At 42.9% G+C, this 103,833-nt stretch overlaps 6 protein-coding genes and 1 pseudogene across 17 annotated transcripts; 3 read left to right on the forward strand and 4 right to left on the reverse strand.

Moving 5' to 3' along the window:
- The first annotated feature begins 1,716 nt into the window (after window positions 1-1,716).
- Window positions 1,717-41,505, forward strand: LOC133931827 (uncharacterized). Its single transcript, XM_062378774.1, is given in 102 exon segments — window positions 1,717-1,771; window positions 3,007-3,027; window positions 3,123-3,285; window positions 3,395-3,657; window positions 3,753-3,898; window positions 3,987-4,335; window positions 4,594-4,756; window positions 4,866-5,128; window positions 5,225-5,399; window positions 5,431-5,807; window positions 6,066-6,228; window positions 6,338-6,600; window positions 6,697-6,871; window positions 6,903-7,279; window positions 7,538-7,700; window positions 7,804-8,072; window positions 8,169-8,314; window positions 8,403-8,721; window positions 9,010-9,172; window positions 9,282-9,544; window positions 9,641-9,815; window positions 9,847-10,151; window positions 10,482-10,644; window positions 10,754-11,016; window positions 11,113-11,287; window positions 11,319-11,695; window positions 11,954-12,116; window positions 12,226-12,488; window positions 12,585-12,730; window positions 12,819-13,095; window positions 13,426-13,588; window positions 13,698-13,960; window positions 14,057-14,231; window positions 14,263-14,567; window positions 14,898-15,060; window positions 15,170-15,432; window positions 15,529-15,703; window positions 15,735-16,111; window positions 16,370-16,532; window positions 16,636-16,916; window positions 17,016-17,146; window positions 17,193-17,553; window positions 17,842-18,004; window positions 18,108-18,376; window positions 18,473-18,618; window positions 18,707-19,055; window positions 19,314-19,476; window positions 19,580-19,860; window positions 19,960-20,090; window positions 20,137-20,497; window positions 20,786-20,948; window positions 21,052-21,320; window positions 21,417-21,562; window positions 21,651-21,927; window positions 22,258-22,420; window positions 22,530-22,792; window positions 22,889-23,063; window positions 23,095-23,471; window positions 23,730-23,892; window positions 24,002-24,264; window positions 24,361-24,545; window positions 24,547-24,943; window positions 25,202-25,364; window positions 25,468-25,748; window positions 25,848-25,978; window positions 26,025-26,385; window positions 26,674-26,836; window positions 26,940-27,208; window positions 27,305-27,450; window positions 27,539-27,887; window positions 28,146-28,308; window positions 28,412-28,692; window positions 28,792-28,922; window positions 28,969-29,329; window positions 29,618-29,780; window positions 29,884-30,152; window positions 30,249-30,394; window positions 30,483-30,801; window positions 31,090-31,252; window positions 31,362-31,624; window positions 31,721-31,895; window positions 31,927-32,216; window positions 32,562-32,724; window positions 32,834-33,096; window positions 33,193-33,367; window positions 33,399-33,775; window positions 34,034-34,196; window positions 34,306-34,568; window positions 34,665-34,810; window positions 34,899-35,217; window positions 35,506-35,668; window positions 35,778-36,040; window positions 36,137-36,282; window positions 36,371-36,632; window positions 38,598-38,760; window positions 38,870-39,132; window positions 39,228-39,373; window positions 39,462-39,858; window positions 39,965-40,136; window positions 40,226-40,491; window positions 40,923-41,032; window positions 41,152-41,505. Coding segments are annotated over 102 exon segments (23,172 nt in total). The 3' UTR covers window positions 41,410-41,505.
- A 10-nt stretch (window positions 41,506-41,515) lies between these two features.
- On the reverse strand, window positions 41,516-50,938 carry LOC133931828 (integrin alpha-M-like; annotated as a pseudogene).
- Window positions 50,939-52,346: 1,408 nt separating this feature from the next.
- LOC133931829 (integrin alpha-M-like) lies at window positions 52,347-64,318 on the reverse strand. Its single transcript, XM_062378775.1, has 28 exons — window positions 64,282-64,318; window positions 62,465-62,567; window positions 62,248-62,342; window positions 62,066-62,136; window positions 61,863-61,977; window positions 60,543-60,670; window positions 59,948-60,098; window positions 59,622-59,695; window positions 59,373-59,493; window positions 58,899-59,026; window positions 58,664-58,810; window positions 58,361-58,573; window positions 57,761-57,894; window positions 57,154-57,296; window positions 56,891-57,045; window positions 56,645-56,770; window positions 56,443-56,516; window positions 56,117-56,258; window positions 55,402-55,500; window positions 55,242-55,321; window positions 55,070-55,156; window positions 54,898-54,967; window positions 54,461-54,559; window positions 54,262-54,342; window positions 54,073-54,183; window positions 53,800-53,913; window positions 53,608-53,718; window positions 52,347-53,394 (listed from the first exon to the last, which is right to left on the reverse strand). The coding sequence occupies exons 1-28, from the start codon at window positions 64,316-64,318 to the stop codon at window positions 53,290-53,292; spliced, it is 3,114 nt and encodes a 1,037-aa protein (XP_062234759.1). The 3' UTR covers window positions 52,347-53,289.
- A 2,400-nt stretch (window positions 64,319-66,718) lies between these two features.
- On the reverse strand, window positions 66,719-78,499 carry LOC133931877 (integrin alpha-M-like). Its single transcript, XM_062378826.1, has 31 exons — window positions 78,362-78,499; window positions 76,511-76,613; window positions 76,294-76,388; window positions 76,112-76,182; window positions 75,791-75,905; window positions 75,340-75,467; window positions 75,016-75,161; window positions 74,311-74,461; window positions 73,623-73,773; window positions 73,344-73,417; window positions 72,838-72,958; window positions 72,357-72,490; window positions 72,121-72,267; window positions 71,818-72,030; window positions 71,260-71,393; window positions 70,995-71,137; window positions 70,732-70,886; window positions 70,521-70,646; window positions 70,322-70,395; window positions 69,996-70,137; window positions 69,291-69,389; window positions 69,130-69,209; window positions 68,958-69,044; window positions 68,786-68,855; window positions 68,353-68,451; window positions 68,154-68,234; window positions 67,965-68,075; window positions 67,691-67,804; window positions 67,499-67,609; window positions 67,185-67,285; window positions 66,719-67,083 (listed from the first exon to the last, which is right to left on the reverse strand). Exons 1-30 carry the CDS (start codon window positions 78,396-78,398, stop codon window positions 67,187-67,189), a joined length of 3,411 nt encoding a protein of 1,136 aa, XP_062234810.1. The 5' UTR covers window positions 78,399-78,499; the 3' UTR covers window positions 66,719-67,083; window positions 67,185-67,186.
- A 1,668-nt stretch (window positions 78,500-80,167) lies between these two features.
- aldoab (aldolase a, fructose-bisphosphate, b) lies at window positions 80,168-83,492 on the forward strand. The gene is made up of 7 exons (XM_062378844.1): window positions 80,168-80,318; window positions 80,817-80,935; window positions 81,701-81,967; window positions 82,062-82,222; window positions 82,389-82,647; window positions 82,784-82,983; window positions 83,133-83,492. Exons 2-7 carry the CDS (start codon window positions 80,824-80,826, stop codon window positions 83,223-83,225), a joined length of 1,092 nt encoding a protein of 363 aa, XP_062234828.1. The 5' UTR covers window positions 80,168-80,318; window positions 80,817-80,823; the 3' UTR covers window positions 83,226-83,492.
- A 4,545-nt stretch (window positions 83,493-88,037) lies between these two features.
- Window positions 88,038-93,828, reverse strand: zgc:123217 (uncharacterized protein LOC641414 homolog). 2 transcript variants are annotated; one of them, XM_062378845.1, is made up of 6 exons: window positions 93,763-93,818; window positions 92,378-92,392; window positions 92,141-92,303; window positions 90,898-91,166; window positions 89,717-89,859; window positions 88,038-89,047 (listed from the first exon to the last, which is right to left on the reverse strand). In XM_062378845.1, exons 1-6 carry the CDS (start codon window positions 93,815-93,817, stop codon window positions 88,733-88,735), a joined length of 960 nt encoding a protein of 319 aa, XP_062234829.1. In that variant the 5' UTR covers window position 93,818; the 3' UTR covers window positions 88,038-88,732. The 2 variants fall into 2 exon arrangements, with proteins under 2 accessions (XP_062234829.1, XP_062234830.1); XM_062378846.1 differs by lacking the exon at window positions 92,378-92,392 and having other exon boundaries at window positions 93,763-93,828.
- Window positions 92,218-103,167, forward strand: si:ch211-180a12.2 (uncharacterized). Of its 11 annotated transcripts, none has more exons than XM_062378841.1 (16): window positions 92,218-92,344; window positions 92,447-92,517; window positions 92,737-94,136; window positions 95,396-95,524; window positions 97,318-97,629; window positions 97,753-98,046; window positions 98,841-99,146; window positions 99,228-99,338; window positions 99,498-99,659; window positions 100,259-100,573; window positions 100,657-100,707; window positions 100,791-101,045; window positions 101,136-101,483; window positions 101,774-102,046; window positions 102,483-102,758; window positions 102,878-103,167. In XM_062378841.1, the coding sequence occupies exons 4-16, from the start codon at window positions 95,473-95,475 to the stop codon at window positions 102,907-102,909; spliced, it is 2,787 nt and encodes a 928-aa protein (XP_062234825.1). In that variant the 5' UTR covers window positions 92,218-92,344; window positions 92,447-92,517; window positions 92,737-94,136; window positions 95,396-95,472; the 3' UTR covers window positions 102,910-103,167. The 11 variants fall into 11 exon arrangements, with proteins under 11 accessions (XP_062234825.1, XP_062234826.1, XP_062234817.1 ...); XM_062378842.1 differs by having other exon boundaries at window positions 92,740-94,136; XM_062378837.1 differs by having other exon boundaries at window positions 92,297-92,849; window positions 92,971-93,047; window positions 94,087-94,136.
- Window positions 103,168-103,833: the final 666 nt, after the last annotated feature.

The following is a 103,833-nucleotide window of genomic DNA, read 5'->3' on the forward strand; positions in this document are numbered from 1 at the left end:
AAGAATAGAGAGAATGATGGATGAGGAGTTAAGGTTCAAGCCGAATCTTTAAATGTCATAAGATGTAAGTGTAGTAATGTCTCTCACTGCAACGTCACCAACTTGTCAGCAGGGAATTCTTACCTCTGTGGTATTGTTTTTCCCCACATGGCACTGAAAGAAGAGTATTGTCTTTATCAGTGAAGAGTTGTGTCGTGGAAAGGTATTTGTGTGAATGGCTTGTTTGACTGGTTACGTACGTGTGCTGAAGAGTCAGACCCCTACGCTTGATCTATAGCTTCCTGCCCAATAAACCTCACAGCCAATGTGTGATTGCTAGGATTTTTGATTAAAATTAAAGCATTTATGAGTGGACCTCAGCAGGTTTTTTTTTTGAAATCCTGGTTCTGTGTGGAATTGCACATTCTTCCAGCGTGTGTGTGAGTTTTCTCCAGGTACTCTGCACAGTCCAAAGACATACATATTGGGTTTAGGTTCATTTGAGACTCTATTTTGAACGTATATATGTGTGAGTGTAAATAGTTGTTTGTCTCTGTCTGTTGTCCCTGTGATAGACAGGCTCCAGCTCCACCCTCGACCCTAACAAGCCGCAGAGATACTGGATGGATAGATGGATTCGGGAAAGTATCATTATTTCATTCAACTCATACTGTGGATGTGGTGTGGGGGTCAGCACTGTCACTGCAAGGAGGTGCCTGGCCTTTCCCAGTGGACTTTGCAGGCTTTCCTTGTGTTTGCATGTTGTTTTTCAAGTTACTCCTGCTTCCCTGAACAGTCCAAAGTGATGCAGACTGGGGTTAAAGGTAAAGTTCAGCCAAACATGAAAACGCGATGGAGGGGTGCGGGAAGTGTTTGAGTTAAAAAAAAAACTTTCAGAGTTTCAGGGGTAAACAACTTAGCAACCAAAATTCCAATGCAACTGAAGTAACAAGTGACTGGTTCTTCAAACGGAGAACAAAAAAAGAAAAAAAGATCCCTTCTTCCTTCTCCTGTGGTGTCATCCAAGTGTCCGTACGCCCTGACATTCTAATTAAACTTGAAACTGCGTCATTTACACTTTGTTTTCAGCCGAAATGTCTGATCAGTGATTAGAAATGTAGGTATCTATCACATAGGTTACACAATAGGATTGCAACAGGTAATGTGCGTGCTACCACGAGGTGCTGAAATGTACAATTGTCTGACACAAACAGTGACAGCAGACACTTCTGTCTCATCTTGTGGAATGGCAAATATTATTTTTGCTGTCTGGTTAAGCATTTGAGATGTCTGGGTTTTTACCCCGATCTCACACTGGGTTTGCAAAACATGTGATACTGTAGGTGGTGGTTTGTCCTCACCTTAAGTTTCAATATTCATGCAGTAAATCCAAGCTGTGTATAGATTGAGATAGGGACAAATGTAGCAATTAATCCACTAATCATATGTTTGATCACAACAAAATCTTAATATTATTTATATATGTTTACTTCATTTAATTGTGTCCATGTTGCACATCTCCTTTAATTCTTCTTTCTAATGGGGGCAGTGGCCCCTGAACTTACATAGCTGGGTTGTTTTAAATGTTTTTCTACAAGAATGAATGAGAAGGAAGGAGGAAACAGTTTCTTGTTGACAGTGAAGAAGGGTGTCATGTGGGAGGGGCACACCTCCCCGTCACTGACTGATAAAACCAAGCTTAAATAGAGAAACGAGCAAGAGCCGTGCACTCAAACGATGGCTTTGGTGAGATGGATCTGCGCGGTCACTCTGACCAGCCTTTTCTCCACAGGTGAGTCACACTGAATTGAGAAAAACTTCTTTGTTAATGGGTAAATGCTGGGAAAATGTTATCAAGTATAGTAGACATATGTAGAAATAAACAATAGCACACACTAAACTACCCAAGGTGACCTGAAGTAACTTTAAAGTGACCTGAATCTGTTCTGATTTAGTTTGGAAAAATGGTCTCATATGGGAATAACCGCTGTGTATTTTCAGCACAGTGATGTTAGATGAGGACCAAGTACAACTTTAAATTAATTATTAAGCTTAGCTAAAGTTAACAATTGAGAAATGATGTGCCCTTGTTATAACAAATTAACCAGATATCAGATGTCAGATGTCAGCAAGGAAACAAAATGTAATAGTTTCCAAATAATTGTTTTAATCTGTAAATTATTTAGAAATATTCTTTCCGTGCCAATTTATCTATTAATGCTGAAATAACTAATTTGACACTGTACTTGAATTAACACATGATCAAGTCAAGTCAAAGGCTTAAAAAATATAAAAATAAAATAATTTGAAAATACAGAATGAAAAACACTAAAGCAATAAAATGTTAAACATCATATGATATAAATAAATATTTGATAGATAAAATATTGCACAATAGCAGAGTCTCAAACTCAACTTGAAGCCGAAATGGAATCTTGAGCAGGTAAAAGTCCTCATTACTTTAAAAAGTGTTTGCGTTACATTTTTTAATTAAATCAAATTCACCCAAGTAATTTTATTAACTCAAACTAGCATGATGTAAAACACTGGGGTAGGGGCTGTATATTACTTACATCCTAAATTATGAAAGTATGAAACAAAGTCTATACTTTTAGTCTATTTCAAGCATCTTCAGTAAAGTGCAAATGTAAATTGTTATATTCTTTGTTAACGTTTTATTTGATCCATAAATGGAGATGACTGAATACATTCAAATTAAATTACTTTTTGCTGTATTGGCCTAAAGAAAAGGACAACCTTTAAGATTTTTTTAATTTGTTGATTTATCGTCAATGAGTTACTCTTATTAGAATAAGTGCTTGATTAACCATTAATACCAGTAATAAAGCCAATACAATAAGTAATTTATGAATTAAATGTGCAAACCAAAAAGGTGTATAATGGTTAAAATAAATTCCAGAGGAGAACTGTCTTTTTAACAATAGGGAATTGTATCTAAAGTTGAGCTTATATTTTACGAAACATCACATATATCTGTGATTAACCAATTTGTTTTGTCGTCTCTAGAGTTACATGCTCAGCTGGATGGTAAGATCAGAATTTTTTTTAATCTTAACATGATTCCAATCATCCTGGCAATTAAAAAGATAACAGTAAAAATTTTGGAATTTTCTTCTTTCCAGTATGTGGCATCACTCCCCTGAACACCAGGATAGTTGGAGGAGAAGATGCTCCACCTGGAAGTTGGCCTTGGCAGATCAGTTTGCAGGTGTTTGGCGGCCATTTTTGTGGTGGCTCCCTCATTAACAGAGAGTGGGTGATGACTGCTGCTCACTGCTTCTCAAGGTGGGTAACTAGTCTATAATAGAGGATGCATTTGTGTGTGTTCCAGTCTGTGGTTACGCTGTGATTTTCTTCTTAATACTGACCCTTATTTCTATTATTTCAGCACAAGTACGTCAGGCTTGAAAGTGTCTCTCGGCCGTCAGAACCTGCAGGGCACAAACCCAAACGAAGAGTCTAGAAGTGTTGCCACAATCATTTTGCATCCAAACTATGACAGCGACAGCAGCAACAACGACATTGCTCTACTCAGACTCTCGTCACCAGTGAATCTCACTGACTACATCCGACCTGTGTGTCTGTCAGCCAGTGACAGTGTGTTCAACAGCGGTACAGATAGCTGGGTCACTGGCTGGGGCAACGTCAAGGAGGGAGGTGAGTCTGCTTGTTGCTGACAAAGAGTGTTGTCTAAGTGTTATATTAACTGTAGGTGGATGTATGAATTGTGTCTCTTCTTGTTGGCCTCTCAGTGTCATTATCGTTCCCTGGAACTCTACAAGAAGTGGAGGTTCCAGTTTTGGGCAACAGACAGTGTAACTGTCTCAATGGAATCGGTACAATCACAGACAACATGATTTGTGCTGGTGTTCTGGCAGGAGGCAAAGACTCATGTCAGGTGAGCCTCTTTTATTGATTTGTAACTTGTCGGTCAGTGTGTTGAGGACTTTGTGAACTCCTCAGTCGTGTCCTCATTTTGTCCTCAGGGAGACTCAGGAGGTCCAATGGTGAACAAACAGGGCTCCGTCTGGGTCCAGTCTGGAGTGGTTAGTTTTGGTCTTGGTTGTGCTCGGCCCAATCTGCCAGGAGTTTACTCCAGAGTGTCCCGTTACCAGTCCTGGATCAACTCCATCATCCGCTCTGATAGGCCCGGATTCGTCAAGTTCACCTCCAGTGGACCGGATGCTGACAGCAGCTACATCTGTCCTGGTCTCCCATCTCCTCTTATTACAACCACTGCTGCTACTGGTCCTGCTACTGAAGGACCAGAAGCTACAACCACCCAAGCAGTGTCTCAAACCACGAGTCCCGACCTGACCATGTCAAGTGCTAAATGTAAGTATTCTCACTGCCACCTTTTCCTAAGTTGGTCATTCTATTATGTCTCTGCTCCGGCAACAGGTAGTGAAACTGCACTGGTCAGTGGAGGCATACATCTACAGTGCAGTAATTAGGTTATCATCTAAACAAATACTCTGTTTATCTTGTTGGTACTTCTTTCAGTCGCATGTACTTTCATGAAACTCTCTGAATTTATTCTATGGGTCAGTCACGTTAGTTTGAGCTCCACTTTCTTTGCTCTGTTGTTTGCAGTGTGTGGCATGACTCCCCTGAGCACCAAGATAGTTGGAGGAGAAGATGCTCCACCTGGAAGTTGGCCTTGGCAGATTAGTCTGCAGATGTTTGGCGGCCATTTTTGTGGTGGCTCCCTCATTAACAGAGAGTGGGTGATGACTGCTGCTCACTGCTTCTCCAGGTGGGTAACTAGTCTATAATAGAGGATGCATTTGTGTGTGTTCCAGTCTGTGGTTCCACTGTGATTTTCTTCTTAATACTGACCCTTATTTCTATTATTGTAGCACAAGTACGTCGGGCTTGAAAGTGTCTCTCGGCCGTCAGAACCTGCAGGGCACAAACCCAAACGAAGAGTCTAGAAGTGTTGCCACAATCATTTTGCATCCAAACTATGACAGCGACAGCAGCAACAACGACATTGCTCTACTCAGACTCTCGTCACCAGTGAAATTCAGTGACTACATCAGACCTGTGTGTCTGTCAGCCAGTGACAGTGTGTTCAACAGCGGTACAGATAGCTGGGTCACTGGCTGGGGCAACGTCAAGGAGGGAGGTGAGTCTGCTTGTTGCTGACAAAGAGTGTTGTCTAAGTGTTATATCAACTGTAGGTGGATATTTGAATTGTGTCTCTTTCTTGTTGGCCTCTCAGTGTCATTATCGTTCCCTGAACCTCTACAAGAAGTGGAGGTTCCAGTTTTGGGCAACAGACAGTGTAACTGTCTCAATGGAGTCGGTTCAATCACAGACAACATGATTTGTGCTGGTGTTCTGGCAGGAGGCAAAGACTCATGTCAGGTGAGCCTCTTTTATTGATTTGTAACTTGTCGGTCAGTGTGTTGAGGACTTTGTGAAATCCTCAGTCGTGTCCTCATTTTGTCCTCAGGGAGACTCAGGAGGTCCAATGGTGAACAAACAGGGCTCCGTCTGGGTCCAGTCTGGAGTGGTTAGTTTTGGCCTTGGTTGTGCTCGGCCCAATCTGCCAGGAGTTTACTCCAGAGTGTCCCGTTACCAGTCCTGGATCAACTCCATCATCCGCTCTGATAGGCCCGGATTCATCAAGTTCACCTCCAGTGGACTGGATGCTGACAGCAGCTACACCTGTCCTGGTCTCCCACCTCCTCTTATTACAACCACCGCTGCTACTGGTCTTGCTACTGAAGGTCCAGAAGCTACAACCACCAAAGCAGTGTCTCAAACCATGAGTCCCGACCTGACCATGTCAAGTGCTAAATGTAAGTATTCTCACTGCCACCTTTTCCTAAATTGGTCATTCTATTATGTCTCTGCTCCGGCAACAGGTGGTGAAACTGCACTGGTCAGTGGAGGCATACATCTACAGTGCAGTAATTAGGTTATCATCTAAACAAATACTCTGTTTATCTTGTTGGTACTTCTTTTAGTCGCATGTACTTTCATGAAACTCTCTGAATTTATTCTATGGGTCAGTCACGTTAGTTTGAGCTTCACTTTCTTTGCTCTGTTGTTTGCAGTGTGTGGCATGACTCCCCTGAGCACCAAGATAGTTGGAGGAGAAGATGCTCCACCTGGAAGTTGGCCTTGGCAGATTAGTCTGCAGATGTTTGGCGGCCATTTTTGTGGTGGCTCCCTCATTAACAGAGAGTGGGTGATGACTGCTGCTCACTGCTTCTCCAGGTGGGTAACTAGTCTATAATAGAGGATGCATTTGTGTGTGTTCCAGTCTCTGGTTCCACTGTGATTTTCTTCTTAATACTGACCCTTATTTCTATTATTGTAGCACAAGTACGTCGGGCTTGAAAGTGTCTCTCGGCCGTCAGAACCTGCAGGGCACAAACCCAAACGAAGAGTCTAGAAGTGTTGCCACAATCATTTTGCATCCAAACTATGACAGCGACAGCAGCAACAACGACATTGCTCTACTCAGACTCTCTTCACCAGTGAAATTCAGTGACTACATCAGACCTGTGTGTCTGTCAGCCAGTGACAGTGTGTTCAACAGCGGTACAGATAGCTGGGTCACTGGCTGGGGCAACGTCAAGGAGGGAGGTGAGTCTGCTTGTTGCTGACAAAGAGTGTTGTCTAAGTGTTATATTAACTGTAGGTGGATATATGAATTGTGTCTCTTTCTTGTTGGCCTCTCAGTGTCATTATCGTTCCCTGAAACTCTACAAGAAGTGGAGGTTCCAGTTTTGGGCAACAGACAGTGTAACTGTCTCAATGGAGTCGGTTCAATCACAGACAACATGATTTGTGCTGGTGTTCTGGCAGGAGGCAAAGACTCATGTCAGGTGAGCCTCTTTTATTGATTTGTAACTTGTCGGTCAGTGTGTTGAGGACTTTGTGAAATCCTCAGTCGTGTCCTCATTTTGTCCTCAGGGAGACTCAGGAGGTCCAATGGTGAACAAACAGGGCTCCGTCTGGGTCCAGTCTGGAGTGGTTAGTTTTGGCCTTGGTTGTGCTCGGCCCAATCTGCCAGGAGTTTACTCCAGAGTGTCCCGTTACCAGTCCTGGATCAACTCCATCATCCGCTCTGATAGGCCCGGATTCGTCAAGTTCACCTCCAGTGGACTGGATGCTGACAGCAGCTACACCTGTCCTGGTCTCCCATCTCCTCTTATTACAACCACCGCTGCTACTGGTCTTGCTACTGAAGGTCCAGAAGCTACAACCACCAAAGCAGTGTCTCAAACCATGAGTCCCGACCTGACCATGTCAAGTGCTAAATGTAAGTATTCTCACTGCCACCTTTTCCTAAATTGGTCATTCTATTATGTCTCTGCTCCGGCAACAGGTGGTGAAACTGCACTGGTCAGTGGAGGCATACATCTACAGTGCAGTAATTAGGTTATCATCTAAACAAATACTCTGTTTATCTTGTTGGTACTTCTTTCAGTCGCATGTACTTTCATGAAACTCTCTGAATTTATTCTATGGGTCAGTCACGTTAGTTTGAGCTCCACTTTCTTTGCTCTGTTGTTTGCAGTGTGTGGCATGACTCCCCTGAGCACCAAGATAGTTGGAGGAGAAGATGCTCCACCTGGAAGTTGGCCTTGGCAGATTAGTCTGCAGATGTTTGGCGGCCATTTTTGTGGTGGCTCCCTCATTAACAGAGAGTGGGTGATGACTGCTGCTCACTGCTTCTCCAGGTGGGTAACTAGTCTATAATAGAGGATGCATTTGTGTGTGTTCCAGTCTGTGGTTCCACTGTGATTTTCTTCTTAATACTGACCCTTATTTCTATTATTTTAGCACAAGTACGTCGGGCTTGAAAGTTTCTCTCGGCCGTCAGAACCTGCAGGGCACCAACCCAAACGAAGAGTCTAGAAGTGTTGCCACAATCATTTTGCATCCAAACTATGACAGCGACAGCAGCAACAACGACATTGCTCTACTCAGACTCTCGTCACCAGTGAAATTCAGTGACTACATCAGACCTGTGTGTCTGTCAGCCAGTGACAGTGTGTTCAACAGCGGTACAGATAGCTGGGTCACTGGCTGGGGCAACGTCAAGGAGGGAGGTGAGTCTGCTTGTTGCTGACAAAGAGTGTTGTCTAAGTGTTATATTAACTGTAGGTGGATATATGAATTGTGTCTCTTTCTTGTTGGCCTCTCAGTGTCATTATCGTTCCCTGAAACTCTACAAGAAGTGGAGGTTCCAGTTTTGGGCAACAGACAGTGTAACTGTCTCAATGGAGTCGGTTCAATCACAGACAACATGATTTGTGCTGGTGTTCTGGCAGGAGGCAAAGACTCATGTCAGGTGAGCCTCTTTTATTGATTTGTAACTTGTCGGTCAGTGTGTTGAGGACTTTGTGAAATCCTCAGTCGTGTCCTCATTTTGTCCTCAGGGAGACTCAGGAGGTCCAATGGTGAACAAACAGGGCTCCGTCTGGGTCCAGTCTGGAGTGGTTAGTTTTGGCCTTGGTTGTGCTCGGCCCAATCTGCCAGGAGTTTACTCCAGAGTGTCCCGTTACCAGTCCTGGATCAACTCCATCATCCGCTCTGATAGGCCCGGATTCGTCAAGTTCACCTCCAGTGGACTGGATGCTGACAGCAGCTACACCTGTCCTGGTCTCCCACCTCCTCTTATTACAACCACCGCTGCTACTGGTCTTGCTACTGAAGGACCAGAAGCTACAACCACCAAAGCAGTGTCTCAAACCACAAGTCCCGACCTGACCATGTCAAGTGCTAAATGTAAGTATTCTCACTGCCACCTTTTCCTAAGTTGGTCATTCTATTATGTCTCTGCTCCGGCAACAGGTGGTGAAACTGCACTGGTCAGTGGAGGCATACATCTACAGTGCAGTAATTAGGTTATCATCTAAACAAATACTCTGTTTATCTTGTTGGTACTTCTTTCAGTCGCATGTACTTTCATGAAACTCTCTGAATTTATTCTATGGGTCAGTCACGTTAGTTTGAGCTCCACTTTCTTTGCTCTGTTGTTTGCAGTGTGTGGCATGACTCCCCTGAGCACCAAGATAGTTGGAGGAGAAGATGCTCCACCTGGAAGTTGGCCTTGGCAGATTAGTCTGCAGATGTTTGGCGGCCATTTTTGTGGTGGCTCCCTCATTAACAGAGAGTGGGTGATGACTGCTGCTCACTGCTTCTCCAGGTGGGTAACTAGTCTATAATAGAGGATGCATTTGTGTGTGTTCCAGTCTGTGGTTCCACTGTGATTTTCTTCTTAATACTGACCCTTATTTCTATTATTGTAGCACAAGTACGTCGGGCTTGAAAGTGTCTCTCGGCCGTCAGAACCTGCAGGGCACAAACCCAAACGAAGAGTCTAGAAGTGTTGCCACAATCATTTTGCATCCAAACTATGACAGCGACAGCAGCAACAACGACATTGCTCTACTCAGACTCTCGTCACCAGTGAAATTCAGTGACTACATCAGACCTGTGTGTCTGTCAGCCAGTGACAGTGTGTTCAACAGCGGTACAGATAGCTGGGTCACTGGCTGGGGCAACGTCAAGGAGGGAGGTGAGTCTGATTGTTGCTGACAAAGAGTGTTGTCTAAGTGTTATATTAACTGTAGGTGGATATTTGAATTGTGTCTCTTTCTTGTTGGCCTCTCAGTGTCATTATCGTTCCCTGAAACTCTACAAGAAGTGGAGGTTCCAGTTTTGGGCAACAGACAGTGTAACTGTCTCAATGGAGTCGGTTCAATCACAGACAACATGATTTGTGCTGGTGTTCTGGCAGGAGGCAAAGACTCATGTCAGGTGAGCCTCTTTTATTGATTTGTAACTTGTCGGTCAGTGTGTTGAGGACTTTGTGAAATCCTCAGTCGTGTCCTCATTTTGTCCTCAGGGAGACTCAGGAGGTCCAATGGTGAACAAACAGGGCTCCGTCTGGGTCCAGTCTGGAGTGGTTAGTTTTGGCCTTGGTTGTGCTCGGCCCAATCTGCCAGGAGTTTACTCCAGAGTGTCCCGTTACCAGTCCTGGATCAACTCCATCATCCGCTCTGATAGGCCCGGATTCGTCAAGTTCACCTCCAGTGGACTGGATGCTGACAGCAGCTACACCTGTCCTGGTCTCCCATCTCCTCTTATTACAACCACCGCTGCTACTGGTCTTGCTACTGAAGGTCCAGAAGCTACAACCACCAAAGCAGTGTCTCAAACCATGAGTCCCGACCTGACCATGTCAAGTGCTAAATGTAAGTATTCTCACTGCCACCTTTTCCTAAATTGGTCATTCTATTATGTCTCTGCTCCGGCAACAGGTGGTGAAACTGCACTGGTCAGTGGAGGCATACATCTACAGTGCAGTAATTAGGTTATCATCTAAACAAATACTCTGTTTATCTTGTTGGTACTTCTTTCAGTCGCATGTACTTTCATGAAACTCTCTGAATTTATTCTATGGGTCAGTCACGTTAGTTTGAGCTCCACTTTCTTTGCTCTGTTGTTTGCAGTGTGTGGCATGACTCCCCTGAGCACCAAGATAGTTGGAGGAGAAGATGCTCCACCTGGAAGTTGGCCTTGGCAGATTAGTCTGCAGATGTTTGGCGGCCATTTTTGTGGTGGCTCCCTCATTAACAGAGAGTGGGTGATGACTGCTGCTCACTGCTTCTCCAGGTGGGTAACTAGTCTATAATAGAGGATGCATTTGTGTGTGTTCCAGTCTGTGGTTCCACTGTGATTTTCTTCTTAATACTGACCCTTATTTCTATTATTTTAGCACAAGTACGTCGGGCTTGAAAGTTTCTCTCGGCCGTCAGAACCTGCAGGGCACCAACCCAAACGAAGAGTCTAGAAGTGTTGCCACAATCATTTTGCATCCAAACTATGACAGCGACAGCAGCAACAACGACATTGCTCTACTCAGACTCTCGTCACCAGTGAAATTCAGTGACTACATCAGACCTGTGTGTCTGTCAGCCAGTGACAGTGTGTTCAACAGCGGTACAGATAGCTGGGTCACTGGCTGGGGCAACGTCAAGGAGGGAGGTGAGTCTGCTTGTTGCTGACAAAGAGTGTTGTCTAAGTGTTATATTAACTGTAGGTGGATATATGAATTGTGTCTCTTTCTTGTTGGCCTCTCAGTGTCATTATCGTTCCCTGAAACTCTACAAGAAGTGGAGGTTCCAGTTTTGGGCAACAGACAGTGTAACTGTCTCAATGGAGTCGGTTCAATCACAGACAACATGATTTGTGCTGGTGTTCTGGCAGGAGGCAAAGACTCATGTCAGGTGAGCCTCTTTTATTGATTTGTAACTTGTCGGTCAGTGTGTTGAGGACTTTGTGAAATCCTCAGTCGTGTCCTCATTTTGTCCTCAGGGAGACTCAGGAGGTCCAATGGTGAACAAACAGGGCTCCGTCTGGGTCCAGTCTGGAGTGGTTAGTTTTGGTCTTGGTTGTGCTCGGCCCAATCTGCCAGGAGTTTACTCCAGAGTGTCCCGTTACCAGTCCTGGATCAACTCCATCATCCGCTCTGATAGGCCCGGATTCGTCAAGTTCACCTCCAGTGGACTGGATGCTGACAGCAGCTACACCTGTCCTGGTCTCCCACCTCCTCTTATTACAACCACCGCTGCTACTGGTCTTGCTACTGAAGGACCAGAAGCTACAACCACCAAAGCAGTGTCTCAAACCACAAGTCCCGACCTGACCATGTCAAGTGCTAAATGTAAGTATTCTCACTGCCACCTTTTCCTAAGTTGGTCATTCTATTATGTCTCTGCTCCGGCAACAGGTGGTGAAACTGCACTGGTCAGTGGAGGCATACATCTACAGTGCAGTAATTAGGTTATCATCTAAACAAATACTCTGTTTATCTTGTTGGTACTTCTTTCAGTCGCATGTACTTTCATGAAACTCTCTGAATTTATTCTATGGGTCAGTCACGTTAGTTTGAGCTCCACTTTCTTTGCTCTGTTGTTTGCAGTGTGTGGCATGACTCCCCTGAGCACCAAGATAGTTGGAGGAGAAGATGCTCCACCTGGAAGTTGGCCTTGGCAGATTAGTCTGCAGATGTTTGGCGGCCATTTTTGTGGTGGCTCCCTCATTAACAGAGAGTGGGTGATGACTGCTGCTCACTGCTTCTCCAGGTGGGTAACTAGTCTATAATAGAGGATGCATTTGTGTGTGTTCCAGTCTGTGGTTCCACTGTGATTTTCTTCTTAATACTGACCCTTATTTCTATTATTGTAGCACAAGTACGTCGGGCTTGAAAGTGTCTCTCGGCCGTCAGAACCTGCAGGGCACAAACCCAAACGAAGAGTCTAGAAGTGTTGCCACAATCATTTTGCATCCAAACTATGACAGCGACAGCAGCAACAACGACATTGCTCTACTCAGACTCTCGTCACCAGTGAAATTCAGTGACTACATCAGACCTGTGTGTCTGTCAGCCAGTGACAGTGTGTTCAACAGCGGTACAGATAGCTGGGTCACTGGCTGGGGCAACGTCAAGGAGGGAGGTGAGTCTGATTGTTGCTGACAAAGAGTGTTGTCTAAGTGTTATATTAACTGTAGGTGGATATTTGAATTGTGTCTCTTTCTTGTTGGCCTCTCAGTGTCATTATCGTTCCCTGAAACTCTACAAGAAGTGGAGGTTCCAGTTTTGGGCAACAGACAGTGTAACTGTCTCAATGGAGTCGGTTCAATCACAGACAACATGATTTGTGCTGGTGTTCTGGCAGGAGGCAAAGACTCATGTCAGGTGAGCCTCTTTTATTGATTTGTAACTTGTCGGTCAGTGTGTTGAGGACTTTGTGAAATCCTCAGTCGTGTCCTCATTTTGTCCTCAGGGAGACTCAGGAGGTCCAATGGTGAACAAACAGGGCTCCGTCTGGGTCCAGTCTGGAGTGGTTAGTTTTGGTCTTGGTTGTGCTCGGCCCAATCTGCCAGGAGTTTACTCCAGAGTGTCCCGTTACCAGTCCTGGATCAACTCCATCATCCGCTCTGATAGGCCCGGATTCGTCAAGTTCACCTCCAGTGGACTGGATGCTGACAGCAGCTACACCTGTCCTGGTCTCCCATCTCCTCTTATTACAACCACCGCTGCTACTGGTCTTGCTACTGAAGGTCCAGAAGCTACAACCACCAAAGCAGTGTCTCAAACCATGAGTCCCGACCTGACCATGTCAAGTGCTAAATGTAAGTATTCTCACTGCCACCTTTTCCTAAATTGGTCATTCTACTATGTCTCTGCTCCGGCAACAGGTGGTGAAACTGCACTGGTCAGTGGAGGCATACATCTACAGTGCAGTAATTAGGTTATCATCTAAACAAATACTCTGTTTATCTTGTTGGTACTTCTTTCAGTCGCATGTACTTTCATGAAACTCTCTGAATTTATTCTATGGGTCAGTCACGTTAGTTTGAGCTCCACTTTCTTTGCTCTGTTGTTTGCAGTGTGTGGCATGACTCCCCTGAGCACCAAGATAGTTGGAGGAGAAGATGCTCCACCTGGAAGTTGGCCTTGGCAGATTAGTCTGCAGATGTTTGGCGGCCATTTTTGTGGTGGCTCCCTCATTAACAGAGAGTGGGTGATGACTGCTGCTCACTGCTTCTCCAGGTGGGTAACTAGTCTATAATAGAGGATGCATTTGTGTGTGTTCCAGTCTCTGGTTCCACTGTGATTTTCTTCTTAATACTGACCCTTATTTCTATTATTGTAGCACAAGTACGTCGGGCTTGAAAGTGTCTCTCGGCCGTCAGAACCTGCAGGGCACAAACCCAAACGAAGAGTCTAGAAGTGTTGCCACAATCATTTTGCATCCAAACTATGACAGCGACAGCAGCAACAACGACATTGCTCTACTCAGACTCTCTTCACCAGTGAAATTCAGTGACTACATCAGACCTGTGTGTCTGTCAGCCAGTGACAGTGTGTTCAACAGCGGTACAGATAGCTGGGTCACTGGCTGGGGCAACGTCAAGGAGGGAGGTGAGTCTGCTTGTTGCTGACAAAGAGTGTTGTCTAAGTGTTATATTAACTGTAGGTGGATATATGAATTGTGTCTCTTTCTTGTTGGCCTCTCAGTGTCATTATCGTTCCCTGAAACTCTACAAGAAGTGGAGGTTCCAGTTTTGGGCAACAGACAGTGTAACTGTCTCAATGGAGTCGGTTCAATCACAGACAACATGATTTGTGCTGGTGTTCTGGCAGGAGGCAAAGACTCATGTCAGGTGAGCCTCTTTTATTGATTTGTAACTTGTCGGTCAGTGTGTTGAGGACTTTGTGAAATCCTCAGTCGTGTCCTCATTTTGTCCTCAGGGAGACTCAGGAGGTCCAATGGTGAACAAACAGGGCTCCGTCTGGGTCCAGTCTGGAGTGGTTAGTTTTGGCCTTGGTTGTGCTCGGCCCAATCTGCCAGGAGTTTACTCCAGAGTGTCCCGTTACCAGTCCTGGATCAACTCCATCATCCGCTCTGATAGGCCCGGATTCGTCAAGTTCACCTCCAGTGGACTGGATGCTGACAGCAGCTACACCTGTCCTGGTCTCCCATCTCCTCTTATTACAACCACCGCTGCTACTGGTCTTGCTACTGAAGGTCCAGAAGCTACAACCACCAAAGCAGTGTCTCAAACCATGAGTCCCGACCTGACCATGTCAAGTGCTAAATGTAAGTATTCTCACTGCCACCTTTTCCTAAATTGGTCATTCTATTATGTCTCTGCTCCGGCAACAGGTGGTGAAACTGCACTGGTCAGTGGAGGCATACATCTACAGTGCAGTAATTAGGTTATCATCTAAACAAATACTCTGTTTATCTTGTTGGTACTTCTTTCAGTCGCATGTACTTTCATGAAACTCTCTGAATTTATTCTATGGGTCAGTCACGTTAGTTTGAGCTCCACTTTCTTTGCTCTGTTGTTTGCAGTGTGTGGCATGACTCCCCTGAGCACCAAGATAGTTGGAGGAGAAGATGCTCCACCTGGAAGTTGGCCTTGGCAGATTAGTCTGCAGATGTTTGGCGGCCATTTTTGTGGTGGCTCCCTCATTAACAGAGAGTGGGTGATGACTGCTGCTCACTGCTTCTCCAGGTGGGTAACTAGTCTATAATAGAGGATGCATTTGTGTGTGTTCCAGTCTGTGGTTCCACTGTGATTTTCTTCTTAATACTGACCCTTATTTCTATTATTTTAGCACAAGTACGTCGGGCTTGAAAGTTTCTCTCGGCCGTCAGAACCTGCAGGGCACCAACCCAAACGAAGAGTCTAGAAGTGTTGCCACAATCATTTTGCATCCAAACTATGACAGCGACAGCAGCAACAACGACATTGCTCTACTCAGACTCTCGTCACCAGTGAAATTCAGTGACTACATCAGACCTGTGTGTCTGTCAGCCAGTGACAGTGTGTTCAACAGCGGTACAGATAGCTGGGTCACTGGCTGGGGCAACGTCAAGGAGGGAGGTGAGTCTGCTTGTTGCTGACAAAGAGTGTTGTCTAAGTGTTATATTAACTGTAGGTGGATATATGAATTGTGTCTCTTTCTTGTTGGCCTCTCAGTGTCATTATCGTTCCCTGAAACTCTACAAGAAGTGGAGGTTCCAGTTTTGGGCAACAGACAGTGTAACTGTCTCAATGGAGTCGGTTCAATCACAGACAACATGATTTGTGCTGGTGTTCTGGCAGGAGGCAAAGACTCATGTCAGGTGAGCCTCTTTTATTGATTTGTAACTTGTCGGTCAGTGTGTTGAGGACTTTGTGAAATCCTCAGTCGTGTCCTCATTTTGTCCTCAGGGAGACTCAGGAGGTCCAATGGTGAACAAACAGGGCTCCGTCTGGGTCCAGTCTGGAGTGGTTAGTTTTGGTCTTGGTTGTGCTCGGCCCAATCTGCCAGGAGTTTACTCCAGAGTGTCCCGTTACCAGTCCTGGATCAACTCCATCATCCGCTCTGATAGGCCCGGATTCGTCAAGTTCACCTCCAGTGGACTGGATGCTGACAGCAGCTACACCTGTCCTGGTCTCCCACCTCCTCTTATTACAACCACCGCTGCTACTGGTCTTGCTACTGAAGGACCAGAAGCTACAACCACCAAAGCAGTGTCTCAAACCACAAGTCCCGACCTGACCATGTCAAGTGCTAAATGTAAGTATTCTCACTGCCACCTTTTCCTAAGTTGGTCATTCTATTATGTCTCTGCTCCGGCAACAGGTGGTGAAACTGCACTGGTCAGTGGAGGCATACATCTACAGTGCAGTAATTAGGTTATCATCTAAACAAATACTCTGTTTATCTTGTTGGTACTTCTTTCAGTCGCATGTACTTTCATGAAACTCTCTGAATTTATTCTATGGGTCAGTCACGTTAGTTTGAGCTCCACTTTCTTTGCTCTGTTGTTTGCAGTGTGTGGCATGACTCCCCTGAGCACCAAGATAGTTGGAGGAGAAGATGCTCCACCTGGAAGTTGGCCTTGGCAGATTAGTCTGCAGATGTTTGGCGGCCATTTTTGTGGTGGCTCCCTCATTAACAGAGAGTGGGTGATGACTGCTGCTCACTGCTTCTCCAGGTGGGTAACTAGTCTATAATAGAGGATGCATTTGTGTGTGTTCCAGTCTGTGGTTCCACTGTGATTTTCTTCTTAATACTGACCCTTATTTCTATTATTGTAGCACAAGTACGTCGGGCTTGAAAGTGTCTCTCGGCCGTCAGAACCTGCAGGGCACAAACCCAAACGAAGAGTCTAGAAGTGTTGCCACAATCATTTTGCATCCAAACTATGACAGCGACAGCAGCAACAACGACATTGCTCTACTCAGACTCTCGTCACCAGTGAAAATCAGTGACTACATCAGACCTGTGTGTCTGTCAGCCAGTGACAGTGTGTTCAACAGCGGTACAGATAGCTGGGTCACTGGCTGGGGCAACGTCAAGGAGGGAGGTGAGTCTGATTGTTGCTGACAAAGAGTGTTGTCTAAGTGTTATATTAACTGTAGGTGGATATTTGAATTGTGTCTCTTTCTTGTTGGCCTCTCAGTGTCATTATCGTTCCCTGAAACTCTACAAGAAGTGGAGGTTCCAGTTTTGGGCAACAGACAGTGTAACTGTCTCAATGGAGTCGGTTCAATCACAGACAACATGATTTGTGCTGGTGTTCTGGCAGGAGGCAAAGACTCATGTCAGGTGAGCCTCTTTTATTGATTTGTAACTTGTCGGTCAGTGTGTTGAGGACTTTGTGAAATCCTCAGTCGTGTCCTCATTTTGTCCTCAGGGAGACTCAGGAGGTCCAATGGTGAACAAACAGGGCTCCGTCTGGGTCCAGTCTGGAGTGGTTAGTTTTGGTCTTGGTTGTGCTCGGCCCAATCTGCCAGGAGTTTACTCCAGAGTGTCCCGTTACCAGTCCTGGATCAACTCCATCATCCGCTCTGATAGGCCCGGATTCGTCAAGTTCACCTCCAGTGGACTGGATGCTGACAGCAGCTACACCTGTCCTGGTCTCCCATCTCCTCTTATTACAACCACCGCTGCTACTGGTCTTGCTACTGAAGGTCCAGAAGCTACAACCACCAAAGCAGTGTCTCAAACCATGAGTCCCGACCTGACCATGTCAAGTGCTAAATGTAAGTATTCTCACTGCCACCTTTTCCTAAATTGGTCATTCTACTATGTCTCTGCTCCGGCAACAGGTGGTGAAACTGCACTGGTCAGTGGAGGCATACATCTACAGTGCAGTAATTAGGTTATCATCTAAACAAATACTCTGTTTATCTTGTTGGTACTTCTTTCAGTCGCATGTACTTTCATGAAACTCTCTGAATTTATTCTATGGGTCAGTCACGTTAGTTTGAGCTCCACTTTCTTTGCTCTGTTGTTTGCAGTGTGTGGCATGACTCCCCTGAGCACCAAGATAGTTGGAGGAGAAGATGCTCCACCTGGAAGTTGGCCTTGGCAGATTAGTCTGCAGATGTTTGGCGGCCATTTTTGTGGTGGCTCCCTCATTAACAGAGAGTGGGTGATGACTGCTGCTCACTGCTTCTCCAGGTGGGTAACTAGTCTATAATAGAGGATGCATTTGTGTGTGTTCCAGTCTCTGGTTCCACTGTGATTTTCTTCTTAATACTGACCCTTATTTCTATTATTGTAGCACAAGTACGTCGGGCTTGAAAGTGTCTCTCGGCCGTCAGAACCTGCAGGGCACAAACCCAAACGAAGAGTCTAGAAGTGTTGCCACAATCATTTTGCATCCAAACTATGACAGCGACAGCAGCAACAACGACATTGCTCTACTCAGACTCTCGTCACCAGTGAAATTCAGTGACTACATCAGACCTGTGTGTCTGTCAGCCAGTGACAGTGTGTTCAACAGCGGTACAGATAGCTGGGTCACTGGCTGGGGCAACGTCAAGGAGGGAGGTGAGTCTGCTTGTTGCTGACAAAGAGTGTTGTCTAAGTGTTATATTAACTGTAGGTGGATATATGAATTGTGTCTCTTTCTTGTTGGCCTCTCAGTGTCATTATCGTTCCCTGAAACTCTACAAGAAGTGGAGGTTCCAGTTTTGGGCAACAGACAGTGTAACTGTCTCAATGGAGTCGGTTCAATCACAGACAACATGATTTGTGCTGGTGTTCTGGCAGGAGGCAAAGACTCATGTCAGGTGAGCCTCTTTTATTGATTTGTAACTTGTCGGTCAGTGTGTTGAGGACTTTGTGAAATCCTCAGTCGTGTCCTCATTTTGTCCTCAGGGAGACTCAGGAGGTCCAATGGTGAACAAACAGGGCTCCGTCTGGGTCCAGTCTGGAGTGGTTAGTTTTGGTCTTGGTTGTGCTCGGCCCAATCTGCCAGGAGTTTACTCCAGAGTGTCCCGTTACCAGTCCTGGATCAACTCCATCATCCGCTCTGATAGGCCCGGATTCGTCAAGTTCACCTCCAGTGGACTGGATGCTGACAGCAGCTACACCTGTCCTGGTCTCCCACCTCCTCTTATTACAACCACCGCTGCTACTGGTCTTGCTACTGAAGGACCAGAAGCTACAACCACCAAAGCAGTGTCTCAAACCACGAGTCCCGACCTGACCATGTCAAGTGCTAAATGTAAGTATTCTCACTGCCACCTTTTCCTAAGTTGGTCATTCTATTATGTCTCTGCTCCGGCAACAGGTGGTGAAACTGCACTGGTCAGTGGAGGCATACATCTACAGTGCAGTAATTAGGTTATCATCTAAACAAATACTCTGTTTATCTTGTTGGTACTTCTTTCAGTCGCATGTACTTTCATGAAACTCTCTGAATTTATTCTATGGGTCAGTCACGTTAGTTTGAGCTCCACTTTCTTTGCTCTGTTGTTTGCAGTGTGTGGCATGACTCCCCTGAGCACCAAGATAGTTGGAGGAGAAGATGCTCCACCTGGAAGTTGGCCTTGGCAGATTAGTCTGCAGATGTTTGGCGGCCATTTTTGTGGTGGCTCCCTCATTAACAGAGAGTGGGTGATGACTGCTGCTCACTGCTTCTCCAGGTGGGTAACTAGTCTATAATAGAGGATGCATTTGTGTGTGTTCCAGTCTGTGGTTCCACTGTGATTTTCTTCTTAATACTGACCCTTATTTCTATTATTGTAGCACAAGTACGTCGGGCTTGAAAGTGTCTCTCGGCCGTCAGAACCTGCAGGGCACAAACCCAAACGAAGAGTCTAGAAGTGTTGCCACAATCATTTTGCATCCAAACTATGACAGCGACAGCAGCAACAACGACATTGCTCTACTCAGACTCTCGTCACCAGTGAAAATCAGTGACTACATCAGACCTGTGTGTCTGTCAGCCAGTGACAGTGTGTTCAACAGCGGTACAGATAGCTGGGTCACTGGCTGGGGCAACGTCAAGGAGGGAGGTGAGTCTGATTGTTGCTGACAAAGAGTGTTGTCTAAGTGTTATATTAACTGTAGGTGGATATTTGAATTGTGTCTCTTTCTTGTTGGCCTCTCAGTGTCATTATCGTTCCCTGAAACTCTACAAGAAGTGGAGGTTCCAGTTTTGGGCAACAGACAGTGTAACTGTCTCAATGGAGTCGGTTCAATCACAGACAACATGATTTGTGCTGGTGTTCTGGCAGGAGGCAAAGACTCATGTCAGGTGAGCCTCTTTTATTGATTTGTAACTTGTCGGTCAGTGTGTTGAGGACTTTGTGAAATCCTCAGTCGTGTCCTCATTTTGTCCTCAGGGAGACTCAGGAGGTCCAATGGTGAACAAACAGGGCTCCGTCTGGGTCCAGTCTGGAGTGGTTAGTTTTGGTCTTGGTTGTGCTCGGCCCAATCTGCCAGGAGTTTACTCCAGAGTGTCCCGTTACCAGTCCTGGATCAACTCCATCATCCGCTCTGATAGGCCCGGATTCGTCAAGTTCACCTCCAGTGGACTGGATGCTGACAGCAGCTACACCTGTCCTGGTCTCCCATCTCCTCTTATTACAACCACCGCTGCTACTGGTCTTGCTACTGAAGGTCCAGAAGCTACAACCACCAAAGCAGTGTCTCAAACCATGAGTCCCGACCTGACCATGTCAAGTGCTAAATGTAAGTATTCTCACTGCCACCTTTTCCTAAATTGGTCATTCTACTATGTCTCTGCTCCGGCAACAGGTGGTGAAACTGCACTGGTCAGTGGAGGCATACATCTACAGTGCAGTAATTAGGTTATCATCTAAACAAATACTCTGTTTATCTTGTTGGTACTTCTTTCAGTCGCATGTACTTTCATGAAACTCTCTGAATTTATTCTATGGGTCAGTCACGTTAGTTTGAGCTCCACTTTCTTTGCTCTGTTGTTTGCAGTGTGTGGCATGACTCCCCTGAGCACCAAGATAGTTGGAGGAGAAGATGCTCCACCTGGAAGTTGGCCTTGGCAGATTAGTCTGCAGATGTTTGGCGGCCATTTTTGTGGTGGCTCCCTCATTAACAGAGAGTGGGTGATGACTGCTGCTCACTGCTTCTCCAGGTGGGTAACTAGTCTATAATAGAGGATGCATTTGTGTGTGTTCCAGTCTCTGGTTCCACTGTGATTTTCTTCTTAATACTGACCCTTATTTCTATTATTGTAGCACAAGTACGTCGGGCTTGAAAGTGTCTCTCGGCCGTCAGAACCTGCAGGGCACAAACCCAAACGAAGAGTCTAGAAGTGTTGCCACAATCATTTTGCATCCAAACTATGACAGCGACAGCAGCAACAACGACATTGCTCTACTCAGACTCTCTTCACCAGTGAAATTCAGTGTCTACATCAGACCTGTGTGTCTGTCAGCCAGTGACAGTGTGTTCAACAGCGGTACAGATAGCTGGGTCACTGGCTGGGGCAACGTCAAGGAGGGAGGTGAGTCTGCTTGTTGCTGACAAAGAGTGTTGTCTAAGTGTTATATTAACTGTAGGTGGATATATGAATTGTGTCTCTTTCTTGTTGGCCTCTCAGTGTCATTATCGTTCCCTGAAACTCTACAAGAAGTGGAGGTTCCAGTTTTGGGCAACAGACAGTGTAACTGTCTCAATGGAGTCGGTTCAATCACAGACAACATGATTTGTGCTGGTGTTCTGGCAGGAGGCAAAGACTCATGTCAGGTGAGCCTCTTTTATTGATTTGTAACTTGTCGGTCAGTGTGTTGAGGACTTTGTGAAATCCTCAGTCGTGTCCTCATTTTGTCCTCAGGGAGACTCAGGAGGTCCAATGGTGAACAAACAGGGCTCCGTCTGGGTCCAGTCTGGAGTGGTTAGTTTTGGCCTTGGTTGTGCTCGGCCCAATCTGCCAGGAGTTTACTCCAGAGTGTCCCGTTACCAGTCCTGGATCAACTCCATCATCCGCTCTGATAGGCCCGGATTCGTCAAGTTCACCTCCAGTGGACTGGATGCTGACAGCAGCTACACCTGTCCTGGTCTCCCATCTCCTCTTATTACAACCACCGCTGCTACTGGTCTTGCTACTGAAGGTCCAGAAGCTACAACCACCAAAGCAGTGTCTCAAACCATGAGTCCCGACCTGACCATGTCAAGTGCTAAATGTAAGTATTCTCACTGCCACCTTTTCCTAAATTGGTCATTCTATTATGTCTCTGCTCCGGCAACAGGTGGTGAAACTGCACTGGTCAGTGGAGGCATACATCTACAGTGCAGTAATTAGGTTATCATCTAAACAAATACTCTGTTTATCTTGTTGGTACTTCTTTCAGTCGCATGTACTTTCATGAAACTCTCTGAATTTATTCTATGGGTCAGTCACGTTAGTTTGAGCTCCACTTTCTTTGCTCTGTTGTTTGCAGTGTGTGGCATGACTCCCCTGAGCACCAAGATAGTTGGAGGAGAAGATGCTCCACCTGGAAGTTGGCCTTGGCAGATTAGTCTGCAGATGTTTGGCGGCCATTTTTGTGGTGGCTCCCTCATTAACAGAGAGTGGGTGATGACTGCTGCTCACTGCTTCTCCAGGTGGGTAACTAGTCTATAATAGAGGATGCATTTGTGTGTGTTCCAGTCTGTGGTTCCACTGTGATTTTCTTCTTAATACTGACCCTTATTTCTATTATTTTAGCACAAGTACGTCGGGCTTGAAAGTTTCTCTCGGCCGTCAGAACCTGCAGGGCACCAACCCAAACGAAGAGTCTAGAAGTGTTGCCACAATCATTTTGCATCCAAACTATGACAGCGACAGCAGCAACAACGACATTGCTCTACTCAGACTCTCGTCACCAGTGAAATTCAGTGACTACATCAGACCTGTGTGTCTGTCAGCCAGTGACAGTGTGTTCAACAGCGGTACAGATAGCTGGGTCACTGGCTGGGGCAACGTCAAGGAGGGAGGTGAGTCTGCTTGTTGCTGACAAAGAGTGTTGTCTAAGTGTTATATTAACTGTAGGTGGATATATGAATTGTGTCTCTTTCTTGTTGGCCTCTCAGTGTCATTATCGTTCCCTGAAACTCTACAAGAAGTGGAGGTTCCAGTTTTGGGCAACAGACAGTGTAACTGTCTCAATGGAGTCGGTTCAATCACAGACAACATGATTTGTGCTGGTGTTCTGGCAGGAGGCAAAGACTCATGTCAGGTGAGCCTCTTTTATTGATTTGTAACTTGTCGGTCAGTGTGTTGAGGACTTTGTGAAATCCTCAGTCGTGTCCTCATTTTGTCCTCAGGGAGACTCAGGAGGTCCAATGGTGAACAAACAGGGCTCCGTCTGGGTCCAGTCTGGAGTGGTTAGTTTTGGCCTTGGTTGTGCTCGGCCCAATCTGCCAGGAGTTTACTCCAGAGTGTCCCGTTACCAGTCCTGGATCAACTCCATCATCCGCTCTGATAGGCCCGGATTCGTCAAGTTCACCTCCAGTGGACTGGATGCTGACAGCAGCTACACCTGTCCTGGTCTCCCACCTCCTCTTATTACAACCACCGCTGCTACTGGTCTTGCTACTGAAGGTCCAGAAGCTACAACCACCAAAGCAGTGTCTCAAACCATGAGTCCCGACCTGACCATGTCAAGTGCTAAATGTAAGTATTCTCACTGCCACCTTTTCCTAAATTGGTCATTCTATTATGTCTCTGCTCCGGCAACAGGTGGTGAAACTGCACTGGTCAGTGGAGGCATACATCTACAGTGCAGTAATTAGGTTATCATCTAAACAAATACTCTGTTTATCTTGTTGGTACTTCTTTCAGTCGCATGTACTTTCATGAAACTCTCTGAATTTATTCTATGGGTCAGTCACGTTAGTTTGAGCTCCACTTTCTTTGCTCTGTTGTTTGCAGTGTGTGGCATGACTCCCCTGAGCACCAAGATAGTTGGAGGAGAAGATGCTCCACCTGGAAGTTGGCCTTGGCAGATTAGTCTGCAGATGTTTGGCGGCCATTTTTGTGGTGGCTCCCTCATTAACAGAGAGTGGGTGATGACTGCTGCTCACTGCTTCTCCAGGTGGGTTACTAGTCTATAATAGAGGATGCATTTGTGTGTGTTCCAGTCTGTGGTTCCACTGTGATTTTCTTCTTAATACTGACCCTTATTTCTATTATTTTAGCACAAGTACGTCAGGCTTGAAAGTTTCTCTCGGCCGTCACAACCTGCAGGGCACAAACCCAAACGAAGAGTCTAGAAGTGTTGCCACAATCATTTTGCATCCAAACTATGACAGCGACAGCAGCAACAACGACATTGCTCTACTCAGACTCTCGTCACCAGTGAAATTCAGTGACTACATCAGACCTGTGTGTCTGTCAGCCAGTGACAGTGTGTTCAACAGCGGTACAGATAGCTGGGTCACTGGCTGGGGCAACGTCAAGGAGGGAGGTGAGTCTGCTTGTTGCTGACAAAGAGTGTTGTCTAAGTGTTATATTAACTGTAGGTGGATATATGAATTGTGTCTCTTTCTTGTTGGCCTCTCAGTGTCATTATCGTTCCCTGAAACTCTACAAGAAGTGGAGGTTCCAGTTTTGGGCAACAGACAGTGTAACTGTCTCAATGGAGTCGGTTCAATCACAGACAACATGATTTGTGCTGGTGTTCTGGCAGGAGGCAAAGACTCATGTCAGGTGAGCCTCTTTTATTGATTTGTCACTTGTCGGTCAGTGTGTTGAGGATTTTGTGAAATCCTCAGTCATGTCCTCATTTTGTCCTCAGGGAGACTCAGGAGGTCCAATGGTGAACAAACAGGGCTCCGTCTGGGTCCAGTCTGGAGTGGTTAGTTTTGGTCTTGGTTGTGCTCGGCCCAATCTGCCAGGAGTTTACTCCAGAGTGTCCCGTTACCAGTCCTGGATCAACTCCATCATCCGCTCTGATAGGCCCGGATTCGTCAAGTTCACCTCCAGTGGACTGGATGCTGACAGCAGCTACACCTGTCCTGGTCTCCCACCTCCTCTTATTACAACCACCGCTGCTACTGGTCTTGCTACTGAAGGACCAGAAGCTACAACCACCAAAGCAGTGTCTCAAACCACAAGTCCCGACCTGACCATGTCAAGTGCTAAATGTAAGTATTCTCACTGCCACCTTTTCCTAAGTTGGTCATTCTATTATGTCTCTGCTCCGGCAACAGGTGGTGAAACTGCACTGGTCAGTGGAGGCATACATCTACAGTGCAGTAATTAGGTTATCATCTAAACAAATACTCTGTTTATCTTGTTGGTACTTCTTTCAGTCGCATGTACTTTCATGAAACTCTCTGAATTTATTCTATGGGTCAGTCACGTTAGTTTGAGCTCCACTTTCTTTGCTCTGTTGTTTGCAGTGTGTGGCATGACTCCCCTGAGCACCAAGATAGTTGGAGGAGAAGATGCTCCACCTGGAAGTTGGCCTTGGCAGATTAGTCTGCAGATGTTTGGCGGCCATTTTTGTGGTGGCTCCCTCATTAACAGAGAGTGGGTGATGACTGCTGCTCACTGCTTCTCCAGGTGGGTAACTAGTCTATAATAGAGGATGCATTTGTGTGTGTTCCAGTCTGTGGTTCCACTGTGATTTTCTTCTTAATACTGACCCTTATTTCTATTATTGTAGCACAAGTACGTCGGGCTTGAAAGTGTCTCTCGGCCGTCAGAACCTGCAGGGCACAAACCCAAACGAAGAGTCTAGAAGTGTTGCCACAATCATTTTGCATCCAAACTATGACAGCGACAGCAGCAACAACGACATTGCTCTACTCAGACTCTCGTCACCAGTGAAATTCAGTGACTACATCAGACCTGTGTGTCTGTCAGCCAGTGACAGTGTGTTCAACAGCGGTACAGATAGCTGGGTCACTGGCTGGGGCAACGTCAAGGAGGGAGGTGAGTCTGATTGTTGCTGACAAAGAGTGTTGTCTAAGTGTTATATTAACTGTAGGTGGATATTTGAATTGTGTCTCTTTCTTGTTGGCCTCTCAGTGTCATTATCGTTCCCTGAAACTCTACAAGAAGTGGAGGTTCCAGTTTTGGGCAACAGACAGTGTAACTGTCTCAATGGAGTCGGTTCAATCACAGACAACATGATTTGTGCTGGTGTTCTGGCAGGAGGCAAAGACTCATGTCAGGTGAGCCTCTTTTATTGATTTGTAACTTGTCGGTCAGTGTGTTGAGGACTTTGTGAAATCCTCAGTCGTGTCCTCATTTTGTCCTCAGGGAGACTCAGGAGGTCCAATGGTGAACAAACAGGGCTCCGTCTGGGTCCAGTCTGGAGTGGTTAGTTTTGGTCTTGGTTGTGCTCGGCCCAATCTGCCAGGAGTTTACTCCAGAGTGTCCCGTTACCAGTCCTGGATCAACTCCATCATCCGCTCTGATAGGCCCGGATTCGTCAAGTTCACCTCCAGTGGACTGGATGCTGACAGCAGCTACACCTGTCCTGGTCTCCCATCTCCTCTTATTACAACCACCGCTGCTACTGGTCTTGCTACTGAAGGTCCAGAAGCTACAACCACCAAAGCAGTGTCTCAAACCATGAGTCCCGACCTGACCATGTCAAGTGCTAAATGCAAGTATTCTCACTGCCACCTTTTCCTAAATTGGTCATTCTACTATGTCTCTGCTCCGGCAACAGGTGGTGAAACTGCACTGGTCAGTGGAGGCATACATCTACAGTGCAGTAATTAGGTTATCATCTAAACAAATACTCTGTTTATCTTGTTGGTACTTCTTTCAGTCGCATGTACTTTCATGAAACTCTCTGAATTTATTCTATGGGTCAGTCACGTTAGTTTGAGCTCCACTTTCTTTGCTCTGTTGTTTGCAGTGTGTGGCATGACTCCCCTGAGCACCAAGATAGTTGGAGGAGAAGATGCTCCACCTGGAAGTTGGCCTTGGCAGATTAGTCTGCAGATGTTTGGCGGCCATTTTTGTGGTGGCTCCCTCATTAACAGAGAGTGGGTGATGACTGCTGCTCACTGCTTCTCCAGGTGGGTAACTAGTCTATAATAGAGGATGCATTTGTGTGTGTTCCAGTCTGTGGTTCCACTGTGATTTTCTTCTTAATACTGACCCTTATTTCTATTATTGTAGCACAAGTACGTCGGGCTTGAAAGTGTCTCTCGGCCGTCAGAACCTGCAGGGCACAAACCCAAACGAAGAGTCTAGAAGTGTTGCCACAATCATTTTGCATCCAAACTATGACAGCGACAGCAGCAACAACGACATTGCTCTACTCAGACTCTCGTCACCAGTGAAATTCAGTGACTACATCAGACCTGTGTGTCTGTCAGCCAGTGACAGTGTGTTCAACAGCGGTACAGATAGCTGGGTCACTGGCTGGGGCAACGTCAAGGAGGGAGGTGAGTCTGCTTGTTGCTGACAAAGAGTGTTGTCTAAGTGTTATATCAACTGTAGGTGGATATTTGAATTGTGTCTCTTTCTTGTTGGCCTCTCAGTGTCATTATCGTTCCCTGAAACTCTACAAGAAGTGGAGGTTCCAGTTTTGGGCAACAGACAGTGTAACTGTCTCAATGGAGTCGGTTCAATCACAGACAACATGATTTGTGCTGGTGTTCTGGCAGGAGGCAAAGACTCATGTCAGGTGAGCCTCTTTTATTGATTTGTCACTTGTCGGTCAGTGTGTTGAGGACTTTGTGAAATCCTCAGTCGTGTCCTCATTTTGTCCTCAGGGAGACTCAGGAGGTCCAATGGTGAACAAACAGGGCTCCGTCTGGGTCCAGTCTGGAGTGGTTAGTTTTGGTCTTGGTTGTGCTCGGCCCAATCTGCCAGGAGTTTACTCCAGAGTGTCCCGTTACCAGTCCTGGATCAACTCCATCATCCGCTCTGATAGGCCCGGATTCGTCAAGTTCACCTCCAGTGGACTGGATGCTGACAGCAGCTACACCTGTCCTGGTCTCCCACCTCCTCTTATTACAACCACCGCTGCTACTGGTCTTGCTACTGAAGGACCAGAAGCTACAACCACCAAAGCAGTGTCTCAAACCACAAGTCCCGACCTGACCATGTCAAGTGCTAAATGTAAGTATTCTCACTGCCACCTTTTCCTAAGTTGGTCATTCTATTATGTCTCTGCTCCGGCAACAGGTGGTGAAACTGCACTGGTCAGTGGAGGCATACATCTACAGTGCAATAATTAGGTTATCATCTAAACAAATACTCTGTTTATCTTGTTGGTACTTCTTTCAGTCGCATGTACTTTCATGAAACTCTCTGAATTTATTCTATGGGTCAGTCACGTTAGTTTGAGCTCCACTTTCTTTGCTCTGTTGTTTGCAGTGTGTGGCATGACTCCCCTGAGCACCAAGATAGTTGGAGGAGAAGATGCTCCACCTGGAAGTTGGCCTTGGCAGATTAGTCTGCAGATGTTTGGCGGCCATTTTTGTGGTGGCTCCCTCATTAACAGAGAGTGGGTGATGACTGCTGCTCACTGCTTCTCCAGGTGGGTAACTAGTCTATAATAGAGGATGCATTTGTGTGTGTTCCAGTCTGTGGTTCCACTGTGATTTTCTTCTTAATACTGACCCTTATTTCTATTATTGTAGCACAAGTACGTCGGGCTTGAAAGTGTCTCTCGGCCGTCAGAACCTGCAGGGCACAAACCCAAACGAAGAGTCTAGAAGTGTTGCCACAATCATTTTGCATCCAAACTATGACAGCGACAGCAGCAACAACGACATTGCTCTACTCAGACTCTCGTCACCAGTGAAATTCAGTGACTACATCAGACCTGTGTGTCTGTCAGCCAGTGACAGTGTGTTCAACAGCGGTACAGATAGCTGGGTCACTGGCTGGGGCAACGTCAAGGAGGGAGGTGAGTCTGATTGTTGCTGACAAAGAGTGTTGTCTAAGTGTTATATTAACTGTAGGTGGATATTTGAATTGTGTCTCTTTCTTGTTGGCCTCTCAGTGTCATTATCGTTCCCTGAAACTCTACAAGAAGTGGAGGTTCCAGTTTTGGGCAACAGACAGTGTAACTGTCTCAATGGAGTCGGTTCAATCACAGACAACATGATTTGTGCTGGTGTTCTGGCAGGAGGCAAAGACTCATGTCAGGTGAGCCTCTTTTATTGATTTGTAACTTGTCGGTCAGTGTGTTGAGGACTTTGTGAAATCGTCAGTCGTGTCCTCATTTTGTCCTCAGGGAGACTCAGGAGGTCCAATGGTGAACAAACAGGGCTCCGTCTGGGTCCAGTCTGGAGTGGTTAGTTTTGGCCTTGGTTGTGCTCGGCCCAATCTGCCAGGAGTTTACTCCAGAGTGTCCCGTTACCAGTCCTGGATCAACTCCATCATCCGCTCTGATAGGCCCGGATTCGTCAAGTTCACCTCCAGTGGACTGGATGCTGACAGCAGCTACACCTGTCCTGGTCTCCCATCTCCTCTTATTACAACCACCGCTGCTACTGGTCTTGCTACTGAAGGTCCAGAAGCTACAACCACCAAAGCAGTGTCTCAAACCACGAGTCCCGACCTGACCATGTCAAGTGCTAAATGTAAGTATTCTCACTGCCACCTTTTCCTAAATTGGTCATTCTACTATGTCTCTGCTCCGGCAACAGGTGGTGAAACTGCACTGGTCAGTGGAGGCATACATCTACAGTGCAGTAATTAGGTTATCATCTAAACAAATACTCTGTTTATCTTGTTGGTACTTCTTTCAGTCGCATGTACTTTCATGAAACTCTCTGAATTTATTCTATGGGTCAGTCACGTTAGTTTGAGCTCCACTTTCTTTGCTCTGTTGTTTGCAGTGTGTGGCATGACTCCCCTGAGCACCAAGATAGTTGGAGGAGAAGATGCTCCACCTGGAAGTTGGCCTTGGCAGATTAGTCTGCAGATGTTTGGCGGCCATTTTTGTGGTGGCTCCCTCATTAACAGAGAGTGGGTGATGACTGCTGCTCACTGCTTCTCCAGGTGGGTAACTAGTCTATAATAGAGGATGCATTTGTGTGTGTTCCAGTCTGTGGTTCCACTGTGATTTTCTTCTTAATACTGACCCTTATTTCTATTATTGTAGCACAAGTACGTCGGGCTTGAAAGTGTCTGTCGGCCGTCAGAACCTGCAGGGCACAAACCCAAACGAAGAGTCTAGAAGTGTTGCCACAATCATTTTGCATCCAAACTATGACAGCGACAGCAGCAACAACGACATTGCTCTACTCAGACTCTCGTCACCAGTGAAATTCAGTGACTACATCAGACCTGTGTGTCTGTCAGCCAGTGACAGTGTGTTCAACAGCGGTACAGATAGCTGGGTCACTGGCTGGGGCAACGTCAAGGAGGGAGGTGAGTCTGCTTGTTGCTGACAAAGAGTGTTGTCTAAGTGTTATATTAACTGTAGGTGGATATTTGAATTGTGTCTCTTTCTTGTTGGCCTCTCAGTGTCATTATCGTTCCCTGAAACTCTACAAGAAGTGGAGGTTCCAGTTTTGGGCAACAGACAGTGTAACTGTCTCAATGGAGTCGGTTCAATCACAGACAACATGATTTGTGCTGGTGTTCTGGCAGGAGGCAAAGACTCATGTCAGGTGAGCCTCTTTTATTGATTTGGAACTTGTCGGTCAGTGTGTTGAGGACTTTGTGAAATCGTCAGTCATGTCCTCATTTTGTCCTCAGGGAGACTCAGGAGGTCCAATGGTGAACAAACAGGGCTCCGTCTGGGTCCAGTCTGGAGTTGTTAGTTTTGGCCTTGGTTGTGCTCGGCCCAATCTGCCAGGAGTTTACGCCAGAGTGTCCCGTTACCAGTCCTGGATCAACTCCATCATCCGCTCTGATAGGCCCGGATTCGTCAAGTTCACCTCCAGTGGACTGGATGCTGACAGCAGCTACACCTGTCCTGGTCTCCCACCTCCTCTTATTACAACCACCGCTGCTACTGGTCTTGCTACTGAAGGACCAGAAGCTACAACCACCAAAGCAGTGTCTCAAACCACAAGTCCCGACCTGACCATGTCAAGTGCTAAATGTAAGTATTCTCACTGCCACCTTTTCCTAAGTTGGTCATTCTATTATGTCTCTGCTCCGGCAACAGGTGGTGAAACTGCACTGGTCAGTGGAGGCATACATCTACAGTGCAGTAATTAGGTTATCATCTAAACAAATACTCTGTTTATCTTGTTGGTACTTCTTTCAGTCGCATGTACTTTCATGAAACTCTCTGAATTTATTCTATGGGTCAGTCACGTTAGTTTGAGCTCCACTTTCTTTGCTCTGTTGTTTGCAGTGTGTGGCATGACTCCCCTGAGCACCAAGATAGTTGGAGGAGAAGATGCTCCACCTGGAAGTTGGCCTTGGCAGATTAGTCTGCAGATGTTTGGCGGCCATTTTTGTGGTGGCTCCCTCATTAACAGAGAGTGGGTGATGACTGCTGCTCACTGCTTCTCCAGGTGGGTAACTAGTCTATAATAGAGGATGCATTTGTGTGTGTTCCAGTCTGTGGTTCCACTGTGATTTTCTTCTTAATACTGACCCTTATTTCTATTATTGTAGCACAAGTACGTCGGGCTTGAAAGTGTCTCTCGGCCGTCAGAACCTGCAGGGCACAAACCCAAACGAAGAGTCTAGAAGTGTTGCCACAATCATTTTGCATCCAAACTATGACAGCGACAGCAGCAACAACGACATTGCTCTACTCAGACTCTCGTCACCAGTGAAATTCAGTGACTACATCAGACCTGTGTGTCTGTCAGCCAGTGACAGTGTGTTCAACAGCGGTACAGATAGCTGGGTCACTGGCTGGGGCAACGTCAAGGAGGGAGGTGAGTCTGCTTGTTGCTGACAAAGAGTGTTGTCTAAGTGTTATATTAACTGTAGGTGGATATATGAATTGTGTCTCTTTCTTGTTGGCCTCTCAGTGTCATTATCGTTCCCTGAAACTCTACAAGAAGTGGAGGTTCCAGTTTTGGGCAACAGACAGTGTAACTGTCTCAATGGAGTCGGTTCAATCACAGACAACATGATTTGTGCTGGTGTTCTGGCAGGAGGCAAAGACTCATGTCAGGTGAGCCTCTTTTATTGATTTGTCACTTGTCGGTCAGTGTGTTGAGGACTTTGTGAAATCCTCAGTCGTGTCCTCATTTTGTCCTCAGGGAGACTCAGGAGGTCCAATGGTGAACAAACAGGGCTCCGTCTGGGTCCAGTCTGGAGTGGTTAGTTTTGGTCTTGGTTGTGCTCGGCCCAATCTGCCAGGAGTTTACTCCAGAGTGTCCCGTTACCAGTCCTGGATCAACTCCATCATCCGCTCTGATAGGCCCGGATTCGTCAAGTTCACCTCCAGTGGACTGGATGCTGACAGCAGCTACACCTGTCCTGGTCTCCCACCTCCTCTTATTACAACCACCGCTGCTACTGGTCTTGCTACTGAAGGACCAGAAGCTACAACCACCAAAGCAGTGTCTCAAACCACAAGTCCCGACCTGACCATGTCAAGTGCTAAATGTAAGTATTCTCACTGCCACCTTTTCCTAAGTTGGTCATTCTATTATGTCTCTGCTCCGGCAACAGGTGGTGAAACTGCACTGGTCAGTGGAGGCATACATCTACAGTGCAGTAATTAGGTTATCATCTAAACAAATACTCTGTTTATCTTGTTGGTACTTCTTTCAGTCGCATGTACTTTCATGAAACTCTCTGAATTTATTCTATGGGTCAGTCACGTTAGTTTGAGCTCCACTTTCTTTGCTCTGTTGTTTGCAGTGTGTGGCATGACTCCCCTGAGCACCAAGATAGTTGGAGGAGAAGATGCTCCACCTGGAAGTTGGCCTTGGCAGATTAGTCTGCAGATGTTTGGCGGCCATTTTTGTGGTGGCTCCCTCATTAACAGAGAGTGGGTGATGACTGCTGCTCACTGCTTCTCCAGGTGGGTAACTAGTCTATAATAGAGGATGCATTTGTGTGTGTTCCAGTCTGTGGTTCCGCTGTGATTTGCTTCTTAATACTGACCCTTATTTCTATTATTTTAGCACAAGTACGTTGGGCTTGAAAGTTTCTCTCGGCCGTCAGAACCTGCAGGGCACAAACCCAAACGAAGAGTCTAGAAGTGTTGCCACAATCATTTTGCATCCAAACTATGACAGCGACAGCAGCAACAACGACATTGCTCTACTCAGACTCTCGTCACCAGTGAAATTCAGTGACTACATCAGACCTGTGTGTCTGTCAGCCAGTGACAGTGTGTTCAACAGCGGTACAGATAGCTGGGTCACTGGCTGGGGCAACGTCAAGGAGGGAGGTGAGTCTGCTTGTTGCTGACAAAGAGTGTTGTCTAAGTGTTATATTAACTGTAGGTGGATGTATGAATTGTGTCTCTTTCTTGTTGGCCTCTCAGTGTCATTATCTTTCCCTGAAACTCTACAAGAAGTGGAGGTTCCAGTTTTGGGCAACAGACAGTGTAACTGTCTCAATGGAGTCGGTTCAATCACAGACAACATGATTTGTGCTGGTGTTCTGGCAGGAGGCAAAGACTCATGTCAGGTGAGCCTCTTTTATTGATTTGTAACTTGTCGGTCAGTGTGTTGAGGACTTTGTGAAATCCTCAGTCGTGTCCTCATTTTGTCCTCAGGGAGACTCAGGAGGTCCAATGGTGAACAAACAGGGCTCCGTCTGGGTCCAGTCTGGAGTGGTTAGTTTTGGTCTTGGTTGTGCTCGGCCCAATCTGCCAGGAGTTTACTCCAGAGTGTCCCGTTACCAGTCCTGGATCAACTCCATCATCCGCTCTGATAGGCCCGGATTCGTCAAGTTCACCTCCAGTGGACTGGATGCTGACAGCAGCTACACCTGTCCTGGTCTCCCACCTCCTTTTATTACAACCACGGCTGCTACTGGTCTTGCTACTGAAGGTCCAGAAGCTACAACCACCAAAGCAGTGTCTCAAACCACGAGTCCCGACCTGACCATGTCAAGTGCTAAATGTAAGTATTCTCACTGCCACCTTTTCCTAAGTTGATCATTCTATTATGTCTCTGCTCCAGCAACAGGTGGTGAAACTGCACTGGTCAGTGAAGGCATACATCTACAGTGCAGTAATTAGGTTATCATCTAAACAAATACTCTGTTTATCTTGTTGGTACTTCTTTCAGTCGCTTGTACTTTCATGAAACTCTCTGAATTTATTCTATGGGTCAGTCACGTTAGTTTGAGCTCCACTTTCTTTGCTCTGTTGTTTGCAGTGTGTGGCATGACTCCCCTGAGCACCAAGATAGTTGGAGGAGAAGATGCTCCACCTGGAAGTTGGCCTTGGCAGATTAGTCTGCAGATGTTTGGCGGCCATTTTTGTGGTGGCTCCCTCATTAACAGAGAGTGGGTGATGACTGCTGCTCACTGCTTCTCCAGGTGGGTAACTAGTCTATAATAGAGGATGCATTTGTGTGTGTTCCAGTCTGTGGTTCCGCTGTGATTTTCTTCTTAATACTGACCCTTATTTCTATTATTTCAGCACAAGTACATCGGGCTTGAAAGTTTCTCTCGGCCGTCAGAACCTGCAGGGCACAAACCCAAACGAAGAGTCTAGAAGTGTTGCCACAATCATTTTGCATCCAAACTATGACAGCGACAGCAGCAACAACGACATTGCTCTACTCAGACTCTCGTCACCAGTGAAATTCAGTGACTACATCAGACCTGTGTGTCTGTCAGCCAGTGACAGTGTGTTCAACAGCGGTACAGATAGCTGGGTCACTGGCTGGGGCAACGTCAAGGAGGGAGGTGAGTCTGCTTGTTGCTGACTAAGAGTGTTGTCTAAGTGTTATATTAACTGTAGGTGGATGTATGAATTGTGTCTCTTTCTTGTTGGCCTCTCAGTGTCATTATCGTTCCCTGAAACTCTACAAGAAGTGGAGGTTCCAGTTTTGGGCAACAGACAGTGTAACTGTCTCAATGGAGTCGGTACAATCACAGACAACATGATTTGTGCTGGTGTTCTGGCAGGAGGCAAAGACTCATGTCAGGTGAGCCTCTTTTATTGATTTGTAACTTGTCGGTCAGTGTGTTGAGGACTTTGTGAAATCCTCAGTCGTGTCCTCATTTTGTCCTCAGGGAGACTCAGGAGGTCCAATGGTGAACAAACAGGGCTCCGTCTGGGTCCAGTCTGGAGTGGTTAGTTTTGGTCTTGGTTGTGCTCGGCCCAATCTGCCAGGAGTTTACTCCAGAGTGTCCCGTTACCAGTCCTGGATCAACTCCATCATCCGCTCTGATAGGCCCGGATTCGTCAAGTTCACCTCCAGTGGACAGGATGCTGACAGCAGCTACACCTGTCCTGGTCTCCCACCTCCTCTTATTACAACCACCGCTGCTACTGGTCTTGCTACTGAAGGACCAGAAGCTACAACCACCAAAGCAGTGTCTCAAACCACGAGTCCCGACCTGACCATGTCAAGTGCTAAATGTAAGTATTCTCACTGCCACCTTTTCCTAAGTTGGTCATTCTATTATTTCTCTGCTCCGGCAAAAGGTGGTGAAACTGCACTGGTCAGTGGAGGCATACATCTACAGTGCAGTAATTAGGTTATCATCTAAACAAATACTCTGTTTATCTTGTTGGTACTTCTTTCAGTAGCATGCACTTTCATGAAACTCTCTGAATTTATTCTATGGGTCAGTCATGTTAGTTTGAGCTCCACTTTCTTTGCTCTGTTGTTTGCAGTCTGTGGCATGACTCCCCTGAGCACCAAGATAGTTGGAGGAGAAGATGCTCCACCTGGAAGTTGGCCTTGGCAGATTAGTCTGCAGATGTTTGGCGGCCATTTTTGTGGTGGCTCCCTCATTAACAGAGAGTGGGTGATGACTGCTGCTCACTGCTTCTCCAGGTGGGTAACTAGTCTATAATAGAGGATGCATTTGTGTGTGTTCCAGTCTGTGGTTCCGCTGTGATTTTCTTCTTAATACTGACCCTTATTTCTATTATTTTAGCACAAGTACGTCGGGCTTGAAAGTTTCTCTCGGCCGTCAGAACCTGCAGGGCACAAACCCAAACGAAGAGTCTAGAAGTGTTGCCACAATCATTTTGCATCCAAACTATGACAGCGACAGCAGCAACAACGACATTGCTCTACTCAGACTCTCGTCACCAGTGAAATTCAGTGACTACATCAGACCTGTGTGTCTGTCAGCCAGTGACAGTGTGTTCAACAGCGGTACAGATAGCTGGGTCACTGGCTGGGGCAACGTCAAGGAGGGAGGTGAGTCTGCTTGTTGCTGACAAAGAGTGTTGTCTAAGTGTTATATCAACTGTAGGTGGATGTATGAATTGTGTCTCTTTCTTGTTGGCCTCTCAGTGTCATTATCGTTCCCTGGAACTCTACAAGAAGTGGAGGTTCCAGTTTTGGGCAACAGACAGTGTAACTGTCTCAATGGAGTCGGTTCAATCACAGACAACATGATTTGTGCTGGTGTTCTGGCAGGAGGCAAAGACTCATGTCAGGTGAGCCTCTTTTATTGATTTGTAACTTGTCGGTCAGTGTGTTGAGGACTTTGTGAAATCCTCAGTCGTGTCCTCATTTTGTCCTCAGGGAGACTCAGGAGGTCCAATGGTGAACAAACAGGGCTCCGTCTGGGTCCAGTCTGGAGTGGTTAGTTTTGGTCTTGGTTGTGCTCGGCCCAATCTGCCAGGAGTTTACTCCAGAGTGTCCCGTTACCAGTCCTGGATCAACTCCATCATCCGCTCTGATAGTCCCGGATTCGTCAAGTTCACCTCCAGTGGACTGGATGCTGACAGCAGCTACACCTGTCCTGGTCTCCCATCTCCTCTTATTACAACCACTGCTGCTACTGGTCCTGCTACTGAAGGACCAGAAGCTACAACCACCCAAGCAGTGCCTCAAACCACATCACCTGACTTGACCATGTCAAGTGCTTCCCCAACAACTGCATCTACAACAAAGCCAATTATCTTAGTGACTCCTACACGTGAGTGTCCTGCTTAATGTCTTATGAATCATAACCTCACACTTCTTGTTTAACCTATCTACAAGTTAATTCTGATTCTCTTAATTCATCAATTTCTTCCATGAAGGACCAGTGTGTGGCAAAGCTACCTTAAACAGTCGTGCTGTAGGCGACAGCAGTGTTGTTCTTGGAGGAATGTGGCCCTGGATGGTGAGCCTCCACAAAAACGGGGTCTTTACATGTGGAGGAACCCTCATCGCTGATATGTTTGTCCTCACCTCCGGCCAGTGCTTCTCCACGTAAGAATAAACATAACTTAATTTGATTATTACAAATATTTTCCATCGGACATGACTTTCTGAAGATTTATTTTGTACTCCTTACAGCTCTAGTCCAAATGTTCTGGAGTGGAGAGTTTTTCTTGGCCAGCGACTTGTGGGCAGTTCTGAAGAGTTTGAGATGTCTGTGGGTGTTGTGAAGATTATCCTGAGTAAATTTACAGGATTTAACATTGCTGTACTACAGCTGGATAAACCCGTCAGCTACACAGATTATATCCAGCCTGTGTGTCTGGATAGCAACAATGACAGATCCTTCCCCATTGGTAGTCAGTGCTGGCTGCCAGGCTGGGGGATGGACAGTAAGAATGGAGGTGAGTATCCTTCAAGCTATGTTACCCTCCTCTGACTTGGTATTAACATCCATCCTGAGTGATCCAATCACAAGTGGTCAGCACGCACCCAAATGCGTCCTGAAATCTGATCAGGCAGACCAGGTCAGGAGACCTGTCCTGGATGCATGGGGCCTCATTATTTTAGCTTTGTGATGACAAATGTGTGTTTTGTCGAGAAGCTTCACACAAGTGCATTGACAGAGAGCATGAATGCAAAAGCATGAGTACAAAAGCCACAGCACGAATACTAAAGCACTTGGTTTCAGTCCTCTCAGAATGGATGTTAACATCAGGTCTGACTAGGGCCTGGTTTTAATTGGATTTTAAGTTTTGACTGACATGTGTCAGGCTTGAATATGTGTAAGACACAGACTGATAATTCACAAAAACTGTATTCTTGTGTTTTTAAGGTGCTGACAAAGCTGGCTCAAATCTGCGAGACCTTGAAACTCAAGTGGTAAACTGTGGGAGCGTTTCTGATTCGGACAACATTTGCACTTTTGCCTTAGACGTTCAAGAGGTAAAAGCTCAAAGTTTCCCTTCCACCTGAGTTTCTGAAATCGAATTGCTCTTCTAATCAGGAAAGAGGGTTTCAGATTAGGTCACTACTGATGTTGAATTGTATTTTTCTCTTTGCAGGGGGATCAGGGCAGCCCTTTGCTTTGTAAATCAGACTCCTCTTGGTTCCAGGCGGCTGTTGTCACAATTAGTGGGAATAAATCTGTGCGGGCAGATATTCAGTCATTTGCCAAAACCTCAAGATTCGGGTCATTCTTAAAGGAGACGGTTGGTGATATGCCTCCTCCTTTCATTACAACAACTTCTGTTACTGGTCCTAGTACTGAAGGACCAGAAGCTACAACCACAAAAGCAGTGTCTCAAACCACAAATCCCGACTTGATCATGTCAAGTGCTAAATGTAAGTATTCTGAATACCACCTTTTTCTAAGTTGGTCATTTTATTATGTCTCTGCTCCCGCAACAGTTTTTTGAAACTGCACCGGTCAGTGGCGGCATACATCTACAGTGCAGTAATTAGTTTACCATCTAAACAAATACTTTGTACATCTTGTTGGTACTACTGTCAGTAGCATGTACTTTCATTAAACTCTTTGAATTTATTCTATGGGTCAGTCACGTTAATTTGAGCTCCACTTTCTTTGCTTTGTTGTTTGCAGTGTGTGGAATCACTCCCCTGAACACCAAGATAGTTGGAGGAGAAGATGCTCCACCTGGAAGTTGGCCTTGGCAGATTAGTCTGCAGATGTTTGGCGGCCATTTTTGTGGTGGCTCCCTCATTAACAGAGAGTGGGTGATGACTGCTGCTCACTGCTTCTCCAGGTGGGTAACTAGTCTATAATAGAGGATGCATTTGTGTGTGTTCCAGTCTGTGGTTCCCCTGTGATTTTCTTCTTAATACTGACCCTTATTTCTATAATTTTAGCACAAGTACGTCTGGATTGCAAGTTTCTCTCGGCCGTCAGAACCTGCAGGGCACAAACCCAAACGAAGAGTCTAGAAGTGTTGCCACAATCATTTTGCATCCAAACTATAACAGCGATAGCAGCAACAACGACATTGCTCTACTCAGACTCTCGTCACCAGTGAAATTCAGTGACTACATCAGACCTGTGTGTCTGTCAGCCAGTGACAGTGTGTTCAACAGCGGTACAGATAGCTGGGTCACTGGCTGGGGCAACGTCAAGGAGGGAGGTGAGTCTGCTTGTTGCTGACAAAGAGTGTTGTCTAAGTGTTATATTAACTGTAGGTGGATGTATGAATTGTGTCTCTTCTTGTTGGCCTCTCAGTGTCATTATCGTTCCCTGGAACTCTACAAGAAGTGGAGGTTCCAGTTTTGGGCAACAGACAGTGTAACTGTCTCAATGGAATCGGTACAATCACAGACAACATGATTTGTGCTGGTGTTCTGGCAGGAGGCAAAGACTCATGTCAGGTGAGCCTCTTTTATTGATTTGTAACTTGTCGGTCAGTGTGTTGAGGACTTTGTGAACTCCTCAGTCGTGTCCTCATTTTGTCCTCAGGGAGACTCAGGAGGTCCAATGGTGAACAAACAGGGCTCCGTCTGGGTCCAGTCTGGAGTGGTTAGTTTTGGTCTTGGTTGTGCTCGGCCCAATCTGCCAGGAGTTTACTCCAGAGTGTCCCGTTACCAGTCCTGGATCAACTCCATCATCCGCTCTGATAGGCCCGGATTCGTCAAGTTCACCTCCAGTGGACCGGATGCTGACAGCAGCTACATCTGTCCTGGTCTCCCATCTCCTCTTATTACAACCACTGCTGCTACTGGTCCTGCTACTGAAGGACCAGAAGCTACAACCACCCAAGCAGTGTCTCAAACCACAAGTCCCGATTTGACCATGTCAAGTGCTTCCACAACATCTGCATCTACAACAAAGCCAAGTACCTTAGTGACTCCTACAAGTGAGTGTCCTGCTTAATGTCTTATGAATTACAACCTCACACTTCTTGTTTAACCTATCTACAAGTTAATTCTGATTCTCTTAATTCATCAATTTCTTCCATGAAGGACCAGTGTGTGGCAAAGCTACCTTAAACAGTCGTGCTGTAGGCGACAGCAGTGTTGTTCTTGGAGGAATGTGGCCCTGGATGGTGAGCCTCCACAAAAACGGGGTCTTTACATGTGGAGGAACCCTCATCGCTGATATGTTTGTCCTCACCTCCGGCCAGTGCTTCTCCACGTAAGAATAAACGTAATTTAATTTGATTACTTACAAGTATTTTCCATCGGACATGTCTTCATGAAAATGTGTTTTTATACTCCTTACAGCTCCAGTCCAAATGTTCTCGAGTGGAGAGTGTTTCTTGGCCAGCGACTTGTGGGCAGTTCTGAAGAGTTTGAAATGTCTGTGGGTGTTGTGAAGATTATCCTGAGTAAATTGACAGGCTTTAACATTGCTGTACTGCAGCTGGAGAAACCAGTCAGCTACACAGATTATATCCAGCCTGTGTGTCTGGATAGCAACAATGACAGATCCTTCCCCGTTGGTAGTCAATGCTGGCTGCCAGGCTGGGGGATGGGCAGTAAGAATGGAGGTGAGGATCCTTCAAGCTATGTTACCCTGCTCTGACTTGGTATTAACATCCATCCTGAGTGATCCAATCACAAGTGGTCAGCACGCACCCAAATGCGTCCTGAAATCTGATCAGGCAGACCAAGTCAGGAGCCTGTCCTGGATGCATGGGGCCTCATTATTTTTGCTGTGTGATGACAAATGTGTGTTTTGTCGAGACGCTTCACACAAGTGCATTGACAGAAAGCATGAATGTAAAAGCATGAGTACAAAAGACACAGCAGGAATGCTAAAGCACTTGTGATCAGTCCTCTCAGAATGGATGTTAACACCAGGTCTGAATAGGGCCTGGTTTTAATTGGATTTTAAGTTTTAACTAAACATGAGTCAGGCTTCATGATGTGTAAGACACAGACCGATAATTCACAAAAACTGTATTCTTGTGTTTTTTAGTTGCTGACAAAGCTGGCTCAAGTCTGCGAGACCTTGAAACTCAAGTGGTAAACTGTGGGAGCGTTTCTGATTCGGACAGCATTTGCACTTTTGCCGTAAACCTTCAAGAGGTAAAAACTCAAAGTTTGCCTTCCACCTGAGTTTCTGAAATCGAGTTACTTTCCTCATCAGGGAAGAAGGTTTCAGATCAGGACCTGACTGATAATGAATTCTCTTTTTCTCTTTGCAGGGGGATCAGGGCAGCCCTCTGCTCTGTAAATCAGACTCCTCTTGGTTCCAGGCAGCCGTTGTCACAATGAATGGGAATAAATCCGTGCGGGCAGATATTCAGTCATTTGCCAAAACCTCAAAATTCGGGTCATTCTTAAAGGAGACGGTTGGTGATTTGCCATCTCCTGCAGTGTCTACAACAGCAAATGCAGCAGAAAAAGCATTTTCCTTGTTCTTTAGCTTTGCTGTCGTTATTACCTCCATGTTCCTGTTGTAATGATGTTGTATTTGTTGAAGCTGCGTGTAATAGTCCAATACTATGAACGCACTTACAATACTCAGGTCGAACAAAAGAGAATACACCATGAGGCATTTCTAAGTAGACTGTTTATTCTCTGTTCCATCAAAGCTTGTCTATTTTCTTTGATTCACATAATAAAAGTCAAATCGAGGCTTAAAATAAATATTAATGATGCATAATACAAATGTTTTTTCACATTCATTCCAGTTTAGCAACAGAAGCTCCTCCTAAGCATATTTTATTGTGACAGTTTTCATGATAAGCAGAAGCAACAGATCAAAGTGCATTGTGTTTTTCTCACTTTTGTTACGGTTTGAGGGAGGAGATGGACCCAGGATGCAGAGATTTTAACAAAAAGGGGATTTAATATACAAAATGGTCTCTAACTAGACAAAAACAAAACAGGAACACTAACAAGTAACACTGGCGACAAAGCGCATGGAGAAAAAGGAACGAGGAAGCAGTAGAAGTTGGTCGAGACAGCAGGAACAGACAAACCATATCTCACAACGTTTGGAGAAACAACTAACGACCCGACACCAGACAAAGGGAAACAGAGGCTTAAATACACAAAAGGAAGGCAGGGGCAATTACACACAGGTGAAACGCATGACGATTGGAGTCGACAATCAAAGGCAGGAAGTGAGACACAGAGAAGCTGGAAGAAGACACAGTGAAAGCGAGGCTACAAAATAAAACAGGAAATAGAAAACACAACGAGACAGAAAACCATCAACATAAATGACTGAGCGTCACAACTTCCACCTAAAGAACCCAAGGCAGGAATAATAAACCAATTGGGGCGGCTTGATAGCGTGTAAGAGAACTGTTGGGGCTTGGCAGTGGTATATGTGCCAATTATGTTTGTTGTTCTGGTATGGCTAAAGCTTCATCAGCCCCTGGTTCTGCTGCTGCTTCTGCCTCATTCATAATTTCTTTGTATTTACTCTTGAAAAATCCAGCCTAAGAGAAGAAAAGAAAGAAAGTGGCATTAAAACACTCCAATCCTGCCATAAAGGTGCTTCATACACAAAGGGAAAGAAGAGAATAACTGCTGAATAGGTTAAAAAATGAAAGGATAGTGTTCATCTACTTTTATTGGGGTCGGAACACCGTTCATTGACTCCATGAGGCTGTATAATAAACTAAAACAATGTATATATTTCTTGAGCCTCACCTTATACAGGCCAGCAGTGAGTAACGCCAGCAGAGCTAACCCTCCCAGTGATCCCCCGACGATTGCTTTGGTGAAATCTGGTTGTGGATACACTTTCATCTCGGCTACAATCTGAGACATGAAATGACAAGAAGGTGGATTCAAATCAAGTTTATTTGAAAGACAAGTAAAATAAATAGAATGTGGAATCACCTTGTGAATCGGAGGCTTGTTATTAGACCCTGTAGAAAAGAAGATGTACTGGTTTGTGTCGTACTCCAGAGTAGCCGTGCTGGTCAAGAGGAATTTTGCAGAGTCGAGTCCAATCTGTTTAGAAGATGTGATGAGACTGACATTGCTTTTGTGGACTTTCAATTTCGTTAGTAAATTACTATAGTTTTAGAATGAGCACCATTTGTAAAATACTTCAAAAAGCCTGTTACAATATGACACATGCACATCAGTTACCTGCTGTATCCATCCTGAACTGATGTCGGCAGAGATTTTGTACTTTTTACTCTCCAGTCGTCCCATGAACCTACTGCACCTGAACACTCCGCACCTGGCCACAGAGCAGTCCTGTGGGTGAGGAAGAGACGACAAAAGTTGTAATACTGTGTAAGTACTTTAATCCCCCATTGTAGATAGTATACTCACCACTACATTATTCTTCTTTATCTTAGCAACAAAGTCTGTGACAGTATGGTCTTCGTCTGCGTCTCTTAGGCAGTCTGGAATCTGGAACAGAACAGGTTTGCGTCAGTTTAACAGACGACCAGATGTGGTTCTCATGTCCCTCCCGTTCTTGAGGCTGCAACAGTGACATGAGAGACTTTTCATGGATCAATAACGTCACCTGCAAACTGCTCGAATCCACCCAGATGTCTTTATCACCGAGCTTGACTGGCACCTTGATCACCACTGTGAAGCTCCGCGCTCTGATGTTGTTTGTGACCTGTCAGAAGAGAAGAAAGGGAAAGGATAGATTTGAAGAGGTTGAGCTTGCATCAGGATTAATGATGAACAAGTTATTAAACTCAGCCAAGATTTAGAAAGATTATTCAAGAAAAGAGAAAGAAACTTTTGGATGATAATTTTTATCTGTATATCAAAGATTAAAAAATCATCTTTAAAATTGCAAAATATTTTCTACATTTTCCTTATTTTCATGGATCTTGAAACTATACAAGTCATGTTTAGGGGGGTGATGTTGATGAACGTGTGTAATTTGGTAATTTAGTTAAAACATCTAGGATCTAGTCAATTTAAATTTGGTTGGATAAGGGGACATCTGGGCCTCGGCGAAGGATATGATCTTTTGGGGAGATACTTTACCACAATTGACTGCGTGTGAGGCTCCAACAAATCGTTCTTTCCAGATGTGAAGTTGTTGTAGCTGCGGGAGCTGAAACAGATGTTTTAATTTCAGGCAATAGACTGTACTATTAAAATTGTTAATATTTTAATGTGATTTCTTTTTCTAACGCAGGGAAAAAAACACCAAACCTTTCAATCATGACAAAAATGCTGTACTTCACGTCCAACCATTTCATTTGGTAAAGTTCACTTGAAGTGGAATGTTCCTGAATTTCACTAAAAGAGAGAAGTTAAATTAATTCTGCGAAATATGTATTAGTGATGTAATATGACTATTAAACATTATAGACAAGCACAGTACCTGGAAGCATTTGCTAAAATTTGATAATAATCTTCCTGTCAAATCGTCTGTTGCTTTCGATCCCATAGGAGACAGTAAACAAAGCCTGTAATGAAAGTGGGGTGAGATGGTCTCAGCGTTTTGCTGCAGCAATGGGAAGAGATGCCTGTTTACAAATAACACAAACCTTAGTGTTGCTTTTAAAAATTGGGTTGTTAATAGTGCAGGTTGTCAATCCTCGCGATAAGCCATCTTCACTGTACAAGGAGTTGCACTCGATTCTTCCCTTCATTAAAAGGCAATCAATGAAACAACATTATTGCTGTGTGGGCGGTAGACTGTATCTGTAAATCAGCAACGTGTCTCCAGTTCCTCCCGTGAATGAGCTTAAAATATCCTGAACCTAAAAGTAAGGGTGCTGCCATCTTGATATTTTGGCAACATTTTGAGAATAGACAGTCTGCGCAGTAAAGATGTTTTGTTGTTAATAGACCGATACTCATGGTCAAGAAATCCATTATAACAGAACAGATGCTAATGATTTACGGCAAATTTTTGCTCAATGCTAGATATGTATACGTAAAATTAAGCCTTGTCCGTATTCTATAATCTTTATTTTGTTTCTGTGCACATCTTCTGAAGGTTTATGGATATTGATAAAACAGACAAAATGGAGCAGTACCACTGGTAATAATAGAGGGCAGTGTAGCCGATAGTTTAAGCAAGACAGAACATGAGGAAGACAATTCATCAATGGCGGTCCTTTGTGAGGAGAGATTTTAAACTCTTGACTCTGTGCTGCCCTCTAGTGTATGTACAGCTTAACAACCATACCAATATATACGACGCATTGGAAGTATGTCGCAGTGACCGTTAAACCAATGAGCCCTTACCTGCAAACCTGTGAACTTCCTGTAGGAGAGCCCAGCTGGGTACGTAAGTTTCACGTAGCTGTTGTCGGAGTCTTCTTCTCGGTTCTCCACTGATACGGTGACGTCCAACAGTTCATCAATGCCCACCTTCAACTCTGAGGAGCTGACAGAGAAAAGAGAAGGTGAAGGCATAAAAAAACAATAAATCTAATTTTCTCCTTTTGTGCTAGCAGCTAGCGACCCCCTCAGCTAGATGCTCACAGTCTACTATGCCAGACATGTTCTTGCAGAGAAGAGAAATGTTACCTTGCTCACACCCTTAGGTTGGGCTTCACTTTTGTTTCTCACCTGTTGAAGTTAAAATCCACTTTCAGGTTATCTACACACTTGTTGTCAGTGCCACAGTTGATCTTGAATTTCAACTGTGGAAGAGAGCATGAAGAAAAACAATAACAATGACAAGAATTCATCAAAGTTCAAATTGAAGCTGTTCACTTACTCTGTTCAGCTAAATCGACATTTCTTGCAAGTTTGTTTAAAGGTCACTTACAGAATGGTAGGTGGTGGTTTGAGCCTGCTGGGCAAGACTTGGTTTAAGGTTTGTAGCAGAGGGAATACCGTCAAAGGTGAATCTGAGCTCATTTCTAAGTACATTGAGAGCATCCTGAGGACAAGCCTGGGAGAGGAAGGCACAGTTGGGAAATACTGTTAGTTTGAACTCAGTAAGTTTGTTCATATATAATGATGATGATGTTAAAAACTCATCTGAATAAAGAATTTCACTGGGAAGCAGTTTCGCTTTCGTAAGTCAACAACAATTGACCCGGTCGTCTCTCGTTGTTTGCCATTGATGTAAGCTCTGTTGTTTGGGACCTTGCGGGTGGCATCCCTTTGCTCCCGCTGGAATGAATGACGGTTAAATCAACATGTTACTCATGTACACGGAAATGTATTTGAACAGATAGACAGTAGCTCCGTGGTTCAAAAAAAGTTAGAAGAACGAGTAACCTGTGGAAACTGTAGAAAGTTTGGTCATGGTAAAGCAGATTTCAGCTGTGTTCTCCAGTGGGTTCTCGCAGATTGGGTTTTTTGTAGGGACCTGGTTTGGGTTGAACGACATCGTAGCCTCTACCATTACGACAAGCTGTGACCTGGAAATGGATAGAGCAGGAAAAAATGAGGACCACCACGTTTTTTTTATAGCATCAAATCAAAAGCAAAAGCAGTATGTTAACAAGGACTGTAATAATGACAGACTGTAGAATATTGTACAAACCTGAGTAAGACAACTGTGCCCTTTGACCCCACTGCTAAGTCAGGCAGACTGTCGCCACTGCGGTCAAAAGATGAGTCACTGATTGACATACCGAAGAATCTAAGTTGTTGCCGGACTTCAGAGGCAGCAATTCTCTGTGGAATTTAAGTATTTTAGATAAAACATGTTAATCTATCTGAAAGAATTAGGCCTCACATACTGAATTTGTTACAGTCCCACTTAATTCCCCTTAAACTCTTCTTTGTTCTTCATAATAACATATTCAAAAGGTTTGACATGAAAAAATTCCCTGTATATCCCAACCCTCAGTTGCTTGGCCCCACCCACAAGTTGACTTTCCATATTCGGCACCTTTTTGGTGGAACAACTCTTGTCTTTGATAATGTCAAACCCTGACGTATGAATTTTTTGAGCCTACTCACCTGTGAGTAAGTTGAACTGACTCTGCTTCCTCCTTCGCCGTGGAATATGTAGATGCTGCCTTGACCACCATTCTCCAAAGGTGCACCGACTGCCACCTCCCTGAGGTTATCTGCGTTGAGATCAGGCAGAACAGCCAGAGAAGAGCCAAACCTCGCCTGGTCGGACTCAACCCCTCTCAGCACTAGCGGAGATTCGAAGTGACATTCGACACTCTGTTAAAAATATATGGAGGAGAGTCAGCGTTTGCCTGGATGTTAAAAAAACAAAAATAGTCACTTACCAAACGAGCTAAACCGCAAACGTACACTCTTCCCTCTCTATCAGCTTCCTTGTACATCGGGCAGATATGAGGATTAGGTCAGTGAATCCGTCAGCGTTCACATCCATGGCTCGAACCTCTGCCCCAAAATATTCACCAGTCTGAAACTGTTTAAGAAGCAAGAAGAAAACAAGCCTGTTTATTCCAGATCTATGTACATGTTGATCGTCTATATATCTGATCAGAAACCACGCACCTGCCATGGAAAGGGATCAATCTTTTGATCGATCTGTCCACGAACTGCCATCACAAGTCCTCTGTGTTTATATCTCGGAGCGCCAACAATCTTCATTTGGCCTTGTCTGGTTCTTGCGATAGTCATGGAGTAACCTGAAATTTAAATGTCAAAGCAAATAAAATTAGCGTGGGAGGGAGGGTTACAATAGAAAAGTACTAATCACGTGTGTATTAGTTTGTTATTACTGTAAAATTCTTACCCAGATAACTGTCTTGTTCCATGGACAAAGGCTCATATGAACTCAGCTTCTTGCCTGATAATGTGTAGTCCATGTAGCCTCCTCTCCACTGGTTGGCGCCAACAGTGCCCATTTGAATTCCCTGTAATTCAGAAAACCACAATCAGCCCATAAAAGCGAAAGTTAAATGCATTTTAGCAGGGGTATTCAACGTTTTTCAGGCCAAGGACCCCCAAGCTGGTGAGGAGATGGAGCAAGGCCCCCATACCATATATATTGTAAAAAAGTGTGTTTTATATTGAATTGGGCCTAGTGCCATGTATAAACATAGCTACCCTGTTATTGTGCATTCAATACTAAACTATTCAAATATTACACAGTTTCATATATTCATGTTTTTAATTTAAACATGTGCAAGGTACAGGGTGGTACATGTCACTGCCTTTAATTTTTAACATACATAATATGTCTCCTGTGTGTAGATATTCTATCACAAAGGCAGGTGTCGGTGTCTTTGATAATTATTACCTTTGGCACATAAGCCACACTGAATCCCTCCTGAGCCATTTCCATTTTCAGTGTCTCTCCACTGGACTGAGATCCTGAAACAGCAAAAGAAATTAGCACTGAGCTGAATCCCACAGTTACATGCCTGCTATATTATAATATAATTATTATTTCGGTGTTGGAAAACATAACATAAGAACTGGATGTGCATCATGAAAGGAGGCCAATAGACAACGTCAACCCTAATATTTGTCAACTGAGAATGTTAATTCAATTTAAGCTGTAAGTTTGCATCCATACCCTCAATAGAGAAGATTTTGTCCTGCAAATTCTTCGTTATTGCAGCAAGTGCGTCAAAGCTCTCTACTCGAAACACGTGATTTGTCGAGAGTGAAGATCCAATGAGGTCCAGTTCCTGTTTCGCCCTTGTGGAAGAGAACGCATTCCCCACCTAGAGGCATGTTGAGAAAATAGATTTAAAGCTGTTCAAGTTTAGCTGAATTTTTTTACGCGTTCGTGTATAATATATCCACCTGCACTCATCACGAAACCAGAGTTAAAAAGTAAAGTATTTATGTAAAAAAAATTCAGAGAAGGTAAATAAGAATGTCATTAATTGAAACATAAATAACAAAGAATGAAAAGATATATCTGTAAAATAGACAATGTATAAATTAAAAGGGAGATTAATAAGTAAAATTAAATGAAAAGTCTGTCTAAAAAGTTTGGTCTTGAATTTGATATCCACATAAATAGGTTTAAGGGATTTGTAAACCAGTAAACTTTTTTCAGAATCAATTCTGAAAGCAGCAAGAGAAGAGATGGTGTTGATGCGATGTGGTGAAGGATTGTAAACTTCTCATTTATGAAATTTCACTTACAATTCACAGGGTAGTATCATGTAACTGTGTGTCTGGATGTATGGTCAAAACAAAAACAAGGCCTTTTCTGTTAAACATATTTTGCTCATTGATGTTAACTTAACTTACCCCAATAGAAAATCGAATAATCTTTGCATTCTCAGCTAAGTGTATTGCAATTGGCAAGTTTGGGCTGTCAGTAGATGCTCCATCAGTAATGACGATCAGGATCTTCTTCACGTTTTATCTGGAACCTCCTGCTGATGTGAAAACATTTTGGCTGCCAAGACAAAAACAATATCATCTAAATAAACTTTTGTCCAAATCTTTGGTCAATAACATAACATAACAATTTCATCTCTTGAGATCTGCCTTTTTTTCATGTTTGAAAATAAAATCATTATGTAACTGACTTAGTTTCCCATATTTTGGCTTTAACAGTTATCCAAGAATATACCCAATAGCAATATAACTAATGTTCAGTCACTTTATTGCTTATACATTGTGCACAGTGAGGAGGTTTAACACACACGTTGTAAAATGTTTTGTTGTTTATCAAGTTTGTTTAAAACCACAACTCTCTATTAGGAGCAAAAAACTGCTTTTACTCTCAAAAGAAATTATGATGTGACATTTATTGTGATAATTATCGATATTGACGTGGAAAGTTTGGTCTAACTTTTGGTCATATTGTCCAGCCCTATTTTTACGTCTAGCTCAGTTTTTTTTTTTTTTTCTGGTCCACTGTACGAGAAACAAACTACACACACAATACCACAAACTACATCCTCAAGAGTGTTAAATGCTCCTGTGTCAATAATTAGACCACCCTCATATACATTATCACATCAGGATCACATCAGCACTTACACGACATATCGGATGGCACTAGCTGTATTAGTTCCTCCGCCTATTTGACTTATTCCATCGACTTTCGACTCCCATCGTCCAGATGAAAAAATGTCACGAAAGCTCAATTCAACAGTGACAACCTGCGAGAACAAGACAACAGCAAACTGCAAAGAGAGAAGAAGAAGAAGAAGAAGAAGAAGAAGAAGAAGAAGAAGAAGAAGAAGAAGAAGAAGACAAATTTTAACTTACAGTCATGGAGGCAGTGACAAACTGTAGAATGTGATCTTTCAGTGAGTGTCTGCAATAGTTTAAGTGGTAGTGGGAACATCGTCCTGGGAACATACCTGTGTATCTTTTCCCACAAATGGGCGTACCAGCGTTTTCACAAATTTCGTCATTGTTTTAAACTCACTAGGGTAGACGCTGCCTGAACCATCCAAGAGAAAAGCAATATCTGCTTCGGCTCTGCACTCTGTCAAAGACATGTTTCAGAATTGAATCATTTGTTAAAATCTACATAGCACATCTTTGACAAAAATCTATTTGATGTGTCCTTTGTCTTGTCTGTTAACATGGAGGAGGCTTTATGAGCTACACTGCAGACATCTAGTCCGCCCCGCTGTAGGTCAGTTCTAACAGCTAAGTAAACTGAGACTAATTGACTAAAACTTTTGTCACTTCAAATAAGATAAAAAAGAATCTAATAAAAAACAGGAAAACATTTGTGAGCATGAATAAATGTTCAGGAGGAAAAGTTTACCAAAAGTGTATAATGGTACATTTTCACAAACTCACCTGGAAAGGACGGCGGCACCGCAGATCCAAACAGATTAAACTGGTCGATCTGGAAGCATGCACCGCTGTACATGGTGATACTTTTGCAATCCTTTGGGATGGTTGGGCCACACACCTGAAAAGAGACGAGATCATGTCATCCTGATTGAATTAGTGAACTATTTGATTCTGTAGTCGCCCCTTAAAACAACCGTTTTTCAGGCTGCAAAGCAATAAGAATGTGATAAGAAGTGAACATATCAAATGTTTTATTGGACTTTTGACTGATCTCTATATTGATTTGAACTATGTTCTGGAAATCTTTGAAGTTTTACAACTCACCATAGTGTTTTGTGATTCGGGGTCTTTCGTCATTGTCAAACCAAGGGACATGTTGACTGCAAATTCTGGCGCTGTATAGAAAACATTGAACACTTGTGTTACGAAGCTCATATGATATGAATGCTTCGTGCCACAATATATGTTTTTCTGGTCTTTCTCTGGAGACCAGAAAACGTGGTCGTGTTCGTGGACGTGTTCTCTAGGGGGCACCAAAGCAGAGCATTTCAAACTCTGGACTCACTAGTGCAGTGCCAGACAGACCTGGAGATGAGAAAATGCTCTTAAATCTTTATATTTTATCCCATCTTTTAATATTGGGAATAAAAGATGTGCAATGTAAATTTTTTATTCAGGATGTCTGCCTCTAAAGATTGACGAATAAGGGGTGAGCAATGTCTCCAGTCTCCTCTCTGCACAGGACGAGCAGATATAGATAATATCTGGGAGGGTTGTTGATAGTTTAGCCTCTTCTCATGTGTTTCTGTGATTATTTTCCAGATTTTTGCAGACCTAATCTATTCATGCAGCATATGCACGCAGGTCATTTGAATGATAGATGCTGTTAAACAATCACAATGAATCTACATGGTCAAAAGACTTGACTCCTCTGGTCCGAGCTGGAGACATGCCGTCTTCTCCTGTTAAACGGAATAAACAGCGCTAACAAGCAAGCCCCTGTTCGTGAGGCCATGTGTTGTCCATACTGTGCAGGGGTGGGAAACCTTTACTATAAAAAAAATGCATTTCGTCCCCATCTCCCGAGCTCCGATCTCACTGTGTCTCCGAGCGAGTGGGCGGAGCCGCGGGTTGCAGACCCCTGTGTGGAACCGAATCTGTCTGATGTATTGGACGTGTTCGTGTCTCCTGTGGCCACACTGTCCATCACTTTGAGGAGTCCTGTTGAGAGTGGATAAGTGTATGAATGCGTGTAACTGTATTTGTTCAGGAGGAGGCGCTGTTGCGTCTCATATGGCATGGAGTCACGTGTGACTGATGACGCCACTACCTTATAAGGGAGATGTTACCGCCCTCTCTCTCTGTGTACCTGCCTCTCACGGAGAGCAACCTGTTGTGCACAGGTCTTCAATAAACAACGCCACGAGACCGATGGCTGAAGAAACAAACGTTTGTTCATCCCTTAGAATTATTATTCCGCTGTGCAGGTAGGCAGAAGGAATACGCCTACCTGTTAACAAGTCCTATGTAAACACGTCGTTTTCTCTATTTACTGCGCGTTTCTGTAATGTGCTGTGCTGTGTTGTGAAATTGATAAAGATGTTTTCTTAATTTGCTTTTTTTTGGTCAACTTGCATGTGTTTTCTTTGCCCTCAGGGCCACCGTATGATTCAATACATTAAGAACATGTTTTAAAAAGACACCAGAAGAATACAACCTTAACTTCAGCTCTTGTTGGCTGTCGTGGCACTTTTTGCTGGAAAAGGGGAAGTAGATGCAGACACAGATATGAAGGAGTTTTATTTATAACAAAAAATCGATGCGTACAAAAGCCACAGCACGAATGCTAAAGCACTTGTGATCAATCCTCTCAGAATGGATGTTAACACCGGGTCTGAATAGGGCCTGGTTTTAATTGGATTTTAAGTTTTAACTGACATGAGTCAGGCTTCATGATGTGTAAGACATAGACTGATAATTCACAAAAACTGTATTCCTGTGTTTTTAAGGTGCTGACAAAGCTGGCTCAAGTCTGAGAGACCTTGAGACTCAAGTGGTAAACTGTGGGAGCATTTCTGATTCGGACAACATTTGCACTTATGCCGTAGACCTTCAAGAGGTAAAAATCTTCCCATCCACCTGAGTTTCTGAAATCGAATTGCTTTTCTTAGCAGGGAAGAAGGTTTCAGATCAGGACCTGACTGATGTTGACTTCTCTTTTTCTCTTTGCAGGGGGATCAGGGCAGCCCTCTGCTCTGGAAATCAGACTCCTCTTGGTTCCAGGCGGCTGTTGTCACAATGAGTGGGAATAAATCGGTGCGGGCAGATATTCAGTCATTTGCCAAAACCTCAAGATTCGGGTCATTCTTAAAGGAGACAATTGGTGATTTGCCATCTCCTGCAGTGTCTACATGATTTCTTGATCACATTTTAAAAGTCATATCAAGTCTTGAAATAAAAATGAATGAAGCATAAAACAAATGTTTTTTCATGTTCATTCCAGTTTAGCAAGAGAAGCTGCTCATAAGCAAATTTCATTTTAGCAGTTTTCATGATAAGCAGAAGCCAGCAGATCCAAGTGCTTTTTGTTTTTCTCACTTCCACCTAAAGAACACAAAGAAACACAGATAGATGGCAGGAATAATACAGCACCAACAAATTGTTGCGGCTTGATTGCATGTAAGAGGACTGTTGGGGCTTGGCAGTGGTATATGTGCCAATTACGTTTATTGTTCTGGTATGGCCAAAGGTTCATCAGCCCCTGGTTCTGCTGCTGCTGCTGCTTTTGCCTCATTCATTATTTCTTTGTATTTACTCTTGAAAAATCCAGCCTGAGATAAAAAAAAGAAGAAAGTGACATTAAAACACTCTGATCCTGCATTAAAGCTGCTTCATACATGAAGGGAAAGAAGAGAATAAGTGCTGAATAGTTAAAAAATGAAAGGATAGTGTTCATATACTTTTATTGGGGATGGGACACCGTTCATTGACTCCATAATGCTGTATAATTAACTAAAATAATGTATATATTTCGTGAGCCTCACCTTATACAGGCCAGCAGTGAGTAAAGCCATCAGAGCTAACCCTCCCAGCCGTCCCCAGAGGATTTCTTTGGTGAAATCTGGTTGTGGATAGACTTCAACCTCGGCTTCAAACTGAGATACGAAATGACATGAAGGTGGATCAAAAACAAGGTTATTTGAAAGACAAGTAAAATAAATAGAATGTGGAATCACCTTGTGAATCGGAGGCTTGTTATTAGACTCTGTAGAAAAGAAGATGTACTGGTTTGTGTCATACTCCACAGTAGCCGTGCTGGTCAAGAGGAATTTTGCCGAGTCGAGTCCAATCTGTTTAGAAAATGAAAGACTTCGTGATGAGACCTGCATTGCCTTTGGTAACATTCAATTTCTCTAGTAAATTACTGTAATTTTACCACTTTAGAATGAGCACCGGTTGTAAAATACTTCAAAATGCATGTCACAATATGACACATGCACATCAGTTACCTGCTCTATCCATCCTGAACTGATGTTGGCAGAGATTTTGTACTTTTTACTCTCCAGTCGTCCCATGAACCTACTGCACCTGAACACTCCGCACCTGGCCACAGAGCAGTCCTGTGGGTGAGGAAGAGACGACAGAAGTTGTAGTACAGGGTAAGTACTTGAATCCCCCATTGAAGATAGTTTACTCACCACTACATTATTCTTCTTTATCTTAGCAACAAAGTCTGTGACAGTATGGTCTTCGTCTGTGTCTCTTTGGCAGTCTGGAATCTGGAACAGAACAGGTTTGCATCAGTTTAACAGACGACCAGATGTGGTTCTCCTGTCCCTCCCGTTCTTGAGGCTGCAACAGCGACATGAGAGACTTTTCATGGATCAGTAACGTCACCTGCAAACTGCTCGAATCCACCCAGATGTCTTTATTGCCGAGCTTGACTGGCACCTTGATCACCACCGTGAAGTTCAGCGCCCTGATGTTGTTTGTGACCTGTCAGAAGAGGAGAAAGGGAAAGGATAGATTTGAAGAGGTTGAGCTTGAATCAGGATCAAGATGATGAACAAGTTATTAATCTCAGCCAAGATGATTCTGTTTTCATCAGGGTTTGATGTTTGGAAGGATTGTGCAAGAAAGAGGAAGAAACTCTTTGATGTGTATACTTTTTTTAATATTTAAAATTGCAATATTTTCTACATTTTCCTTATTTTCATGGATCTTGACACTTTACCAGGCATGTTTAGGTGGCTGATACTGATGAGAGTGTGTAATTTGGTTCGGCATCTAGTCAATTTAAATTTGATGATAGATTTGATGATGAGATACATTACCACAATTGACTGCTTCTGAGGTTTCAGCAAATCGTTCTTTCCAAATGTGAAGCTGTTGTAGCTGAGGGAGCTGAAACAGATGTTTTAATATCAGCCAATAGACTCTACACTTTAAAATTGTTAATATTTTTATGTGATTTCTTTGTCTAACGCAGGGAAAAAAACACCAAACCTTTCCAATGTGACCAAAATACTGTACTTCACGTCCAACCATTTAATTTGGTAAAGTTCACTTGAAGTGGAATGTTCCTGATTCTCACTAAAAGAGAAAATCGAAATTAACTCTGCAAAATATGTATTAGTGATGTAATATGACTATTAAACATTATAGACAGGCACAGTACCTGGAAGCATTTGCAGAGATAAAAATCTTCCTGTCAAATTGTCTGTTGCTTTCGATCCCATAGGAGACGGTGAACAAAGCCTGTAATGAAAGTGGGGTGAGATTGACACTGCGTTTGCTGCAGCAATGGGAAGAGATGCCTGTTTACAAACAACACAAACCTTAGTGTTGCTCTTGAAAATGGGGTTGTTAATAGTGCAGGTTGTCAATCCTCGCGATAAGCCATCTTCACTGTCCAAGGAGTTGCACTCGATTCTTCCCTTCATTAAAAGGCAATCAATGAAACAACATTATTGCTGTGTGAGCGATAGACTGTATCAGTAAATCAGCAATGAGTCTCCACTTCCTCCCGTGAATGAGCCTTAAATATCCTGAGCCTAAAAGTAAGGGTGCTGCCATCTTGATATTTTGGCAACATTTTGAGAATAGACAGTCTGCGCAGTAAAGATGTTTTGTTGTTAATCAAGACCGATACTCATGGTCAAGAAATCCATTATATCAGACCAGATTCTAATGATTTACGGCAAATTTTTGCTAAATACTAGATATGTCGCCATAAATTTGAGCCTTGTCCGTATTCTGCATTCATGTAATCTTTATTTTGTTTTTGTGCACATCTTCTGAAGGTTTATGGATATTGATAAACAGACAAAATGGAGCAGTACCACTGGTTATCATAGGGGGCAATGTAGCCAATCGTTTAAGCGAGACAGAACATGAGGAAGACAATTCATCAATGGCGGAACTTTATGAATAGAGACTTGAAACTCTTGACTCGTTACTGCCCTCTAGTGGATGTACAGCTTAACAACCATACCAATGTAAACAACGCATTGGAAGTATGTCGGAGATACCGTTAAACCAATGAGCCCATACCTGCAGACCTGTGAACTTCCTGTAGGAGAGCCCAGCTGGGTACGTAAGTTTCACGTAGCTGTTGTCGGAGTCTTCTTCTCGGTTCTCCACTGATACGGTGACGTCCAACAGTTCATCAATGCCCACCTTCAACTCTGAGGAGCTGACAGAGAAAAGAGAAGGTGAAGGCATAGAAAACAATAAATCTAATTTTCTCCTTTTGTGCTAGCAGCTAGCGATCCCCTCAGCTAGATATTCACAGTCTACTATGCCAGACATGTTATTGCAGAGAAGAGAAATGTTACCTTGCCCACACCCATAGGTTGGGCTTCACTTTTGTTTCTCACCTGTTGAAGTTGAAATCCACTTTCAGGTTATCTACACACTTGTTGTCAGTGCCACAGTTGATCTCGAATTTCAACTGTGGAAGAGAGCATGAAGAAAAACAATAACAATGACAAGAATTCATCAAAGTTCAAATTGAAGCTGTTCACTTACTCTGTTCAGCTAAATCGACATTTCTTGCAAGTTTGTTTAAAGGTCACTTACAGAATGGTAGGTGGTGGTTTGAGCCTGCTGGGCAAGACTTGGTTTAAGGTTTGCAGCAGAGGGAATACCGTCAAAGGTGAATCTGAGCTCATTTCTAAGTACATAGAGAGCATCCTGAGGACAAGCCTGCGAGAGGAGGGCACAGTTGGGAAATACTGTGAGTTTGAACTCAGTGAGTTTGCTTGTTTTTTTTTTTCAGACGGAAACCTCTTTGGGTTGTGATATAATCTGATGTCAACAACTCACCCGAATAAAGAATTTCACTGGGAAGCATTTTGGCCTTCGTAAGTTAACGACAATTGACCCGGTCATCTCTCGTTGTTTGCCGTTGATGTAAGCTCTGTTGTTTGGGACCTTGCGGGTGGCATCCAGTGTTAAAGTATAATTGATCTTTGCTCCAGCTGGAATGAATGACGGTTAAATCAATATGTTACTCATGTATACTGAAATGTATTTGAACAGAGAGACAGTGGCTCTGTGGTTCAATAAAAGTGAGAGGAATGAGTAACCTGTGGAAACTGTAGAAAGTTTGGTCATGGTAAAGCAAATTTCAGCTGTGTTCTCCAGTGGGTTCTCGCAGATTGGTTTTTTTGTAGGGATCTGGTTTGGGTTGAACGACATCGTAGCCTCTACCATTACCACAGGCTGTGACCTGGAAATGGATAGAGCAGGAAAAAATGAGGACCACCATGTTTTCATAGCATTAAATCAAGAAAAAATTAACACTTGGAAAAACATCGGTGCGACAAAATCTACCGAATAATGTGAGAAAACGTTATTTGACGTGCACTTTGACTGGTCCATGTCCTATCAACGAACATGGCGGAGGAGGTGAACTAACTTCTAGACAAAAATAAATCGGATTGACAAGAGCTGTGACAATGTTGAGACAACAAAAAAAGGTTTGTGACATAAACTGCATCCAGCCACCAGGTGGTAATCAAAAAGCCTGGGCTTCACTTTTGGGAGCTAACAAATCTTCCATCTGTACAGTCTATGCTATAAATTATATTTTGATATAATTGTAAGCTTATAAAAAATAAGATTACAATTGAACAAAAGCAGTAGGTTAACAAAGGACATTGATGTTGACAGACAGCAGAATATTGTACAAACCTGAGTAAGACAACTGTGCCCTTTGACCCCACTGCTAAGTCAGGCAGACTGTCGCCACTGCGGTCAAAAGATGAGTCACTGATTGACATACCGAAGAATCTAAGTTGTTGCCGGACTTCAGAGGCAGCAATTCTCTGTGGAATTTAAGTATTTTAGATGAAAAATTATAATCCCTCTGAAATAATTAGGCCTCACAGACTGAATTTGTAACAGTCCCACTTAATTCCTCTTAAACTCTTCTGTGTTCTTCATAATAACATATTCAAAAGGTTTGACATGAAAAAATTCCCGTCACAGCCTGAAACAACTTAACTCTACAACTTATGGCCCAGGCCCTGCCCCCAATATCCCAACTCTCACAGCACCACCTGCAGGTGAAGAGCTTTATTCATCTGCTTGGCCCCACCTACAAGTTGACTTTCTTAGGTTTGTGACATCACAAACCCCGGCTGTAATCCATAATTTTCCAACTGGCATTTGTTTACTGCAGCTTTATGGTGGAAAAAACTATTGTCTTTGATCATGTCCAACCCTGAATTATGAATATGTTTTTATGATTTTCACCCGAGGGGGACATTGAATTTTTTTGAGTCTACTCACCTGTGAGTAAGTTGAACTGACTCTGCTTCCTCCTTCACCGTGGAATATGTAGATGCTGCCTTGACCATCATTTTCCAGAGGTGCACCGACTGCTACCTCCCTGAGGTCATCTGAGTTGAGATCAGGCAGCACAGCCAGAGAAGAGCCAAACCTCGCCTGGTCGGACTCAACCCCTCTCAGCACTAGCGGAGATTCGAAGTGACACTCGACCCTCTGTTCAAATATATGGAGGAGAGTCAACGTTTGCCTGGATGTTAAGAAAAACTAATTTATTTAATGGCACTAGAAGAAATAGTCACTTACCGAACCAGCTAAACCACAAACGTACACTCTTCCCTCTCTATCAGCTTCCTTGTACATCGGGGCAGATATGAGGATTAGGTCACTGTATCCGTCAGCGTTCACATCCATGGCTCGAACCTCTGCCCCAAAATATTCACCAGTCTGAAACTGTTTAAGAAGCAAGAAGAAAACAAGACTACTCAATCCAGATCTATGTACACGTTGATCGTCTATATATCTGATCCAAACCACGCACATTCCAGTCGAAGGGATCTATCATCTGATACGTCTGGACTGCCATCACAAGTCCTCTGTGTTTATATCTCGGAGCGCCAACAATCGTCAATTGGCCTTGTCTGGTTCTTGCGATAGTCATGGAGTAACCTGAAATTTAAAAGTTAAAGCAAATAAATTAAAACATCCAAAGGTTTTGTTACAATTGGCAAAAGAGTAATTTGTAAAAACTAACTAACTTTAGTAGGGGGTGCAGTGTTTTTCTTTTCTTTGAAGGGTTTCTAATTTACCTTTAAATGTAACTTTGGTGATTTGTGGAGCTTCATGTATGACATGTGAACATGTTTTACTGACATGACACTTGCATGTACAGTACTTTCTGACTTGCCTTTTTACCATCCTTTGCTCAATTCATGTGGTTGGGTGGGAGGGAGGGTTACAGTAGAAAAGTACTAATCACGTGTGTATTAGTTTGTTATTACTGTAAAATTCTTACCCAGATAACTGTCTTGTTCCATGGACAAAGGCTCATAAGAACTCCGCTTCTGGCCTGATAATGTGTATTCCATGTAGCCTCCTCTCCACTGGTTGGCGCCAACAGTGCCCATTTGAATTCCCTGTAATTCAGAAAACCACAATCAGCCCACAAAAGCGAAAGTTAAATTCATAATAGAGTCAAAATATGTCTCCTGTGTGTAACTTTTCTATCTTAAAGGCAGGTGTCGGTGTCTTTGATTATTATTACCCCTGGCACATAAGCCACACTGAATCCCTCCTGAGCCATTTCCATTTTCAGTGTCTCTCCACTGGACTGAGATCCTGAAACAGCAAAAGAAATTAGCACTGAGCTGAATCCCACAGTTACATGCCCGCTGTTGTTGAATGGATTTACAGTTGCAAGCTCGTTAAAACAAGTTCAACTTATTTTAATATAATTATTAATTCAGTTTTGGATTACATTACATAAGAACTTGATGTGCATCACGATAGGAGCCCAATAAACAACATCAATGCTAATATTCGTCAACTGAGAATGTAAATTCGATTTAAGCTGTAAGTTTACATCCGTACCCTCAATAGAGAAGATTTTGTCCTGCAAATTCTTTGTTATTGCTGCAAGTGCGTCAAAGCTCTCTACTCGAAACACGTGATCTGTCGAGAGCGAAGATGCAATGAGGTCCAGTTCCTGTTTCGCCTCTTTGGAAGAGAACGCTTCCCCCACCTAGAGGCATGTTGAGAAAATAGTTTTAATGCTGTTCAAGTTGATTTTTTTACTTGTTCATAGATAGTTTATCCACCCGCACTCATCACAAAACCAGAGTTAAAGAGTAAGTAAGGTGTTTATGTAAACAAATTCAGAGAAGGTAAATAAGAGAGTGATTCATTGAAACATAAATAACAAAGAATGAAAAGATATATCTGTAAAGAGACAATGTATAAATTAAGAGGGAGATTAATAAGATAAATTAATTGATATTAATAAAATTGATTAAAAAAATTGGTGTTAATGAGATGTGGTGAAGGATTGTGAACTTCTCATTTCTGAAATTTCACTTACAATTCACAGGCTGGTATCATGTAACTGTGTGTCTGGATGTATGGTCAAAACAAAAACAATGCCTTTTCTGTTAAACAAATTTTGGTCATTGATGTTAACTGAACTTACCCCAATAGCAAATCGAACAATCTTTGCATTCTCAGCTAAGCGTATTGCATATGGCAAGTCTTCTTTGCCAGCAGATTTTCCATCAGTAATGACGATCAGGATCTTCTTCACGTTTGGTCTGGAACCTCCTGCTGATGTGAAAACATTATGGCTGCAAAGACAAAAACAATCATCTAAATACACTTTTGTCCAAATCTAATGTTCAGTCACTTTATTGCTTATACATTGTTCACAGTGAGGAGGTTTAACACAAACGTTGTAAAATGTTTTGTTGCTTATCAAGTTTGTTTAAAACCACAACCCTCTCTAAGGAGCAAAAAACAGCTTTTACTCTCAAAAGAAATTATGATGTGACATTTATTGTGATAATTATCGATATTGACGTGAAAAGTTTGGTATAACTTTTGATCATATTGTCCAGCCCTATTTTGACGTCTAGCTCACTTTGGGGTTTGTCTCGTCCACTGTACGGGAGACAAACTACACACACAATACCACAAACTACACCCTCAAAAGTGTGTTAACTGCTACTGTGTCAACAATTAGACCACCCTCATATACATTATCACATCAGGATCACATCAGCACTTACACGACATATCGGATGGCACTAGCTGTATTAGTTCCTCCGCCTATTTGACTTATTCCATCGACTTTCGACTCCCATCGTCCAGATGAAAAAATGTCACGAAAGCTCAATTCAACAGTGACAACCTGCGAGAACAAGACAACAGCAAACTGCAAAGAGAGAAGAAGAAGAAGAAGAAGAAGAAGAAGAAGAAGAAGAAGAAGAAGAAGAAGAAGAAGAAGAAGAAGAAGAAGAAGAAGAATTATATGTAACAGTCATTGAGGTGGTGAAAAACTGTAGAACGTGATCTTTCAGTGAGTGTCTGCAATAGTTTAAGTGGCAGTGGGAACATCGTCCTGGGAACATACCTGTGTATCTTTTCCAACAACTGGGCGTACCAGCGTTTTCACAAATTTCTTCATTGTATTAAAATCTCTACGGTCGACGCTGCTTGAACCATCCAAGAGAAAAGCAATATCTGCTTCGGCTCTGAACTCTGTCAAAGACACGTTCCAGAATTGAATCATTCGTTAAAATCCACATTGCACATCTTTGACAAAATCTATTTGATGTGTCGTTTGTCCTGTCTTAAAACATGGAGGAGGCTTTATGAGCTACACTGCAGACATCTGGTCCACTCCTCTGAAAGTCAGTTCTAACATCTAAGCAAACTGAGACTAATTGACTAAAAGTCAATTAGTCTCAGTTTGCAGTCTCAGTCTCAGTTTTTTTAGACATTTTCACAAACTCACCTGGAGAGGACGACGGCACAGCGGATCCAAACCAATCGTCCCGTTCGATCTGGAAGCATGCACCGCTGTACATGGTGATACTTTTGTAATCCTTTGGGATGGTTGGGCCACACACCTGAAAAGAGACAAGATCATGTCATCCTGATTGAATTAGCGGACTATTTGGTTCTGTTTTTTTTTAGAATGCAGGTTAAACAACTCACCACAGTGTTTTGTGAGATGGGGTCATGCTTCATTGTCAAACCAAGGGACATGTTGACTGCAAATTCTGGCGCTGCATGGAAAACATTAAACACTTGTGTTACAAAGCTTCTATGATATGAATGCTTGTTGTCACAATATCTGTTTTTCTGGTCTTTCTCTGGAGACCTTAAAAGCCGCCTACCTGCAAATGTCAGACTTGTGCAGGTATCAGTGCACTTGTATATTTTCCCCCTTCCCGATGGTGAATACTGTTCAAGGGGAGCACTGATGAGCACGCTGAGGAAATAAAACCCAGAGAAATATGGAACAGAAGCAGTATCGTATGCAACGTGCAGCTGTTTTCTTCTATCAAGAAATGCCATATGTTATTGCAGCTGTGAGACGTGAGACTGACTTACTCTGACTGTCTTTGCACAACCTGGTAGCCAAACCCTGCGGCACAGCTGGTCCAGGTCTTCCAAGCCACGGGGTCGATATTGAAACATAGAGCCGTATTCAACACTGAGAAACGAGAAATGATAAGATCAGAATCATACTTGCTGAAGTGTAATAACAATTGTAAAACTCATCAGAATTTTTTGTTCTAGGAAAGTCTATAGACTCCATGTGAAGTATTCAGTTTGTGTTTCGTTTCCAGTGGTGTGAACTGTTTACCACGTTGTCTCTTTGGATAACACCACTAGGGGGCACCAAAGCAGAGCATTTCAAACTCTGGACTCACTAGTGCAGTGCCAGACAGACCTGGAGATGAGAAAATGCTCTTAAATCTTCATATTTTATCCCATCTTTTAATATTGGGAACTTGCAGGTAGATAGAGTGGCTCTTAACAATAATTAATTAGGAACATTCATGAGACAGCTACTACCTCTTTGTAAACTTCCGAGTAATTTGTTAAAGCAGAAACGCAAATGAAGCCTCTCTTCTTTTTCCTTTTTTGGATTCTCCAAAAATGGTCAACGTGATACAAACTCTTTGTCCGTCTGACTAATGATGTTCTCATGGTGAACAGCAGGAGAACAGAAGAAGTTGAACCACCAGAGTTTGATGTCTGTGACTTTAACGATATTTTGTTATCTTGTACGTTTTGAACATCGTGTGTATATTCACATTAAGTTCAAACCTGAGTTTCTGCTGTGTTTTACTTTTCATTTCTTCTGACACTATAGGTTGTATTTTAAACCGCTTAATATAACCAGCTGTATATTAACTTACCCTGGGTCAAAGAGCACAAAATATGTGTTATGATGGATAAGTATAATGGTAGGCATTTAGTAAACGCACATTATGATGACTTTTAACAGTCATCATAATGTGTCCTGTCGGTAAGATTCAACAAGCAACCGCATCACAGTTCAACAGAACCGCGAATGCAGAAACCTTATGACCAACCGGAGATTTCACCGAAATTGCGAACTGGACTGCAATTTCTTTTCCCCTTTCTCTCGGACTGGTAACATGATCTGGGCTGAATAATTATACTACGCTAAGCAAGGCTGTTTAGTTGATTCTGTGTGGTGTTTAAAAGTTTGATATATGTTGTGATATTGTGATTATATGTTATTTGAAAGTTAATGAACGATACCCTCTAAACAGACTCTTGCATTCTCTTATTACCATTCACACAGACACACGCATATCTCTTCACCTACTCACCTCCTCCCCCACTGCAGAAGAAAAGACGGGGCTGTTAACTTTAGTGGGCCAAACCACCATTTTGAAAGCATGCTGAAGAAGGTGTGAATTGACAGCCATTTTGGTAAACACACTAATTTACATACACACACACACACACTCACATGCACATCTTTGTTCAGCTAGTACGTTTTGTTATTAATTTGTGTTTTTATACTTTATTATATTCATAATACATGTTTTTCTTACACAAATGTTCTTTCATTAATATTGCATAAGTGAATTTTGCCAACCGCTACACTGTCAAGAAACTGCATAACCTTCACTGTTGAAATGGGATCAATATGGAGACTGGGGTCTGTCTGGGGTGTGCTCTATATTTTCTAAATGTTGTTATTAATGTTCGTTCATCCTTTAGCTCGGTAAAACAAGGCAAATAACAGCATTTCTGCAGGAACACTTTAAATGTCACTTAACAAAATAGATTAAATTTAAACCCTTTGTCCATATGTTAGGATGGTGTATATTATTATTTTAGTTTTTAAAAGACACTTTAAGAAAAAAACCTGCAAGTTTTCTTACCTGAAATGAAGACTGCAGCAGCAAATATCCCGGCCATTGTGTTATCCTGTCGGGAAAATGCATAAAGTGCGATGGTTTGCTCACATGAATGTATGTGGAAGTGAGAGAGGCGACTATTTCTACTACTACCTGTGTAGAAATCGTGACAGGACTAGTTAAAATTTGAGGTTAGAGGAACTCAAAGTAGGTGGGGTCACAATACTAACCCTTTCCATTGAATGTGGGCTGTAATGACAATATGTCACCACTTCCAGGAAGCACAGGCAGCTTTTTATTATGGTTCAATACATAAAGAACATGTTTTAAAAAAACACCAGAAGAATACAACTTTAACTTCAGCTCTTGTTGGCTGTTGTGGCACTTTTTGCTGGAAAAGGGGAAGTGGATGCAGACACAGATATGAATGAGTTTTATTTATAACAAAAAATCTATAAAGTCACTTTAAATTCAAGGATACATCCACAGCAGTGAGAAAACATTAGGACTTATTTCTATAGATTAAAATAAAAACCAAATACAATTGTTTTGAGATGTATAGGATGTTGTCTTTCGCTGATATTGGTGTCTCTCCTGACAACTTTGGCAGTAAGGAAGTCAAATATCATGCAGCTCCTTTTCTACCTCTGTCCCATCGCACGCCATTTGAGAGAAAGAGCTCAGCACTATGAGCAGGGAGATTCACTATCTGTTGACTTAATTACCTCTGATAGAGAGGTATGTTTTTGTTTATTTGTTTATTCGTCTGTTTAGATTATGCAACAATACTGCTCAACGGATTACCATAAAACTCTGATGGGCGGTTGTTCGATGTGTCAAGAAGGAATCCCTCAAAAAAATGGGAGGACAAATACATCATCTTGCCTTTATTATAAAACATATTTAAAAAAAATAAAGTAGAAGGATTCATTACTAAGTCACCCTGCTTTTATCTTTTTATCAGAGCTCTGCATGTAGAGCCACTCTGCAGCTCACAGCTGCCTCTGCTCAGGAAGTGGACTTCCTTCAGAACCACTGATCACTGATGATAACTTGCGGCCCTGCCACGAGTGTTTGGAACCAAGCTCTCTGACCACATACAACATCTTCTTAAAAGATAGCGCAAGACACATGTTTGACTTGCGCTATCACATAACCAGAGTGAGAAAATATAACAGATATAAAGTGCTGTGAAACCAAATGACGTGCAGGTACAACCTTTGCAGAGTGTGCCCCTTGACCCTTTCCCTGCCGAGCATTGTTCTTATTATTATTATTGGCAAGATTATCCTGAGTAAATTTACAGTCTTTAACATTGCTGTACTACAGCTCCAGCAACCCGTCAGCTACATAGATTATATCCAGCCTGTGTGTTTGGATAGTAACAATGACAGATCCTTTCCCGTTGGTAGTCAATGCTGGCTGCCAGGCTGGGGGATGGGCAGTAAGAATGGAGGTGAGGATCCTTCAAGCTATGTTACCCTGCTCAGACTTGGTATTAACATCCATCCTGAGTGATCCAATCACAAGTGGTCAGCACCCACCCGAATGCGTCATGATATCATCTGATCAGGCAAACTACGGTGGGAGGTGGTCTTGGCTGCATGGGGCCTCATTGTTTTTGCTGTGTGATGACAAATGTGTGTTTTGTCGAGACGCTTCACACAAGTGCATTGACAGAAAGCATGAATGCAATAGTATGAGTACAAAAGCCACAGCACGAATGCTAAAGCACTTGTGATCAGTCCTCTCAGAATGGATGTTAACACCGGGTCTGAATAGGGCCTGGTTTTAATTGGTTTTTAATTTTTAACTGACATGAGTCAGGCTTCATGATGTGTAAGACATAGACTGATAATTCACAAAAACTATATTCTTGTGTTTTTAAGGTGCTGACAAAGCTGGCTCAAGTCTGAGAGACCTTGAGACTCAAGTGGTAAACTGTTGGAGCATTTCTGATTCGGACAACATTTGCACTTTTGCCGTAAACCTTCAAGAGGTAAAAATCTTCCCATCCACCTGAGTTTCTGAAATCGAATTGCTTTTCTTATCAGGGAAGAAGGTTTCAGATCAGGACCTGACTGATGTTGAATTCTCTTTTTCTCTTTGCAGGGGGATCAGGGCAGCCCTCTGCTCTGTAAATCAGACTCCTCTTGGTTCCAGGCGGCCTTTGTCACAATGAGTGGGAATAAATCGATGCGGGCAGATATTCAGTCATTTGCCAAAACCTCAAGATTCGGGTCATTTTTAAAGGAGACGGTTGGTGATTTGCCATCTCCTGAAACGTCCCCAACAGCAAATGCAGCAGAAAAAGCCTTTTCCTTATTCTTTAGTTTTAATGTCCTTATTACCTCCATGTTCCTGTTGTAATGATTTGGTATTAGTTGAAGCTGCCTGAAATAGTCCAATACTATGAACGCACTTACAATACTCAGGTCGAACAAAAGAGAATACACCATGAGGCATTTCCAATCAAATCTTTATATATCTAACAGAAGGTATTTTACTTTAAGAAATCTGTAGACAAATTGTACTACAAAATGCAAATTCTTTAAAAATGTGTTAATCCATCTGAATGAGGTACAGTGTTTATTCTCCGTTCCATCAAACCTTGTCTATTTGACACTTTGATCACATTTTAAAAGTCATATCAAGTCTTGAAATAAATAGGAATGAAGTATAAAACAAATCTTTTTCTAGTTCGTTCCGAAAACAAAGCAATTCAGTTTAGCAAGAGAAGCTGCTCCTAAGCATATTTCATTGCAGCAGTTTTGAAGATAAGCAGAAGCCAGCAGATTCAGGTGCATTTGTTTTTTTCACCACCACCTAAAAAACACAAAGGAACACAGATAGTTTTCAGGAATAATAAACAAATTGTTGCGGCTTGATAGAATGTGGCATGTGGCAGTGGTATATGTGCCAATTACGTTTATTGTTCTTGTATGGCTGAAGCTTCATCAGCCCCTGGTTCTGCTGCTGCTTCTGCCTCATTCATCATTTCTTTGTATTTACTCTTGAAAAATCCAGCCTGAGATAAAAAAAGAAAGAAAGTGACATTAAAACACTCCGATCCTGCATTAAAGCTGCTTCATACATGAAGGGAAAGAAGAGAATAAATGCTGAATAGTTAAAAAATGAAAGGATAGTGTTCATCTACTCTTATTGGGGGTGGAACACCGTTCATTGACTCCATAAGGCTGTATAATTAACTAAAACAATGTATATATTTTGTGAGCCTCACCTTATACAGGCCAGCAGTGAGTAAAGCCAGCAGAGCTAACCCTCCCAGTGATCCCCCGACGATTTCTTTGGTGAAATCTGGTTGTGGATAGACTTCAACCTCGGCTTCAATCTGAGACATGAAATGACATGAAGGTGGATCAAAATCAAGCTGATTTGAAAGACAAGTAAAATAAATAGAATGTGGAATCACCTTGTGAATCGGAGGCTTGTTATTAGACCCTGTAGAAAAGAAGATGTACTGGTTTGTGTCATACTCCAGAGTAGCCGTGCTGGTCAAGAGGAATTTTGCCGAGTCGAGTCCAATCTGTTTAGAAAATGAAAGACTCTCATGATGAGACCAGCATTGCCTTTGGTGACGTTCAATTTCTCTAGTAAATTACTGTAATTTTACCACTTTAGAATGAGCACCGGTTGTAAAATACTTCAAAATGCATGTCACAATATGACACATGCACATCAGTTACCTGCTCTATCCATCCTGAACTGATGTTGGCAGAAATGTTGTACTTTTTACTCTCCAGTCTTCCCATGAACCTACTGCACCTGAAAACTCCGCACCTGGCCACAGAGCAGTCCTGTGGGTGAGGAAGAGACGACAGAAGTTGTAGTACAGTGTAAGTACTTAAATCACCCATTGAAGATAGTTTACTCACCACTACATTATTCTTCTTTATCTTAGCAACAAAGTCTGTGACAGTATGGTCTTCGTCTGCGTCTCTTTGGCAGTCTGGAATCTGGAACAGAACAGGTTTGCGTCAGTTTAACAGACGACCAGATGTGGTTCTCCTGTCCCTCCCGTTCTTGAGGCTGCAACAGCGACATGAGAGACTTTTCATGGATCAGTAACTTCACCTGCAAACTGCTTGAATCCACCCAGATGTCTTTATCGCCGAGCTTGACTGGCACCTTGATCACCACCGTGAAGTTCAGCGCCCTGATGTTGTTTGTGACCTGTCAGAAGAGGAGAAAGGAAAAGGATCGATCTGAAGAGGCTGAGCAAGCATCAGGATCAAGATGATGAACAAGTTCTTAAACTCAGCCAAGGTGATTCTGTTTTCATCAGAGTTTGATGTTTGGAAGGATTAAGCAAGAAAGAGAAAGAAACTTTTTGATGAAAATGTTGATGTGTATACTTTATCTTTAAAATTGCAATATTTTCTACATTTTCCTTATTTTCATGGATCTTGAAACTATACCAGGCATGTTTAGGTGGCTGATACTGATGAGAGTGTGTAATTTGGTGCAGATCTAGTTAAAACATCTAGGATCTGGTGAGATACTTTACCAGAAGTGACTGCTTGTGAGGTTTCAGCAAATCGTTCTTTCCAGATGTGAAGTTGTTGTAGCTGAGGGAGCTGAAACAGATGTTTTAATATCAGGTAACAGACTGTATGCTTTGAAATTCTTTATATTTTAATGTGATTTGTTTGTCTAACACAGGAAAAAAAACACCAAACCTTTCAAATGTGACAAAAATGCTGTACTTCACGTCCAACTCTTTCATTTGGTAAAGTTCACTTGAAGTGGAATGTTCCTGATTCTCACTAAAAGAGAGAAGTGAAATTAACTCTGCGAAATATGTATTAGTGATGTAATATGACTAATAAACATCATTGACGGGCACAGTACCTGGAAGCATTTGCAGAGATAAAAATCTTCCTGTCAAATTGTCTGTTGCTTTCGATCCCATAGGAGACGGTGAACAAAGCCTGTAATGAAAGTGGGGTGAGATTGACTCTGTGTTTTGCTGCAGCAATGGGAAGAGACGCCTGTTTACAAACAACACAAACCTTAGTGTTGCTTTTAAAAATTGGGTTGTTGATAGTGCAGGTTGTCAATCCTCGCGATAAGCCATCTTCACTGTCCAAGGAGTTGCACTCGATTCTTCCCTTCATTAAAAGGCAATCAATGAAACAACATTATTGCTGTGGGAGCGGTAGACTGTATCTGTAAATCAGCAATGAGTCTCCACTTCCTCCCGTGAATGAGCCTTAAATATCCTGAACCTAAAAGTAAGGGTGCTGCCATCTTGATATTTGGCATAATTTTGAAAATAGACAGTCTGCGCAGTAAAGATGTTTTGTTGTTAATAGACCGATACTCATGGTCAAGAAATCCATTATAACACACCAGATGCTAATGATTTACCGCAAATTTTTGCTCAATGCTAGATATGTATATGTAAAATGGAGCCTTGTCCGTATTCTATAATCTTTATTTAGTTTTTGTGCACATCTTCTGAAGATTTATGGATATTGATAAAACAGACAAAATGGAGCAGTACCACTGGTAATCATAGGGGGCAGTGTAGCCAATCGTTTAAGCAAGATAGGACATGAGGAAGACTTTTCAGCAATGGCGGAACTTTGTGAGGAGAGACTTTAAAAACGTGACTCGGTGCTGCCCTCTAGTGGATGTACAGCTTAACAACCACACCAATATATACAACGCATTGGAAGTATGTCGCAGTGACCGTTAAACCAATGAGCCCTTACCTGCAAAGCTGTGAACTTCCTGTAGGAGAGCCCAGCTGGGTACGTAAGTTTCACATAGCTGTTGTAGGAGTCTTCTTCTCGGTTCTCCACTGATACGGTGACGTCCAACAGTTCATCAATGCCCACCTTCAACTCTGAGGAGCTGACAGAGAAAAGGGAAAGTGAAGGCGTAGAAAAACAATAATCTAATAGTCTCCTTTTGTGCTAGCAGCTAGCGATCCGCTCAGCTAGATGCTCACAGTCTACTATGCCAGACATGTTCTTGCAGAGAAGAGAAATGTTACCTTGCCCACACCCTTAGGTTGGGCTTCACTTTTGTTTCTCACCTGTTGAAGTTGAAATCCACTTTCAGGTTATCTACACACTTGTTGTCAGTGCCACAGTTGATCTCGAATTTCAACTGTGGAAGAGAGCATGAAGAAAAACAATAACAATGACATATCATAAAAGTTCAAATTAAATCTGTTCACTTACTCTGTTCAGTTTAATCGACATTTATTGCAGGTTTGTTTAAAGGTCACTTACAGAATGGTAGGTGGTGGTTTGAGCCTGCTGGGCAAGACTTGGTTTAAGGTTTGTAGCAGAGGGAATACCGTCAAAGGTGAATCTGAGCTCATTTCTAAGTACATTCAGAGCATCCTGAGGACAAGCCTGCGAGAGGAGGGCACAGTTGGGAAATACTGTTAGTTTGAACTTAGTGAGTTTGTTTGTATATAATGTGATGTTAACAACTCACCTGAATAAAGAATTTCACTGGGAAGCAGTTTGGCCTTTGTAAGTCAACTTCAATTGACCCGGTCTTCTCTCGTTGTTTGCCGTTGATGTAAGCTCTGTTGTTTGGGACCTTGCGGGTGGCATCCAGTGTTAAAGTATAATTGATCTTTGCTCCAGCTGGAATGAATGACGGTTAAATCAACATGTTACTCATGTACACAGACATGTATTTGAACAGAGAGACAGTAGCTCTGTGGTTCAAGAAAAGTTAGAAGAATGAGTAACCTGTGGAAACTGTTGAAAGTTTGGTCATGGTAAAGCAGATTTGAGCTGTGTTCTCCAGTGGGTTCTCGCAGATTGGGTTTTTTGTAGGGACCTGGTTTGGGTTGAAAGACATCGTAGCCTCTACCATTACCACAGGCTTTGACCTGGAAATGGATAGAGCAGGAAAAAATGAGGACCACCACGTTTTCATAGCATCAAATCAAAAGCAAAAGGAGTATGTTAACAACGACGGTAATAATGACAGACTGTAGAATCTTGTACAAACCTGAGTAAGACAACTGTGCCCTTTGACCCCACTGCTAAGTCAGGCAGACTGTCGCCACTGCGGTCAAAAGACGAGTCACTGATTGACATACCGAAGAATCTAAGTCGTTGCCGGACTTCAGAGGCAGCAATTCTCTGTGGAATTTAAGTATTTTAGATAAAACATGTTAATCTATCTGAAAGAATTAGGCCTCACAGACTGAATTTGTTACAGTTCCACTAAATTCCCCTTAAACTCTTCTTTGTTCTTCATAATAACATATTCAAAAGAAAAATTCCCCTCACAGCCTTGAAACAACTTAACTCTAAAACTTATGGCTCAGGCCCTGCCCCTAATATCCCAACCCTCACAGTGCCACCTGCAGGTGAAGAGCTTTTTTCAGCTGCTTAACCCCACCCACAAGTTTACTTTCTTAGGTTTGTGACATCACAAATCCATATTCTGCAGCTTTATGGTGGAAAAACTCTTGTCTTTGATGTCACGTCAAACCCTGACACATGAATATGTTTTTATGATTTTCACCAGAGGGGGACATTGAATTTTTTTGTTCCTACTCACCTGTGAGTAAGTTGAACTGACTCTGCTTCCTCCTTCGCCGTGGAATATGTAGATGCTGCCTTGACCACCATTCTCCAAAGGTGCACCGACTGCCACCTCCCTGAGGTTATCTGAGTTGAGATCAGGCAGCACAGCCAGAGAAGAGCCAAACCTCGCCTGGTCGGACTCAACCCCTCTCAGCACTAGTGGAGATTCGAAGTGACATTCGACCCTCTGTTCAAAATATTTGGAGGAGATTTAATGTTTTTCTGGATGTTAAAAAAACTAATTTATTTAATGGCACTAGAAGAAATAGTCACTTACCGAACCAGCTAAACCACAAACGTACACCCTTCCCTCTCTATCAGCTTCCTTGTACATCGGGGCAGATATGAGGATTAGGTCACTGTATCCGTCAGCGTTCACATCCATGGCTCGAACCTCTGCCCCAAAATATTCACCAGTCTGAAACTGTTTAAGAAACAAGAAGAAAACAAGACTGTTTATTCCAGATCTATGTACACGTTGATCGTCTATATATCTGATCACAAACCACGCACATTCCAGTCGAAGGGATCTATCATCTGAGACGTCTGTGCATGAACTGCCATCACAAGTCCTCTGTGTTTATATCTCGGAGCGCCAACAATTGTCAATTGGCCTTGTCTGGTTCTTGCGATAGTCATGGAGTAACCTGAAATTTAAAAGTCAAAGCAAATAAATCAAAACATCCAAAGCTTTAGCTACACATTACAAAAGAGTAATTTGTAAAAACTAACTAACTTTAGTAGTGGGTGTAGTGTTTTTCTTTTCTATGAAGGGTTTCTAATTTACCTTTAACCTTTTACCTTTTTTGAGCTTCATGTTTGACATGTGTTACTCACATGACCCTTGCATGTACAGTACTTTCTGACTCCTTGTTCCTCATTTGCCTTTTAACCTTCCTTTGCTCAATTCGTGTCGTTAGCGTGGGAGGAAGGGTTACAGTAGAAAAATACTAATCACATGTGTATTAGTTTGTTATTACTGTAAATTTCTTACCCAGATAACTGTCTTGTTCCATGAGCAAAGGCTCATATGAACTCAGCTTCTGGCCTGATAATGTGTATTCCATGTAGCCTCCTCTCCACTGGTTGGCGCCAACAGTGCCCATTTGAATTCCCTGTATTTCAGAAAAACACAATCAGCCCATAAAAGCGAAAGTTAAATGCATTATAGCAGGGGTCTTCAAAATTTTTCAGGCCAAGGACCCCCAAGCTGGTGGAGAGACGGAGCAAGGACCCCATACCATATATTTAGTAAAAAAGTGTGTTTTATATTGAATTGGGCCTAGTGCCATGTATAAACATAGCTACCCTGTTATTGTGCATTCAATACTAAACTATTCAAATATTACACAGTTTCATATATTCATGTTTTTAATTTAAACATGTGCAAGGTACAAGGTGGTACATGTCACTGCCTTTTATTTTTAACATACATAATATGTCTCCTGTGAGTAGATATTCTATCACAAAGGCAGGTGTCGTGTCTTTGATTATTATTACCCCTGGCACATAAGCCACACTGAATCCCTCCTGAGCCATTTCCATTTTCAGTGTCTCTCCACTGGACTGAGATCCTGAAACAGCAAAAGAAATAAGTACTGAGCTGAATCCCACAGTTACATGCCCGCTATATTATAATATAATTATTATTTCGGTGTTGGAATACATAACATAAGAACTGGATGTGCATCATGAAAGGAGGCAAATAGACAACGTCAACCCTAATATTTGTCAACTGAGAATGTTAATTCAATTTAAGCTGTAAGTTTACATCCATACCCTCAATAGAGAAGATTTTGTCCTGCAAATTCTTCGTTATTGCAGCAAGTGCGTCAAAGCTCTCTACTCGAAACACGTGATTTGTCGAGAGCGAAGATGCAATGAGGTCCAGTTCCTGTTTCGCCCTTGTGGAAGAGAACGCATTCCCCACCTAGAGGCATGTTGAGAAAATAGATTTAAAGCTGTTCAAGTTTAGTTGAATTTTATTACGCGTTCGTGTACAATTTATCCACCTGCACTCATCACGAAACCAGAGTTAAAAAGTAATGTATTTATGTAAAAACAATTCAGAGAAGGTAAATAAGAATGTAATTAATTGAAACATAAATAGCAAAGAATGAAAAGATATATCTGTAAAAGAGACAATGTATAAATTAAGAGGGAGATTAAAAAGTAAAATTAAATGAAAAGTCTGTTTAAAAGTTTGGTCTTGAATTTGATATCCACATAAATAGGTTTAGGGGATTTTTAAACCAGTAAACTTTTTTCAGAATCAATTCTAAAAACAGCAAGAGAAGAGATGGTGTTGATGCGATGTGGTGAAGGATTGTAAACTTCTCATTTATGAAATTTCACTTACAATTCACAGGGTAGTATCATGTAACTGTGTGTCTGGATGTATGGTCAAAACAAAAACAAGGCCTTTTCTGTTAAACATATTTTGCTCATTGATGTTAACTTAACTTACCCCAATAGCAAATCGAACAATCTTTGCATTCTCAGCTAATTGTATTGCATATGGCAAGTTTGGGCTGTCAGTAGATGCTCCATCAGTAATGACGATCAGGATCTTCTTCACGTTTGGTCTGGAACCTCCTGCTGATGTGAAAACATTTTGGCTGCCAAGACAAAAACAATATCATCTAAATAAACTTTTGTCCAAATCTTTGGTCAATAACATAACATAACAATTTCATCTCTTGAGATCTGCATTTTATTCATGTTTGAAAATATGCTCATTATGCAACTGACTTAGTTTCCCATATTTTGGCTTTAACAGTTATCCAAGAATATACCCAATAGCAATATAACTAATGTTCAGTCACTTTATTGCTTATACATTGTGCACAGTGAGGAGGTTTAACACACACGTTGTAAAATGTTTTGTTGTTTATCAAAAAACTGCTTTTACTCTCAAAAGAAATTATGATGTGACATTTATTGTGATAATTATCGATATTGACGTGGAAAGTTTGGTCTAACTTTTGGTCATATTTTCCAGCCTTATTTTTACGTCTAGCTCAGTTTTTTTTTTTTGTCTCGTCCACTGTACGGGAGACAAACTACACACACAATACCACAAACTACATCCTCAAGAGTGTTAAATGCTCCTGTGTCAATAATTAGACCACCATCATATACATTATCACATCAGGATCACATCAGCTCTTACACCACATATCGGATGGCAGCAGCTGTGTTAGTTGTGCTGCCTTTTTGACTTATTCCATCGATTTTCGACTCCCATCGTCCAGATGAGAAAAAGTCACGAAAGTTCGATTCAACAGTGACATCATAAGAGAACTGGACAACAGCAAACTGCAAAGAGAGAAGAAGAAGAAGAAGAAGAAGAAGAAGAAGAAGAAGAAGAAGAAGAAGAAGAAGAAGAAGAATTAACTTACAGTCATGGAGGCAGTGACAAACTGTAGAATGTGATCTTTCAGTGAGTGTCTGCAATAGTTTAAGTGGCAGTGGGAACATCGTCCTGGGAACATACCTGTGTATCTTTTCCCACAAATGGGCGTACCAGCGTTTTCACAAATTTCTTCATTGTATTAAAATCTCCAGGGTCGACGCTGCCTGAACCATCCAAGAGAAAAGCAATATCTGCTTCGGCTCTGCACTCTGTCAAAGACACGTTTCAGAATTGAATCATTTGTTAAAATCCACATAGCACATCTTTGACAAAAATGTAATTGATGTGTCCTTTGTCCTGTCTGTTAACATGGAGGAGGCTTTATGAGCTACACTGCAGACATCTAGTCCGCCCCGCTGTAGGTCAGTTCTAACAGCTAAGTAAACTGAGACTAATTGACTTAAACTACTGTCACTTCAAATAAGACAAAAAAGAATCTAATAAAAAACAGGAAAACATTTGTGAGCATGAATAAATGTTAAGGTGGAAAAGTTTACCAAAAGTGTATAATGGTACATTTTCACAAACTCACCTGGAGAGGACGGCGGCACGGCAGATCCAAACCGATTAAACTGGTCGATCTGGAAGCATGCACCGCTGTACATGGTGATACTTTTGCAATCCTTTGGGATGGTTGGGCCACACACCTGAAAAGAGACGAGATCATGTCATCCTGATTGAATTAGTGAACTATTTGATTCTGTAGTCGCCCCTTAAAACAACCGTTTTTCAGGCTGCAAAGCAATAAGAATGTGATTATAAGTGAACATATCGAATGTTTAATTGGACTTTTGACTGATCTCTATATTGATTTTAACTATGTTCTGGAAATCTTTGAAGTTTTACAACTCACCAGAGTGTTTTGTGATTCGGGGTCTTTCGTCATTGTCAAACCAAGGGACATGTTGACTGCAAATTCTGGTGCTGCATAGAAAACATTGAACATTTGTGTTACGAAGCTCATATGATATGAATGCTTGGTGTCACAATATCTGTTTTTCTGGTCTTTCTCTGGAGACCTTAACAGCCGCCTACCTGCAAATGGCAGACTTGTGCAGGTATCAGTGCACTTGTATATTTTCCCCCTTCTCGATGGTGAATACTGTTCAAAGGGAGCGCTGATGAGCACGCTGAGGAAATAAAACCCAGAGAAATATGGAACAGAAGCAGTATCGTATGCAACGTGCAGCTGTTTTCTTCTATCAAGAAATGCCATATGTTATTGCAGCTGTGAGACGTGTAACTGACTTACTCTGACTGTCTTTGCACAACCTGGTAGCCAAACCCTGCGGCACCGCTGGTCCAGGTCTTCCAAGCCACGGGGTCGATATTGAAACATAGAGCAGTATTCAACACTGAGAAACGAGAAATGATAAGATCAGAATCATATTTGCTGAAGTGTTATAGCAACTGTAAAACTCATCAGAATTTTTGTCTCTAGGAAAGTCTATAGACTCCATGTTTGGTATTCAGTTTGTGTTTGTTTTACAGTGGTGTGAACTGAGGTTTACCACGTTGTCTCTTTGGATAACACCACTAGGGGGCACTAAAGCAGAGCATTTCAAACTCTGGACCTGCTAGGGCAGTGCCAGACAGACCTGGAGATGAGAAAATGCTCTTAAATCTTTATATTTTATCCCATCTTTTCATATTGGGAGTAATAGATGTGTAAAGTAAATTTAAGAAAGGACTTCCTCAAGCAGGCCCTACACAATACCTCACTGTTTTATCATTTGTGAGCTGGACGTTGAGTTTTATAAACATTCTTTTTTTGGCGAGTGAAGTTGGAAAACTACATGCTCAACCCACCTGGTTTATCTGCTGTGAAGATTCTTTATAAAATGTAACTGAGTTTGTGTTCACATTCACTGTTCACATCTGTGACAGATGTTTATAAGAGTTTGCAGGTAGATATAGTGCCTCCAATCAATAATTAATTTAAGAACATTCGTGAGACAGCTACTACCTCTTTGAACATCTGAGTAATTTGACAAAGCAGAAACAGGTTTTTCATCATGGAAACAAGCACAACTTCCTTCTATACGTGCTATTTTTGTACAGTGAGAGATTTGTTTGTTGCGCAAGTCTCTCTTCTTTTTCCTTTTTTGGATTCTCCAAAAATGGTCAACATGATACGAACTCTTTATCCGTCTGACTAATGATGTTCTCATGGTGAACAGCAGGAGAACAGATGAAGTTGAACCACCAGCGTCTGATGTCTGTGACTTTAACGATATTTTGGTATCTTGTACGTTTTGAACATCATGTGTATATTCGCATTAATCTTGCATAAAAGTTCAAACCTGAGGTTCTGTTGTGTTTCACTTTTCATTTCTTCTGACACTCTTGGTTGTGTTTTTAGCCAATTAAAATAACCGGCTTTATACTAACTTACACTGGATCACAGAGCACAAAATAGATGTGGTATGATGGATGAGTAGAATGTTTCATAAGTCATTTAGTAAACGCAGATTATGATGACTTTTAATAGCTTTAATAGCTTTTATGCAGCCAGCTTCTTTTATGGTCAGTTTAAATGTAAAACACCATTTTTATTCAGGATGTTTGCCTCTAAAGATTGAGGAGTCATGGGTGAACAATGTACGGAGTCTCCTCTCTGCACAGGAAGAGCAGATATAGATAATATCTGGGTGGGTTGTTGATAGTTTAGCCTCTTCTTATGTGTTCCTGTGATTATTTCCAGATTCTTGCCGACCTAATCTATTCATGTAGCACATGCACACAGGTCATTTAAATGATAGATGCTGTTAAACAAACACAATGAATCTAAATGGTCAAAACAATGTATCTACCAGTATGAGCAGTTGAAATGGGATCAATATGGAGACTGGGGTCTGTCTGGGGTGTGTTCTATATTTTCTAAATGTTGTTATTATTGTTCATTCATCCTTTAGCTCGGTAAATCAAGGCAAATAATAGAATTTCTGCAGGAACATTTGAAATGTCGCAAAACAAAATAGATTACATTTTAACTGCCTCACAAATATGTAAAAAATAGTTTTCTCCATCTGTAAGGATGTTGTATTTTATTTTTTAATTTTTTTAAAGAATATTTAAGAGAAAAACCTGCAAATTTTCTTACCTGAAATGAATACTGCAGCAGCAAATATCCAGGCCATTGTGTTATCCTGTTGGGAAAATGCATAAAGTGCGAAGGTTTGCTGACATGAATGTATGTGGAAGTGAGAGAGGCGACTATTTCTTCTACTGCCTGTGCAGAAATTATGAAAGGACTAGTTAAAAGTTGAGGTTAGAGGAACTCAAAGTAGGTGGGGTCACAATACTAACCCTTTCCATTGAATGTGGGCTGTAATGATAATAAGTCACCACTACCAGGAAGCACGGGCAGCGTTTTATTTTGATTCAATACATTAAGAACATGTTTTTAGAAAGACACCAGAAGAAAACAACCTTAACTTCAGCTCTTGTTGGCTGTTGTGGCACTTTTTGCTGGAAAAGGGGAAGTGGATGCAGACACAGATATGAAGGAGTTTTATTAACGACAAAAAAATCTATAAAGTCACTTTATATTCAAGGAAACATCCACAGCAGTGAGAAAACATTAGGATATATTCCTATAGATTAAAATAAAAATCAAATATAATTGTTTTGAGATGTATAGGATGTTGTCTTTTGCTAATGTTGCTGTCTCTCCTGACAACTGTGGCAGTAAGGAAGTCAAATATCACGCAGCTCCTTTTCTTCCTGTGTCCTAATCGCACGCCATTTGAGAGAAAGAGGTCAGCACTATGAGCAGGGAGAGTCACTGTCTGTTGACTTTATTACCTCAGATGGAGAGGTATGTTTTCGTTTATTTGTTTATTTTTCTGTTAGGATTATGCAAAAATACTGCTCAACGGATTACCATAAAACTCTCATGGGCGGTTGTTCGATGTGTCAAGAAGGAATAAAAAAAAAGTGGGGCGAAATACATCATCTTGCCTTTATTATAAAACATAATGAAAACTCATAAAGAAGAAGCATTTCTTACTAAGTCACCCTGCTTTTATCTCTTTGTCACAGCTCTGCATGTAGAGTCACTCTGCAGCTCACAGCTGCCTCTGCTCAGGAAGTGGACTTCCTACACGACCACTGCTCACTGATGATAAGGTGTAGCACTGCCACAACTGCTTGGAACCAAGCTCTCTGACCACATACAACGTATTCTCAGATGACACATGTGTGACCTGCGCTGTCACATAACCTGTCAGAGTGAGAAAATAAAACAGATATTAAGTGTCGTGCAACTAAACGACGTGCGTGCACAACCTTTGCAGAGTGTGCCCCTTGACCCTTTGCCTGCAGAGCAGCGACGGTTGAGAAAAAGGTCGTGAACCAGGACAGAGTGTCGCTGTGTCTTGATAAAATTTCTTAGTGCAGGTTGGTTATTTTGTCACATGCTCTCCCTGCCTCAGTGTGTGTGTGTGTGTGTGTGCGTGTGTATTAGTACATTCTGTATACACCCCAAAGTTCATACATATACCCTTTCCATTTACCCTTTCAAATGACCTCCGGGAAATATGAAGCGCTTCCAAATTATGAAAGAAACAAACTGCAGTTTAACAATGTGGGAAATCTGCTTTTATAAATTGCAATATAAAGTTATAAAAAAGCAGTTTGCAAGATTCACTAGTTTGCAATAGATTATCTAAAAAGTAAGATTAATTCCAAGTGAATCATTGCTGAATATTCCTGTGTGATATCTTTTATGAATCTACCTGCCTATTTGCACGACTCTCATAGAACCGTCTCCCCCTCCACCACTCGCACAACGGAGACTCTTTCTGTGCGGCTCGCTGAAACCCTCTTTGCCCTTTCGCCGGCCGCTCACTACCATGTTACTCCAGCCCCAGTCCCCTCTGAATGTCACGGGCCAGCTCTGGTTGCATCCTGTTCTTATTATAGCCGGGCAGCTGAAATGTGAGGGGTCACAATGGGAGGATAAATACAAGGGTCAGCTGGCTGTGTGGTTGTCGCAGACTAAGCCCAGAACTTCTCCTTCCCTCGGACTTCTCTCAGCTCTCCTCCTAAACTCAAAGGTAAAATAGCAGAACACACGGACGCATTTCTTTTCTGTGATTATTTTTCTGTAAGACCTGTTGAACTTTTTGTTCTGTAAAGACATACGCTAGAGCTGTGATATGTCACATTCTGCTGGAATAAAGTCGTGGTTACTGAGGCGGCCAGAGTGTGTATGAACATGTATGAAATTTAAAAAATCGAATAGGTCAACCACACGCTTGTCACAACTTCGAAAAGGGTAGTGAGATATGTGGAGCATGGGGCAAAGGAGGGTCGGGGGTTGGTAGGTATGTGTAGCTGCAGCACACAAAGTGCCTAATGTAACTGCCGTGGTTACAGCCGTGAAAAACTGCAGCCACAAGGTCACAGCTACTGTCGATTTGATTCAGGAACAAGTCACACTTTATGATCAGGCTCTTAACTTACACCATTAATGTTAACTTCTGCCCATTTGTGTTATGTTAACAAACTGTTTTCCCTAATGATTCCTTGTTATCTCATTCTTTCCTCTCCAGAGTCAGGATGCCTCACGCATTTCCTTTTCTCACTCCTGAGCAGAAGAAGGAGCTCAGCGATATTGCTCACAAGATCGTCGCTCCCGGCAAGGGAATCCTCGCCGCAGACGAATCCACTGGTAAAAACTTCTTTATACAGTTATTTTAATGCCAATTGCTCTTTTTGGACAGCTCTGTGATATTTATGATGCACATAATAAAGTTGGTATATATACATGATGACAAAAGTTATGCAACAAGACTAAAAGGGTCTACAGAGCATTTTAATGAAGCTGATGATTTTCTTACGCAGTAAGTACGAAGGGTTGTCAAAAAGGCAATTTTAAGACCAACACATCCATGGGGTGCTCATTTAGGTGGAAGTGCATTTGCTATATTGACAACTTGGGCAGGACAGGAAAATGACCACCAAGTCAGTCTGTAACTAGAGCAAAGACACTAAGGTTGCACTTGGCATCACTTTGTATTGGGTGTTATATAGGGCCCTGCACATTTACCAGCAGTCACTTAAAAAACTATCAGTGAGAGAGGTGTGTGCAAAGAGAAAGTCTACATTTGCTGTTGTGGGGCAATACTTTGATGGAGAGTAGGTAAGGTTTGTTAATCGCTGGACTTGTTGGGGTCCGGAGAGTCAAAAAATCTAGAAGCAAAGACCTTAAGTTGGCACCAATGTACCCAAACGACTCCCTGATCACATAGCAGGAACTGTCGTGCCTATGCATTTTTAAAGAGCAACTGCCAAGTCATTTTCAGGATCACAGATCATAGGTGGTGACTGAAAATAAACTGGAAATAGTTTGCCATCATCTGTAAATGCACAATCAAACATGCCAGTGCAGTTAACATCTGGACTAAGCCATCATCTGTCTCTTCAAACCCCCCAGGTAGCGTAGCCAAGCGCTTCCAGAGCATCAATGCTGAGAACACTGAGGAGAACAGGAGGCTGTACCGCCAGCTCCTCTTCACCGCTGACGACCGCGTCGCCCCCTGCATTGGTGGCGTCATTCTCTTCCACGAGACCATGTACCAGAAGACCGACGATGGCAAACTCTTCACCCAGCACCTGAAAGACAGAAATATGGTGGTTGGCATCAAGGTCGACAAAGGCGTTGTCCCTCTGGCTGGAACCAACGGCGAGACAACCACCCAGGGTGAGCGAAAGAAAAGATTTATATACAAATAGTCAAATCGATCGGTATCTCGTAGCATCTCTCTGATCCACTCTGTCCTCTCCCTCGTTCACAGGACTTGATGGATTGTATGAACGCTGTGCCCAGTACAAGAAGGATGGTGCTGACTTTGCCAAATGGCGCTGTGTGCTGAAGATCACCCAACACACTCCCACCAAACTGGCCATCTTCGAGAACGCTAATGTCCTGGCCCGCTATGCCAGCATCTGCCAGATGGTAAGACACAACAAACACAAGCTAAACTCTCTTGGCGAGCACAGACTCTAGACGATGCCCTATTGAGAGCCTATGAAGCTTTTAACATGACAACAAAATCTCATAAAATCTCTTAAAACCCACAGCTCTCTGCTCAACATTACCATTTGGACTTTTTCTTCCTCAGCACGGCATCGTCCCCATCATCGAGCCTGAGATTCTCCCTGATGGTGACCACGACCTGAAGCGCTGTCAGTACATCACTGAGAAGGTCCTTGCCGCCGTCTACAAGGCCTTGTCCGACCACCATGTGTACCTGGAGGGCACCCTGCTCAAGCCGAACATGGTTACCCCCGGACACTCCTGCTCCCACAAGTTCAGCAACCAGGAGATTGCAATGGCAACCGTGACTGCCCTGCGCCGCACTGTGCCCCCTGCAGTTCCTGGTGAGCTGGATGCACAAAATATTGTCTGTCTGCAAACTTAAAAAAAACATTCAGTCCACCATCGAATAGTCTTTGTGACATTCACTCAAATTTATAAAGAGGTGTCTTGCTCAACTCTTGTCATCTTCCTGTGCAGGCATTACCTTCCTGTCTGGTGGCCAGAGTGAGGAGGAAGCCTCCATCAACCTGAACGCCATGAACCAGTGTCCTCTGCACAGACCCTGGGCCCTGACCTTTTCATATGGCCGTGCCCTGCAGGCCTCTGCCCTCAAAGCTTGGGGTGGCAAGAAGGAGAATGGAAAGGCCTGCCAGGAAGAGTTGATCAAGAGAGCTCTGGTATGAGTCAATGCATTTAAAAATGTATTAAAGTATGTCACTATATAGGGCTGCAGTAGATTTGTATTCAGAGAACTGTATTGATTGTTATAATCAACCTTCGGTCCTGTATTGTGCATTCAATACTACTGTCCTTTCTATTCTTACAGGCTAACAGCCTGGCCTGCCAGGGTAAATACGTTTCCTCAGGAGGCAGCTCCGCCGGTGGAGAGTCCCTGTTCGTAGAAAACCATGCTTACTAAGCAAGGACACTCACCTTCCCGTCATTATCACATCACCATAGAAGTGGCCACGCCGTAACGGTAAAAAGCTGTGCTGTTGCTGTGCCAGGAGATTCTGGCAAATTGTTCTGCCTCCATTCCCTTAGCTTTTATTTTTGAACACCTTTTTTCAGGAGAAAGATTCCTTCACTGTTTTTACACAACTTGTGCTTTTCTTTCCTTTGACTGATTCCATCAAGTCTAGTGCATAATTAACAACAGTGCTAAGGAATAAAGCATTTCCCCCGACGTGCTGCCTCTGACCCACTTTCTTCGCCTTTTGATATGTTGCAGCATTATGCTAAATAAAAAAAGTGCCCCGCTTCAATCTCCATGGTACAGTTCACAAACGCATCCTTATCAACCGACCCAATGAAAGCTGGAAAATAAGTGTTGTGAGGAGAAGCTTGCATTGCTTGACAAGATAAGATGTGTCCAAAAATCACCCTCTCACTCACTCACCCCTCCCCCCTAATTCACTATATTGCGACTTCTATGTAGAGGACAATATAGTGAGCTCATCCGCACAAGGAGGCTACTCAAAATGTATTTAGGGCCCGAGCACCGAACGGTGAGAGGCCCTATTGAAATTGTAAGGATTTTTCTTATTATTATTTGCCATTTTGGTATTCTGCAAACGCAAGAGGAAGTCCGCCATTTTGCATTCAGTGGCCATTTTGGCCATATTCCACATTTTTACTTTGACGAACTTTTCCGAGGGCTTTTATCAGATCAACTTCAAATTGAGATGAGTGTCATAACAACAAGATGGAGATAAAAAATTATTAAATGATACATTTTTTCGTCACACCGTCTGACCGTGACGTGGTGTGGCGTCAAAGTTTGATTAAACGTCATCCACTCACCGCAACCACGTAAATCTGAATCAAATGTGTCTCAAGACATTGATAATGTAGGCATAAGATTACTGTGACTTTTCGTCAAACGTCATATAAATGGCGTGGCATTAAAGTTCATCAACTCACCATGACACACGAAATCGCTATAACTTCCATCTTCAATAATCTATCTCCCTCAAAATACATTTGTGTAGCAACAGCCCCCCGGAGATATTCATATGGTTTTAAGGAATGGGTGTGGCAAAATAACTGCCTAGCGCACCCCAAAGGGCAGCCCCGGAACTAAGTTTGGCCGACATCTAAGAAAATCAATTGGGACATGTGTCCCAAGTCTCTTGGATAAATATGCTTCACTAAACAAGCCTGCCATTTATGATTTGGTGGCCATCTTAGCCATTTCCTACAGTTTTACTCTGATGAACTTGTCCTTGGGCTTTCATCAGGTCAACTTCAACTTCTGGGAAGGTCATCTCAAAAACATGGAGATATAGTGTGACCGTGGCGTGGCGTCAAAGTTTGATGACACGCCATCAAAACACAAGGTTCTGTATGTCAGGCATATTTGGTCCAATTGAGTCCAAACTAGACATGTAAGACAAGGGTCCCTTCATAGTGTCAGTGGTCATAGATCAAAGGAATCTATGATGTCTTAGACAGTTGCAAAGGTGAAAGATTTCACCTTTTTCAAGCGAGCCAGTGACCCGCTCGGTATCTCATTCTCTGTCTCACTTTCTTTTAACCAACCAGTCTCTCTCTCTCTCTCTCTCTCTCTCTCTCTCTCTCTCTCTCTCTCTCTCTCTCTCTCTCTCTCTCTCTCTCTATCTTAAACCGGCCAGTCTATGTCTCTATCTCTCTCGAACTGAAACAGTCTCTGGACCTAGCAGGAAGCACGCTGCACACATTTAAAGTTTGTAGGGAGGAATTTTCTAACATGTCTAAAACATTTAAGGAATCTATGACTAGCGAGCACCACTAGGCGCAAGATTTTCACCTAGTTATTATAGCTATTGTGCTGTTGAGTAATTATCAAAAAGGTTGCCAGTTCAAATCCCTGGGTATTTCTCTGTGGAGTTTCCATGTCTTTCCCGTGTAGATGTGGGTTTTCTCCAGGTATTGTGTCTTCCTCCCATGGGGCCTCAGCATTGTGATTACACATATGCAGCTGTTCCTGCAGCATTAAGGAATGGACGAAGACGGATGGAAAACTAACAATGAAGCAAGAGTTAATAAGAAAGAGAAAAAAATGAGATTTAAAAGATGGCAGCTATTTCAAATAAATATTTGCTTAAAGGTTCGGTGTGTAGAATTTAGTGACATCTTGTGGTGAAGTTGCATGTTTCAGCTGAATACCCCTCAGCTCACCCTCCCCTTCCAAACATGAAATATAACCTGTGGTAGCCTTCAGGTGTCAGCCGGGCAGCTGAAATGTGAGGGGTCACAGTGGGAGGATAAATACAAGTGCCAGCTGGCAGTGGTTGTCGCAGGCGAAGCCAAAAACTTCTCCCTCCCTCGGACTTCTCTCAGCCCTCCTCCGAAACTCAAAGGTAAAAAAGCAGAACACACGTACGCATTTCTTATCTGTGATTATCCTTCTGTTAAACTTGTTGAAACTTTTGCTCTGTAGACATGAGGTGCGAAAACCTTTCACATACGCTAGAGCTGTGACATGTCACCTTCTGCTGAAGAAAAGTTGTGGCTACTGAGGCAGCCAGAGTATATGAATATCACATTTAATCCCCAGACAAATGTCATCTTTTTTTTGTAACATATATTTATTGGTTTCATAAATTTAAATAAATTTACATTCATACAGGAATCTTCCCCCAAACTGATCATATAGCAGTATATAAAAAGAACAATAGATAATACAAATATCACATAAATGGCTAAGTTGTAATTAAAACATAAATTCAACAAATGTCATCTTACTTATCTTTGACCGACTGAAACATCTCTGTGCTTTCAATAATACAACTTATACCTTACGTCACTTGCACTCTACCTCAGTCAATTGTATTTATCACGTACATCGACTTTGAAAGCAGTGAGTGGTGATCATTTTGTGGTTGATAGATGTATATTAACATAAAAACCATCAGTAATGTGATTTAAAACTCAATTTGATGTTGTAGGGGATTCTTATACACAGTTCACTATCTGCCATGACTGCGGTGCTAGTCACTCCTTCATGTGATGCATAGTTTCCGAGTCATTAGTGACTCACTAGTTCACTCGAAATTTCAAAAGTTGGTTCACAAATCGCAAATGTTACTCTAGTGCAGCACACGCCCCTGAACCATGACGGCTGTGAGGCTGCACAATTCTCTTTCACATAATTCCTTGTTTCCAATCATGAGAGTTATAATGCCTATGCAGTCTATATTTAGTCTGGCCTATTAAAAGTGGAGTTTGAGAGGGGGGAAGAGGAATGAGGAGGGACGGGGCAGTGTAGGGGAACAGAAAGGTCAAGGATAAGAGGCAAGCAAATGGAATAGGTCAACCACATGCTTGTCATAACTTAAAAAAGGGTAGTGATATATACGTGGAGGATGGGGCTCAGCAGGGCGGGGGGGCTCTCGGACACTGGATCCCTTTTTGGCTTCTTCATTTTGTGTCTGGGGAACAGTGTGTAACCGCAGCACACAAAGTGGCTAATGTTACAGACATGAAAACTGCAGCCAAAAGGTCAGAGCTCGGGCTGGTTTAATACAGAAACAAGTCAAACTTTATGATCAGGCTCTTATTTTACACCACTACTGTTAACTTCTGCCCATTTGTGTAATTGTCTATCTATTTTCCCAAATGATTCCTTGTTTCCTCATCCTTTCCTCACCAGAGTCAAGATGCCTCACGCATTTCCTTTCCTCACACCTGAGCAGAAGAAGGAGCTCAGCGACATTGCTCACAGGATCGTTGTTACTGGCAAGGGAATCCTCGCCGCAGACGAATCCACTGGTAAAAATCCATTTACTTTATACATTGTAAATGCAAAATCACATTTGTGTCACTCCTTGCATTGGTGGCGTCATTCTCTTCCACGAGACCATGTACCAGAAGACCGACGATGTCTTCACCCACCACCTGAAAGACAGAAATATGGTGGTTGGCATCAAGGTCGACAAAGGCGTTGTCCCCCTGGCTGGAACCAACGGCGAGACAACCACCCAGGGTGAGCGAAAGAAAAGATTGATACATAAAAAGAAAAATCGATCAGTATCTCGTAGCAGATACTGATCGATTAAATTATGTCACTATATAGGGCTGCAGTAGATTTGTATTCAGAGAATTGTATTGATAGTTACATTCAACTTTCAGTCCTGTATTGTGCATTCAATACTACTGTCCTTTCTATTCTCACAGGCTAACAGCCTGGCCTGCCAGGGTAAATACGTTTCCTCAGGAGACAGCTCCGCCGGTGGAGAGTCCCTGTTCGTAGAAAACCATGCTTATTATGCAAGGACACTCACCTTCCCGTCATGATCACATCACCATAGAAGTGGCCACGCCGTCTTTACAAATAAAATGGAAACTGTCCGAGAACAAAAATGTCAGCATCTCCTTCCCGTGATTGACACAGAGTTTTGTAGAATCAGCAGCAACACTTATTATTTAGAGAGCTTCTCAGACCTGAGATCGCCCTTTCAATCGTCTAAACCAGGGGTCTTCAACGTTTTTCAGGCCAAGGACCCCTAAACTGGTGGAGAGATGGAGCAGGGACCCCCTACTATATATATTGTATAAATTTGTTTTTTATATTAAACTGGACCTAGTGCGATATATAAACATAGCTAACCTGTTATTGCGCATTCAATACTAAGCTATTCAAATACAACACGGGTGCATATATTCATGTTCAATTTAAACATGTGCACGGTACAGGGTGGCCATGCCACTGCCATGTATAAACATACATATTGCACACAACACTGAGCTATTAAAGTAATTCAGATTCATTTTTTTATTTTAACATACATGTAGAAGAAACAGTGAATCCTCAAGCCATCTGTGGATGCCACACATACTCCCACATCAGTGAGATGTCGGACCCTGATGGGTAGCACACAACTTATCTAACCTTGGACAGATGGAGGTTGTCAGACAGAGGGTAAAATCAGCCTCTCAATAAGTTGGATGCATGTTAATGTGTATTTAAAGACATTTAAAAGATGTGGAAAAGAATTGGTTAGAAAAAATAAATCGTCTAATCAACCAAACATTTCACGACCCCCCCTGCAGTACCTCCGCGGACCCCCTGTTGAAGACCTCTGGTCTAAACCATCAAGGATTAGATCTAATAAATGTAACTTTATTAACAGGCTATGCATTACAGGCATTAAGTGGCCTCTATGAATTGTAGAAGTCAAACCACAACTACACTAAGTGTCTCAATGTTGGATTTCCCATTGATTTATCAAACAGTTTGTCCTAGGCGACAATTTGATCATACAAACTCTACTGCAACCATGAGGTTGTATGTAAGTATAATATAGAGCTTTATCAAAAGGAATTCAAAATAGAAACACCAAAGTAGTTATATCACATTAAATTACATTTCATTTAGCTGACTTTCCAAAGCGACTTACAATAAGTGCATTCAACAAAGCTGTTTTGCACAACTTTGCTATTGAGCTAATGGAGCTGCAGGAACACTGTCACTGGGCTTGTAACAAACACAAGCAGCACTGTCATGGTTGATGATAAGGAGGGTGCAGTTCCATTTGAGGGGCACACAAAGCTGCTGTCTTGGTCGTTGCCATTGGAGGTGTATGTCACAAATCCAACACTGGCTCCTGCCACTTGTTGTCTGATCCAGCCCTGGAACTCAGACACTCTGCCATAGACCTCAGGGTAACCCGCAACGGCACAAGGTATTCCGAAACTGGCTATCCCAGCCTGGATCCACTTTGAGCCTTGTTTGCACTGCAAAGGTCCCCCGGAGTCCCCCTTAAAAGACACACCATGGCAGTTAGTGGACACTCCCAAGGATCGTGTAAGACTGGAGTAATGACAATAATATACCATATGTTTCAATGTTAATATGTTTAAATGTTTAAGACTTGTGATGCTCTACAGCTTCGTCATCTTGACAGATACAATATTTTAACTTTTTGTGTGAATAGAAACTCCAAAGAACAATCTAGGCAGGTCGGTATTCATCAGTTCTTATTATCATTAGTATTGTGCTGTTGAGTAATTATAAAAATGGTTGCCAGTTCAAATCCCTGGGTATTTCTGTGTGGAGTTTGCATGTTTTTCCCGTGTTGATGTGGGTTTTCTCCAGGTATTGTGTCCTCGTCCCACGGTCCGAAAGACATGCAGTTTGGAGGTAAGACCCTGAGTTATAGGTGTGGATGTCTTCATCTTTGTGATACACTTGCGACCTGTTCAGGCTGTAGCCCGCTTCTCAACCAATGTCAGCTGGGATTAGATTCCTGTTTCCCACTGTGACCCATCATATGATAATGGAATGATGGATAAATAATTATTTTCAGTATAAGTGAATAATTTGTAGTACTACTTAGAGAAGCTGTTGTATAATATTGTGTGAGATTTATTTGTTAATTTATGTCGAGCAAATAGTCGGTACGCCTCATATTTGTCCTCTGTTGTTACCTGACACACTCCTTTGTTCTCTTCCCCAGCACAAATCATTTGGTTAGTGATGCCTATTTCTTCTTGGTAATCGCAGCGGCACTTCTTATTTCCAATGACAGGGATCTTCACCTCCTGAAGTTTCATAGTAGCTGGCAAAGGCTCTGCAGGAGAGATAATATAATCACTCCATCATGCTCAAGTTTCAGTCTTGCAAATGTATTATTTATCAATAATCAGACAATCTCTCCTCTGTGATCTGATGACAAGTGGTTGACGCTAAGTAAATGAGCAAACACAAACAAATATGGCAACTCAGCTAACGTCCTCTGACCAGCTGTAGTTTCACAACGATTGAAAAGTATTTCTTTACGTCTCAATATCAACACTGATTTCTTTATTTTTCAAATGGATAAAATAGTTTCTTCAGCAGCTCATTGATTCATTCAGTCCCACCTGACTTCTGGTCAGTAGTGGTCACAGGAGACAAATTCAGGATGCAGATTAATGTCAGTATACAGACAAACTAGCTGAGCAATTGTGATTGGATCTTCAAGATGGACGATAATACCAGATTCGAATTGGGCCTCAGCCTTGTGATTATACATGTACAGTCGTTCCTGCACCATAAAGGAACGGATGAAGACGGACTGAGAACTAACAATGAAGCAAACCTTCATTAGAAAAAGTGGGAAAAAAAGATTCAAAAAATGGCAGCTGCTTAAATAAATATTTGCTTAAAGGTTCAATGTGTTTAATTTAGTGACATCTAGTGGTGAAGTTGCAGGTTGCAGTCGAATACCTCTCAACTCACCCTCCCCTTCCAAACATGAAAGAGAACCTGTGGCAACTTTCAGTTGTCACAAAAACTCAAAAGGTGTTTTGTTTGTCCAGTCTGGGCTACTGTAATCCTCTCTACATCCGTAGAGAGGACCCGCTCCCAATGTAAATATCAAGTATTAAAATATAAAGGGCCCATTCTCCTGTAAAGAATACAACAATTCATACTATTTAGATGAATCATACTAGGGGAAACATCACTAGGATTATTTTATATATAATGTCCCTTTCACCTAAATCTTACACACTGTGAACCTTGAAACTTGGTCTGGGATTAAAATAAAAGTGACCGAATATCCCGACAGAAATATGGTCTGGATGCTCTCTCTGCATCCAACTACACTACCTGAAAGGACCCTCACCATTTTTCGATAGTTTTCCCCATCCCGTGGCCCAGCAGAGGGTGGAGTTGAAGAACTCGCTTGTAGTACTTGCCAGACAGATGGGTCTGATGTAGTTGTTGAAAGTTACAGTGCTGCTGAGCTTCATCAGGGCAGCGTCATTGTTTAGCTCTGTGTTGTTGTAGTCGGGATGGATGATGACTTGGGAAACAGTGCGGCTCACCTCATTAACATTAGGGCCACTTTGAGTCTCTCTTCCGAAGTAGAGAGTCCATTTATCGATTTGGTTTCTACATTTAGAAAAACATGAATTAAATTGTGGACAGAAAAGTCTCATATCAACCCATTTGCCCATGTATTAATTCTACTAAATCATTTCAAGAAGATCTGTATCTATTGATTTTATTCCACCAACAGCTTAAATGTTACTTGCCGACGTCCTCATTTCATGTCTGGGATCTTTGAATATGATATCATGGCCCTGCACTGACCTGTGGAGGAGCAGGAAAACAGATTCAGGCTCTCTTTTGGCTTGGTTGGTTTTACTGTTGTGCTCTGTCACACTCTCGCTTGAGTCACACTCTCCTCTGAGCCCTTCCTAGCCACTGAGCCCCACCCAGAGGGTGACATAATTGGTTTATTTGGTTTGTGACATCACAAACCCTGGGGGTTTGAATTTTCTTGAATGCAATGTTAAGGTGGGAACATTCATTACAGACTTACTTTTCGTTTATTGACTCTTTTAATACTATTCTATTTTTATCTTGTTTTTAGTCTTATCTGATCTTTACATTTTTTATTTTATTATTTTATACTCTAAAGCTGTGTAATCTCCATATTTTTGGGCTTACATTTTTAATTTTTAACCTATGAGCCTTTTAATCGTGCTGTGAAAGGTTTATAATTACATAAACGGCACAGAAGCGACATGTTAACAGGTTTAAAGTAGATTTTCAGTTTGCTGTGCAGAATTGCAGTAAAATGGAAAGTGTGATAGTTTTATCTAACACATGTTGGATCCTGTTTTTTCATCCGGTTTGCGAGGAAATAATTACACAAGCTGATGAAGTCATTGACAGGATGCAGTAAAGATAGTATCAGAATTAGACTTCTGGTGTATCAGGGTATTTCACTTCCTCATTTGTACAAAAGCAGACTATTTTTTAAATAAAAATTTACATATGTTGCCTATTTGCAGCTAAGAATATAAATACTGTACTGACTGTTTTTCTGTTGTGTTTTGTTCAGTGGGAGTTGGTCTTACGTTAGGATGCAGTGGGCAGCGGTGAGCACCCACTGGTCACTGATGAGGGTCCCTCCGCAGATGTGAGACCGAAGATAGTGCACGCTGACCTGCCAGGGCCACGAGCCAGCTGTGGCACTCTCGCCGCCCACTATCCTTGTGTTCAGAGGTGCATCTCCACAGTCTGAGAGAGAACAGAAACCGATTCATCATAGATGCTTCTAAGTATTTGCACAGAACTAAATAAACTGTACTCACCCTGAGCCGTTGATCCTGTGAAAAAGAGAGATGAAGTTACTAAAATCTGTTCTTCTTTTATCTATATAGTTTATCCTTTAAGGGTCGTGGAGAGATGGCTGGAACCAGCTGACCTTGGGTGAAAGGCCAGTATATAGCCAGTTGAGTCTTTAAAAATATCACTTAGAAATGGCCTTTGGTATGAATACATTTGAAATTATCATAACCTTGAAGATGTGAGTTGGAATAATGTGGAAGTGTGTGTTTGTTTGATTAGATAAAGGAAAGTTTAAACAGCAAATAATCAGCAGAAAAAACTACTTATCTTTCCTAGTTGAAACAAAGTTCAAAGTGAAGTTCACTACATGTTTTTATGGCAGCAGGTCAACACAGTTGTTTTTGGGGTTGAAGTGAATCTGCATGTGTTGGGACTGTGGAAACCCCCACTGACAAGGACCAAGAAACCCACAGAAAGACCAAGCGCTTTCTCACTGTGAGCGCTAACCATGTCCCTCACTTCAATCTATATATATATATATATATCTGAGTGTATGAGTCAGACCTGTGTCTCCATGTATGGTGGTGTAACAGTGTTTTGCTTTGTGCAACTACAGCCACAGTGTGTCGCTAGAGTCACAGCTATTACCTCCAATTATTTCTAAGCTTCGGGATGAGTTGTGCAAACAGCAATGTGAGTATTCTGTTCGAATTCATTCTTCATATGTTTATATGAACTATTTACCATGATAGTCCCGCGCTGATATTTAATATAACAGATTTTGCTTTAATATGATTTATGAAATAGTTATGAATATGCGTCAGTGTACAATTAGATTATACTGCAAGTCTGATCAGAATAACAAACAATTCAGAGAAGCAAACTTCTGTTTGATTTTAATGATAATAATAATAATCCACATCACATTACACTGGCAGCTAAATATAACCAATGAGTCATAAAATCTTAATAAATTCCATTTGTAGTAAATGACTATGGAATTATTTCCTGATCTTTAGAAATTCAAGGTGTAAGTGGAGATGTCCTGAATCCCTGAATGTTTCAGTCACTGTACAGTTTGCTATTGGATATTAATGGTGTTATATTACATGTTCAATGTGATACAGGACATTACAAGGATGACGTGCTTGACGTCATGGAAACAGTTAATGACAACATCCTCAGTGGTCCTGCGAGAAAGCCTGTGTTTCGTATTCACATCATTGTATTAACGTTTCACTGAGTCTAAAAGTCATTTCATTTTGAACCACCATTAACTACATCCTCACAAATATACATAAAGTTGAATCACAGCTAACTAACTAGCTGACTAAATACCAAACTAACTAAATAACCTACTTCCTCACTCACTCAGTTACTTACTCACCTACTTTGTGTAAATACTCACCTTGATTCAACAGGACTATACACATCAAAAGCATTAGAACCGTCCCAGCTGCCATATCGGATCTGTCACTGTGCGTCTCCAGCTGTGACTCACTCTATGTTTAAATCACTCTTTTGAACTTAAGCAGGTCGTTTATTACACAATAGCAACACCCTACAGTACAGGTTAGACCTGTATAACCTTTGTGATTGGAAATAACTTCAGACCCCCTCCCCCACACCCACAAACACACACACACACACACACACACACACACACCCTTTGCAGCAGGACAATCACTGTTTTTGAGCTTTTGATGATTGAGATTGACTTTCCTATTCACAGTGGGTGTGTGACGCTGCTCAAACCTGATTTCCTCAATAGCTCTGCTGTGTGTAAGTCCCGCTTCGCTGTCAACTCTTTTCTGTACCTATCAGAACAGCTTTCGAGTTTGTGTTGGTAGGACTTTAAATGTGTCATGTGTTCATTTTGGACGTGGTTGAGATGATGCGCAGCTGTTTCGTTTCTTTCACAGATTGTCTATTCTTGCTGTAGTTTGTGTTTTTTTTTTTATGTGCACCTCATTGACAGATACATTTGATTTGATTTTAAATGAAAAATGAAGCCTATGACATGGCTGCCCACATCATTAACCACATTTAGTAGGTGGCAAGAACCCCTGTAGACAGTCACACACAAAATGACATATATTAAATTGTAACCTTCATTAAATGTTAAATAAAAAACTACAATAAAGTGAGTACTGATTTGTTCTCCTTAATAAATTGGCTGAAGTCCTATAAATATCAAGTGAAGTGATTACAATCCACATAATCCTTCATCGTGATAAGAGCAGTGTCAGAAACAAGTTGCCCAGTCAGAGAGAACACTGACACAAGTACTGACACAAACAGGCAAATGGAACACATTCGTCACAGTTTAAATCTCATCACAGGTTTCGGTTTTGTTGAAAGTAAAACAGCAAAGGAATGTGACAAAAGAAAAGATAAAACACTTGAGCGCAGTGACAGAGAGGCCCTGTGTGATCTCCACGTAAGAAATGAACCCATGTTTGCAAACTCATGTGTGTCAAGCTCAATTAAAGTGCAAAGTCAAACAAGTTGAACAGCTAATCAGGTTAATGAATATTCAGAGAGTGGGCGACAAAGACAAATCCCTTTCCTTCAAAAATCAAGCACTTGATGTGGTTAAAGATTAACTCCAACAGGGACACGTCATAGCAGGACTGGAAACACAGAGGGCCCTGTAAAAAAAGAGCCATTCGCTTCTTTTTATCCCCTTTTCTCCTGAATACAACACCTCACAAATGTTCCCCTGGAGAGAAAAGAGTTGTGGTCTCGCCTGAATGTTTGCCCACATAAGCTCAGTGGGATGACCCTCTCTGTTTGTTCATGGCAACACTGCACCAATGTAAAGTAGCCCACAAAACCTTGGCCCGGGGCCCGAGTGAATTTTAAGTGACCAGTTTCTCCCATTTGTGTGTCCCTGCACATCTAACTCCTTTCCCGGCTTCTCCTTCTGGCTCTATCGGTCCTCTGGGGCTCGCTTCCCTAAGGAGGACAAACAAATATCAAGGGCCTCCTTTCAGTCCTGTGAGGCCCAGGGACATTAATTCTTATTTCCCATTTGGCAGGAGAATCCCGCCCACTTTCATCTCATAGCTCTATATAAGACAGTAAAGGGGCCTGGCGATAAGACACGGCTCTCAAGATGCGGTGTAAAGTCCTCGTCTATGTCGGCCTCCTGGCTCTCGTAAAGCATGGTGAGTATTGGGTCATTTCACTCACAGGCCAGTTACAGGTGCTAGTAGGTTGTTTGTTCACCTATTGACGAGGTTTGTGAAGAGTCTGATGTGATCAGGTGAAATTGGAAAATCGATGTGGATTTATCTGAGATGAAGTCTTGGACGTGGTCTGTATGCAAATCGAGACTGTGCCTGTTGCTACGAACTGTCAACATGCTCTCAACCCTGTATTTTGAGTTGATTTGTCGGAAGTGTAGGACCATTGAAGGTTTGAGAGCAATGTGTGTGTAGGTGTAATGGGTTTAATTGGGTAATAATACACTGATATATGAATATCTGATATTTCTTCTTTTTCTTATTGATGCAACTTTCCTGTCTCCTGTTGGTTCAAGGTGAGCAATGCTGCTAATCAATGAACAGCACTGCTTTAGGGAAGTATTGGATTTAAAGTGTTTTCTTGCACCAGTGTGATGATTTGTCTTAACCAAAAATATAGATTCCAGTCTGGCTATTAGAGAACATGTCTCTCAATGGAATTCATAGAAAATTGACTTACTGCTATCTGCTCAAATATGATAATTCATATACAGCAATCAACGCTTTTTTATCCACATCGTCCACTCCAGTATAATAATCACATGCACTGAGAATATACATACGAATCTTTAAACATGGTGTATTTGTCTACTCTACTGATATTGCAGATGAGGCGATAGATAGCGAAAGCTTACCAAGCTAACCAAGGACATTTCCTGTACACCCAGGCAATTTCCTGTATGTGCAAATATACATGGCAATAAAAATAATTCTGATTCTGATTCTGATTCTGAAAAGTATATTTTAAGATTTTCTTAGGAAAATAGTTTTCACTCAATTGCTCTGATCCGGCCCGAAGTTTAAAATAACTTAATCTAGACTTACCAGCAAAGTATAGCATTAGTCATCTCATTCTTCATCTGTTTGTCGGCCTCCTATAATCGGCCCATCAGTCACACTTATCAAGAGGTGCAACACAAACAATCCACACAAAAGAAAGTTTGCCTTTCTTTGGCTCTAAGTATTTATTGTGCTAGTTACTAATTAAGCTGATTGGCTGCTCAGAGAAGACTCAAAGGGTTCATATTTACACTGATTCTATGAGGTATACACTCAGATTACTGATTTACAATTAGGAAAGAAAAGAAAGAACGTGGACAAAGGACAAACTTCATGAAACTCAAACAATTCACTCAAATTCCAATTTATCTTGTGATGACATTTGTCAAATTAAATAAACAACCCGGACTGGGTCAAGTCGGGACCCAGCTAAACGTTTTCACTCTCTTTGACAATGCGAGAGACGGCTGTTCAACATTTATGTTTGTTTCTAAAGTTTAATTTGTAGATCTTGGTGAATTAAACAGAGATATTTATGGGAGTGATATATATGAGTGTCTGCTGATTGGTGCAGATCCAAATACATTTAAATTAGTTTTTTTAACCACATTTCTCACCTGTATGAGGAGGATAGAGTCTTTTCTTCTTTTGAAATAACTTTGCTATTTACAAGATAATGTATAATCTTAAAAACAAACATTTGAATTTCGTTTGTTTTCACAGGACTGTTCATTTTAAATCTAATTTAAGCTTAATTCAATTCAATTAATTAAACTGCAGCTGAAGATCCAAATCATTAACCAAATATTAAAGGGACATTTCACCAATCATCACTAATCTAATCTGTGCTGCAGTTGGTCAGAGCATCATTGAATGTGGTTCAGTAAAGTCTCTTTATTTCCTTCTCATCTGAACTTACACCCTCTGTGTTTCAGTGTCTCCCAGAGAAATTCAGGCCGGTCCAGATGAATATGCAACCCTCCCCTGCAATGTGACGCTCCCTGTTCCTGTGAACGAGTCTCTCATCACTGTCAGCTGGATAAGTAACGGCTCTGCTATCGCCTCATTCGGGAACGAGGCAACGCAAATAAAGGAAGGCTTCTTCTGGCGCCCCAGTGATTTTATCAGTGGAAACTTTTCACTGTACGTCCTCAGAGCTACTCTCGCCCTGCAGGGGGTGTATGAATGCACGGTCAGCTACAACTCCACGATCCTGCCCTCCATCAACGTTACCCTCAGTATCATCGGTATGTCTTTGTTCAGTTGAGGAGATTTGGGCTTTGAGTTCTCATCTGAACCGAAGAGTATACGATGCTGAACTCTTAATCTCGTATTTCTCAATCAGTTTCTTCTACGTCATCTCTCTGCAGCTCCCCCCAATCTCTCAATCCCTCAGCAGTGGGTGGTGTTAGAGACAGAGAGCCAGTTCATATGCAACGCAGATGGTTTCTACCCTCCTCCTGTCTCTTTCTCCTGGACCAGAGGCGGGCAGGTGATTCATCCCCCCCACCCGGTCGAAGGTGAACAGGCTCCAGACGGCTTCTACACGGCCGTGGGCAACTTGACCCTCTACCCTTCCCGTGAGGACCAGAATGTGACCTTTGGCTGCAGAGTGTCACACAATGGAAACAATCAAGAGCTGGACTTCCAACTCAACATCACATGTGAGTGACACAAAGACACACTGAGCTTTACCGATCTGAGCTCGCGGTCTGACACACTTGTGCATGCATGGTGGCTTCAAGAGAGAATGCCTCTGAAGAGGAAACAGAAAAAGGAAAAAAACGAATGATGTAATAAGGTGAAATATGGAGACACCGACATGTGTTCACACTGGTGAATAGCTCTATCGCTTTGTGTTCCTTCAAGATAGGAATGCGAACGATTCCTCTTGACAACACCCTCGTGCACTCATATGGGAACAAGTACCTATGCCAACTAGAAGGGCAATCCCCTTATTAAACCTGTGATGGAAGTATGACCTGGTGAGACTTCTGAAGAAAAGAGATTAAAGAGCAATTGTCTTTTAAGTATACTTAATTAGTTGCATGGAAGGTCAGACAATCACACAGCAGCGAAGAGCCTTCTGCAGAGGGAATGACAAAGAAACAGTTGCACTATGTGTGTGTGTATGAAGGTAAACTATGTGTGCGTGTGGGTGTGTGTGTGCGTGTATGTTTGTGAACACAGTACCAGATTTGTGGCCCTGCTATAGTATGCATAAGCACAGATAATATATAGTGTGGTATAATGGTAACATTTTCCATTACAAACCACTTTTAAATCCACTTGATCTGGATTTGTATTAGCTCCGCCACAGAGGGTTTAAGTTCATCCACATTTGTTTGTTAGCTTATTACACAAAAACTGCACATCAACAAGTGATCCCGATGATTCTTCACGTTTCTTTTTTTCTGTGAGAACAGTTTTTCATCTGGTTCATTAATGTTTTCATCAGATCTCCCGTCTGTGCGACTCTCTGCGTTGCCGTCGCACTCCAGCAACATTCCTCTCACTCTCTACTGTGACCTGGAGAGTTTCTACCCTGAGGAAGTGTCGGTGTCCTGGATTCAAAATGGCACAAGCCTCCCCGAGCCCCCGTCCACTGAGCAAAACCCAGACGGGACCTACAGCACCAGACACTATTATACTTTGAGCCCCGAGCAGAGGGAGCAAGGTGGGAGGGTGGAGTGCTTGGTGAACCAACCTGGGGTAATGGTCCCAGTCAGCGGCTCTGCAGACATGGAGAAACTGGATCCACAAGGTAATATTCAATTGAGATAACACATGTCTTCTTATAGACAACTGTTCGATGGATTTATTTTCTCATGTTGTCTCCTGTTAGATGAGTCTCCGGTGTTGACGAAATCAGCCAAAGCATCTGTGGCTCTGATGTGCATTTCTATAGTGCTGGTCTTCCTGCTCTGCTTCGGCTTTTCTTGGAGGAGAAGAGATGGTGAGTCAGAAACTCTCATGTGGTGATGCTTCCATTTATCTGACAAACAATCACATTTCCTCAAACTACCGTGCTAAATTCATTTGACCAATCAAATCCGATTGATTAAAGACTTATCTATGCTTTTACTCCTGGGAACTTGTTTATTTTGCCCTTCAGAGAAGCAGAAGTCTCTCACCGTGTCGGGGATCATCCTCCCTCCGCATGTGATCATTGGTAAAAAGGGCCGAGTGACGGTGAGCATCGAAGGCCGGAGAGTGGACCGAGTCCAGACAGCCTGGTTCCTCAATGATACCCCTATCTCCGACACCTCATTCACAGGTAGGAGAGCGGATGAACCGTCCAGATGACCAGTGATCTGGTCACATTTTTACAACCGTAGAGAAATAGTTTAGTTAAAGGAGCTGTATATGTAAGGATTGCTATAGCTACATATCCAGCATCAACTCTTTACATAATCAAGTAGAAACAATAGATTACAGGGTTATAATCTTAATCTCAAACTCTACTCAACTTTTTGGAAGGCATCTTTGAAAGTCTAGTATCGAACGTTCATTTACTCGCCAAGAGCTGGGCTGGCATGTGAAACACTGGGGTCACGAGAGGTCACATGTTGCCTCTTGTCTTGCAAACCCAATGATGTCTGTAGCTCCCAGCAGACGAACATCACCACCACAATATATAGCACCTTTAATGCACTTACCACTCATGCCTGTTATGGCAAACTTTGGGCAGCAGCTACATTGTAAGGTCAGTGCAACTAATATGGGCGAAGTGGCGGATATATTGAAGAAACAGGAAATAAAACGTAGTTTGGACTGATGAAGGTACAGGAATCTTTTATTCTGTTCTTGAAACTGACCATGTTTTTTCTTTTACACTATAATTCTGCTAACAATGTACCAACCTCACACACGTAGGGACCTCCAAAGCTAACTTCAACTGCCTCTATAACCCCCTAACCACCATCCATCTGCCCTACGGTCTAACTCTCACCTCCACAGCATCAGAGAAGGGCCCTCTACTGCCCTCCAGAGGCGAGATGGCCTACTACAAGCTGCACACTATGGGGCCGCTGCACTCGACTGGAAGTGGCTCCCAGCAGCTGATCTCCGCGATGACCTTCATGCCCCAGATTTCAATCCACAAGTCAGCGGTGTTCAAGTGTCAGGTCTCCTACATTGGCAAGGACAAGATCGTGGTGGAGAGGGTGTCCGAGAAGTTCACGATTCTGTGTAAGAAGTCATTCCCTCTCAATCATTTTCTTTGACGTTCACATTTTTATGCAACAGAAATAATCACAAATTCTCTCCCACAGCTCCTCCTGAAGTATCAGAAATCCAGCTGGCAGAGACACCAAACGACTCAGGTAAAGCGACAGTTAATCCCCTCAATATATGTAAAAAATTCCTGGTTGTAAGAAGCTCCATCCCTCACATCTCTGTCCTGCAGATGTCATCAGCATGACAGTACGGGCAACACATTTCCATCCGGACGTCATCACCTTCCGCTGGTTCTGTCAGGGGGGTGAGCTGAGCCCCGTGGCCTCCCAGGCCTCGTCCTCCCCGAGGCCCAACTCTGAGGGTTTCTTTTCGGCGTACAGCCAGTGCAAGTTGCCCCAGAGTGAACTGGAAAAGGGAGGAACTAAAGTATGGGTCAGTGTCCACCACATCGCCCTGAAGCAGCCAGTCACCCGCAAAACCAGAGGTAAGAAGCTAGGGAAGCAAAAGGCATCAGACGTTTTGTTTATTTGATATACAAAATTAAAGCTTGATTTTCTGCTTGACTCTGAAACAGGCTTCATGAGGAGGCCGTGCGTGTCCGAAATCTTCAGCTCCGCCTCTTCCCCGGATCAGACTTCAACGTTGGGATGTGAAATCACAAATTTCTACCCTCCGAACGTCACAGTGACTTGGCTGAAGCTCAGAGAGGGAGAGCAGGATGACAGGGAGGAGGAGGTGGTCGACGGAGGGGACCTGTGGGGCCCCTTACAGACTCAGCCCAGAATCTACAGGGCCACAGCCTTTCTGAAGAGGAGGGCAACGAGTCAGGGGAAGAAGGAGAGACGAGGAGGGATCCTGTGCAGAGTGGAGCACTGTTCCCTACAGGAGCCCATTGAGAGGCAATGGAAACATGTTGACATTGGTATGAATCATTATGATATCGGTATTTTCACTATCATCAGCACTTGGCTGAATCCTATGCAGGCCCATTTCCGCCAGTGATAAATAAAAATGAATCTAGGTCATAATTACAAGATATCAAATCATTTTGAGACACTAAATTGTTATTGTGAGACCAGAGTTATTATTTTACATTTTCTCATTATAAAAAACTCCATAATATCCAAACATAACCCAAAGACAGTAAAAAAAAACCTTTTCCTGCTTTAACACTTTTTCATGAACTAAGTCTTTCTGTTGTCACTCCTTTAGTTGCTCCCTCCATTGCTCCATCCCTCTCGGTGTGTTGGAGCAGTGAAGGGGTCGGCGTGTTCTCTCTCCTGGTGAAGGGAGGTCACCCCAAGGTCAAACTACTCTGGGCGGCGGGAGGTCACACTCTCTCGTCGCTGGTGTCCAATGAGACGGAGGAGATCGGAGACGACGGTCAGAGGGAGCTGAAGAGCGTGTGCGCCCTGGAGAGGTCGACGAGTCTGCCAAGTCGGACAAACAAACAGCAGGAGAGACAGAAGAACAAACACGCACTAAGTACTTATTATATTTATACATATGTGTGTGTGTGTGTGTGTGTATGTGTGTGGAAGATGGAAAACATCACTTCTCCACCTCTCCAAAAGTGGAGCCAATGCATCCTGATCGCCATCTGGTGGCTGGACTCGGTATGAGTGATAAACCCAGTTCTTATCCCACTTACATATGTTTAAGTTTTTTCCCACTAAGTCAGGTTTTAATTAGTTATTTGATGCTATAGATTTGGCTTCATTTCTGCAGGAAGTGGAGATGCATTGTGCATCTTTATTTACAGTCTATTGTTTAAAGTCTACAAATTGTTAAAGGGGATCCTGTGCTACAATTGTAACACAGGGTTTAAAACCATGGGTTTTAAAGTAGAGAGCATCAAATAAAAAATCCATCACACATAGAGACATTCAGTTTTAACTCATTCGCTGTTCTTACTTCGCAGAAACAAAAGCTGCTGTCACAGACCCGGACGCCGAAGGGATCGAGTACATCGACGAACAAGTGGACGGAGAGAACAACAACATTGACATGGAGGAGGACATGAACGCGGAGGTGGAGGAGGACAGCGACAAAGAGGCGGTGGACGACTCGGGCGCGCTGCACATCAACAGAGTCAACCTGAGCAAAGGCCCCAGAGAGAGCGAGCGAGCGTGCATGAGAGTGTGCGTGGAGATCACACACGCGGCCCTCAAGCTTCCTGTTTATCGATCGTGGGCAGGTGAGATTACTGGTGTCAACTGTCGCTTTTGTTTGCACAAGACAGAAGTAAAGCTCCCTCTCAACAGGAAGTGTGTTCACGTTCAGTTCTTCAACTGGATCTTGTGTCATCTCTTTCAGAGCCCAATGAGGAAATGTCCTCCTCTGCATGAAGCCCTGACGTGTGAGGAGAGCGTCCCAATGTCACACAGCATAAATCTAACATACTGTACGTTTCTATAGTGAATACAAAGTAGTCATGATTCCAGAATGTCCAGGGTTCAACTTTATTTATTATGATGTGTCACACTTAACTTTTTTTCTTCCAACTCCACAACTTTTACAAATGTTCATAGTTTTGTACAAAGAATTTTGCAACAATAATAATCAACCTCTGTGGATATTAAATCTCTTTTGGGAACTGCAATCTATTCTAAATCCAGAGATTTGTGTCTTTTGTTTCTGAGTGAAACGTTCTTCACTTGTGCACAGTGGTTTGTGCAGAAACAAAGGTGTCTATCTGTTGTTGGTCAACCACTGTAACATGTTCTCATATCAAAATCCACTTCTGTTTTTTCCCCTGCACACCCTGACCACAGGGACGTCACATGCTCGGCTGAACTGAGTAATTAAGACGATGTTTAGTTTGAAACTTCCGTTGCACAAACAGTACATCTACAGTCACAGTTGTGCAATGATAAAGAGTTGGAACAGACAACACTTTTTATTCCTTGTATATGAAAGTAGGTTTTTTGTATTTATTGTTCAATAAAATTCTAGCAGCTTTCATTCACACCTTAGTTTACCACACATCCTGTAGTTTTTTATTGTTTTAATGCGAAACCTGGTGCAATCGTTACCCACAATGCCCCTGGACCTGATTCACTCGACTGTAAAGATTACCACTATAGTATCTGTCGCGCTGATCTTTTGAGGAGCCAATCCCAGCCGACATTGGGGGAGAGGTGGGGTCCGTCCCTGGACAGTTTGTCAGTCCATCACAGGCCATGACAAACAACCAATCACAATTTAACACAATATGGCAAATTTAGAACTGACCTAACCCAAACCTGCATGTGTTTGGACTGTGGGAGGAA

The sequence above is a fragment of the Platichthys flesus genome, chromosome 20 (genome assembly GCF_949316205.1).
Source record: "Platichthys flesus chromosome 20, fPlaFle2.1, whole genome shotgun sequence".
In the NCBI taxonomy this organism is placed as follows: domain Eukaryota; kingdom Metazoa; phylum Chordata; class Actinopteri; order Pleuronectiformes; family Pleuronectidae; genus Platichthys; species Platichthys flesus.

What these genes read in the sequence shown, in the direction of transcription:
- LOC133931829 (XM_062378775.1), bottom strand. Translation starts at nt 64,318, where the DNA reads ATGGCCGGGATATTTGCTGCTGCAGTCTTCATTTCAG. An exon ending in TGCTGCAGTCTTCATTTCAG is followed by an intron (nt 62,568 to 64,281) that starts GTAAGAAAACTT and finishes CTCGTTTCTCAG; the next exon opens with TGTTGAATACGGCTCTATGT. An exon ending in CAGTGAAATTCTTTATTCGG is followed by an intron (nt 56,771 to 56,890) that starts GTGAGTTGTTGA and finishes CTCCTCTCGCAG; the next exon opens with GCTTGTCCTCAGGATGCTCT.
- LOC133931877 (XM_062378826.1), bottom strand. Translation starts at nt 78,398, where the DNA reads ATGGCCTGGATATTTGCTGCTGCAGTATTCATTTCAG. An exon ending in CAAAATCTTCTCTATTGAGG is followed by an intron (nt 73,418 to 73,622) that starts GTATGGATGTAA and finishes TTGCTGTTTCAG; the next exon opens with GATCTCAGTCCAGTGGAGAG. An exon ending in TAAAGAAGAATAATGTAGTG is followed by an intron (nt 68,076 to 68,153) that starts GTGAGTAAACTA and finishes CCTCACCCACAG; the next exon opens with GACTGCTCTGTGGCCAGGTG.
- aldoab (XM_062378844.1), top strand. Translation starts at nt 80,824, where the DNA reads ATGCCTCACGCATTTCCTTTTCTCACTCCTGAGCAGAAGAAGGAGCTC. An exon ending in CGCCGCAGACGAATCCACTG is followed by an intron (nt 80,936 to 81,700) that starts GTAAAAACTTCT and finishes CAAACCCCCCAG; the next exon opens with GTAGCGTAGCCAAGCGCTTC. An exon ending in TGTGCCCCCTGCAGTTCCTG is followed by an intron (nt 82,648 to 82,783) that starts GTGAGCTGGATG and finishes CTTCCTGTGCAG; the next exon opens with GCATTACCTTCCTGTCTGGT.
- zgc:123217 (XM_062378845.1), bottom strand. Translation starts at nt 93,817, where the DNA reads ATGGCAGCTGGGACGGTTCTAATGCTTTTGATGTGTATAGTCCTGTTG. An exon ending in GGGAAAACTATCGAAAAATG is followed by an intron (nt 89,860 to 90,897) that starts GTGAGGGTCCTT and finishes TCTCTCCTGCAG; the next exon opens with AGCCTTTGCCAGCTACTATG. An exon ending in AGAACAAAGGAGTGTGTCAG is followed by an intron (nt 89,048 to 89,716) that starts GTAACAACAGAG and finishes GTGTCTTTTAAG; the next exon opens with GGGGACTCCGGGGGACCTTT.
- si:ch211-180a12.2 (XM_062378833.1), top strand. Translation starts at nt 95,473, where the DNA reads ATGCGGTGTAAAGTCCTCGTCTATGTCGGCCTCCTGGCTCTCGTAAAG. An exon ending in CTTCCAACTCAACATCACAT is followed by an intron (nt 98,047 to 98,840) that starts GTGAGTGACACA and finishes TGTTTTCATCAG; the next exon opens with ATCTCCCGTCTGTGCGACTC. An exon ending in GAAGAACAAACACGCACTAA is followed by an intron (nt 102,047 to 102,482) that starts GTACTTATTATA and finishes CTTACTTCGCAG; the next exon opens with AAACAAAAGCTGCTGTCACA.